The sequence below is a fragment of the Chaetodon auriga genome, chromosome 2 (genome assembly GCF_051107435.1).
Source record: "Chaetodon auriga isolate fChaAug3 chromosome 2, fChaAug3.hap1, whole genome shotgun sequence".
Classification (NCBI taxonomy): Eukaryota; Metazoa; Chordata; class Actinopteri; order Chaetodontiformes; family Chaetodontidae; genus Chaetodon; species Chaetodon auriga.
The window spans coordinates 23,207,691-23,351,869 of record NC_135075.1 but is presented as its reverse complement, the minus strand read 5'-3'; the positions used below and the strand labels follow the sequence as shown (position 1 = coordinate 23,351,869).

The window sequence follows — 144,179 nt, the reverse complement described above, 5'->3', positions numbered from 1 at the left end:
TTTAAGACTAATAAACCACAGTTTATGTTAATCTACAACAGCCAAACGACAGAATGAGACCTCAGATCTGATTCTGCTGTTAAAGACGTGGCGTGAGCTGTAGGAAGAAGACGGATATGAAGCTTGGCCAGCGTCTTGACATTTGAGGGAAGAAAAGTACATACAGCCATTCCCTGAGGACCAATTTGAAAGAAGCGGGGTTGAAGTGTGACATGCTGACATGCTTAATGTCTGTGAGAAGTGACAAACAATATTCACACAAGTGCTCCGAGGGGCCGACGGTCTATCTGCCTGACATTTATCTGTCCCATCTAATTGATAAGCATATCAGCGGGGCATACACCCTCAATTCTGCTTCCAGACAACGGCTGACAAGTCTGTGGGCTGTGAACACGGAACAACCCTTTAAACCTATGAGGCTGCTCCCACATGACGTGGATGATTCATCAGACTAATTCGAACATGGTGGTCACAGTAATAAGGCAGACAGGAGTGAATGCACGATCCTCTCTGGGGGAAAACCGCAACATTCACAACTGTATCCAGCGGGCTGTACAGTCGGAGGGAAGCCTTTAAAAAGTGAACTGTATTTTAATCTCTTTTGAAAATCTTCCCTCTGGCACAGAAATCCTCTCTATGCTCTTTCCCATCGTCTCTGCTTCACTGGGGCATATGATGGGAGAGGTTTCAGCAGTGTCCCAAGGTAGACGATCTTTGAGAGATGACAGGCCACAAGTTCCATTTTTATTATGATTTATTCCAGCCAGCCAGTTTTCTGTAATGGAAATTCATTTGAATCAACGCCCATTCGCAGAGCCAGTCGGGAGCCATACTGGCCATCTGTGAGCCAGGAGACGCGGAGACGGGCCCCATTTGGCAAAATGAAAGAAACCACTTTTAATGCAAACACTTCACCAAGCAGATCCCAAAACAGGTCTCAAGCCCCGTTTCCAGGTTTGTGGGCTCTGTCTTTCCCAGCTTTTACTTTAATATGTGATTCTTCTTTTTGCTTCTGGCCATCTATATACGGCCATTTAAACAGAAATCTCTTTATAACTCTTTTTTTTTTTTTAATTATATATTCATTACAGTGCTTCTGTTGTTGTTGTGACGTACAACAACGTCAAAGTTGGTTTTCTTTTCGCCGCATGCACAGAGCTTCTGTCAGGGCATTAGCGAGCTGACAGAATGACATATTAGCGACATCACCTCTGGAGAGAAAACGCTATTTAGAGAGACTTGTACAGTCAAATCTTAGATCTCTTAGCTTTGTTTAAGATTAGCAATGAGATAACCCTGTCCAACATGGAAAATATATCACAGGCGAAGCGCTGAGTGACTGAAACAGTTCTCACTCTGAATGCAGATCTTAGAAACAGTTGAAATTTTCCAACATTACATTCAGGGACTAAGAACAGTAAAAGGTGAGAACTGTGAATGCTACAGCACACATAGCAGTGACCATCAATATTTCATCATGGCGAGCAGATGAACAATCAATTCAAAAGACATGCATAATTCAGTTTTTGACATGTTTTTAAGTTATGATCCTAATAGTTTTAATTAAATACAAATCTGATTTGGAAACTATGATTTATGGCCAGAATTTTCTAAGCAATGCAAACAGCCATTAAATGTATTTTCATTCAGTAGCTTCATATCGTCGATGTCGGCGAGTCCGTCATTGCCACAAAGGATTAAAAATTCCTTTGCACGCACAAGAGATTAACAGGAAATGATGCAGCGTGCAGTAAACCACTGTAACTGTACCTCACTGAGATCACCCTCAGTCTTATAAGAGCTGTATGATGTTACTGCTGATGCAAACCGAACACTTCCTGATTGCAGCTGCTTCACATCAAAAGCGTTCAACTGGTGAAACACGAGGTGTTTCTTATTATGAAGCAGTCACAGGAAACGCAGTGTTTTTGGTGACACGGATTGTCGGATGGATGATTGTCAGAAATGTATCTATCTCTTGTTATCAAGGACTTCTTGCTGTCCCCTGAATTCCGGACCTGTAGTTACCATCAGTTACCACAGGTGTCGCCAAATCAACCACGACTGAAACCTCAACGAAGAACTTTAAATTCATGGCTCAACATAAGATTAATGTTCATGTGATTTTGCATACAAGTTTGCACATTTCTGAATCTCTCACTGAGCGATCAAACACTATTTTCTGAAGGAAAAATTTAGGGAGCAGTTTATTGATTTTTTTTTTTTAGCCTAAGCAAACACGTTATTTATGAGAAACTAAACTCGAGCCGATGATGCTGCAGACAGGATCTGCAGGCTCCCTCCAGTTGTGCCTTGCACAAGAACATGTGCAGTAAGTTAAATTTATCTGCCAGAAAAACCCACACAGTGACTTATACGAGATGCTGGTCTGAGCTAAAAAGGATGGATGTTTGAAAATGTGATTACTTTAAATTTAAGCACTCCGTCTTGGCGACAGCTGCTCCGTCCTTCGTCTGCCTCCACTTCTCCTGCTCGCCTTCTGTGGTGTTTGTATCCGCCTGTGTTTTGTGTGTTTTCTCATCTTTTCCTGTCCTTTCCTTCCCTCTCTCACCTGTCCATGAGTCACCCACCTCTGCCAGTCAGCTGATCATACTACCTCCTCCTCTTCAGCTAACCTACCCGTTACAGTACACACAGTATAGTATTTTTGGTACTGTTACTTTGTCTTGCATTGTTGAGTCTGTGTTTTTTGCACATGAACTCATATAAAAACTCCATTAAAAATCCAGTTAACGTTACAAAGAAATCAAGCTTTTGAGCAGAAATGTACTTTTGTTAACCAGGTGTCTGTTATCCCCTTTTCTCATTTGCAGAACCCTGGTGCTTGTTAACACGACATTCAAAAAAAGAAATCAGGTTTCCCTAATAAGCCAACAGTAACCTGGTTAATTATGTGCATGCTAATGACTGCCTGTTACCTTACATAGTCTCAGCTCTTGTTTTGTTTTTTAGACTGATTTGAATAATTGTCATGCAAGTAAAATGTTTTTACGTGTTCGCTTGCTGTATCTGTGTTGGCTATGTATTTCCCTGTTGTCTGACTGTTACACACATCCAAAAATGCCCTCCTTAATGGGGTGCTTCAGCGATTTGGTGCTGCAATTTCACAAATTTGGGGGATTCACAAGATACAGCTTTAAAAGAAACGGTCAAGAAACACTGAATCCTACTTTCCCTTTAATGTAACTCACTGGTGTCTTTTGTTAGACCCACCCTGCCTCCGAAATTCCCACTTCTGTCAAATCCCACAGCCCCTCTTCATAAAGAAGGCTTCTGTTTAAAAGCTTCAAGTCTCAAACCCAATCGGAGGACTAGAATCAGTGGAGGGCCTCATTAAATACAATTGATCCCAAGTGGATAGATGCTGAGGCCACTTAGGTGTGATTACCTGTGTTATGTTGCGCCACCCATCATTTGTTGTTCTAGAAACCAGAGTAAGGAGTAAGCGTCTCCGTCTTTAAAGCGCTGGATTTCTCCTGTGCGAAAGCGTCGCTCAGTCGGACCTCAAAGCTGAGCCCAAATATGGAACTTGTGTTCTGCACCATTTGAGGCCCTCAGGTGCTGTCTGTGTCGGTGTCCACGGCGTCTGGATTCAGTGTCAGCAGCAGTGAGACATCAGCGCTCAGGGCCGTCATGAGCCTCTCCGTAAATGTCAAGTGACAAAATGTGAACTCTGGGCGGCATAAAGAGGGACAACCCTTTAAAGAATGACTTTGTATAGATGTGACAAATGTATCATCACAGTGTCACAGGGTTCATCCATAATTCAGTGCTTGTGTGCATGTGTGTGTGTGCACGCGTGTGCGTAAAAAGGAGAGGGTATGATGTGCCAAGGACGGGAGACATATGGAGGGAGACAAAGTGAGGCGGTGAGTAGAGTACAACCTGGACATGTTTCAGCAGTTATGGAGGACATTTTTTCTGCTTGGACTTTGAACACTTCACCCTCTCTCTCTCTATTCCAGTGTGTGTGTACGTGCGTGCGCGCGTGCATGCTGTTTTTGCACTTGTGTGTACGGCCGAAGAGAGACGAATATTAAAGATGATTTCTGTCGCTCACAAACTGATGCTTTCCTAAGCGAGAGAGGAGGCGTCGTCTGCCGTCATGTTCTCGACCGGGATGCCAATCACCCTCGGCGTATAAATCCACTGTGCTCTCTGACTTTCAGAGGAGCTCTTAGGAGATGCTCTTCATTTTTGGGTTCACTTGCAGCCAAAATACACTATAGCAGAACAGACAGCAGCGTTAGATTATAACCCTATACGCTGTTATTAATTAAAACTATTTTCATTTCTGATTCTTCAGGCAAAAGACAAGTGGCTCCCGGAAAGAACACTGAGCAAAGTAATTTTTTCAGTAACTTCTATTCAAAGAATATCAATTAGGATTGCTCTATTTGATTGAGAGTCTGTGTATTCAGGGATATAAGCTTTCGCCCACATAAGCTGCAAAGTGAATTATATGTTCAATACACCAATAATACATATCACTCTTTTTGACAGTTTATGCGGTTTAAGTGGCAGAGGATATGAAAAGCAAATGATAGAGAAATATATGAATAAAACATTGGCATTTGAGAAACATATAGATAGGGTGGATATGTCTTATGTAAATATGCAAAACAAATATCATTCCAGGGTATATACATAAATGGAATCTTCTCTAAGACTAGAGAGCGAGAGGATATGCTTTGAGAATGGAAATCTCATTAGTTTGATATCAAATAAAAGCAGTCATCTGGAGGGAATGGCACCGACACTGCAGTGAGGGAGCACAAGACACAGAGGGAGAGTGAAATTTGTCTTTGAAGTCAATGGTATTTACAGAGGAAATTTGGGGGCTATTTCGAGCTGTTTTCATCCTGAAAAGGCAGAATGTGTATGTTTGCAAAAGTCTGCCTCCAAGGTGCAGAATAGAGGTGCTTTTTCAGGTTGTAACCTCCACGTTTTGTTGTTGTTTCCTTCCCCAGAATAAGCCTCTCCGAAAGAATCACCGCTCACGACAACACATTTCATTCGTCACACACTTTTCATATCAGGTGCTGCGTAAAATACACAACTGGGGAGGTGATTTAGAACAGCAGCACAGTTCATCCCTCATGGAGCATAATTGTTAAAGCATTATTCCAAATGAGCGTTCGACTAACGACGAGGCATGCGTCAGCCGTCAGATCTTTGTTTACCGCCGAGGTATCACTCATCCCGTCACCGGAGCCGTCCAGACCGCGACAAACGTGATCAAATAACAGGTTTTTTTTTTTTTTCTGACACGCAATCATAATTACGAAATGCGTTTGCATGATGTGGGTTTCTCTTTAATTGTCTCGCAGCCTCATGTCCCGCTGATGACAAAGCCATCTGACGAGTGGAGCTTAATGAGGTAGACCGTGGCAGTTAATCTGTACAAACACATTTACACAAGACGAGTTCATGCAGATGAGCAGATTACAATCGATAATCACGTCACATAAAACGAGTGATTATCAAAGAAATATCATTGATGCTGGTGGAGAAGGGACTTCATTATTTGCACTTGTTTGACTTAATGCCTCCCTGCAGTCCTCTGTATAAACGATCACATCAGTTAGAGACTTTTAAAGAATAAATCAGTGTGAAATCAATGTCTGGAAGTTGCTGTGAGTGTTTTTGTGCCGTTCTGTGTCAGGTTTTTATCTCATGTGCTGTGTTTGTGGTTTTATGTCTAAATCCATTTCATGTCTGGAAAATGTAATATGAGGAGTCATATGGTTCCCAGCAGGACACAGGAAGGACATGAGGTTTCCTATTCAATGGTCTATTTAAGGATTATTCCTCACTTCTGAAAATGACAATAGCAAAAAAAAAAAAGAAAAGAAAAGAAAAGGTCCAGCTCTCTGCGCTCGTTGCTTCAGGACATCTCCTGGTCTTGTTATGTTTAATACATAATGTTTAATACATTATTCACTCCGCTACAACCCTGACAAGGATCTAAATGATGACTGCATCTTTTTATTTATTAATCAAAAATACTGCATACATCGAACTTCAATAAAAGCTTCTCTCTATCCATTTGCGAGACCACCACTACATCATAATCATCATCATCACCAGCAGCAGCAGCAGCAGCAGCAGCAGCAGCAGCAGCAGCGACCAGCAGCAGCCACATCATCCACTATGATATAAAAAGCCCAAAATGGGGCGTGTTGTCACAGCCCATGATGGATTCAGGGGGCAACGCTGAATGTTGATCAAGGTGAGGCATGGAGGAGGCCCTGCTTGTCAGGGACCCGCCAGCATCCCCAGGCAATCTCCGCAGTCAGGAGATGGAAAGAGCACAAGAGCTGAAATCCATCATGTGCCACCTACGAACAGAGCATTGATAGAGAGGAGCTCCTGTCCCCCAAGTAACAACATGTGAATGATTTGGGATTTCAGAGCTTGTGGCACAATTTCATGAGGAATAATGAATTAATGGTGCGTGTTTGCAGATGCGGAATAACTTAACCATTTTTTTTCTAGCCAAACAGAAAAGAACACCACACGTCAATGTGAACCTTTGTGTGACTTTCCAAAACACACTTCAGCTTTGATCGATACTGTCGCATCTCTGACGCACAGCGTACTGTACGTTACAATTCTGGTTTTAATAATTCATGAAGCAATAGACATTTCTGCCTTGTCAAGGCTTCTGACGCAAACCTGTCTCCTAGAAATTATGTTTAAGTACAACTTTGCAACAGTAAATATGTTTTGCAGGAAACATAATGATGGCCAGATTATTTTTCCTCATAAGTCATGACACAAAATTGGTCGATACTAGAAATATCAGTAAAGACAGCATTATTCAAAGCTGGTTTAATACTGAAAAAGACAGCAGTGACTTCAGACACAATGAGATTATTAACATTTATCCAGAACTTTCACTTTAACTGACCTTAAACAAAGTGCTCTTACAGACCAGAGTCTGGATGTGAACCCCAGATTCCAGAGTCTTTGTGCATCATCCACACAAGACAACCTCCACACAACAGCAGAGCAGCTTTATCAATGTATTTAATCCCCCCAAAATATTAATAACAATAAAAATCTCTTCCTATGAAGATAATCCACAGACATATATCTGAAGACGTTCACAGAACCAACAATCACAGCAGAGCTTGAGGAGACCTTTCTCTTGCAAAGGTACAGCACAGCACGCAATGTGAAATTTCCTCTGTAGCACACCTGCTACAGAGACAAAGATCAGCAGAAAAGGAGTGAACAACCCACTGTTTGACATCAGAAAATACTGCGTAAGATCCAACTACATCAACAAGTTGTATCTTGTAGCTAATTGTAAAATTTGGATTATAGTTTAAAAAATACACTTAATCTAATGCAACCCAGCCTGACAACAACTCCAGTGTTTGCAGTGCTTATAACTAGACCTGAAATAATGAATCAATAAGCTGATGGATGAATAATCAATCAGCAACTATATTTTGATCACAGATTAATAGTTTATGTTGCCAGTTATCCTGCTGCTCCAGCGTCTCAGTGGTGAAGAATGGTTCTTTTCTTTTGTCTTATGTTACAGTGAACTGAGTATCTTTGATTTGCTGCTGGTGGAACAAAACATGAAATTTGAAGACATAACCTCGGGCTTGAGGACATGTTAACAGGCCTTTTTCAGATGATGAAAACTGATATATTGTAATTGTCAGTGACAGCCTGGCTCCCTGCGCTGAGCTTCGGTTGGCATGTGTCAGAGAAGCATTGTTTCGGCTGTAAGCTCTGTGGTTGTGCTCGACTGGTTCACACTGGAAACGGTTTGATAATGTTTTCCCCCAAACACTTTCCTGTGCATACAAACACCACTAACTACAACCCCAAAAATTACCCCATATCTAAATCTAGGCTTCACAATTTATGGAAACCGTGCTGTAACAGATGATCGCACCTGATCGTCACGTTCTGTCAGTTCTTATATTAAGAATCCCCTCATACCGAAACATTAAATCGAAATAAATTGAAATTACACAGAGGAACATCTTCATAATTTTCAACATAATTGCTCTCATTAGATACCACTTAGTCTGATTTATTTGCTGTTTTTACTGATACTGAGACACTTGCATATTACTACTGAACGCTGCCATGCGTTTAAATGACGGCAGCGAGTTAGTTCAGAAGCCTTGACTTCCTTTCAAAGCAAAATTATGAAAGAGAATGAATGTATTATGTGCTAGAGGCTTGCTGAAGATGTAATATATACACACACACACACACACACACACACACACACACACGTCAGTAAACAACATAAACATTACATACTGAATGCTGAAAGTATTGGAAGTGTCATGTTTCTGTCATGTGCGCAATAAAAGCACACATGAAGTTTAAGGAACTGATTTTGCAGCAGGGAACTTAATTTTAATCCAAAGAGAAGATTTCTCCCCGCTTCCAGCTCTGCTACCTAAGACTTGTTCAGCAAATGTGGTGCACTTTACATCGTTCAGCATCTCCAGGCGCACTTTAAAGTCACAACACTTCCTCGGCCTTAAACACTCAGGGCAGGTCAGCGGTGCTTGGGCTCGCTGGAGATGACAGGCCCTGTGAATATTCAGCACAATTACAGTGCGTGATATCATACAGATGGAACAAACCCAGATCAAAGCATGTAATTAACTATCAGAGGACAGTTTCCAGTGAGGGAGGAGAGCCAGAGATTAAGGGAGTTAGTGAGGATTGCGTCGATCATGGCTGTGTGAAAGGCAAGGCACTCTGCTCTATAGCAGCTGCTCCAGCACTCGCTCTGCCTGTGTGTGTGTGTGTGTGCATTTGTGTATAACGTGCATGTGTGTATCTGTGCGCATACATTTTTCTTGAGGTGTAAACTTGCTTGTTTTTAAATAGCTATGTGAATAATTTTGTTCCAAAGCTCAACAGAAAATCAAGATATTCCAAGAGCTGAAATATTTTTCATTTCAGTCAAATTATCAAACGCAGCGCTGCTAAATTTCCCAGGTGAGCTGAGCAATGAGTGACTCATTTCCTGCATAAAAAAATAACACAAATTCAACCTCTAGACTCAGTTTGAAAGCATAAACCGAGAGAGGGTGTAGGGAAAAAAAAAAGCATGTCAGGCTTGGAACTGGTGCTCAAGGTTGAGGTTGTCAATAGAGTCACAGCATTGTTAGGCAGAGGAGGGAGAGGAGCCAGCCAGAAATAGCACGGAGTCCAAACCATTGTCATGAAAGTCGTCTCCATTTCCCATGGGTCGCAGAGGGAGATAGAGATCTGAGAGGCAGCGCCTTGATAAAGATCACAGATTGACTGGGAAGCCTCCCCCAGGATTTAATTGAAGTCAAACCAAGTCACAGCATCTTAGATCTAAAAGATGACCCAAGCAACGCTCAATTTTTCATTCTCTATTTTTATCAGCATGCCTCCCCATCTCATACTTTTGTTTATTTATTGAAATACACAACGTCCATGAAATTAGTCTGAAAGTCAACCAGAACTCCACGTTGGCTGCAGCCCCCCGATTGATCTGCCTCAGTGGTGATGACGAGGAAGCCAAGCAGTTTAATGATGAATGTCTACTGTTGAGCTCTGCTGTTCTACTTCTTCCACTTCTGGATCCTGCAGTTCGACAGCATCTTTTCTAAAGCTGCAGTAACGTTGAATCAGTTATTTTAATTATGAGTTTCTGACTTGAATTCACACAGAGATTTTCCTGATGTATCTGACTTGGAGCTGAAGAATACAAAACTGCCTGAGAGGCCAAACTGATGAATCACATCAGCCAAAGTGTGTCATTCAAGTTGTCTTAACCCAAATTTAGGGCGACACTTTGCAGCTTTCACTAACAGCCACTGTGGCCGAACAATGACGAATGGTAAAACATAGTGTAGCAGCAGCACAAACACAGCTGAGTCATATTCTGCAAACAGACTCTGTCATATCACTTGCACAGAAATATTTCTTAAGCAGTGGCTCAGACTTTTTCAAACTCGACACCCCTTAATATTGATTTATCTTTCAACTCTTCATACCTGCAACTGTCAGCCGTCGTCAGCAGTCTCGACTGCGACATCACTGCATATTTAACAGGGTTTTTAACAGACTCGTTCAGATGTTTAACCCTCAGTTTTGATATGTTTGAAAAAAGGGTTTCACAGCACCCTGTTTCCCTGTTTACTGCTGGTCTACAGTCACTGTGCAGTTCTTTTACCTCTTATACAACGAACTCAGAAATCATACACCCATCCTCAGTTGTCCAGTGACATTAACATCTGTGGGTTATAAACATCCATTTCGACCTTTCATTCCTTATAATTTAACGTTACACTAGACCCTCCCTGTCATAATGCATGTCCTTCATGTCTCTAACTTGTAATGTAGCCTTTCTATAAAAAAAATTAATGTGAAGCCCCGATGACATCGTCAGGGGTTTGTTTTCTCCTTCCGAAGCCACAGAAGACATTCTGTAAGTGTTTTCAAAGACTGGGTGGATCTTCATATTTAAAATCAGTAAAGTGGCCCTTTGAAAAGTTCAAGGCATCTCAATGTTTACTGTGAGGTGCGTAAACATGATTTCTTTAAAGGTATACTATGCAGGAAATGTTAGTAACTGTTTGTGAGCAGAACATTCAAACTTGGCCACCTGTCCCTGACTGCAGACCAGCGTACCACCTGCAGCATCACATTCACACATGAGGCAGCGACTCAAGAGTGGTGTACCCGACGACCTGCAGAAAAACGACTGATGAGGTATCTTATATGCAATACTTCATCAAATAATGTCTTTATCATGTGTTTCTGTATATGAACGAACGGCTGCTCTGTCCTCAGGCTTGCTCGCTAATATGCATGGCAGCAGACAATAGTCACGTGTTATGACAATAGTGTAATTACAATGACAAGCACTCTGTCAAGATACAGACAGCAGTCAACAAGTCAAAAGCAACCAGTGCACACCCACTGGACAAAGGCAAAGCAAGAGGAAAATCCAAAAATACAGGCAAGAGGGCAGCGTCTCAAACAGCGCCACACACTTCTCGCACGTTACAAAGAGGCGTGGGTTGTAAAGCATTACAAGTTATGTACGTGATTAAAAAAATAGATATTTTAAGGAATGAGCACTTTTCATGTTTCTTTTTGTTAAACTATACTTCTATCCTTTACTCAAGTATATTTCTGAGCCAGTAATCTGCTTTATATGTCACTGCATTTGCCGTTTATGCCTTCTTTACACCTACTCTGCTCTAAATGGAAGTTATATGATGAAGTGCTTGCTGAAATTTCCACCTTTAAAACCCCTCTTCTCCCCTCTAAGAGCACACTGAATGAGTTGCACATACTGTAGGTGAAAATGTGGTTAGCTAGCTAACGTTAGCTTCGCTCATTTGCATGTGTAACGTTAATCTTTGATGTTATGATAATGACGTTAACTTATCTTGTACTTAGTGGTCCACTGGGCTTCTAAATTGGCTTCCTAAAGGAACGCCAGCATTCATGTTACTTTCACTGCTTTCATAGGTTTTATCCACAGTGGCTGTTTCTTTGTTATTTCGCACTGGCCTGCACACCCCAAAAACAGATTAAAATGGAAAGTAACTTTATTATCTAGGCAGTTTATTTACTTTTACTTGACTGGTTTCTCAAATGGGAGTTTTCACTATTTTCATACTATTTAATTTTTTATGGGAGTAAATATACTTTTACTTAAGTATAGCTCTTTAGTACTCTGCCCATAAATAGCGATGATGGAGAGGGATTCCTATTGTATGACTTGCATAGTATATATTTCATGTACACTGTGCTTGAATGATGCTGATGTTGCTGAGCATCTCTTCACTGTAGTGTTCATTTGGCAGCCGTTACCTTGTGACTGACTCATCTGTTTCCCTCTCTCGTTGGGGGGTCCTTACACCTGTGTACGCTCAGGCTTTTCTTCGACAGTTATGTCTACTTCATCCGTCAACAGTGTCAAAGTAAGGCCTGACAGACATTCAGACATGTGTATTACTGCTGTCATGTATTCAGTTCCTAATCTTAATTACCTACTGTATACAGCACAAGCCTGCTTGGACCCATGCAGCTCAGGTTTAAGTGCGTCCTTATGGTGGAACACGGCTCCTGTTGTCTCCGAGCTGAGCTGTCAGGGTGGGACAAGGAGTCGGTGATTGATGCATTTCCTAGAGTGGTGGATTGTTCCGCTGAGTTGCCTCATGCACCAATAATGACACATGATGGAAACCCCTGTCAGTAGGCCATGATAGGAAATGAAGATGGATAGTGTCTTGGATGGGAAGTGATTTTGTCGAGCAGGAAGTTAAGAACGTTTTTGTAGTGATAATCTTGCCTGCAGTGCAGCATTCTGAAGTACTAAAGGACATAAATTCTCTGTAACATTTTCAAGTTAAGTAAGTTTTCAGTTTGACTTGAATATTGTGAATATTTCTATTTTTTTTGCTGATGATGTGCTTGCATAACAAACGCTAGCATGTATGTTTAGACTGCAGCTCCCATTGAGAGGATTCACTGTTTATGTGTAGCTTTTTTAATTTGTATTATTACAAACACATGTGTAAAATAAAGCAGAAAAACTAGGTCTATATGAGCAGAAAATAACGAATAGTGGTCTGAGGATTAATAAGCCTGCTTTAGGTTTAATATGCCTGCCACAAACATGTTTTTATATTCACAGGATTAACAATGTTCATTAATGGATTACTCTTGAATCTGTTCTACATGCTTGTCACCGTCACACACATTTCTACCCATTATGAAAGCCCAGGAGCCTGAGGTGCTAATCATCATGTGGGGAACTCCTGAACAAACCACAGCACGGAGAAAAAAGGAAGAGATTCATTAAAACAATTTAATATTTTTATCACCACGGTGTTATCTTAACGTCCTTAAGGATGACACATTTGAGTGGGCATTTGTCTTAGGTTTACACGGGAGATTACAGTGAAATGAATCACCATGTAGCCACAGCGCACTATGTAAAGCTGTGAGCACAGTCGGCAAGTGCACAGTGTGTACTTGTGCTGGCCTTGTTGTTGGAAAATGGAGCGAGCGGCCTCCTCCTTCCTCTGGTTTACAGCTTTAGTCTCTTCACTTGAGCTGGGTGATTTTAATTTGTCAAAACTGTTTACCAGCATGCCTCCAAGGCTATTACTGGTGTGTCATGAGGGAGCAGATAGGTAATGAAAAGCATACAAATGGCAGATGAAAAAAGCATTGCTGAGAAGGGAAGAGGGGTTGGGTGGATAATGTAGGTGGATCTTTAATGCAAAAGGAGGCCGGATATGATTTATTATTCCATCTTTTCTTGAGAATCAATTATGCTAAAATGCTAATCGGAGACATTATGAATTTCTCAATTTGTTATGAATAATTCAAATATTTATTGGGCGTGGGTAGACATCTCAAACAACTTTGTCCTTAGCACAATGCATAACCTACGCAACCTAATGAGGTGATGTCTGATCGTCCTCTTTTCACACACAGACGCGCACACACCTTTCTCGTCAGGGCGATGATTCACCTTTACCTAGTTCAATAACAATAGAAAAGGCTGACCCGTCTATCGTCAGATGCTTAGAACTAAATCCACACGGCTCCGCAAACAAAGCCCCATCCGGTGGCAAGGAGCAATGCAGCCATGAAGAGGGTGCAGCGTGCCAGAGAAGAGGAAGAGGAGTGCAGCAGAGGAGGACGAGGAAGATGAGGAGGAGGAGAAGTGTCAGTGGCCAAAGAAGTAATGAGGCCACGCAGACACAAAGATGACAAGGACACGTCTGGCTGGCTGTCGTCATTTAAGTCCCACAGAGCGGACCACCACACAGTCAACCCGCATTAATGTCACACTGGCCCATCATGGGGAATTAATTACACACCTGTTAATGACAGGCCACTGGAACGCTTCCCTCTAATATCCATCTGGGTGCTATACCTGAGCATGATGTTATGGAGGTTGCTGATTCCCCATAATCAAAACACATGCCGATGTGCCTGTGATCACGCTAACTACCACAACATATGCCGTTTCTGCGGAGGCTTTCATCTGAAGCGCCACAGTAACATGACAGCATACAGGAATCAAACCCCTCATTTGAACAGCAAAAGCACGACCTTCTAGCAACTGAGCCACACAACAGGGATGAAACTAATGATTATTCACGCTGTCAGTTAGTCTGTCTATTATTTTACCAATGAACTGATTAAATATTTAGTCTTTAAAAAGAAAGAAAATTGCCCACCACAATGGTCCATGAGGCTATCTTGTTTTCAGAACGCTACAAAAAAAAGAAAGAAAAATCACTCAAACAACAAAATTATTATAACTGAATAATTATTTAAGCCTATTTTTAAGCAAAAATGGCAAAAGTTCAATGATTCCAGCTATGAATATTTGGGTGTTTTCTTAGTCCTCTATGATTGTAATTTGAATTTTTCAACCAAACAATGAATCAATAACTGACTAATCCACAATGAAAATCATCATTAGCTGGAGTCCTACTTGTTTTGCTTGACAAGTCAAAAATCCAAAGAAAATTCAAGTTACAATGATGTAAACCACAGAAAAGCACATTGAGAAGGTGAAGATTATGTACAATATTTGTAAATGATTCATCAGAAAATAGAGAACAATGCCACCGCTGTTTGCCATCAGTTGCTCATTTTAAGTTGCAATGATTTACTAAGAGTTCAAAACCAAAGTTACTCAGTTTACAATGATATAAAAGGAAAGGAAGCAATTTTTGCTTATTAAATTAATTAAGCTAATCAATTATTATTATTGCTGCTGATTACTCATCTGTCTAATTGAGTAATCGAGGAATTATGTCAGCTCTACAATCAAGTAATTATCAACATTTCTGGTTATTAATTCAATGATTGAGTTACAGACTAACTGCAGCATCATTTCAGCTCTATTACGCAGCAGCACATGATACAAATATACAGGAAGTCTTCCATCCACTGCGCAATGAATATGCTCTACCAATCCTGTGAGCACTGACCTATCAGAACCCTCAGGATGGAGCGAGAATAGCTGCCAAACTACGTCTTCAAGAGGGTTCAGTGAGGGAGCGCAGAGATGACACGCTAGCGTTAATTAGACGGCAGCAATGGAGGGATCGCTTGATCCAGTGCTCTCGCAGCCAACCGCAGCCTGGTAATCAGGTCACGCAGATTGATATGATAATCCCAGGGGCACAGCATGAAAGGAAAGGCCAACTCTGCATTGGCGCGGTGCAAGCCACGTATGTGAGGGCGAGATATCCTTCTGAAGTCAGAATCATTCTCAGGCCTTGGAAGGCAAGTTGAGCACTGGATAGGAGAGGAGGGGAGAGGAGAGGGGAGAGAGAAATCATTCCTCCTATATAGATTATAATCTTGGCTACTATGGAATTTCACTCAGCAGAAGGAAAAGAAACCGAGGCTTGAGGTGCACAAAAAAAGAAGGCATCTGGAACCCAATACATGTGACAGAGGATTGGGCGGCATTACAGCATCCTATCTTGTTCAAGGCGGTGGGGGCTTAGGAACCAACAGGAAAAATAAGGTGGTGCAGAAATCTTCGTAGCAGTTTTTACGGAATATTTTTCACTCAAAAGATTTCATTTAATTGAGTTTTATAAAAGACTTCAGCTGTGGAAACTGCTTCATGTAAATGGCCCACTGTCTGATTTGCAACCGTCAACAATCACACAAGAACTAGAACAAAATCTAAAATGTATTAAATCAGATTTTTCATGAGCATTTTATTATGATTTTCTATAGATGAACACAATTTGCTGCCATAGTTGGAGCAATTTTGGTGTTTTCATATACATATCCTTCACACTGGTTAAAAGCATGAGGGGCTTAATTAAAAGAGGTGGTGTCACCTGCGATGCCATGCACCAATCAGGATTAAGCACTACTTCAGTCCAAATGTGAGACGTTTTGATGGTGTTGATCCTTGAGGGGACTGAGTGAGAACCAGAGAGTCAAAAATGGGGGAAGCTATAGTTGTTTATTAGCTGTGTTACAACCCTCACTTTTATTTAACCTCCTCCATTGGAGAATAAACTGTCCCATAAAGGATGATTAGTTTACAAACCATTAGGAGACAGGAGTTGATAGTATAAATACATCTCACAAACTATAACAACTTATTGTTCTGTTAGCAATCAAGGTAAGGAGTTTCCTAACCCACCATTAGACCGAGCTTTATTTTCTCCTCTTCAATAACGGAACAATAATTGAATGAGATGGTGGACAATGGTGAACAGAACGCCTGGGGGCAGTAAAGAGGACAGTAAAGAGGAAATAGAGTGAAATCAGTGTTTAACAATCCACAAACTAGCCCTGTAAGTACAGTCGCCATGTCACCGAGCCTCCAGGACAAAATAATTCGTAAAAACTTTTCAAGGGCTTAAGTAAAAAAAGCTAAAGCTGTAAGATCGTATGGATATGTCTGAACATCACAGCCTTCAGGGATCTGATAATCACAGGAGATGTGCGTCTTCATTTCATCTCATGATGAGACCTTTTCTGCATGCATAAACTATCCTTCAATCTATCATGACAATCTGTCCCATTTGAGGGAATCAAACAGAAACAGCGCATATGAAACAGCAACCCATGTGCTCAGCTGTGATCCTCACGTGTGGCGTGTTCACATAGAGGAATCAGTATTTTTCCCATATCAAAGACATTCTGTGTGGCTGCAGCCACGTACGCTGCCAGACAACAGTCACTCATCAGCAATGCACTTTTCCTGACATTTGCAACCATGAGCCATTACCAAAAAGGCCTTGACTTTCCCGAAGTGACATTTAGGCCCTGAGTGAGACATACTGTATCAACATTACATGGTGCCATTGGGGACCGATATCTATTCTTCCTTTACAGAAATGTTAAGAAAACACAGAGTGGGCGTCAGCTCAGTGGAAATGCAAAAAAAGAGCACCAGTATTCCATACATTGAGTAGACAGAGTTGTTTGAGATAAATCAAGCGTAGAGACAAATATTACTGACAATTAAAGCTGCATTCACTGAATTTTTGCCATTCACAGGCAGAAAATTTCACCTGATCAAGTTGCAGCTATGTAGAGCAATAATTTTCGATGTGTATCTGGTCACCTGACAAATGTTTAGTCTATCGTTCATTCTATGTTTTGCTCTATTTTGGTCCTCTAATTTTGGTCCTGAGAGAAACTTCTGGGTCTTAAGCTTCTAAGAGTTTGAATTTCTTCACCAGAGAGTTGCTAACTTTGCCTTTTGGCGGTGGGCAGTGACCTTATCTGAGTGTTTTTACTGAAAATGGCAGCTTCCTGCTGCTGCAACAGTATTAATAATAAGAGTGAGCCTGAGACATACATTCACCAAACCAAACCAAAGACTAAAAGCATGAACTTAAACCAAAATAATGAGTTGGGGGAGGAAAAGGAATGCACATGTCCAACTTTTGCCTCTCCAGGTATCGACTTCAATAGCTAATCTCAGAGTGTCTGGTAATACTGAGTATTGATCAGATACTAGTTATCCTTTCGTGCCATATTTGAAATGCATGACCCACCGTGAATCCATGTATCTGATAGGGCTGTGAGGTTTATCAGTGTTTTACAGTTAATTGATATATTTTCATATATTCATTCATATACTAGCTTTCTGGACAATGACCAGCTCTATTTACACACATGCTCAATCAGATATTAAACAGACTGTACCAGGGGGGCAGGCATGGTAAGGTCTGTTTAATGTCTAGATACAGTAAGTTCAGGTCTGCAGTGCATGCGTGAAAAAGAGTGCAGTTTGTAAAAAGAAAAGCAATGGTTCACTTATTTCAGGATGGTTCGGATTGAACGATCAGATAAGCAGCTGAAGCAGCAAAGGAAAACCTCCATTTCAATCACTCTGTTACTGTTGTTCTAAACAACTGAAGGAGCAATCTCAGAGATAGCCCTATTTCTATTTAATATAGGCTATTTATTTGAGAGAATTTTTCTTTCCCATGCTGATATAATGTGCAGCTGTATATTTTCAAAAACAGAGGGAAACCCTGTCTTTGCATTGTATTTTTTTTTGTTGTAATAAAAAAGCTTGTCAGAGCTCACATGAGGCTTTGACTTTCACTTAGATTTAGCCCACTCCATACAAGAGAATACCAAGATATAGCCTATATCATGTATCACCATTCAATCTTAAAAATACTGAGATATGACTTCTGGTTCATATCACCCAGCTCTAGTATCTGATAGTGGAAACGTGGAATTGCATAACACTGACAAAGAAAAATTGTCAATTGGATTGTAACAGCTGGCAGACACCCAGTCTGCTTAATAAAGTCCATTTTGGCTCCAATTCGGTGATTCGGTTCAGTGTACCCCCCTAAAAAAGCTGTTCACAGCCACAAAGTTTGGTGTCAGTCTGTGTTGTTTCATGCCTGCGAGCAGCTCCTTTCACATTACTTACTGTCATTCGACTCTGCAGTATAAAACACACCGAGTGGAGCTTTCTTTTACTCAACATGAAACATACTGCATAAACATTCAGAGAAAGGAACAAATTTAAATTCCAACATAAACAGCTACTGATACTTGACAGTGTCGAAGCTGAGGAGGGTCTGCGTCGACCCTGCCAGAAGAAGAAGTAAATTCAAAGTAAATCGATCTAAAATACTAACTCTACAGCCCCGTGTACACAGAGGTGAGGAGTCCGTGTCAATAAAAATGCCGAACCCTCAGATGACAAAGTGAATTCTATTTCCTGTGTATCATTTCAGAGGCTAATGAGTCGTCAGCAGAGGAGAGAGGTACACAAGCTGCACCTAGAACACAATGTTCAACACATGGGCAGAAAGGAAATGAAGGAGCGAGATAGACACAGACAGAAAGAGGCGTTATCAGATGCATTTGAGACAGCATGTAACCCAACGAAACGGCTTTGCTTTAGAGAGGCTGCCTTGACCTTTTCAGTATTCATCACCAGATTGCATCTCCAGCCCCTAAACCAATCAGCACTGTGGAATTTCCAGGTCAGCGTAACCACCTCAAAGTAAAGGTCAGTATGGAGCATCAAGGGTCCGCGATAACTTGGAGACGGTGCATGACGAAGAGGTTTATCTACCTGGTAAATGACATATTACTCACTGTGGCTAAAGAACACTTTAGTTGGCTGCAAGACTGCTTTCGGCTCGGAGTAGAAAAAGGCTTTTCAGCTCAACAACAGCACATGTTCAGAGGATGTTAACCTCAATGCAGACTGGCGATCCACATTAACAGAAAAAAAAATAAAAAACAAAGCATTATTAGATCTTGGTACAAGTAGGCTGCAGAGATTTACTCCATTGGTATCTAAGGTTGGCACAGACTGACAAGGTTTTTTTTTGATATTCAACAGTATTGAAGCAATTTGGCTAGTGTCATAAACGTATCTGCACCCAGCCTTAGTACAATGTGGAAAAGTGGTCCTGGTTCAATGTTAACATTCAGAGTCCTCATTCAGAAGACAGATTTCTTTCCAAGTGACCTCAAATTCATTCACCTTGGTGTCATTACTGTCATATTTTCCCAACCAGGTCAATTGAAAACGTGTTCTCCAAGGCCAAATGTAAAAAAGCTAAATAGTATGCAGTGGTTATCCACTAAATACCTGAAGCGTACTTAAGCATCCTCTCCATACGAAACAGCTCCACAAGGCTACAAAAGTGTTTCTGAAGTGAGGCTTGTGCAAGGGTTAAAAACCGGAGGAGGCAACTCTTTGGCTCAACCCCTCCAGCATGACTCCATCGATTTCCAACAATAGTTGTCTATGTGGAGTCTCTTACTCCACCTCACAGATATAGAGATCAAAGCTCTGATATCAGAGGTCAGCTGAGAGAAAACACAGGCCAGAGAGTGTTGCTCAATTTTATCCGCCACCGCTTTAGCTTACTCCAGATTTAGAGCAGACCTCTATGCTGTGTGCTTATATGCGAGAAAACAATAAATGCAAATATCCAAAATGCTTTTTCTTAATGTCTAAGAAAAAATTTGGTCTCATCATTTTGTCAGATTAAGTCACAGCAAATAAAGTCTACTGTCCTCTTTAATGTAAACACATGCCACTTATCACCCACATCAATCACTGGACCGTCACAACCACAATTTTTCCAACTACTTTACGGTTTCTTAAGAGTGGATTTTGGCACTTAAGTTACTGTCATCATGCAACAGTAATTCACCATCGTGACAAGTTCAAGCTAAGCTGAAAACAAAACCTTGTCACCATTTATACGCCTGCCCTTTGTGAGCATGCTGGCATGTAATGTGATGTTTAAACATTTTTTCTGTAGCAGTCAAGCAGGCAAAATATTAAAGCTTTTAGTAAGACCACCCAAGGGTCTGGACTAGAAAATCTCGTTCCAACTCAATCCTTTACATTGTTCAATCACAGCATGAGTGATGAAATAAAAAGGCTGAGTCTTGAGAACAGCAAGACTAAATGGTAATGTAAGTTCATTTTAAACTGACATTTAACGATTAGTGTGTAATAATATGGTAATACTGAATGGTTTATAAATTAGGTGGATTGTCCAAATAATAAAGTAAGCATTATAAGAAATGAACGATATGAGGTGATGGTATCTGAAGAGGATTTAATGGTTTTATATCTCCTGTTTCTGTCTTACGTGGGACACTGCGAGGAACAGTGACCACACCGAAAGGTCCCAGAACCAGCATGTCGATAAATGGAAGACACTGAAATGAACATGCAGATTCTAGATAATGTACAGTGAATGTGAGAGTGACTATTTTAGCTCTGTAATGGACTGGCTGCCCGTGCCTGCTGCTAAATGCACGCTGGGATGCACTGCAAGCCACTGTGTCCATGAACAAGTGGGACATTTAATTAAGAAATCCATTCATTGTAAAAACGGTGGAATTCTATTAAGGTTTTTGTCACAGTCGCAGGTTGTCATTTGTTATTTCTGATTGGTTGTCAATCTCAAGAGGTCAGGTCTTATATAATATGAGCCTGACACGGGGCAGATGACAGGGAAACAAGAGCAGAGGAAGACGGGAGGAGAGTGGAGCGCTGTGCTTTTTTTGCTGTGCTTCTCTGCAGTCTTTTAGGTAACGTAAGTTAACCGAACCCAACACTGAGCTCAGTGCATGGTCATTAAAACAAAAACTGCTCTGGACGGGCCCAACCACGCAGTCAAGCGGACAACATTGCCAGACGCAAGTGGAGCGATGGCGGAAAGTCAGTCGAGTTCAGTGTGGTTCAACTTTCTTGGTTATCGACAAACGAAGGCATTTTTTTAAGACACTCAGTGGAGATGGACAGGAAACATGGGGAGTGCAAGAAAAGGTGCCCCCGCCAGCAGTTGAACTGTGGTTATGTGGTACGCCTCATGACCATCAGGCTACGTAAAAATATATTCGATTAATTATGAAACAGGCAGGAAAAATAAGACTGTGGCCAAAATCCCATACTAGTGTGCTATTCAGTTCTAAACAGCATGTCTGAAATCTTAGTAACCTTAAAATTTAGAAACCAATAGTATGTGAAGTGCATATTACAGTATGCTGGGCACTACAGGGATAAATATCTCAGGAAATGACATTCTACGTGCTGAGCAGCGTGTCCAAAAAGAACGACACTACTGCTCATTTACACAAAAATATGTCACACATATGTATGTACTTTTGGACGCAGTGTCTGAAATTCATGGGAAACGAGTTGTGAAGGATATTTAAATTGTTTGGGTGAAGTTTTGGATGGTATGAAGTCAGCTGGACCGACTGGTTACAAAGGAGTGAACTACGACTATTACTGTTGATTTCTGACTGAACCAATCACGGTTAAAACTGAACATCTTTGGGTTCAGGACTGACCGGTCACACAAAACAGACATCTGAAAACGTCACCTTGAGAATCTGCACTTAACAGGGGTCACACACGAGCAGGCCCAAAACTTACAATCACAGTCATCCATCTAGAATAGGACTTGAATTTAGAGGCATGTATGTAGATTTGCTGTTGACATATTGAAAACTAAACCAGCTGCATGTCTTGCTGGCTGCACATAAGTGTATCTGCTGCGTGTGCTGAGGGTTATCAGTTTCTATCACAGACCGCCTCGATGTAAGGACTATGCTTTTATTATCTTGACTCTTCGATTTTGCTTCTACAGAGCTGGAGTGAATTCCATCATGATAGCACGGAGGATTTGATAACTTGGAGTAGATGTTCTGCCTCTGCCACAGTTTCTTAATGCATCTCTGCTGCCGTGTGGCACTAATGGTCAAGAGTGGCTACTAATACTCTACTGCTGGATATTTAATCACCCTATCAATCTTACCTGTGACAAAAGCTCCTTAGCCGCACTTGGCAAGAACATCTCTGCCTGCAATCTCCACCACATTTCCCCCGTCAATGGAACGGGAGAATAGGTGGAGAGGAGAAAAAGAGGGGAGGTGAGGGGCAGAGGAGAGGAGATGGGAAGAGAGAGGAGGAGGAGGAGGGGGTGTTTAATCTACTGATTCAATTCCTGCCAATGCCCGTCACTCTCCCTCTCTGTAAGGGAGGGCAAATGGAGCATGGAGCCCAAAACACCCAGACCAAATCACATTTTCTCTCAACTTCTCAGTCTCTCTCTCGCTGTCTCTCTTGCATCTCCATGTCTATCTCTCGCTCCATCTCTCACTCTCGCTGTCTTTCTGCCTCTCTACTGCGTTTTTCTCACTTTTCGCCACCCGCTCGCTGACTGACTCCCACTCCCAACATCTTTCAGGCCTGTGAAAATGAAAAACCTTTGAATCCAGCACTTATCTGAAAGAATTTGTAACCCGACTTTGTGTTTGTTGGTTTAGATCACTTTTTAGAGACCCAGAGCACCAAAACAAACCTGAGAAATGAGACATCCAGACCCCTGAAGTAAACCTGCATTCATTTATAACATTAATAATAAATGTTATGGGTGATGGGGTTCACACAGTCAGACCCATTCTTCTAAGAAAAGTCAAGTGGGGAAATGCATTCTTAATCATCACTTTCACACAATGGCATCATGAACTAGAAGCACAATTTACAAAATAGATAGCTAATATCAAATCATAGCTATCTAAAAAAGAAAGAAAGAAAAAGAATGAGTTGTGCAGAATTCTTTTAAAGCCATAGTGACATTTGGGGAAATGTGCCATGAGAAGATTGATACCAGCTTTGTTTGTTTTTTCGTACAAGAGTCTTGAAGCCACAGCTTGTCATTTTACACACACACTGGTTTTTGTCCTGATTAAACAAATGAGACACAATATGTTACCTAGCAAGCTTGTGAGATGCTGGTAGGTAGTTTTTTGTGTCCTTGATGTGACCTTCAAACAGAATCCAGTTAGCTGTTTCCCCCATGTTTCCAGCCTTTATGCTATGCTATGCTATGCTAAGCTAGCCTCATATTTAGTGAACAAACAAGAAATTGGTGTCGATCTTGTCATCGTAATTTCAACAAGAAAGCAAATAAGTGTGTTTTCCTAAAATGTCAAGCGTGATTATGGCTATTATATGAACACTCATCATGACTGTTGCATCACTCTCTGTGAATGCTTGGAATAATATTCATGAGCAAACATGAAAACACTGATTATGTGGAATACATCGGTGAAGTAATGCTCATCGTCCTTGCTACATAATTATGTTGTGATTCTACTGATGAAATTAATAAAAACACTCCTCCCCGAGTGTTTCTGATGATAGGATGCAATGGGACTTTTATGATACATTGCCACTGATGTGACGTATAAATAGGCCTTCAAGGGTAAATATGTGTTGTGAAATTATACCCTTTTATTATGCTTATGTATAATTTTCCTCTTGCCTTTCTCTGTCTAATCGTTCTCTGATGCCACATTGCTTTTACTGTGGTTCTGCACCTTGCTCAGTGAGAAAGGTGGATATGCACTATGGTTAGATCGCTCCCAAAAGACACATACAGTAGGATGAATTAAACTGTAATATTTTTTCCAGTTCTTCAATGTAATTGTATTATTCATAAACTGCAAATTCCCATGCTGCCGGTACATCTTTGAGCTGAGTGTCAGGCTTTTCTTTTTGCATCCAGGGTTGGAATGCATTATAGTTTGACAATTATGTATAATCATAGATTGATAGATACAACAGAGTGGGTCTCAAAGTAAGATTCAATGTCAAAGTAAGAGACAACACATAAATCTAAAAACATGCATACAGTTTGTAATTAGTAAATTGTCCGTGTCTCACTGTATCAGCTTTCTGTTGCAGTGCGAGAGATGAAGCAGCTTTATTCATCCTCTTGCCAGCTTACTGAGTTGACACATTAGCATACATGCCTTATGTTCAGTCTTTTTTCTGTCCTCTTTTCATCTGTGCAGAGCCTAAGGCTGAGAGTGCCACTGTGCCGCTATAAGCTTTGTCACCCTCACATGGGGCCCCTGGCTAGCCACGCCAGCTCTCTCTTCAGTCCTCTCATTTACACCCGGCATAATTAAGAGCTTCGACCCTAAAAAGCTGGTGACTCTTGTAGAAACAACTCCCAGAGGATTTCACACTAACGCTGCCAAAGCAGCTGAGGGAGTGAAGTCAGAAATAACGGTGCAAACTTTAAGTGAGTGAGACCTTCCTGTTTGGTGGAATTACAGTGTGCAGGAGTTCCAATAAGCATGAGAAGTGAGCCGAAGACAATGAGGCAATATAAGACCGCCATTCCTTTCGCAGCTGCTTGTCAGCATACCTATACTCAGCATTCAGGGAACTGTTTGCTCTAAAGATGTTGAGAAATATTATTGGAGGTAAAATAGCAGTGTTGAGTGTTGAGCATTGTCGGTTTTCCTTCCACTTTCCCTAACACCCCTCTTTATATCAATGTACAATGCAGTAAACTTAATGTATGATTGGCCATTTATTATTATTTTCTTCAGGGAGCATATTTGACTGTCAATTAGTGGGTAAGCGGCAACTGAGGTGATGTGCTCAACAGCAACAGCACTGTGCAACCTACCTTGAAAACCTCAGATATAATGACTAAGGCTGTACTGAAACGTCAGCATTAGACAAGTCCCACTAATTTCCAAATCATGGTTATTCTCCTGCATGAAAGTCAGACTCAACCACCACATGCTCCACACCTTTACTATCCACCTTGCTACATACAGAGCACGCTGTAGGATACTGGGCTGGAAAATTTAGAGAGTTTTTTGGTTGTTTTAATCTACTTCAAAGAGCGTTTTGCAAGTTAAAAGTCTCGTGTGGATTTTGCCCCCCATCTCTGAAGCCCCTGGCTAACCACACCAGCTCCATTAAAAAACTCCTCAATAGAGTCTCTCTGATCAGATCAGACTGATCCTCACTTCATCCATCCATCCCGACCTGCTCCCTCTGACTTCTTGCAGCAGTGTAAAAACGTCAGACGACCTCCTATTTGCGACTGAACGTAAACATAGGCCATTTTACGCTGTTTTAGCAAATAACAAATGCTGTTGTTTTTCTGCCGAGGACAGTCTCTACAAAACACCAGGTGTAATAAAATAAATGAGCCACAACCGGCAAAACCGTTTTCTTTAAAGTGTCAACTTCATGGGTATTAATCCCATCCAAGTAAATGTCTCAGTTACTTGGAAACATAAATTCTAAACAATTAGATGTCAGCACCAAGTTTCCTTATGCACGTCTGAAGTCAGCCTCCTATAATATATCGAATAATCCACAGGATAATCAACCAGGCCTGTATTGTACACCAACAGCTTGTGACCTCCCTTATTCCATCAACAAGAGAACGGGTACTAACAGCAAGATTACCGACAATACATGTGTAATGTATACACTGAGTGGCTGGCACGTGGGCTACACAATGTGCCAAATAACACACTTGCATCCCGTACACAGGCTGGAGAGATCCCCTGCGTCGGAGATTAAAGAGGTGACCCTTATTTCCCATAGGAGCACTTACACCCCCCCCACCCCGCCCTCCGCCAAATCCCTACTGAATACATGATCATTGCTGAGACGGCGGCCTGGAGGATTGGATGTAAACATCCCCGAGAGTGAGGAAGAGAAGCTGGCTCCTCAGAGCTCCTCTATCAACTTGATGGGAGGTGTTATTTCTTAAGCAGGCAGCCAATATCCATGCGATCTGTCAAGGACGGACAGAGCATGGCGGATTTAAGGCAGGAGACAGACAATGTCTTTCATGGCTGCATATATGCATGAATACACACACAAACACTAATACACACACATATTGTACACACACCAATCTTGAAGTTCTTGCAAAATTCAAGAATAAGAAGGATTAAAGACCTCTATCCTGGAAAGCCGTGTCTTTACATGAGGGGGAATTTACTCTGGATTGTGAACGAATGATCAAATCACAGCATATGAGCAACCAATTACTGACACTGTCGACATTACAATCCACCTTATTCTGAGCAGGCATCCTTCGGAGAGGAAATAAGAAATATGAGTCATTGCACTCCCCCACACAGCTGTCTTCTGGGGTTGTCTTGAGCAGCAGACACATCTTCTCGTCACATTTCATTGAACACTTTGTGCCGCTGTCATAATCACATGAACGGCTAATTGTAACCACACCAACATCTAAATACAAGTTGGATTTCTGGTCTTGATTACAAAAGTTTAAAAGTAAAAAGCAGATTATGTCCACTGCAAACATGAGTTGATAGGGATGTCTCCATGAAGATACCAGTATCAGGTCCGATACTGTGTGCAAGTACTTGCACTTGTATTCATAGAACTACTCCAATACTACAGCACCAGAGAGCACTTTACAGCAATGCGCCATTAACTTCTCATCAGTTGCCTACCTGCATGCAACCAAATCCCACTCAAACATGATTGCTCAATACTACTTGGACTACAAACTGACTACAAATGGAAAGCAGAATGCTGATGATACCAAAATCTTGTCCCTTCCCTTTAGGTTCTGTTTTCATATGCACGCATCTGTGGGCAGGTTTTGAAGTGAAGAAGGTGTAGACAGAAGAATAGTACTTTATCTTCACAATGACGATTGTATTTGAAAAATGTCCAGGAAAGTCTCCTTTAAATGCATCCGTGAACATGTTTTAAGGTAACATAAAGCCATTCAGAAGATCATTTATTCATAAATGTGTACATTAATGCAGTCAGATTTTCCAAAATCTTATCAGATCATCTGCTGGATTGGGAGGGAGGTGCTGTAAGTATGATGTTTGTTTCATGTTGTTCTGGATTGTTGTTTCCAGAATAATGTGTATAATGTTCCTGCAAACCATCTGCTTGTACTGCAGTGGACATTAAAAAAGATACTGAAAGTGGCAAGTGATGCCATGTAGCCAGAGGGTTTTATCTTGGCATCACTGGGGATGATTCAGTCTTTTCAAGAATTTAATCTGGTTGCTTTTTGTAACCAGACTTGTAAGACAGAGAGCACTGTTGGGTCATTATTCTTTAAAAGTTGGCCCAGGTGCCCCTTGCTCCTGGAGTAGCTGGTTTATTATCAGGGCCAGAGGGGGATGTCAGGGGCCAGTAAAACTGTTGAGCTGGAAGTCCCAGCTTCACGGCTTGTTGCTCCCACCTCTGCGACCCACAGCACAGGGTGCATGGCTTCGAGCAAGGACACCAGAGAGAGCTGTGTGTGTGTAGGTGTGCTTTTGGTTTGTGTTTGTGCGTAATTAACAAAGGGCCCTTTTGCACAGGCAAGGCAGCGTGCACATGCAGTGCATGTGTCATTTCTAATTAATCGCTGTGTAGCATAATTAACAAAATAGCCCAAAGGTGGATTGCATTAGTAACTAAATGTAAAAATGTGCCACGTTCCTCGAAAACGACCACTACAGTATATCTCTTTGTGTCATTTACCTTTTTACAAGTCTTGAATTCATCAACCCAACAAGTCACAGTTTGTGACTGCAAACACAAGCGAGCAGAAGACAATCTGAAATGCATTCATCTGAAGTATTGTGGCATTTCTCCAGATGTATAATTCATGGCACACACCTGTTTTCTCGACGGTTGCCCCCCTCCACACTCCCTCTTTGTTTTGTATTCTGCCATGTTCCTTCCCCGTGCTATAATTATTCATTACAAGGGCCTTCAATCCACTGTGACAGAGTTCCATTATGATGAAGTGGGCTTTGTTTGAGCTCGCACAGCTGGACAATCTGAATGCGGACTAAATCCAGCCCTGTAGGTGTAATGCTGCTGCACTTTAGCACCTTTTCTTATAAACACGGAATGCTCATGTCATTTTTCAGCCTGATACATTCATGACGATGTCCAGATCAAAAGTCAGTCTCAACCTCATGTCACATTCATAATGGGAAACAAAACTGATAGTGTTAATATTGTATATTCTTCAAACTGACTGTCTTTGAAGTCTGTGTTCTGTATTTTTTTAGGACTTGAAATCAAGTGAGGCCAAAATGAATTTAACATCACTGGCTCATGACACTTGTCAGTGAGCAGCAAACACAAACAGGTTCTGTAGCGACACTTTGGCAAAACTATGACTGTGTGGAACATACTGAATATAACGTCAAACGGCAGAGAAGGGGATTATCCTGCAGGGATTGATTTGTTTGAGAGTTTTTTTTCTGCAGAGGCAACGTGTTACCTTTGGAGTAAATTGAAACTGACAAGAATTCAAACTGACCACAGCCGCTGTTCTCTAAAGGAGAAACCTGCCAGCGTTTAAATGCCACCTTTGAAGGTGCAATACGTCTGAACCGGCCACCTGTTGAATTCATACTCCAAACAAATAGGGGGCATTGGAGTAACAGCTAACTGCTGCTAACTGTAGCTGCCAATAGCTAGTTAGCTGCGCATAGCAGTCCTAAGAACTGGAGCTTGGGGCACAGGGGGAGTGTTGGCGTTTCACCACTAGCACAGCAGCTTTGGACCGCTGGGTACCCCCTGCTCCAGGTTCAGGACCTGGGGCAGGGGGTACCCAGCATGCTGGTAAGGAGCAGTGCTGGAATAGGCACAAAGACCAGAGCTGGGCTCAGCAGCCTCCCGAGGAATAGTTGGACAAGGACTGAACACAGCCTCAAAGAACGACGGAGGCCATGTTGAGGACAGAGAATGCAGTACAGCAGTGACTGACCAGGACTGGGACTTCCGGGATGACAAAGACAAGTTCAGGCAGGACAAAGAGAGGCATGAAGTGGGAGAGGAGTAAGAGGGAGGTTGACATCAGTCAGCGTCCATCGGTACAGGGTACCACGAACCAAACCAAGCAAGAACCATTTCAGTGTTCACTACAGCCTCTTGAGGTACAAAGTGGTACTAGAAGACAGGACAGGCCAGACCTAATTGGCGCTAACATGTTAGCATGCTAACTTCAGTAGATATCTCTGTAACACAATAAGATGTTGACTAAAGCACAGAACACTGGTCCTGAGAGCAAATAAATTGCTTTCCTTGTTGTTTGTTATTCATTAATAGTTAACTTTGGACTCTACTGGATTCCAGTAGGGTGCTGTTCAGACATTTTTTTAATGATGCACTGTATCTCCTACATTATGAAAATAAACTATCCATTTGATTGACTATGGATTGACCTGTAGGCAATTACTGCAGCTGACACACTAGAGAGCTGTTCATTAATACTTACATTAAAAGTCTACAACAGAAAAATCCTCCAGCATCAGGCAGCTGAATAAGCTGATCGCACAAAATAACACAGACACACCGCTGCAAAAAAATAACGCTATAAAAGTGCTTTATTTTCTTCAAGGCGCATCAGCAACCTTATACATTCTCCTTAGGAGTTACCAAATGTGTCCACTGGGAGGTTTATTCTCTCTTCACCACCACCCCCTGGTAAGTGAATGTGAGAGGTAATGAGTGGAGAGGGCAGGGTTCAGGACATGAAGGAGGTTGATCTGTGTTCTCCACAGGGAGCCAGGCCCAGGGACCCCTCTCTGGGGGTCACACAGATCAGAGGCAGCCTGCTGCTGTGGGTGCTGCATCGCAAAGCAGGGCTCTTACACCTCCATCAGACGAATAGCAGCAAGGTAGGGGAGTGCTAATGTCTGAAGGCTTAACATAAAGGGTTATTAACAGCCTCTCTGTTCATCAGTAGCTTGAATTTCTCATCAGGGTAGTTTGCTTGAGAGGAAATAGCAGGACAGGGTAGAGGCTGAAATCATACCAGCTGGGTAAGCATAATGTTACACTAAATGGGTCAAATGAGACAGCGCTCATTACTGGAAGGAACTGAATCGGGTGTGGGTGGTTTGCCCCTAAACCCGCTGCAGAGCAACCTGAGAGTGTATTTATGTAAGGCGGTGCCTCCGTCCCAGTCACGAGAAGTCTAAATACTTTACCTAAAAGGGCCATAGGGGATTTCTCTTGGCACAGCACACACAAGATACATACTTAGGTGGGTACATTTGATACTTTAGATCTGCATCACATGCTGATCTGAAGTATCTAACAGTAACTAACAGCATATCAACAGTACATGATATGCTGCTATGCAGTTACGATATGCCACTCTGTACAGATTTATGGATTTTTTTTTAAAGCTCTTCTTGGTGTCATTTACTATGTGTCAATCTACAGACCTGCTGTCTGTGTATGCTCCATCCTCACAGTAACCTATCATCAAAACAGCAAGGTTAGATGTTGTTCTGTGTTGCCCTGTGACTACCAACTAGCTGATTTTATCCTGAGCTTGTCCTCTTACTCACCGTTTCCTCGCTGTTTGTATTTTCATTTTCCATCCCCTGCAGCATGCCCAGCTCGGTACCTCTATCTCTGTCTCTCTCTCTCTTTCTCCGTCAGGGATGACGGTTTCTTTTGACTTTGACCTCATGAGCCAATAAACTGCACCGAGCATCGCATTCAGTTCCTCTAAGAAAACATAATCTTCTTTGGGTGAGAGACTACTTAATCCATGCGAATGTGTTCTGTGGGTCTTTTTTCAATAAATCATTGATGCTTCACACACGTATCCTTGATTAAAAAAAATTAAATAGAATGTATCTGCATTCAAACTGCTGTGAGATAAAAGAAAATTGATTAAAAAGGGATAGCTGAAATTACACAGAAAGGGAGGGACCCTCAGGGACATGGTTAGCATATAAATGGTATAGGGAGAGAGGGGAAACTTCAGTAAAAGTTATTGGTCCAATTATTTAACTCCAATCCTTGGGGTTTAGTGCTCTCTTTTTATTGAAGCAATCACACCTTTTATCACTGACACCAACAAGTCTGTCACATCTTAAACAAGACTACTCCAGTCATTAAAAGCTTGGTTACATATTACTTTTATGTTCGTCAATGAAATAATGATCTGCCTGGTTGAGGACAGGGAAAAACACTGTGGAGTGACTGAAGATTTGAATTAGACCCCATGGCATGCCTTGCTTCAATTCCAAAAGCTAATACTAGACGTTATGACACTCTTAAAGGTCCACTGCCAACTTATGTTAACTGTGATTTAGCCTCCAGTGTAAGATGTACAACAGAATTTATGCTGCTTTTGTGAGTTTTCATCTTTATTTTTTTTGCCTCCATTGGTCCTCAAATAAACAGGATGAAACAGTGGCTGTTCAAACCACCCAGAATTCCTATTGTAAATTTAAAACTCTTTCACCTTCTGTTTTATTCAGAACTTTTATTTTAATACAGTGAAACACTTTCATCTGTACTGTCATCTTTCTCATCTCATGGCTCAAAGCAGCCCTCAGAGCTCACTCTTGATATAGTACATCATAGCACTTCCCAGTTTTTCTCACCTTACCCAGAGCACACTGTGAAAGCCTGCATATCACACCGGGGTGTGATGATGGCCCACTCAGTCACACAAGGGCATCTCAGACACCAGTGGTTTAGCATGCATAAAGTAGATACACTCTATATCACTGCACAAAAAAATATTCTGCTTAGAAAAGACTGCCAACACCGTCTGTAAACAGATAAACCAACATTCATCTCTTTGTACTACTCATATGGCAAATAAAAATTAATTTACTTTGGTGTGCAATACTACTTAAGTTGCTCTTTCTTATTTTCTCTTTATTGTTTTTGCTCAGAAATGAATACACAACTGGCAGCAGTGATAACAGTGTTCTGTGGTTAATTACTGCAAACCCCACTCCAGCCCACTCCTACACCGATTCTTTGTAAACTCGACTGCCAGCCACATGAGTTCTTGGATCCTTGGATGTCGGTCCCTCAACCCCAACGGTCTACCTAGGAGTCTCATTCGCACACAGGCTGAGTTGCTCTTTTGATGAAATTTGGTGTAATTCAGTCTCCAGAAGGATCTGACGTACATATCTTTTTGTATCTGTGCTGCTTAACCAGCAACCACCATGAAAACCTGTCCATTACCTACATTCGTTTGGAGACGTGTCCGAATCACTGAACATTTTCACCCACACTGGAAGCATTTCAAGGTTCAGTGTCTTGCTCAAGGGCACTCGGAAATGCAGCTAGGACCACCAACCTGACAATGAATGGATAACTCATTCTACTACTTCAACCACAGCCGCTCCTTTTCCCAAAGCAGCTGGCTAATCAGCCCCTATAGCTTATTTAAAAGCAGCACACACTTTCTGAAGGCATACAGTATGTGCCAACAACGACACGAAGCAGTAACAGATAAAAGCAGACAAATCATATTTCAGCATAGTGGTGAATATCTTTTCAGCTGCAGATTGCCGTTGCTTACCATTCGTGGACATCATGCAGAGAGTCTCAAGGTTGTTTATCAAAATGAGAATGACAAGGTTTGGGACAGGAAGTTACACATACAGTAACGCAACAGCAGTGAAAGAATGAGTCATCTCTACCACTACTGCTTACTACGGCTATTACCATTCCTACTGCTCAGGGCTGCAGATACTGTAGACCTGTACACTTTGTGGGTTTGATTACACCCACAGCTTTGACTCTACTCCTCCGAGCAGCCTCTGTGATAGAGCCTCTCAATGCACAGCACAGACAACTCATCCAGTATAATTCCCAAACTGCTGGAACAGTCCAACTTATTGGGAAATACACTTGTTTACCATCTCGTCTACAGTCAGACTGGGAGATCAATATCAGCATCATCTATGTTTAGCCTTGCTTAGCACAAAGACGCAGGGGAAAGCTGCTAACCCTCTCAGTCAAAAAGTGGAAAAATATGGTCTTCTTTTTACAGTAACATACATGTTCTTTAAAAACCAGTGCAACGAAATGTAAACAGGAAAACACTGGATTGAATAGCTTTTCAAGCACGAAAAATAGTACAATGATGCCTGATCCCACAGCGAAATAAAAAAACAAAAAACAAAAACGTGACTACATTCAAAACAAACAGTACCAAAGCAAATGGGCATGGTTTACAAAATCCTCTACCTCCGTGCACAATTGTTCATGATGGCTAGGACCAGATAACCAAAACAACATTCAAGGTAAAACCTGAGTAAAGCGGGGGAGGCGAGTGTCGATTCTCGGTGGCTTTAGCACCAGTGACTATTTCCCATGCCACAGTCATTTGGATAATTGTTAATATGAATACTACTGCAGTTTGAAATAGCCATCAAAATAAAACCTCCCCACCAACACATAATTGTGAGACTTGAAAAGCAACATGCTAGACATACAGCTGTTGTATGTCGACACAAACACGGAGCAGCCTCTTCATCATGTTGATGGACATCAGGACTGAGAATAAAGGCCACACTGATGTCTTTCATTAATTCCTCTCAAAAGTAAAGTTCCAGACTCACTTCTGAGACTGAAGGTTTTGTGCATTTCGAATGCTCCCTTTCATCCCCCCAACAAAGGCTGATATCTTGAGTTCACAGCCTTTTTAGTCATCCAGGATCGTGTGTGGTGCAGCCTTGGCTGCAGCTGTTTCTTCTTGCCATTTGATGATGTACAGTGGACTGATGCTTTTTTGTGGCCGAATGGTCCTTGGGATCATTAAGATGTTGCAGGCTCTTTGTGCTGCAATGTGTGCAACAGGCAGTGGAATGCTCTCCCTAAAGGTTGCAACACGAGGCTTTTAATCAGACTTGATCTTCAATTCTATCTCTGCATTTCTTGTGTTTGCCACTTCTGTTGTTCGACTACTATGTGTGTATCATCCAGGTTTCATGGAATGTGACAAACATCCCTGCAACTGACAAGAGCAATGAAACATCTTGCCAGTAATTCTAAATGGCCCTAACCCGAATTTGCAGTCTAAGAAACATATTCCAGCTAATCTGATGCCTTGAACTCTGTAACCTGTGTTCCGTTTTTTGGTTTTTTCCTGAATTCATCTTTTTATAATGCTGCCTACTCAAGGTAATTTTGTGTGTCCAAAAATGAATAGAACCAAATTTCTAATGCAATTCCATTTAGAGAACGTATTAAATGAGGCAGGACACAATTACTATTGGAGAAAATGTATTTCCGTCAACGTCAAAAAATAAAATGCGTTGTCGTTACTTTTCAATTTATTAAGGAAATAACATTTGTTTTTTTGGTCAGTGCTTTTGTGTACAATCTTTACATTATCCCATAAGCAGCCATATACATCAATTGCCTTCTTACTGATACTATGCATCATGTCTTATTTGCACCTTGAAGTCATGCTGGAGGGGAGCCGCTGCCCCACCCTTCACCAATCACTTTAAAGCGCCAATATGTTATTGGGGACACACAAAGGACAAACATCAAAGCCACCGTCCCAACTTGTCAGCAGTGGCTGCACTGCACCGGGTACTGTATCATTAAAAGCAAGGGGCACGGAGACAGGGACAGGAACATTAGGGCATACAGGTTACTGCAGAAACATATACAGTAAAGCTCACTTCCTTTTATTGAAGGTGAGTGTTTCTCCTTGAGCGATCAAAGATCTGCCTGAAAACAATGCAAAGCTAAATGGAGAAAATATTGAGCCATTTTCACACAATAGGACACAACTCGTGATTATCTTCATTAGAGATTAATCTCCTAATTACTTGGGACTCGAAGTTGTTATGTTCTTGACAGGTTTTTCACTTCAGTTAATCTTTTTAAAAGCTTGCCATGTGATGAGCTATTCTATGTCTTTCTATGAAAATATGTCCATCATAATTTCCCTGATGAAGCCTTCAAACGACTTGTTTTTGATTTTACAAGCACCTTTGGTATCGCACTTCAGATGCAGATATCATACAACAATGAAAACATTAATACTGCTTGAATGTCTGTTTGTACATACGAAAGACATGGCCCAAATAAATCCACCCTTTGATATGTATCCATGCTTAGGCATAATTCATCTGCCCCATTTTCAGTGAATGGGCACAGGGCAGCATCAAGCCAAACAACAACACCAACATCAACAACAACAACCACTGGCTGATGAATGACTGCTGAGATGGAGACTGGGATCGAAGGGATTGATCCGCGGCCTGCTATCTCATCCCTGTTTTTACCCTCTGTCAAACAGGTGCCGAGGGGAGATGGATTCTGCCTGCCGAAGGAGTGGATTAATGGCAGTAGGAGAGGGGGGTCTGGCTGCACCCTGGACCCAGCCGAGTGGTGCTCTCCTCTGGGCAGAATGGAGGTGGCAGAGGTGTTATTGACAAGGCTCCAGGAGAAGAGGAGTTGCCAATGCCTCGGGTAGACTGGAGAGAGGATTGAGTGAGGAGAAACTCTCTGCACCCTTCCTCACGTCAACAACTGCATGCACGCACGCACACACTCTGAAACATGTGTGCGCACGTACAAACACACCACTGCAACCAGCCTCCCAGAGTACCTCTAGCAGGCATAATGATGGATGGTTAGAGGGTTCAGCCTCTCATTCACCTTTGTTCAGACTTCATGCTCTGTGAATTGAGTGGCCATGGTAATGAATATGCATGCATGCGTAGATGATGTTCACAAGCTCAACACACAGCATATAAATTGCCAATTGCACTGAGTTAATGACACAAACATAACCCTTTGTTCAATTTCCATTGACTTATTGTGCGCTAAATTAATTGTCTGGCTTCCAATTACAATGGATATTTTTAGTGCATGGAGATGTATTCTGTAAACATAGATTACATTCCTCTAATTGAGGGAAAAGAAAATATGTCTAAATTGCTCCTGATATCACATCAGCGCTAATGGCAAAACAAATGGAGCAAGCTGTTCATCTTTGCCAACAATAACTAAATTAACTGTAAAACGACACATTTAACGTTTAGTGGTCATACTTGATTGGTATTCGGAGCAAACTTTGAAGGTCACAGTCCAGGAGCTCTACTTGTGTGGAAAAGTGTTATGGATTCACTTGCTGGCTGGGAGGCCCTGAGTGTTGCAAGGAGGGAGAGCGGAGAAGCTCAGTATGCTACAGGCGTCCATCTCTCCCTCTCTCGCTCTCGGCACATCTCTCCCGTGAAACATCACTGACAATTTCTCAATGCAGCAGAAGTGCTAATGCTGGTTTTTATAAAAAACGCTTTGCAAGACAACAGGGTGTGCCCTGTCTCAGATTAATGAGTACTCAAATGCAAGCAGACAGCAGTGGAATTAACAACCTCATCTCCCTCCATCTCTTCCTCCTTTCCTCTCCCTGCTTTGTTTTCTCAAGACTCTGGCGACTAATTAAAGAAACTGCATCATGAAATGTGTGCTTCCTTCTTATCACTCCTTAGTTCTTCATCACTAAGAGAACAAGAGAGTGATTGCCAGTCCCCCTCTCACTGCTCCACTTATGACAAGACATACTCACTAGGGTTTCAGACCTTTGCAGGGTTTGACTCACATATGAAAATTAAAACTGTGTGGAAAAACTATGAATGATCACCTGCTGCCACTCACAGGTGAAAACGATGATGGAGGTAGAAACATTCACCAAAGAATATTTTTTGTTATGTTTAATGTAAAAGGTGAGATATCACCTCTGCTTTAGCCTTAAGCTGTGATCCACCAAAGGCAAATGAAGTCATGTTTGCTATTGAAACTGGTGTAATGAAGAAGCAGTACACACTGTTAAGAGGAAGGGTGATGTGATATGTGTCAAGTTACACGACAGTTTCTGATTCACAGATACAGAATCTGGCCGGAAGCAAGGACTTCACAAGCACAAGAGGTGCAGGGAGCTCAGTGTCTGTGACTTTAACCTCAGGCTATAACTTCAGTGTCTACACTATGTAAATACAAAACTGCATGGCTAGTCAAAAAACACTCGGGCTGTCATTATTCGTTATTACAGTCAACAAATCCAATGAAAAGATCACTGTAATTCGTCAAAAGGCTCATAAATAGGAGTTTTCTAAGAAAAATTGTGTATATGATGCTTCACAGGGAATACTAGCCAAGTAAAGTCGGTTCAATTCATAGTTGATTTTGGTCTTTTCATGGGATTTGTTGACAAAACGATAGTTACAAAACAACATCAGCGTTATCCTTTAAACTCATAAGTACTGTGCCATTACATTTACAAGCATTGCTCTAAAAGCGTGCTGTATTATATGGAATCAGTGAATGTAAATTATCTGTATTTGTCAGTCATGAAAGAGGTCAGGCTCACAAGTCAAATAATCTGTGCCCAAACCGCAATAACATCGACTCAAAACACGCATGATTTCGCTTTCTGCTTAGCAACACAATCTTGAAAATCACAATAGTATTTATGAGACACGTTTGTGTCAGCAGCCACAGGGTGAAACTAACCAGCAGGGATATGACAGTTTAGAGAAGTTACTGATAATCAGAGTAGTATAGAACCTAATATGACGCACGCTGTAGCTGTGTTTGTAACAGTGCTTTAATTAGTCTTTTCTGATTAAGTGTTCGGGTCAGTTGTCTATTTAACCTACAATGTGATGCACTTGCTTGATATCACTTACAGTACATTTATTTATGTCAGATGACAGAGTCATCTGGCAGGATGTCCGTGATAAGTGTTGCTGCCAAGCTACTGGTACCAGTTAGCCTCAGCTTATCTTCAAGATCCTCCTATAGAAGGATTACCGGTTTGTGAGCCCGAGATGTACCATTCAGTCAATGGAGAAAGCAGCAATAACGTCAGGATGGATGTGTGGGTGGACTTGGGATTGGGATTTAAGCGATTTGCAGACAAGGCAGACGCGCAGGCAGAGGGGTCGGCAGGAGCCTGATGGATCGTTTTCTGTGAACAGGCGGGAGGACTTGGAGTACTTTTTCTACTGTCCCCATTGTCCCATTTGTCTGTGTCACGACGAAATACAGATGTGTGAGTGTAAGAGAGGAGTTCATTGTGAGGAGCATTTTGGTAGAACGCACAACCATGTGATGATCACTTCGATCTGTTCCCCACAAGCAGATATTCACTTACAAGACCACGAGGAAAGCTCTATTTATATGCTAAACATTTTATCTTTGATTAAGGCGCTACGTGTGGCGTTTTGCCATCGATAAATCATTACTACATTAATTTTGACACACCAGTATAATGACTAGAGAGTCCCATGGAAAGACAATTTCAAACATGTTCCTCCCTCTGTAGTGAAGAATAGAGTGATACCAGGAAAAGGGATGGGAGACTCGAACTCCTTCTATGTGACAGCAGTCTTATATCTGAAGGCACACTAATGACTATGTAAGACAGGGGACTCCAGGTGTCTCAATCGCTTTCAAAGCCTTATAACCAAAAACAGTAAGCTATGTACTGTACAGCACGAGTGCCCAACATTTTTACACTTCAGATCTATTTTCACATTTTTCAACATCAAACGATCTACCAGCCTGACATCCCAGTCTGTGTCCCATGAGGAGTTGCATAAAGCTACTGTTGTACTGCAGACACATGTTTTCCATTTCAGAGAAGGGAGTGATGACCTTAATGGGATCTTTGGCATTGGGTGGAGGATGCTAGTTTCTCATAATCAGGGGTGTAGCAGCTGGTGGCGAGGCTCTCAGGCAGGCGGATAGGTGGTCATCTGTCATGGTGTGTCTGAACTTGGCCTTTATCGTTTTCATGTGGGAGAAGACAGATTCGCATTGGTAGGTTGATCCAAAAAGGGCTGACCGGCAAAAGGCACATCTTCTTATGTTAGGCCACTTCTCCTCTCAGGTGCCGAAAATTCATCATTCTAGAGGGTGAGAATTTCCCTCTACACCACAGTGGTGTCCAGGAGGAACAATCCTCATGAAAGTTTGGAAAGTTTTCCCTCCTCATGTCCTTTTAGTGGCAAAAATATCCAGTATCTCTGCTTTGGCACTCACGTCATTGAACACCATTTTGATATAAATGCACGGCTGTGCCGACCTGTGATGACTGTGGACTCATCAAACTGAGGGGAGAAACACTTGCAACAGTCATGTCTTTTTTTCATTCATCCTCCATGTTTCCTGCCATGTCCACACATTGTCATGTTTCTGTGTGTCTAGATAACTGAATATCCTTGACAACTGCCATGATCAGTTTTATTTTTAAAATCTCCAAAGAGCGAGTCTGCAGCCTGCAAAAAGGCATCCTTCACCATCTCGCCGTCTGTGAATGGCTTTTTGTGTTTCACAAGAACGTGACTCGCTTGATATAATGCTATGGTAGCTGCTTTTTCTCTGATGTTGTTTGTTATGAAAATTTATTCTGGTTGAGATTCAGTTCTAGAATCTTTTCTGAACTCAGTTTTGGCAGGGAAATCCCTCTCGGTTTTGTGCATGGTTTCAAATGTTGTTCTAGGTCGCCCTTCATTGCCAGCACAAAGTACACTCTGCATATCACGTACACACATTCTGATTGTGATCCACATGAAAATGGTAAGTCTTCTGTTTTATGTTATCTGTTCCAGTAGCAATTATTTGTTTTGCTTAAAACAGGGACGCTAACGTTTCAGCTTAGTCCACTTAGTCGGCACGGCTTGGCTCACAGCGCAGCATCGTTAAAGTTCAGCTAATTCAGTACTTGAATTAGGCTGACGTTACATTTTAAATAGCCAAACAGCAGATGGCAGTCTCCAAAATAAACATGCACAGCCAGAATGTGAGACATCTACACTGCAAAGTTCAGGGACTGTTAGTGATACATACACTAATTATCCAAAAAGGAATTTGTAATCAACCTGTAGGCAGCCCCTAGTAGATCACATTCAACTGATTAGGCAACACTGCTGTACAGTATATCCACAAGACTATCCAGTTGTATACACTATTCAGCCAGTCAAAACATGTGAGACACTTTGATCATTTGAATACAGATTTTCTCCAGGGTTGATATGTGTTGACAGGCTCTCATAGATTGGTGAGTTACAATCTACCTCCAGAGGACCCCAGAGGGGCACTATGAACTGACACAACCAGGATACTACACCAAACCCCAGTACACTTTCTGACTTCACGCCAGATGTCCCTCATCTATGTCAGTAATTTGACTGACTAGAAAAGCAATTAATGAATTAAAAAACAAAAGGATAAATCTAAATGTGATATTCCACATGACACAAAGACACAACAGTGATGCAGCAAATAATCAGTAACATGAGCATACGGATTCATGGCTTGAGGCAACCTCTTCTTTGTTTGAAATAAAATATTTCTCTAATGTTTAGTGTGAAGTGTGTGGAGAAAATGTGAATGTGACTATCCCTCCTAATGTGTGACAAATACCATGCTGAGTTTCCCTATTAAACAGTGAAATAATTATGTATATTGGCTCTGAGCAAGAGGACTCTTCTGTTTACATGCCCAATGCTAGGCTCTACTAGATAAGCAAGTTTTCAGTAAACCAGCAGGAAATCCCCAAAACAAAGGCAACAATAAGAGGAACTCTGCTGCAAAACTAATTCAGCACTTAATTCAACCATACCACATGCCAACAAAGGCATCATATTTAAAAAAAAACTGAACTCAAATGTGGGCTGAAATCATTTTCTAGTGATTCTTTCACATAAAATTCACCACTATACCAATGCATGAAACTATCACAGTGCATGTGCCAAACAACAACCAAAAGGTGAACAAGATAAGCCATGAAAACATTACTTGACATTACCAATGCACGGCAAAATGCTGGGAACAGGCAGGTAGATAGCAACTTAACAGCAGAAATCTGCAGGCAGCGAACAGATGCCAAGACATTAATCACAAACAGCACATGGGAAAACAATATGGAACGGGAATCACACAGCATTCTGGGACGGTGCCGCCATTTTTGCACTATTTATCTGTCACTGTGACCAGTCATTTATCATCTGTCAATCATTCATCACTATAAATGTATAAAGTACTCATGAAAGACAAACACACACAAAAAGGAGTTCATGAGAGAGTAATATATTACAAAACTTAAGTTAGTTAATGATTCATCGTTCTATGTAGCCTCTCAATGTCTGACACATGACATTTTATGGTCTGCATAACTAGTATGTCCAATTTCAGATATGATCTATCTCTGCATCTGTCTAACAGTGAGTAAATGTGAAAGATGTAGTCACATATTTACTGCCCTTAACAAATAGGTCCTTCATTCCTACAGCTGTCAGACTGTTTAACCACAGCATCATAGCACTGTCTTGATGCTGTCTTTCCCAATTATACATCACAAACCAACTATTTTTTTTTTTTTTTTTTTTTTTTCGCACTGTTGTTATCAATGGTAATACATGCTCACATTTTTCCATTACATCCTGTGCAATTTTTAAGTGGTTGTATATTTTTTCTAAACTGTGCAATAACACTATTTATTATCCATACTGGCAGCAGTATTTTTATAAATTGTACATATTGTGCATATACATAGACTCATGAAATTCATTGTCCTTTCTATACAACAGCATTTCTCAAGTGCAATACAACATATGACATTGGTAGTTTTCTCATAAGAATATTGGCAATAGTATTTTTATGGGCAGTGGTATTCTTGTGGCATTTGGCATTTCAACAATGTGTACATAATGTAAAAATACATAGTTGATTTTCTTTTTATCTTGACCCTTCTGTGCCACTGTTTTTTTGGTTTTTGTAATACTTGCTGGCTGTAACCACTTAATTTCCCTGGTGTGGGATCAGTAAAGTCTTATCTTATCTTATCTTATCTTATGTCCGTCACTCACAACACTTCAGCAGGATGTAATTTGTTGCTCGTGGCTGTTAAAGCCCACTACACAGCAGTGTTGGGTATCCTCCATAACCACGTTTTACCGTTGATGACGTCACATACCCGTTCCCTGTACTGATTTGCACACTAGCGCCTAGCATTAGCTTACGGTTAACAAGCACCAACTGAACAGAAATACATGTTAGGACAAACAACAAATACTTAGCTTGACAAAGAGCAGTCTTCCCCAGTGTCTCAGCGGAGTTCGGTAAATCCATTGAGGTCCCAGGCTGCCAGCAGCAGGACAGAAAAACTCCTCTTCCGGTCTGAAGTGGCGCTTTGAGGCCTTTAATTGATGTGACAAACACCTGGCTGCAATCACTAGCAGTCCGCAGTTATAACGCAGCGAAAACAAACAAAAAACATGGTTATTCCTCTACAAAACAAAAAGAATCAGACAGCTAGTAGCTGAAATTAACCATCACTGGTGCTAAGTATGGACAGAGCAAACAAGTGATTGTCAATTAAGCCACCCATTTGCCACCTAAGCTGCGTTTAAAGCACTTCTTCTTCTTCTTGTATATATTTGGCGGTTGGCAAACAACGTTCGGTGCATTACCGCCACCTTCTGAAATGGAGTGTGGGTCTGCACACTCCTACATCACAGCCTCTTGCTTAACTCAGTCCTCCCAAAAAATAAAAATAGAAATTTAAAACATAATTCACAAGAATTCTTCTGCAGTATGTCTCTAGTCCTCAAAGGAACTCCCGTTTTAAAAAAAAAAACTTTATTTAACAAAGATGGTTTCCATTCGTTGTCTTGTGCAAAGCAACATATCCATGCCTGCTAATTCTGTACTATATTCAACTTAAAAGAATTTGTTACATACAGTGCTGATGATAAATAAAGTAATATGACAAATAAATGAAAAAATAAAGCTGAAATGAAATATTAATACCTACTACTTTTTTAGTGTGTAAGAGGAAGAGAATGAAGAAATGGGTTAAATTCAACACAATTGCAGAGAAAGAAAGTTGGGAACCAAAAAAATTCTGTTTCTGAGGAAAAATCTTGCCCAGTTACAAATGAGAATTAACAACATAGCTTATTCTGGAGATGTTTTACTCATATTATCATGCAAATAATATCTTGAGGGCAGAAATGATGATGATCAGTAGCACTGAAAACATGTAAATGTAAATCAATATATTATTTCACTGTGTAAAAAAAAAAAAAAAAAAAAAAAAAAAAAAGACTTTTTATCAGCATTTCCTAAACAAGACCAGGGTTATCTGCTGAGATGTTAGAATTCACTGGATGAATTTCACATAAGCCATTTTTGACCTTAGTACATATTCAAGAAAGGCAAAAGCCAAAATCTTTTTCAGGTAATTGCCTCCAAATGTGATTTCCAGTCAGTGTTCACACTAGTCAAAGCAATAAATATGGTGTACTTGGTATGTCACTCCTCCAAAACAGGTGACTATTGGTGAGTTGGAATAGGTGGAATTTAAAGTACTGTATTGTTCAAAAGGGAAAGAAGTGCAAAGAGAAAAATATGTCATCTGTGAGTGCAGTTGTCTGTCTGAGCTGATGTAGGTTTAGTACAGCTACTAAAGCTAAATGCCTAAAAAATAATCAGTGTATTTACTGTAAACCCTGCAGAACATCATCAGCGTGGTTGAACACATTTGAAAGAAAAACATTTGGGGGCGCATCCTAAAAGAGGCTGATGTACAAAGGAATGACCTTCCTCTCAATGTCTTTCCAGCTGAAAACTCTCCTCTCCCTGATCTCTGGCACACATCAGCTAAGTTGTCCCTTGCAAGCCTCCTGTCACACAAAATAAATTGCCTTCACTGTGAATGGGTCAAAACAACACAGAGATGTCATTATTTCACTGCAATTGATCATACCTTGGGAAACACAAGTCAATAGTTTCTATAATTGCAATGTCTCCAGCCCCTCAGAGGATCTTCCATGAGGGCTCCTTTGCTTCTTTTCATCTTTCCACTGATTACTATTTTCATGTCTCATATTTTTGCCATCCTTGGGAAGACTGCAAATTACAAAAATATGTATTTTAAAGCTTTATTGAGGGTGTTTGTATGATGCATTTAAACATAATACTTCACTTTAGTTCAGCTTTTCAATATTTCACTACAACTTGCTGAACAATCAACCTTTGACATTTGGAATACTTTCACGAAAACATCCAAGCTTTCACTCTTGAAGTCTTTTGACTGGAGCACTCAGCAAAGTTATTTGGCCTTGGGTGCCTTTTTAACATTTCTCAGAGGTAGGCTGTAATTTTCAGACTATCAAAAGCAAAAAGAAGTATACCATAAAGCCAGTGAATATTAGCTGTGGTGTTAGACCAGGTTAATAGTTTGCACATATTGAGCCTTTTGATAAATAATCAGCCAGCGTGGGGTGAGGGTTATCCTGCTGATATGGTGGATATAATGCATTTTTTATTTGCAAATATATCTTGTAATCGACATATTGATTGTTGACATATTAATTAGCTGTCTATGGGACACCCTTGACCTGAACTGCTTTGGCATTTTGTTTTTTTTGATAATAACTAATATTAATATCATATCATTAAGAGGCCTAAATACTTTTAGTCCACTGATCTAGTATGTATTCATTCTTTCTAATAAAATTCCTATTCAAAGACTTGAATATCAACCTATATGTTGTGCTAGTATGTTGCGTCATTGGCAGGTTGATTAAAAAAAATCAATATCTTCCCTCATGGCCTCGTGTCAGTCAGATTTGAGTCTGATTAAAGAGTCCACTGCAGAGACACTGGGTTTCATTAGATGTGTTGACAACAAGAAAAATGGACAACTAATCAATTACTCAATTGACAGAATTATAATTGCAAACAATTCTGATTAACTGTTTAAAACATTTATAAATCAAAAATACCTTTGATGGCTCAAACTTCTCAAATGTGAGGATTTGCTGCTTTTCTCTGTTCAGTTTATCAGTGTCCACTGAGTATCTTTGAGTTTTAGACCGTTTGTCGTACAACTCACTGCAGTTGGAGGATAACGTCTATAACCCTGGATTTTTTTTCTATTCTGGAAAATTTGACATATTAATTGCTAAAGATAATCCTTAATTAGCTCCCTAAATCTAGGTGACATTACTAGTTTATATTCATATAGATCACGTGAGGTAAATTGATGAGATTTGTTTAATTTGTCCACCACTGTGTGACTGTATCACATAATTAACCACAGAGCCAACATACCTTACAGTACCTTTGTAAAACGGAGTCATGTGGTGGTACTCTGACTGTATACAGCAAAGTGAAAAATGTTGGTACTGTGCAGAGAACAAGCTGAGCAAAGGAAAGCATGCTGAGACTCACATGGAGTTTAATGAAAGTGAAATCCTGCAGTGTGGGGTCAACCAAGCCTTCTGCTAGGCCTCACTTGTTCTGACACTATAGGCAAAAATGTGCCGTCTACATGAGCAAGCATTCCCCTTGTTTGTGGTCCAAAGCCAGATTTGATGCATCTCTCAGTGTTTTATTTTTGCTTTCATTCTCTACAGTGGTACACATTCATTCTTAACCTGGAGAGACAGTAGTGGATCGTCAACGGCGTATATTCACACACATCAGCCTGAATATGCAGGACTATACAGGGCACATATGCAGATACAGCAAAGGTATGAAGTATGGGATCTATGCACATCATAACTATCCTAATATAATACACACACTGAAAGAGTGTATGTAATTTATTCATACCTACACTGAAACACACAGACACATTCACACGTTACATTGTGTCAGTATCATCAGTCCCTAATGCAACCATCTGCTCCACTCTGTATTTCTTTTATGCATAAAATGCTAACCAACTCTTGGCAAGAGGCCCTCACTCACCATCTCATATGCATCACTGCAAATTAATGAGTTACCTGAGAGAGAACATGAACAGAGTTTTTGTGGGTCTAATGGGAAATTAAAAATGGCTAACAACCCTGAATCAGCCAAACTAATAGAGAATGCTGCATAGGTCTTTCTGGACCAACTGCAAACTGCCAATGCATGGAGAAATAAGCAGGAAGACCTGCATGACGGTTCCATAACTGACAGGTCTAATGAGTGATAAAGGGGAAAAAATAATAACAAGCCTTTGTGAACCGATGAATTTGAAAAGTGAAGATTTATGCTGAGCTGTTTCGAAATCTGATTTTCAAATCTGTTTGTTGCCGGAGAGAAATGCATCAGAAGGTGAAATATTACTGGAAGAATATGATTTGCTCAAAGTTTTTTATTGTCGACGAATTCTATGAAAGAGCCAAACTAACAATGAATTCTACTCACAAGCCTTCCGTGTCGATTCAAAGGGTGATATTGTGTATGTGTCTGTGCCATAGAGCGTTGTTAAACTATTAAAAACACATCAGCGACCAACTTTGTGCACTGGGTGACATGCCCTCTCATTAGCAAATGCACTATTTACTCCTGTTTTAGCTATGTTTGCTAAAAACAGTGCCAAGCTTTTTAAGGAAATCACAAATCAAACTCTGTATTTGTGACCCATTTTCAAACATTTACTGTACATCTTCAGTACGAACAATCGGTTTTGGGGCTGAGTCCCAAAAACAGGGTAATGCTGAGAGATGGACGAAGACAGTGGTTTGTTCCTTTCTTTAGATGTGTTGACAACGAGAAAAATGAAAGATCAACTCCTCAAAGACTGATATGTGATGTGTACACACGTCAGGAACTGGAATATATGTTATGGTACAGGACATGTATACCATGGGAATCACTGAGTGTATTGTGAGTGTAAATCAGAGCGTGCATAATATGTAAATGGTATCGTACAGTTTTGTTGAAGAAATGCTGTGAATCATCATTAAGTCATGAGGATAACATGTCCCCTGACATTTAACACCATGAGAGACTGGCAGGAAATTTAACAATCTTTCATCACGCATTATCCCAAATTCTTATGTGACCTGATTTGGAGGAGGGGACTGCAGATTAAAAGGTGGCAGCATCAACACCCTTCAAGTCCCCCTTTTACACCTCCTTTGAGTTCACCTCTTCTATCAGCCAACATGGTTTAATCTGAAACACAAGCCTCAGGTTGCAAAAGTCACTCTACATCTTGTCAGGACAATATTTTCACTGCCTCCTTTTCCCAGCGGCGATGACCTTCCTCTCTGATCTGTGCCAGCCCACAGCCACAGCCCACATTGACAGGACTGCGAAAGGCAGCCAAGCATATCTTAATCCATTCTAGCTCTGCTTTGCTCTGGCCTGGGTTTTCTAAGGTGCCGCCGGAGTACTCCCTGTGTGCAAGAAGGGCTTTCTCAACCAGCTAGTCCATTAGTTCGAATGGAAGATGCTAGTAAAGGCTGGGCAGTTTGAGGCAGCGGACAGAAACAGACGTATTCTGTCGTTTCATGTTATGTAGCTAAACCTGGCATTTTTCTCTGACCTTACCTTGCTGAAATATTCAGGCTGTGTTTGTGAAAGTGTGCACACTGTTTCAATTTGCTCTCCGTGAAAACGCTCTGTTGTTAAATTATTCATCGGGAATAAATGTGCCAACATGCTCATCGTACATTAGAGAACGGTCTTAAGAGCAGGAAACTCATTTTTGTCTCAGATGCTGAACTCCCTTTTAAAAGGGATTCACACAGCCTTTACGCTGAACACTGCACTTAAAATACCCTTGAATGAAGACACATCTGCTCGCGTGGCATGTCAGTTTTCTGCTTTTTCACACTCATTGAATTTATTGTACTTGTTGATATGGATGCATAAATTGGATCTCAATGAATAGCTTGTTTGAATTGGCTTTTAATAAGTCACTCGCAAAGATGTTCAAAGGTCTGTTTCCATAAATAACCACATGGCTTCATCAAAGCCCAGTGCACCACAACACAGCTGTTTTTTGCAAAGCACACTTAAACATAACAGCTGTAGACTGTTGCACTTTATATAACTCCTCTCCCATTGAGCTTAAACAGCAGGGTAGAGGGGGTGTTTGCACTTGAAAATGACAGCTAAAGGTGTGTGTACAGCATTGTATGTTGCTGGTGGGCTAGTCTGTGTGTCTTTCCAGCTCCCCTCACAGATGGAGAGGAGTGCCCCAGGTAAGTGGATACCAAGCCAAGGATATGAAGCAGGGATGACCAGGCTCCCACCGGAAGACAGCAGAGGAACTGAGGGATTGTGGGATCTGCGCTACAATAGATAATTAGTCAGGAACATCTGCTGGAGGAAGTTCCCCTGAACCGCATGGGCCACAGATCTTAAATCACTCTTTGGCTCAGAGTGGCGAGTGAGCAGCTCGAGCTATTTACTTTGATAAATCATTTGTATTAATCACCAAGGTCCACCTGCACGCTTCCATATGGCTGTGACGGGGTGATTCGTGAACTTCAGTCGGTCCCAATGTGGTGAAAAACCAACCTAAACATCAAAACTGACTGAAACATTTTAAACAAGTCTGAACTTTCTCAGACCTCATCTTTTTCACTTTAATGTTTAATCTCTCATCTCAAGCCTTAAAAAACAGCCTCGAGTGTCTGTGTGTGTGTGTGTGGGTAATCTAATTTCTCATGTTTTTTTATTTGAAATGCAGATGTAAGATATCAAATGGGATCAAACACGAGGAAGGGTAGATCTCCACTTTCAGCCACAGCTTGAATTGTGCTAAAGGATGTAGGTATGATGTCTACCTGAGTGATTGTGAGATGTTGTGGGTGCTTTGTCATGTGTTTATCACGGTGAAGATAACATGGAAATTCACTGCCACTGCTACCAAACTGATTTATAGCAGGAACAATATTCACCACATTCCCCAAACATGTTGTCACGCAAACATTTGCTAAGTAGGACAAAGGTATTTGCTAATAAACCAAGTACTGGACCTGATGATGGTGGTGTTGATGAAAAGGGGAGCAAAGTTATTATCCTTCATCCTCAGGGAGATATGGATGTGGTTACAAGATTTCATGTTTTTATAAAAAAAAGAAAAAAGAAAAATGCCAGCCTCATAGTGGAAAGGGAAAAGTCACAGTGCCCAAAGTCGGGTTTCATCCTCTGGAGACCGTGAATGTCTATACCAAACTTCATGGCAATCCTTCCAACAGTTGTCAGAGTGTCCATACAAAACGTCAAGAAAATCCATCCATTTGTTGTCCACAAAGAAACAAGTAATCCAGCTGCATCTCAAAGCAGTGAGGCACATTTGCACACCACAAACATACTAGAGGATCCCTTTTCGCACAACGGCAGTCCATTGACCCCACCTACGTCTAAAAGAGAATATTAAAGATACTTTAATTCCACTTCCTTCATCTACTGCCCCCTCGATCATCAAATGTCGCAATGGGGCCGGCCCTGCTCCTGGTGTAGTGTATCCTGACCATTAGCAAAGAAATGGATGCTATTTACGGCGTCAAGAAATGAGGTAAATAAATAAATAAATGCCCGGTTACGTGCCACAAAATGGGGCCAAGGAGAAAAAAGGCAGTTAGAAATCCATCAGAATGTCATTTTGTGTGTCTCTGCCTCTCCCTCTCTGCCCATCCAGATAGATATCAGCTCATTGCAAACCTCTCTGCCATTAACCCATTCACAGGTTGCCAGGAGAGGAAGTAGTATTTTTCACCTTTCTATTAACTCCCCACACCTGTAGACACCCACTCACCCTCGACCTCCTCTTCCTCCCTTACTTCTGGTCTGTTTGAGTAAATTTCACGAAACATAATTTCCTTTTCAAATTGCAGCAGGCCTTTTTCACTGACCCAGTGACATTGTGATAATGCAGCGAGGAACTGTCTCTGATGAGGTGCGAGAGCGAACGCGTTGGCCTGCACTAACGTCTTGTCAGCACCGTGCTTGGATACGGGCACCTAAAGGACACTGCACACCTCAGACTTGTAGCGCTGGGCAGCTCAGTAAGATTTCTCTGCAGCATTTTGACCCACAGAAAAACCTGGTGCGACTAGCTGACACCCGCTTCACGCAGAACTTGTCAGTGCATGTGAAGGTACAGTATGTGCTTTGGTAAATAGCCAGAAAAAAAGGAAAAAAAGAAAAACAACTTTGGATAAGAAACCTCAACAGGATGTGTGAATGACTTGCCGAAGCAGCTTGCAGGCTGTGTCGTGATTCATGAGCTAATCGCCTCCCAGTCCAGTCAGGCATGAGAAACACAGAGAGGAGGAGGTGTCAGGTACAGCGAGGAATACTTTGATATTAGAATTCAAGGCATCTACGTCTTGCCTTGAGCAGGATAATCCCATTATGCCTCAGGTCACAGCAGTGCACACAGAGAGGCACAACTCACTTCAAAATAAACTGCTTACGGATGACGAGAATAACACAAACAGCCGTCAGAAATAACATCAAACTCCGACCCAAACTGAATTAGAACATCCAATTTAGGGACGAAAAATACCCCAGATATTGAAAAGAGGGAGTAACACAATTGGATTAAAAAAATGCAGCGAAGTTTTTTCCAGCTGGATTTATACAGTTCATCTTGGGTGTTTTCAAGATCGAGCGTTTTTTCATTACAGTCCGTCAGCTTTCATTATGAAATGAGAAAATCTAATTTTGCTTGGTCTATCTGACAGTTTTTCAAACTAATTCATCCTGTCAAGATAAAGCCCCGGCAAACCCACCAGATGGTGTTTGTGTAACTGAGCTTTGTTTTCAGTTTGCACATTTCATAAAGTGCAAGACCCTCCTTGATTTAGATCAAAATGTGCATTATGTTTCGTTTCTTTTTTTCTCCAGGAGAAGGAAAGCTGTCTCTACCGATTTCTGATTACTATCTTGCTTGATTTAGATAAGCCCATAAACCAAATTGGCTGTTAGTGCTCTTTAATTTGTATTCAGTTATTCCTTCATCTTAATTAATTTTACATACACATTGAAAAGGAGAACATTACAAATAGAAAGCTGCAACTCTGAGATACTGAAATGTTGCTCTCATATTGGCCTTCCATTAAAAATAGGATTGGTGAGTCGTCTCATCCTTTTCCAAAAAGATGAGCGCACCTCCCTGGCCAGAGCAACAAAATGCCATTTTACTAATAATTTCTTTTTCAGATGCCTGACCAGGGAATTTAATCCATAGATGAGGTGTTGGAGAACTTTAATCTACAGCTTCAGAGGCAGCAAGTCTGTAAAACATGCAATTAAACCTGCAACTGTATAAGATAATAACCTACATAATAATACCCACCTCAGATCATTTCATTAGGAGATATACCTGAAGTTGAATGTGCAGAGTGAGACATTTTTCACACTGATGAATAATTTGATATTATTGTCATTTTTGGAAAAGAAAATCGTTTGAATTTTTTGGAAATACATTGATTTTCATACAAGGTGAGAAGATTGATACAACTCGAAGCTGCCTTATAGACCGTATGAAACAACGGACGTAGTTTCTGTGACTTCACCCGTTGTGGAGTGTGGGTGGAGCTGAGGTGGCAGGATGAAGCCTGGTTGCTGAGACCAAGCGGCTCTCTGTCACTCAAAGCAATCACGCCCACAATGATGTATAACTTTAAGTCTCAAAATAATTTAATTGAGGGAATTCTTTAAGAATTCAGTCCCCACACAGCATAGAGACCAAAGCTGTTTTTATACCAGGCTGTAAATATGTTTACTTCAACTTCAAGTTGGACATTTTAATATGAGGGTCTGTGGGGATTGACTTGCCTCAAGTGGCCATTCAAGGAACTGCAGTTTTTGGCTTTTCCACATTGGCTTCATTTTTCAGCTACCACCAGCAGCTGGTTAGTTTAGCTTAGCTTAGCACAAAGACTTACACTAGATGGCCAAAAGTCAGTAGACACACCTGACCATCCCACCAATGTGAGCTTGTTGAACATCCCATTCTGAAATCATGGGCATTAATATGGAGTTGGACCCCCCAACACAGCACTAATGTTGGACAGTCATGAGCAAAAGGCCTTCATCAAACTGTGGCCACAAAGTTGGAAGTGCCCAATTGGCTAAACTGGCTTTGCATCCTGTAGCATTGATGTTTGGGGTAGGACCTTTCATTCTACCAAAGGGTCCTACCCCAAACCGTGAAAAGCAGCCTCTTACCTTTACTTAACCTCCACCAAACCTTACAATAAACACTATGTGCTCCCGTATGCAGTGCTCTCCTGGCAACCACCAAAACCAGAGCTAGTCTGCCACACGAACCTCTATAAAACACTATAAACCCAGATTCATCCATCAGACTGCCAGACAGTGAAGCGTGATTCATCACTCCGAAGAGCATGTTTCCACTACTCCAGAGTCCAGTTGAGGCATGCTTTACACCACTCCAGTCCTGCAAATGGTGATGTAAGGCTTGCGTGCAGCTGCTCGGCCATGGAAACCCATTTCAAGAAGCTCACGACGCACAGTTCGTGTGCTGATCTTGCTTCCAGAGGCTGTGGTGAGTGATGCAACAGACAGACAAATTTTAACGTGTTGCACTTCAGCACTCATCAGCTCCCGCTCTGTGAGTTTGCATGGTCTTCCACCTCGTAGCTGAGCTGTTGTTGCTTCTAGGTGCTTCCGCTGACAAATAAGCGGGGGCAGATATAAGAGGGCAGAAATCTTCATGAACTGACTTATGGCAAAGGTGGCATCCTAGACAGAGTTATAGAGTCACTGAGTTCTTTGCAACACATTCTAATTGCTAAATGTTTCTCCATGGGTGTTTCATGGCTCTGTGCTGGATGCACCTGTTCATGCACCTGTTAGCAATGAGTGTGGCTGAAACACCTGAACTCAATAATTAGTAGGGGTGTCTCATTGACTTTTCACCATATAGTGTATGTACCAGACTATTTCTTGGCAGGTAGCAGAGAGCTGGAGTCAAGGAACGAGCAGAGATTCCAAGACGTCACTGCGCCCAGCCAAGAAACAGTCTGGCACACAAACCATGTCATTTTCACACCTCAATTTTTGTTTGGATTAAACTAACGAGATATAACGTACTAATTAGTGGTCGGCAGATTTGTTCTTGTACTGCGCTAAGCTAACCAAGCTAATCAATTTACTCATGTAATTCAGCAAGACAGTAAGTAAATGTATTTTCCAAAATGTTAAACATGGTATCAGTCACACGTCAGCTTATAGTTACCGCTGTGAAGACCGCCGTGGTTACAGGTGGGCTCTGCCTGCACAACAAGTGAATTATCTACAGTATGTGATCCGTGACCACTGCCAAACTCATCCCATGTGCATCCTGCCCGACTCATTGTACGGCAGAGAATGAAACACCGAAGTCAATGGCAGCACACAGAAGTGCCGAGCCGCCAGCCCTCAGATCCACACTGTGGTTTCCAAACACGCACAATACATTTCCATTCAACTTTTGTGAAGGTCTTTTATGGCAAAGCAACAAAACCCAGAGGACCCGTGGTATGAAAAGATCTTTCATTATTAATAGAATATTAGCCCACATAAAGGTGAATGACTGAAGGATTGTGTTTCAACACTGCAGGGGCTGTAAAGTGCACAGAGGTTAATTCTCTGATCCAAGGGTAGATTTGTATCATTGTTTGTAGATAGAAAGGGTTTTCCAGGGGATTGGATTCATGTCTCCTTTCTCTGTTCCTCGGAGCACTGTGGTGGATTGCCTGGTCTGATTAATCTTAATGAATTATGCAAATAGCCTTTATCTCAAATGATTTAGCAATGTTTCTGTATTGTTTTATTAATGCACTTTTGAATTACTCTGTATAATCACGTAGCCTTTCCTCAGCCGTTCGCTGTTTGTAATTCATCGCCAGCTCTTTATTAAATCCATGGTGGTCTCCGGCGAATTGCATGCAGGAATGAGAAATTAGTCATTACTGTAATTTAATGATTTCTAACCAAACAAGAGGCAACCTGGATTGCTAACCGTAGCAGCCCTCCGCACTCCTCCCCTCAGCGCTGGTCCCTTGGGTCTGATCTTTGGGAGCGAGCCATCTACATTTTTGCTTAATTAATTATGTTTAGTATAAGGAGCATTCTGCGGTGAATGCGCTGTTTCAATTACAGACAGAAATTGACTTACAAAACATGAAATTCCCCACAAAGTGGCGGTTTGTTTGTAGTCTTAACACGCTTACAATTTATTGACTAAAGCTTTCTCTGCTTCAACGTGCGGCTTTATGCGAGTTCAGTCTGTGTTGCAGCAGCAGTTCTGGAATATCTTTGATTTTCATTCATACACAGATGGGATGTTGACGTTTGTCTTGGAGTCATAAGCATGACAGCTATAGAGAAAAATGACATTTCTGAGATGTCTCTCATTATCATATCAGAGGAGGGGCCCCTGTATTATATAAAACATGGTTTCCTGTCTCAGCGGTGTAAATGCCACATGCAGGCGAAATATAAATACATCTCCGACCATTTTCTGCCTCCTGCCTCTAACCTGTTTGGCTTCCACAGAGCGGGGGATGGAGCTGCATGTTGATATTAGTAATGATAGTAGCCACAGTACATATGAGTCAAAATGGATGGACATCTTATGGACTGCACAGGTAGCCTGCAAAGCCACTAGAGCTAAATAATCCCTTTCTGCAGCTCATTGGTTTCTGTCTTTGTCCATTTTTTTAATCAGCCTTCTGCTCCACGATACCCTCCCCGTATCCCTCAAAAGGTTTATTTTCTGTAACCTTTTAATGACATGCACTAACAATCCTTTTGGGATTTCTAACAGGCAACGCCTTACTGGAATTCACTCGCACCAATGGGTAGCATTAACTTAACACAACGAAGGCAGGCTTGGATGGTGACAACATCTAGTTGGGGGAATGAATCAAACAGGATTAGGGTTGTGTTAGGGTGAGAGCTAATTATCAGTCTCTCCCTGGACCAGATTTCAGATGGCTTTTTGTGAAGTAAGTTGGTTTAAAGACACAGTGTGGTGAGATTTTTTTCCTTTGTGTTTTTGGCCTAATTTTGCATCTGCTGAATTTTACATTCAGTTCCATCACGAAGGCAGCATTGATTAACTGTGCGCTCTCTCCTCCTCTTGTTTTTTATCAAATTATTTGCTTGACCTGCTTATTTGATGTATTGTATACAAAAAGCATCACCACAGACTGTAAAAACCCAGATTTTTCTGAACAGTGATATCCATTGAGTTAGATTTATTGAGATAATATCGACATTTGTAATCAATGGTAGTCACCAGGCTTTGAAAACAACAGATACCATTAAACATTTTGGCAGAACTCAGCTGTGTTGACCATTGGTGACTTGTTGTCAAACATCATTACATTTTTTTTCTGGGTTTTGTTGTTGTGGCATCATCTTTTGTCTTTAAAAAGAAGACTTGACATCCTAACCAACTTAAGAAAGCCAAACACTCGATAGTTTCAAATCAACAAATAAGAAACAGAGGAGATATCTGCTGCATAAGGCTAAAAGGAATGGAAATGCTTATGATCTCACTAGATCTTCAACACAGATATGCATCAAGAGTCCTGTGGCAAGAAAATAACACAAAAGTTTCACATCACATGGTTTTGTTTTAGGAGGTGATTTTTTTTTTTTTTTTTTTTTTTTTCTCGGTGTAATCCACAGTCTTTAAGTCAATAAATATCTTCATGGTTGAGTCTTCTAGTCCATAGGAATAAAACTATAATACAAAGAGAGATTTGGTGGGCAGTAGAGTTCAGAGACAGCTACTGTTGATGCTGGATCTAAAGTCAGGAATTTCTTGGGATATGTAGTCTTATATGATGTTCCCTGGTCCTTTTCTTCCATTCGTTCAGTGGAATGTCCGTGATTATTGTCCTTGTTGGTCCCTGGTTTCCACCAATCCTCAAAACACATGATATCCAAATGTCCTATGGTGTTGGGCACAGAAACAAGATCTGGTCCCAAACAAGGTTATCCCGGAAAACAGACGACTATCGTGTGACCTAGAAAGGAATGAAAAAAAAGTCAGGAATCAGAAGGAAATTGTGTCAGTGACATGAATGGGTGCTGGGGATAAAAAGGGATTTGAGTCATTAACGATGACAAATAGGAGTAGTAACACTCTCAAAAGCAGTGCTATCTGACAAGCAGTGTGACAGAAACCACTGTGACAGGAGAGGAATAATTAAACCTACTGTATCTATTACAGTTGAGCGATCACAAGTGAGCCACAAAGAAAAATCCAGTGTAAAAAGAGAAAACGTCCAAATGAGTTTAGAAATACAAACAAATATTAAGTGTTTGTTAACATGGACAAAAGCCTATTTAATACTGCATATTGTTTCTCTGTACTGTCAATTTTTTTCTAAGAATACGCTGTCGGGGTCATTTTGTTCAAATTAAGCCTGCAGCTAAAAAATATTTTTATTATTGAATAATCTCAAGATTATTTTCTCAATTAACTGATGTATGATCTATAAAATGTCATTAAAACAGTGAAAAAAAACCCTTAGTTGATCCATTCAAACTGCTTATTTTCATAAACCCAACAGTTAAAATCCAAAGTTATTCCATTTACTAACATAGAAGACCAAGAAAATCTGAAAATATTCACGTTTTACAAGCTGAACTTAATGGATTTTTGGCAATTTTGTGCAAATAAATTCTTAGTTAATTGACTGTTGATTCAATAATTAATCAATTGTTAAAATTGTGGCTGATGATTTTAGCCATGGCTCTAGGTATGTCGACGTCAGCTGGTCCATCTCCCGTCACTTTGGTCCAGACTGAAATATTTCAATAACTATTGCATAGATTACTGTTGTTGTAATGCCCTGAATTTTAGTGCTAATTATCAGATGTTGGCATGTTGCTGACGTTAGCATGTAGCTCAAACAACCCCTTCCCCTGTAGTCTCATTCATGTTTTTCTCTACTGACTAACTGATTGATTGACTAATCATTTCAGCTCAATTTCAACTTCAAACTGTGGCTATCTCATTAAAACAATAAGCAATAGCCTGCCTGTCAAAAATGTGTCAGGTGCAAGGTGTGCATATTCCCAGCTGGCATGTTTATAATTCAAACATCTGTGGTGTTATACAGAGAAAGTGAGGAGACAGTGAGCCGCGAGAAGTCAGATGTAATGCAATGTACATCATGCTCAATGATTTCCATGCAAACAGGGGAATATTATTATTCATGATGGCATACTGCTGGCATAAGTATTCTCAGATGTTTTCATGAATATTAATCTAAAAGATTGAAAGATGCAGTTTGTACTACTCTCACTTTAAGCATAGCTCTAAAAATACTCTGGGAGGTGAATGTTGTTCCTTGTTGGTTTGCCCTTTAAAAGTAGAACACAAGTAACTTTTTGACTTGCACTCTGATGCAGCAGGCACTGTGACACACACACGCACACACGCACACACACAAACACCCCCGCCCCCCCAACACACACAGTTTAGAGGAATAAACACAGGTGGTCCTGATTGAATATTTGCACATTACGGTCATTCAATTAGCAGTTTGCAGGGTCTCACCAGTGGTTTACCGCACACACAATCAGTCTTCCAAGCAATACAATTCTAATATTTTGTGGAAGTGTGATTTTTATGCAGCTTAAAGCTGCAGCTGAAGACACAGTGCTTGCTGTGTGGGGAGCCACAATTTAATTTTCACCTCCATGTGACAATCCTCAGGAATCATGGATGTGAGAGAGCACACGGAAATGATTTGGTGTTGCTATTGTTGCAGCACAGGCTGTAGATATACAATTTTACATTAGGCTGAGGCAAACGTTTTTAGCGACGGACTCCAGCATATTTCTACTGGCAGAAGAATACTGCCTTGGCACAATAATCAACCCCTAAATGCATTTACAAGCACAGTTATGCTTAATATTGATTTTTAGTATTGATAAATGTTGACAATTTCTATTTTACACATATTCTAAGCTCAGCATAATGAGATACACAAAGAGGGGCACATTTTAAATTGTAGGAGCATCTCTGAAAGGGAATTTCACCTCGTGAGTGGAAGAGATAAACAAGTTTAGACAGACAAAATTAACAGCGTGAAACAAAACTAAAGAATGTATATGGCAGCAGAAACAAAAATGTGAAGCAAAGCGAAACCTTATCAAAGCAATTAGCACGCTGTGGTGTTGTGGGTGTCACTGTGGGGGTTATCGGTGAGTTAACACACAAAGAGGAATCAGGAGAACAGAAGGCAGCTCCACAGGGTTTGATGCTTAAGCTGCTTCGGGATGAAAGACCACACTTGACTGGTCAGCTGTAGGTTCAAACAGCCATTGATAAACAAACTAAGACCCTACCTTTGATGGAAAGCACACATGTGCGTGTCCCACACTCATTATTATCAAGATACAGAATAAAAAACACGTGAGCTCTGTTTTGAACGGCATGCTCTGCTCTGATTCTTTCGGACTTTCACTGAAGCATATTACTGCAGATTTCAGTGTTGTTCTAAATTTGCAGATTGCACGGTCAGTGTCAGCCTCAGGCGATGTCTTAATGGGCCATAAAAGACAAATCAATCATCAATAGAATGATTTAGCTCCTCTTTTCAGGCTGCTCATCGACTACATGTCTCAAACCGTCTTTCAGGCTTTTAACTCTGAAAATCTTGTTATTCACACAGTTCTTCATAAGTAAATGAAGCTTAATACCTTAAGATGTGTTTCCATATATCAATTAGATGATCGAAGCTGGTTTTGAGTGCTAGTCGATTGAGATTGTTGTAATTATCTGAGTAATTTTTGTTTTGTGGATTCAAGATCACTGTGTTATCATTTATTTTCTAAATGGAGTGCTCTCATAGAAATCCCACCGCCCTGTTTGGCTTCAAAAAGGACCCAAGTTCAAGGTAAATTGGCCCATAAGGAAGAGGCAAAAACACACAATGGTACAGTCCAGTTACTACATTTCAAGCTCAAGTCATTATACAGAATATGAAGGCTAGAATGCACGCCTTGTGGTTCAGTCAATTTAAGGCATATTTTCACTGTGTCCTGAAAAGAAATCTGCCCCAGACAGCTATCCATCACCAACCCTCCACCCGTTCTGAACAAGCCTCATAACACCTGTCAAGTGGAAAGGCTCTGTGGTACTTTCGCCTTCTGTCCTCTGATTGATAGGAAGTGAAAAGCAGGAGCTGGCAGGGTTATAATTCCTGACATTATCAGCAGGACTATAAAACTAGCCGCTGCAGGACATGCGGAGAAAGAGGGAACCACTGGAGATGTCCAAGAGGAGGCCTGAAGGGTGTCCAGACGTCTGATTTATTGACGTGACTTCATCGTGAGGTGAAACGACACCATCATTTTCTTATCAACAACGGCATCATCACCGGACATCAAGAGAGGAAGAATCTATAGAGTATACGAGGCATTTAATGCAACTGAGGGTCCATTTTTAGAGGGTATTTACTAAAAATTGTAACTTGACTTGGACTCAGGTTGGATTTAAAGCATTATTAAGTGTGATTAAAATGATCAAATCAATAGACTTTATAATAAAGTCGGATCAGGATATCTCTCTGCTAAAAGTATGTTTTAAGAGGAGATTTAAGCAGGAAAGGTTGCCAGATCTTGTCCAACTTTCTGGTTGAGCCAAGCTTTGGCTGTTCATTTGAGGTGTGCTGTTTCCAATAACTCCTGGTAAAAAAAAAAAAAACAAAAAAAAACAAAACCTCTTTTTAAAAGATTTTTAGCTGCTAAATGCTCAGTGTCCTTACTGTTTAGTGCTGAGCAGGTAGAGAAAACTGGGGTTTCCAGCTTTGAGACTGACACAGAGAGCTACGTCACAGCTGAGAGAAAGTCATGTGACTTTTTTCACAATAAGCTTTTTCATAAACATGTAGCCATTTGTCCCATTTTTATTCTAAAAATATTGATTAGTGCAGATTTAAGTGACAAGAATTAGCACTTGAGGGCAGACTGCTGTTTGACTAAACTTACTTCCCATAAACCTTCATGTTTGGAGTTTTCACCGGGACACAAGCAGCCTTTGAATAGCAGCACACCTTGAGTTTTTAGGTCTAAACAGTGAAAGGACTTGGTCTCAGTTATCGTACGTAAAATCTTCAGATACCAGGTCATTTAAATAGTCAGCAAGTGTCATGCCTAAACGACTGAATCGGTCGATCGCCAGGTCTGAGATGGTTGCAGTTTGCCAAGGTTTAGGCACCAAAATTTCTCCGGTTAGGTTTTGGAAAATATAACGGATTAAAATAAGTATGTTATCGTTACGTATGTGACTCAACGTTGGGCAGTATAGAGACCTCAGACAGTCTCACACAATATTGGTAGAGAGGACATAGAATATAAATAGGAAGGCACTCCCTGGCTCAGTTACCATAGTAACCAAGGTCTTATAGACAAACTGTACACACATAGGGAGGACCATTCAAGGAGGATTGCTCAAGTATTCACATTTTTAATAAGGAAGTAGGTCAAAGTGTTGTTGTTTGGTGGAGTGAAAGTCACGACATTCGTCGGTACGGTTGGAGCTAATGTTTAGATTTGAGTATCCAAAGAGGAACCACACATGTAGAAGACAGGTATAGAATATCCATAATAGGGAATGATTTGAGGAGTAAAGAGCAGAAACATGTCACATTAGGAGTATCAATAACCCTCGTTAGAATGGACGTTCAGGATTTACTGTGGTGCTGCCACGCACTGCTCAGCTTCTCCACGATGCATCAGGCCCGTCTGCTTAAGACGTCTGAAGCCTCCTTCCTTCAGCTCACAAGAATTCCCACCACCTGAGTTTTATTTGGGATACTATCCAGCATAGGTTTAGATTTTGAAGTAATTTTGAAAGAACCAGTGTCACTTTACCAGTAAAATACCTGTGAACCTGAGCTCCATCCTCAGCAGCGCCCTCTACTTATTCCTCAAAATGATGCTAACTGACCAGGAAGCCTGGGCACAGAGCCCTCCAGCACACACAGGCCGTCCCTTGCCGGCTCTCTGTGGGAGGCAGTGGGGCCATGAGCATGGGGCGACCCCCGCTGACTCCCAAATCAAAAAAGAGTCAAGGTTCTGAAGGGTTCTACTAGCCACCTGGACCCCTGCTTGTCTGTGCCTCTGTTTCTGCTTTCCCGTGGCTGTGTGAGAGGGCATGAATTATTAACCCGGCTAAAATAAAAAGCTCTGCTTTGTCCAGGCCTCCTGTAGCCATGAATAATGGAAGAGGCAGCTCAACTACAGGCGTTTGGTGAGTCAAACACTGGGCTGTGATGGATGGCTAAGGACCCGCTGCACCCCCCCCTCCTTACCTACCATCCACTTCAGGTCTACCACACCCTGAAACCCAAAACACATGTCCAGATAACCTCTATTAATCTCTGAAAGCGCTACAGCTTGAGCCCTCCTGCCCTGCCTCAGCACATCCCACTCGACGATTTGGCCTCCTGGAGGGACTTTTGTTTGTTGTTTGTTTGTCTTTCTCCTGCCTTTGCTTGCCTTTGTTTTGCTTCTCGCGCGCACTTTTGAAGTCATATGCAAGCCTGCTCTGACTTTTCAAAGGCAGGACCCGACTCAAGGCCTGCTCTCTCTTCCCCTCACTGCTGCAACCACGAGGATGGGATGCACACATGTGAGCTGGCTTTCTGCTCACTTCCCCCAGAGGTTGTGTTTTCTAAGTTGTACTAATGAACTCCCTGATGGAAAATCACACTGTTTATTTCAAAAGTGATAATTGCTTTTCCATTTGTGCTGTGTGAGTCTATACCTCATTTCTTACATGAACCACCGACCGAGAATCTCTCATGATAATACGTATATATATTTCTACATTTCTTTCATCTATTCATAAACATATTTTCGTTCTCATCTGACAGTCTATTTCTGATCTTCGTCTGATGTTAATGATATATATCATTAACTTATTATCAGTATTCAAGTGAATCAATCTGACACATTCTTTCAACACTATAATTCAGATTTTTATGAAATTATACAGTAGGTCCATGCAGAAACAAGACAAATGTCTTGTGTTGCATTTATCAATGTGACACATCATGTATATTCATGAATAATTTTGACACTAAATAGTCTGTTTTGCAGATAAGCTCTGTCTAATCACAAGTTCAGATCTGAGCTTGTGATGAAAACCCTGGAAATATCTAATTATCATTAATGAAGGAGCGCTGCCATCACAGAACAGGCATCAACTACAGCATATTTAGCGCAAATCAATTTCCCATCAAATATGTGAAATTACAATTTAATTGCCTTAGTTTGTCCAAATCACAAGTTTGATAAAATAATCCCCATGAATGCCATAAATTAAAATACTGACAGGAACTTTTGAATGTGAACACTAACAGCAGCTAAATGTACAATAAATTACTGAGACGTGAATAGATTTGTCTCAGGTCATACAAAAAAACTTGTTGAGTCCACACTCAACATTGATGGTGTTTGAGGGATTCCTAATTAAAGATCTAATCTCTATTAATTGAAGTCTGCATTCACTCTCCGAGGAAGCAATAATGGACCATATTCAGACATTAACAGCATGTTGGTTTCTAGTTTTGGTTCAGTTACTCTGGACAAAAGACAACAATTATACATTTATGGCTCTTGGTTAGTTCACACTGTCAGCTGTAACTGACAGGTAATTCACTGACTGGACAGTTATGGCGACCGCCATCCTGCATCATCGGCGCTACGTGTACCCATGAGGGTTTTCAAATTCTGGAGCAATGCAATACGTTACTGCACCTTATTTGTTAATTTATTTTCAATGATTTACTTCCATTCGATCATGATCAGCCTTTTTCACCAAACTCAAGGAGTAGCTACCTTTGAAAATGACGCATGTTTGTTACGTTTCATCCAGTTGGTTCAGCCGTAAGGAACGTACAGCTCAGTCTCACATATATTGACTTTTCTGTATTGACATGATCGTTGATCTTTTTAGCTTTATAGACTGCTTTTTGAACAGCCCATCAGCTGATAGATTTAGTTAAGCTTTTCACATCACGCTGATGGTTTGTCTGTTGTTTGTCTTTCACACCGAGCTGCACCAGAGTCCGTTGTTTAGTCCGTACCAGAGTTGGTTTGGAGGCTCTCGCATCAGACGAAATGAACTGAACCAAATGGCCAAATACACAAATTTTTTAAACCGAACCAAATCGGTTAGGTGTGAAAGCAACGTAAAAAATACCTTAAAAATATACAGATACTGCTGTGTCTTGGTGTTCACCAGAGCATCCTGCTCTATCCCGCAGCGTTGCCCACTCTCTCCACAGCTGTGCACAATTAGCTGGTGGGCTCTTGGATTGACTGCCTGATCTACCTGGCTCTACCAAATTACCAACTTAAGCAAAAATACAATAAACTGACTTTAGTTAGACTTGCACAACACAATGCGAGGTGTAGCTAAATAGATAGCTGAACTTAACTCACCTCTTTCTACTGCTGTAAGCTGATCGCTTCAAGAAACACTTCACTGACTCTCCCCTGTGAGTCACATCTTCCTCTCCTGCTGCCTCCTACTCTGCCTGCTCTGCTATGCTCTCATCTGAAGTTGATAAAAGAAATCTTCTCCAGTGCTCTCTTTAGCTCGTCTTTCTTTCTTTTTTCAAACACTTACTCAGCCCTCCTCTGTTATTCTGAGGTCACACTTTGTTGCAACTATTATCCAAGGCTGTGATTTTACAGTCCTTTTCATTGGCTCTAATATTTATCTATTATGTGTGACAATTTGAAAGTATCTATTATCTGCCAACAAACGTTTTGTGAATTAAACGCACCTTGGTTGTCTTAACTTTGTTTCCTGTACTGCAGCTCCATCCTTTGAGATCTGGCAGCACTTTACACTCTTCCCCATCCATGCAGGGATGCATCTGGCACCACCACTTCTGTGCAACTATGGATGCTGCGAGGAAAAAGGAGGAAAGAAAACAGTAAACAAAATGCTACTGGAGGCAATTGACAACATGCTATTTGAAGGTGTAGCATGGATCGGCCCCGGCTGAAGCAACAAGTGCCTTTGTATTCTTATGCTCATCACAGTGATTGAAGAGAGCGTCTTTTGATCTCTGGCTGACAGAGGAGACTCGTCAGTCCTGCCCCGGTGTGTTTTCAGATCTGAATTACAGGGCGTGGGTCAATGTCAAGCCGGTGAGTGTTGTGAGCAGGTGCGTGCACTGTGAGGAGGGTGGGTGTTTGTATGTGGGAGGGGTAATAAAGCGTGCGGCAGAGGTTGGCGCATCAAGGTCTTGAGTTGCTCTGAGGAGGCCCACAGGGGAGAAACAGCTTCCCCCGATGTTTCCAAAGTGAGAGGAGAACTGTCAAAGTCGAGGAAGCCCATGTCAGAGCTATTACAGTGAAAAGAGGTGATAAGGATCGATTCACCTGTAACTGAGGCCACTTTTGACATGATATTAAATGACCTAGCCTTCTGTACAGAACATGTCGCTCAGCACATGGTCTGATGTAACCTCAACTACAGAGAAAGAATAAACTGGCCTGCTATTTGATTTTGAAGACTATAAAGCTTTCGGGACACAGCAGGATCATGAAAATCTCGACTCTATTTTTTGCAGTCTTTCATACAATAAACCTCTCATACCCAAATAATCAGTGAAATAAGCACCAGAGGCACAGTGACAGGTGTGACAGTTTTGCACCGTAGCGCAGTTCTTCCCTAATCAGAAGTCAGTCTCAAATCATTACCAAAACTGTAATGAGAAGCCTGGCGTACCGTCTACACAAGATGGAGCCGCTCTTGTTGTTCCCGCCACCTGTCCAGGGAAGCAGGAGCATTTGACAGTCTGGGATCTCTCTTCGATCTTGTTCTTGTTGCAGCATCGGTGTGCAGCAATTACCTCACAGGTTCCCGCTTTCACATGAACTGAAAGCACAAACATACACAATGGTTAGACTGCATCTGACGGCTCTCTGCACGTTTTCGGATGTTTCTCACCAAAGCAGTGAAGCAACAAATAGCAGATCTTTAGAAGTATAAGTTGTTATCTTTTCTTCGATACACACAAGCGTTAATTTTAATTTCTTCTCTTTTGGATGAGGCTCCTTTTATTCTTTGTTTTTCCATTTCAAACAAATCCCATGAAAAGACCAAAACCAGCATCAGCATCAGCCTGGACTCTCTCTCACTTCACTGTGTCTCTCAGCTGAAAGCTTTGCTTCTACTGAAGGCATAGATTTTTTAAAAAAAAAAAAGAAAAGAAAAAAAAATCTCATCTGCGGATTAATACACATTATTGGATATTTACAGCACCAGTGTCGTGTATATGGATTGATTCAAACCAAGTGCCAATATATGTTCAACACAGTGAAGGAACATGTGAGCTAATGCAACCGTGAGGCTTATTGATGTTTCCTCAATCATTTTTGGACAACAATAGAGGGTTATTGCACAGTGCTGATCAGGCTTTGGATACATAAACAGGATCAATACAGTATTGGTTGTGGTCTTTTAGAGGTTTTTGTTGACAAGCCGCTGTAGCACTTGATACAAACTTAATACGTAAGTCTTGAGCAAATATTGGACGAAATCTTGACCTTAAAGGATTAGAAAAACACACTTTCCTGCACTCTCATGTCTGTACAGTAAATATAAAGCTAAGCCTGCTAGCTTAGCTTAGCACAAACACTGGACACAAGGAGAGACAGCAAGTCTGGCTGAGAGCATTTGAGTTATCTCTTAGCACGGTCTTGTTTCAAACATCCAAACACAACGGTTACTTGGAATCCAGGTCATCTCCCAGGTGGAGGAGCCAGGCTTTGAACCCCAGTGGCCACCCCACATGTCCACATATCCTTGAGCAACATACTTAATCCACTGACCCTCTACCCCTGCCAGAGGACGAAAAGAGAATTTCACCGCTGGGAGCTATTGATGTAGTTACATGACATCAAAAACACATACTTCAAGAAAATGACTTGATTAACATCACTAACTGCTTATTTACTTGAAAGAACATTACAGCATCCATTACAAGGACACTGTCTTCACTGCCATTAGGTTGGATCAAACAACAATATTGCTCTCTGTTTTAAATTCATTACTCTTTGCATAGACTCATCACCATTCTGACCATGTTTGTGTATTTACACCTGACAATCAGGATTAGATGGGTGGAAAAAAAAAAAAAAAGCATTTGAAAAGTTTTGACATTCCTTTCAGATAAGCCTTAATTACGCCTGTAAAGATTTTCAATTTGGAACTTGACTTGAAAATAGATTGCAGAGTGCCTCCATCTTCCCATTAGCCAGCAATCCAAAAATCTCATCTACAACATTAAAAACATTTTGGTTCCAATCAATAAGGTGCTATTCACATTCCCACAAAAGGCAAGACAACAATTGCCGATTGAGTGCTTTTCACCGAGCAGAAACTTACTGATGCAAAAACGGGTCAGGCTCCATGCCCTTGATGTAATTATCTTTAAGCCACCAGTACGCCCCCGTGGTCAAAGTTAATTTCAAAAGTTGGAATAGCTTGGATAGAATATTCAAACTTTGTTTAAGAGATAGACGCGCATGGACAATAGCCAATAACATGAGGTGCAATGAGCAAAGACAATCATTGTAAATTACCTGATTATAAGGGGGAATGAATAACTTGAGTGTCTCGAAAGTGCTCTCTAATTTTAACTGGGCAGCCTTACAAGTCACACAGACTGCACTACAATACGATAATATTTCTCTATTACTCCGACAATATAATTAAATTAGCTGTCAAAAAAAAAGAAGTGTCAAGGGACAGGTGTCACGCTTTAAAATGTTCTCAACCTTGTCTGCTAGTCTTGCACAATGCTGCTCATTGGATGCAGCTGAATGTACGCCCACTCTGCTGTGGAAGAAAGAAAGCTGCAGCGCCTGGTCTGGGACTCTCGACTCATTAAGGTGCAGGAGGTGGCTGGTTGGGGCTGCCCGGTTGGAGAGAACTGCTGATTAAAACTGCAGCTGCTGGTAAAGGTCGTCGACTCTGAGGCTGGACCCAAAACCACCATGCAGTGTGGACAGGATGAGAGGTCAGAGAGCAGGGCGCCGTGGTCAGACCCAGCTGGTAACGATCCATATGAGAAGAAGCAACCATGAACTGTCTGACTACTGTTATTGCTATATACTGAATATGAGGTCTGTGAGGCAATGGAGCAGATAAAGTGCATTAAATAACAAGGGAAAGAACTGAACTAATGAAATTAAGAAATATTACATTACTTCACAGCACTGAAGCAGAAAAAAGCAGACAAAGACGACATCCTTGACTTGTTTAGGTGGGAAAAGATAATTAAGAAATGAACTCACTTAATTCTGAACAGTCACGAATAGTTTGGCATTTAGGGAAATACACTTATTAGCTTTTTATGTCCAGAGTTAGATGAAGAATACTGATACCACTCTCATATGTGCAGCAGCCAGGAGACAGTTAGCTTAGCATAAATGCCAATTTACATGAATTAAATAAAAGACATTAAGCGTGTTAATTAGTGAAATTTAGAGATGCTGCTGAGTGGATAGAGCCAGGCTCAGTACATCGTAAGCATATTTCCCAAAATGTCAAACTACTTCTTTAAGGACACATCTGGAAAAAATGCGGAAAGGGTGATTCTTTTTTGCTCTGATTTTGAATTTGTTAGGTTCAACTCGCATGTTATAACTTCATGATTTTGCTTACTAAAGGGTTCTGGATGGTCATTTGGTTGGAAAAAGGCCAAATTAAAACTAACAGTCCCTGACCTTCTGGCAGTGAGAGCGATTACACTAACACTGTCAACAGGCTTATGACACCGTAGGCTCCGCCATGCTCCTTGTTGCTACTCCCTCACTACTGCTGCTGCTCCTCCCTTCAGCTCTGGTCATTGCTCTGGTGTACTGCGAAATACAGAGATTTTCCAGACGCTGACTGGCCTCATCAGCACTGTGTGAACACGTTTGAAAAAGGGCTTGAATATAATGGATGCTTATTTATATGTAAAAGGCATGTGCTCAAGCTTTAAAATGGAACTGGCATGAACAATTTTTCTAAATTATTTTAAATTGTTTTATTATTACAGGGAACCCTCTGGGGATGTTTCACACAGCCAGGGGTGTATAATATTGTCACTTTTTTTCTCACATCCTTTCAGTCAGACATACATGAATGCATACATTTGAGAGCTGCAGCTCAGGGCAGGTAAGAGGTCAACGTTTCGCTCAAGGACACAATGACAAAAGGAGGGAGGATCATTGAACCTCTGATTCTCTGGCTGTAAAATGGTCTGTCTAACCACCAGGGTCACCCTGTCACCCTGTTCACAGTACAAACCACGCTCTTTATAGGGCATCAAAGGGAGCGACTGAGTCTGAGAGACATGGAGTGTAACACATACACGTGAGAGAGAGGACGCCTGTTTTCTCCATGTGCTCCGTTATGCAGGCAGCTGTGTAAATGTCTCACAACACCTGTGATCAATACATTTCTAATAAAGCACTTAGGACTGTCATCAGTTAGAATCACCAAGCACCCATGTCAGCAAGAGGGAGAGATGAGAGACAAAGAAAGGTGAAAGGACAGGGACGGCTAATGAGAACTGGCATGATGCCCAACCCATCAGCCAATCAATACCACTCTGAAGCAAAGCACTCTGCTCTACAATCGTATGCATTGATCCCTGATTGATAAATGCCAATATGCAAGCCGAATCTGCTCGGAGCTGGAAGGGACATGAGAGCGACAATCACCTTGTTCTACCCTTCTCTTAGCACATCTGCTGTGCACCCAAGCATGAGATATTTATATCAGTTTCAATTTAATAGCAGGGCAGATGTAAAACATTTGCTTTAGAGGTTGTCATGTTGTCTCCTGGGATTAATGATTGCCACTATGACCAAGTGATAAAACATGAAACCTCGATCTGTATATTGTCACATTTACATTGCTAAAAATACAAAGGCTATATAATTTGTTTACATTTTGGGGGCACAAATATCAAGTTCTCCATTTGTGTTATGGCCATTAGCATCAGTATAATCTATTACATTCCTCACATTTTATGACAAATGCACAAAACTTCTGCTAGTTTATTTTTGGTGTAAAATTCCCTCATCTTGTCAGAACAAAGACCAGCAAATTTGGCTGATAGAAACACCTGTAACAGCATGAATTTGCATGATCAGCTTTGTAAGCTCATCCCTGATTCATATTTCAACATCACATCCATCCATCCAGCCCGACACCTGTAGGAATTATCTTTATCTTGGATAATTTGCGGCACATGATTTATGCTTAGCGCCAATGCTCAGCACTAATGCCATGTTCACGTCAAATTGTTGAGACTCAGAAAAGATATTGGGCAATTCTGATAGTGATAAAGATCTTCAAACACGTCAAGAAACTGTTGGCAAAAACTGCCACATTGCTGGCAGTTAAATCGAAATGATATTCAATATTATCGCTAAAACAATTCACAATGAGCTATGCGTAGTTTGTTTGTATCTGGTTCCCTTGTTGGTGTCGCCAGTTTAAATGTGGTGTCTACCAGCTAATGTTCATGAGCGCTGCCTAATGCAAGAAGCGCCATGCCTTTTATGCAGAGAGGCAGGGAGTGTGGGTGAGGTTTTTATGTGGGAGACCAAACTTTATTCTCATTATATGCCTGCAAATAATGTTTGTCTTTTTATTCTCAGCCACGGTCATACAGCAACCTTAATCAAGTGCTTCATCTCTTTAACTTTAGATTCACCTTAACAACAGTTTATCTGCCACGTACTTTATATACCATAGCTGTCACACAGAAAGAAAGAATTTCGGAAACTTGACACTGAATGTTAAAAATAGTCATGAAACATAATGTAGAGTTTTGCAGAATCGTCCAATGTCAACATTCTTCTCTGACAATAGGGCTGATGCTTCCATACAGTGCACTTATTTTTCCTTCTCCACCCTCTGCAGAGGTTGAACAAGTGACAGGTTTGTTGTGACAGCTGCTGTGAAACACGATAAAGGATTCAAGCGGTTGCCAGAGTTACCTTAATAACGTATTACATGTTTAGGGTTTCTGAATAAAAGTGAAACTTGAAGGAATCAACTGGGCAAACGTGACAACAGCATAGCACATGAACACATGCAAATGTAATCCAGCGAATGAAACAAATGAGCCACAATGACTGTGTTTAAAGTCTTTTGTGGTCAAAAAAAACTGTCTTCTTTTTTAAGGTCAGAATTAGGGAAGATCTGTTTGATCCTACTGTTTGAAACACATATGTGGCTCTCATATTAAAACCAAATTTAACATAAACTCTCACTGATGGTTAAATGAAAGAGGCAGACAAAAATGACCTGTTCCTGACCAGCTGTTAGTTAACGTCTTACAGCAGAAAATAGAAACCTGTCGTTACTTTAATGAGGGTACGGGGCACTTATAAATAAGACTTTGCAATGTGTGAATCCTCCGGCACAAAAACAGAAGAGTTGACAGATGCACTCTGCTTTCGGCTTTCTTATTTTACCCATCACATTGCCTGCTGCTCTCTCTTTGACTTGTTACAAAGATAACATGCAGGGGTTAGCTAACACGATGACACAGGCAGGCAGGAGAGAGAGAACCATTACCCTCCACTTTATTCAGAAAATGTGTTTATGGCTAAAATTTGCATTCTTACATAAGGTAGACATTTTGGTTTCGTACATGTTTTATGTTCTAAAACAGTTAGATAGCAGGAAAATCAAGCCACAAGACACATCTTGTGGGATCCGGTTAATTTAACAGTTGCCAGTAGGGGTGGGCGACATGGCCCTAAAATAATATCATGATATTTCAGGGTATTTCTGCTATAATGATATTCTGCAGAGTACAACTTGTGAAAGATTTGGCGATTTTGGCAGATATTGTTTGTCTGCTTGGTTAACCCCTAGATTCCACTGGGTACATGAAGTCAGTGTTCCATCCATCCAGGAGCTGATCTCTGCCGTTCTATTCAATGTGTGCAATTCCACCAGGCACTTTCCGTCTCTGTTTCAGCATCACAGAAGCGTATGTATGCTCTGTTCCATGTAGAATACGCACCAGGTCTATTTTTGACTGACGACGCATCAATCAGCACCAAGATTGAGCCACACATGATGTCAGACACACATCAACGGTGTAGAGAGTGCGGTACATTTTCAAAATAAAACACCCTGTGCAGACTAACAATGGTATGTCAGCAATAAACAAAATTAAAACAAAAAAAAGAGATACCATTTAACGAAGAAGTCTACTTACCCATGGTAGACGCAAAATATCAAGGAGAAATGATCAAATCAGCAAAAATCTAAGAAGTTAATAAAATCAGGCGGGCAAAACGCTCTGCTTCTGAAATGTCCCCGGTGGGATTCGCAGCTGCATGGAGGATGGAACGAAAAGTCACCTGGTGGAGTCTTTGGAGTGTGAGACTCCCACAGTTAAAAAGTATACTACTGACTATCGATCCAAGGTCAAGCTGACACTATATTTCTAACCTATGCACAGTGCTTTGAAGTTGACCTCTACAAAAAAATCACTTATATAGGCCACATATACATTAAAAGTAGGATGTAATTTGTCTTATTACTCAAAATAAATCAGGTCTCAGCTCAGAAAGCCCATGGGAAATTCCACTGCAGACTGAACCTTATGGGGCAGCGCTGTACATTCATTTCTGCAGTAAAACTTGTTGCCAGTCACTGGGTAAAGTGCTCTCCTGTTGTCCTTATCAAAGAACTAATCACACAGGTTAGAACGAAGCCACAGGTTGCTTTCAGCTTCTGCAGCAATCAAACAATTGATCTAACATGCAGGTAGGGAGGCATCAAGAACAACACACTGTTCCAACTGTCAGCATGACTAGCTGTATCAGCCTCACCTGGCCAGCCAAGCACAAGACACAGTAATAGAAGCACAACAGGGGGATACATGAAAAAGAGAGGCACAGCATTCATTCTAATGCTGACAGGGAGGCTTCACTGATGGCAACAAGCCAGAATCAGAAATGCCTCATGTGCCAAATATAATGGGCAGGATGTTTCATCCGTCGACATGACACTGAGGAGGCATTCTGTAAAAAAAAAAAAAAAAAGAAATCCAATCATGACCAGATGTCTATTACAAGTCTATTATTAGGTCCTAAAAAGAGTCTTTGAAGTTACAGTATGTACTTTGTGATTTCCTGGAATAGCATAATTATGACAAGCATCATCCCAAAGCCGTTCATTTCTTCAACATTTCTGAAAAAAGGTAAAATACAGCTTAGACATATCATCTAATAACACAGCTAGAATTCTTTCTTGTTTTAAAGGGATATGTTTGAGAGCTCAGTATGAGACCAAATGTCCACATAACCACAGCAAACTGCAAGACTTCAAGACAGAACCACCTTAAAAAAGCAACTACTTATCAGAGAGCGCTCATTAAAGCTGACATCCATAACCTAACAACTGTATCGGAAATGGCGGAGCATTTAGTGCTACTTCTACAAAACTTTTCATGTCAAAGTTTCTGGCATACATTGAGAACTTAATGCAAATTCCAATCAATTAGTTAGAGAAGTGATAAAGTTAAGACGGCGTGAGGAATTGTCACCTTAACAGGTGCAACATGAGAAACCCAATCAACACTTCGGAAAGTTTTTCCCCAACCACAGTAAATGTGCTGTCTCACTTCACAGGTGACATTACAACCTGGATTCCACAAAAGTTGGAGCACTATGCAAAACATAAATAAAAAGTGATAATAATGTAAAAGTGCTAATTTGCAAATTCCTTTCTGACACCTACTCAATTTAAAACAATGCAAAGATAACAGGTAGCAGTTCAAGAGTTAAGAGGTAGAGTCTGGATCGATCCTGCCAGTCTGCATGTCAAATTTTTACAAAAATTGTGAAAAAAAAGTGTGAAAACCAGTCTGTGATTTTACCCGTTTCTTAGCTTTATTGCCATGCAACCAGCGGACATTACCAGTCCAGGACGCTACTGCACCCACCCAGGAAATAGTCCTGCACATAAACCAACATAAAACTTGTCATTTCTACATTAAGCAGTTTTTTGAACAGACTAAACAAGCAACATATTACTTTAAAGGTGCTCGACCGGAGCCAGGCTACATGTTCCAGCACCGTTTTCCAGTCCTTATGCTAAGCTAAGCTAACTAGCTGCTGGCTGTCATTTCATATTTAACATATGGTAGTGGTACTGACTTTCTCAACTAGCTCTGAGCAACAGAATGAATGTCTATTTTCTCACATTTATGACTGATCGTTTTTAGTCTTGTTTTAGTTTTACTCATCATCAGTAATCTGAGCACCTTAAAAGTCATTACAAATTATTACAGTACTATTAAAAATACATCTGCAGCATGAAAATTCAGAATCTGTACAACCAATTTAAACATGACTTAAACTTCTTTAAGGCTTTAGTGCATGCATTATGCAGGAGACACAAGGTCGTAAATACCAATGACCTGTTACATAACCTCAGACAGGGACAATATTCAGATAAGGTAATTTCATGGTTAGCTGCCACTTTGATGCTGATTCACTGACATAAGAGCAGCTAAAACACTGATAAGGGCAAAATATGAAGTGTAGTATGATTTCTTTTTTAATGACTGTGTTCCGAAACACAGAAGAATCAATATGTAGTGAATCGCAGCCAGGATTTATACTGTTATCAGCTGTGTACACTCCAGCGCATCTTCACACCTTCTCAGCGAGCCCAGATTGCATGGAAGAAAAAACATAATGACTGAAGCACATTACAGCTTAAACATGTTAATAATTACACCAATTACACAGCAATTTACAGCAAATCACTTATAAAACACACACTAATCAAGAACCAGGTTGATGAAAGTGCAGAGACCAAACAGACACACTTGACAGACCTCTGTAACCAATCACAGGAGGCACATCAATGTCCAGTTGAATTAGCATCAAATCAAGTGCTACTTCTTGACCGCTTTGTTGACATGACCAGATGTATCGGCCTGACAGGAAACAAACTTCTTTATCCACCGAGGCATGAGGCAACAAGTCCGCCTTCAGTAGGCTTTCACCACAGAAAGACAGAGAGCAAAACATACAGGGTGTATTTTCTGTTTCAACCCGGACTCATGCAGCGATCTGCCAGCCGGCCTTTTTCAGTCGGAAAATGTAGAAGCAGATCAAAACACAGAAAACAGAGTCACGTCCTGGCCACAGGCCCAGACCGCAGGAACAGCAGCAGCCGTAAAAACAGAGGTTGTAGGCCATACAATGGAGACACCCTATGAATTAGTAATGATTCAAATCATACTGTTTGCTCCAGATACCGATAACCCATTTTGGTCGACTCAAAAGCTTCCACATGCTGAACACAACTAACTGCAGCATATTTTCCAGGTAAAATGGGTCCTATGATGCTAAAAGACCACAGCTGCCAGTTTCACACAGCCAAAACACCCATTAAAAGGAAATGTGAGTGGGTATTAAAAATAGTTCCACGTAAAACAATTCAAATGGCCGTATTAAAAAGTCTGTTACTGGTGCAGCAAGCCAGAGACGTACTGAGGTGCTGGTTTATGAAACATTCATTCCTCTCGCCGAGTGCGACACACGGAGAGAAATCTCACAAAACCAACGTTTAATGGGATTACCATATTCAAAAAAGACTGACTCATTTCCACCCAGCTGTAAACCTGCTGAGCTGACAATCAGGCCGAGCGAAACCCAAGAGATAAGCCCACATCTGAGAGACTGAAGCAGGAGTTTAGTTTCAGGGGAAATTCCTCTTATTCAGTCTGTGCGTTATTCTCATTTTTTTTGTCCATTACGAATATTGGTCAAGATGACATTTCACTCTCCTAAATTGTAGAACAGGGGTGAGGAACCTCCAACCGTTTGATCCAACCCTCAATTCATAAATACAAAAAAGCAATTACTTTTTTCTTTTTTCAGAGATACAGAAAATAATATAAAATGACAGATCGACACGTTCTTCCTGAACGCAGTGGCTGATATCCCTTCAAGGCAAACCAGTGTGTCTACATTAGTTTGTGGGGACACAGTGATGGAAAAGGCTCATCTCTAGAGGCATTACAGCTACAAACATGCTGAACTGGATTAGCCGTGAGGACGAATGTGGTTGGATAAAGTTCACGTTCTTCAGAGGAATCTGGGGGCCCAACAAGCAGCTTTCAGGAGACCACGTTCTGAGTCTTGTTGCTGCTGTGGAGCTGCAAGCAACGGGCAAAGCATGACTGTTCAAACGTTTTAGTTTGCCTGGAGTAGTTCCTAGAGATGAAGGAAAACCTGACATGGAAAGTACAAAACTCCTTCAGGCATGTGGAGAGAGGCTCAAGGACATGAAAAGTAAACAAAAGCATAATCATCATCTGACATCGGCGGCCTCACCAAAGAAAAGCAACCACACCAGGTTAGTGTGACGTGGTCAATAATTTAATATGGCTAGGGGTGCAGCCAAAGGGGGTCAGGGGAGCCAAGGCCAAGGCCACCCTGACACAATTGCCATCTAGGTAAGCCCAACAAAGTGTAGTAATCAGCTGCAGGCATTTCCCCGGGACTACATCCTGTTTTTACTTTTGTTGAATTCAACAGCAATTATTTGAGATGATGTGACGCTAACGTCACCTGAGAAAAGGCATCATTGGTTATTTATTCCAACACTTGAAACTGTCGCAAACAACAAGGAAGCAAGGGGTTGGACCCAAATGCAGGCTACAGTGTCAGAGCGGGTGCAGTTTAAATAATTTATTTACAAAAAAGGCAACAAACAAAAGTGTTACGGGACGGTGAGGCAGGCAAAGGTCAGATCCAGAGAAATCAGTCAAAACAGGCACACAAATCCAAAAAGGGAGCAGAAACCAAAAATCCAAAAATAAGCAAGTGCCAATGGATAACAAAACATTTGTCCTAAAACACTGAGAAACACTGGAAAAGACCATGGAGGGAAGGGAAAATAATGAGGGACAGGCAAAACAAATCAACAAGTACAAAGGTGGGAATGCACAGGAAGTAAAGCAAAAGAAGGAAAACTTTCAACATAAAACAGGAAATAACTAAACCAACGCCCAAAACCACAACAGAAACTGCCTGTTTTTACGTTTACCTGACTCTTGTGGCTGAGTAAATGATTGATTGGTTGATTGGGTTGTCTGACTGTGCTGCTGGAAATCCCATTTGCTAACATTGGTTTAACCACATCAATTTTTCCCTAACCTGAACCATGTAGTTCTAGCTGTGCAATCCAAACCAAACCTTAACTGTAGAGGTGGCAGATGAAAAAATGATCAAGTGAAAAATTTTTGTAATGAAGATTTGTAACAGCATTTGAACACGCTTTTGTCCAATCACATCAGAAAACCCTTATACAGGTCATTTTGTCAGGCAATGCTGAACGATCGTCCTTTTCTTTGGAGGACTTGTTGGATGATTGGTTTGAAGTAGCTGGAAAGGAGTAAGAGAGGGTGTATATTATATTCAGTGGTTTATTATTCTTGTGAGACCAAGAAAAGAAAACCAAGAATCAAAACCCAAGCGCAACATGAAGCATTTGAGCTCAAACCTCTTTCAGATCCTACATAAAATAAAGTATTGCTTACTCATCGGTCTTTACTCTCATTGGTCAGTTTCCTGGGAGCCGGACTTCTGTTATTTTTTAATCTTTCTCTCACCGAGGATGATCTTTAGAGAGACAGAATATAGAAACAGATGAGTTGGCTCTCACATTCCCCGAGTGCATGCTTTAGTGGTTTAGATGAAGTCCATGTCAGTACCATTCATCTAGCTGCCAAGATGTTAGAGCCCACCACTGACTGATCAACTGGAGTCCCTCAAGGAATCCAACAGCCTTATAAGTGAAAGGCTACTGAAGTTATTAAATGCAGGGACAGCGGCGGCAGCAGCAGCAGAGAGGCAGAAAAAGAAAAAGATACACAAACTCAAAGCCTTCTGCTAAGAAAGCTTTGTCTTGACACGGTTACTCATTCTCTAGACAGCCACTGAAAATGTAATATGGGATGTTCAGACACACCATTGGAGAACCATTACAGTCTTTTTCTCATTTCATCACGTGATTTTCTGGCACTTTCAGCGTACTCTGTGACTGTGTATGTGCCTTTTTCATCATCTCATCTTAACATCGTATGAAGACGGTACAATATGGGGTATTTTTCTACAGTTTTCTCCTGATCTGCTGCAAGCACCTGAATGAAAAGATTGTGGCACATGTGTCTCATGATTGTGTATCTCTACATGTGCTTTGATGTACCCTCACATCTGGAAACATTCTCCGTTAGAGGAAGGCGAAGAGCAAGGCTGTGACTTAAGATCTAGCTTCACCACCTCGACTGTGGATGCCTGGCCATCTTCAATGAAACCCTCCAATCAGAGGTCTCCCTCTCATGAAGCCGTTCCAGCCTCCAGTTTCCTTCACACTGGAAGCACGTAATGCATAGGATCACTTCCCATGGTGATCTACTTCCTGCTCGGGTCTGCTCGATTTCTTCCGTTCATAAGACATTTAATCTTCAAAGTTTCTCATTCCCCTTTGTTCTCTCCTGATTGAATAACATTTAATTTTATGGGTTACTCCCATATGAAGTGTCTAACTCTGGTTTATATGTTCTTGTGGTAATTTAACTACAGAAAATGTTAACTATTGGTCAAAAGTTTGATTTTGGACAGTGGTAGAATGTAGCAAGTATATTTACTCAAGCACTGTACTTGGTAAATACTGTAGGTACTTGTACTTTGCTTGGGTATTTCTAGTTTTTGCTAATTTGTACTTCATTTCAGAGGGAAATACTGTACTTTCTTGACAGCTTCAGTTACTTTACAGACTAATTTTACATACGAAACACGTGATGAAGGTATAAAATCTGATAACAGTGCATCATGCTTTAGAAGTTCATCACGTTTTCTATTTAAAATATATTAGACTTCCCAACAGTATATAACATAGTTCAAATCAGCATCATCTCGACCATCTACAACAGGAAAATTACACATGAATGCATCAGTAATAATAATAGAAGATATAATAGAAAAACACTCACAGGAGGTTTTGCTAACAGAAACTGCAAAAAGTCTCCATCCTGTCTTATCTCGACTCTTTGAACTGTTTTCTTTTCTTTGTGCAATAATATGAAAAGGAAAAAAATAAATTCTTTCAAAATAGTCTGATATTGTCATTCTGTAACAACCTAGCAAAGAGGAGCTTTTTGTTGATGTTTTCTGTGTGAGTTTAAATGAAGCCAACAGGTCTAAAGATGCAGCAAAATGGATTTAAAATTCTGACAAATTACTGCGTGAATGCAAAAACATAAAATTTCCTCAGTGTTTTGGTTTCCAGTCCCAGGGCATTTCTTTTCTTCCCCCATCACGGACAAATGAGACCAACTGCATTTAGACTCTTTCCTTTTGCAATATCATTTAATGGCTGAATACTAATCTTACATGGCCACAACCTGAAATACATGTCATGCAGACAACTATTTTTCCAAACTGTCCCTCTCTTTTCACAACAAACACATGGCTGAAGGTCATGGATGACTGAGGGGAAATCTTTGTGACACAAACCAGTGGTGCTCATGGTCAAACTTTTCATCTACAATTTTTATTCATATTAAAATTTTCTAAATATGTTTTTGGTGGAAGTTTTTTTTTTTTTTTTTTTTCAATCCAGGAAGTGAGACAGGCTAAATGGGAGGAGTGTCTCTCTGGAGTACTGGGCACATAAAGCAAAGGACCACGACCCAGGAGACTGGTTTGAGTCTTGCATCCCTTTGCAGCTAAAACACCATATAATTTAATGTTGAATAAGTTCTTTGAGTTACCAAAATATAACCGTAGAAATGCTTTGGTGGACATGAACAGGTATCATAAGGAACAGTGTGGACAGATATGCCAGATATACGCTCTCAACTCCACTGTTATCCCATCCGAGGCAATATTATACACCGAGAGAAACTGCTCCAGCATCCATCATGTTCTCGAAACCTTCCAGTCAGATCGCCTTTCTAACATGAGGTTAATGCTCTGAAATGATCGTGGTTTGGTTAGGTCTGTTTACCAAAACTACTTTCACCCTCTACTCTCGTGGATGATAGTCCTCCATTAGTAGACTGTCTTGCTCTTTACACTACATCACCTTGCTCTGAGCATCTGATATGGCCACAGATGGATTCCTCATACAGGCACTGAAGGGTACCTTGTTCGTCTGTATGAGACACAGAGGGGTGGAACAATGCTGCGGTATCTGACGGTCTGGAAATGAGACCAGGCTCTAATAACCTATACAAAATAATATTATAGCATGCCTGAGAGTGAATTTTCCGTAAGCCTAATCACCAGCGCTCCACGCCCAGCGTCATCATAGATGTCTGGTCTCCACAGAGGCAGACAAAAGAGAAGCCAGAGATCCTCTACTCCTGTCTCTGGTCTCTCATCTGACATGCACACATGCTGGTTATCTGTCAAGCAGATGTCATGTCTGCTCTAAACGGCTGTCATCTCTGCTCTCCTACTGGATTCCCATGTTTTTCATCTTGAACAGATTCCACTGATGCCTTTCAGAGCTGAGTGGCAGGCACAGTGTCACGAAACATGGAGGATTGTTCAACTAAAAGGGAATGAGGGTCCCCGGTTAAACTGTACATTTCTGTAACGATGACAGAGCCGCAGCGATCTGAACCTCAGACGGATCCGTCTTCATTAGGCGGAGGAGACGGCAGCCTGCGTTAAAAGTAGAGCAACAAGCAGTCTGAAAAGAAGAGGAACGGGTGGCTTCAAATTACTCATAGCTGAGCATCGGAAAGGTTTCTCCTCTACATCAGACTGTCCTGTAATTACATTAACAATGCTACTAACTGAGAGGTATATTTAACCAGTTGCTCTAAATCAAACCTCGCCCTGGAAAACAATGTTATCTCGTTAGTGGTGAGGCAGCCACCGGCACTGATCCCTTGTTGAATTGCAGGCCGCCTGAGGACACTATTAAAGGAGCATCTGACCTGTCCACCCCCTGACAGCTCAATATAAATGTTCCTCTTTTTAATAGACCATCTTGCTGAAAAATATGTCGACAAACCTTTTAAAAAAGCCATTTCAGGAGAACTCCAATGGTTCCACCCATTACATTTTATGCTCCTGTCCATTCACATAAACTTGATGCTCAGCCTCGGTTGCTGTTTTTATGGTCCGATGTGGACACTCGGCGGTGCACTTCATTCCTGGGGAGATGTGAGCCAGAAGGCGAAAAGTCATGGAGCGAAGCCGGGAGATGGAGGAAAGCAATTGATAGACTGCATTTTAGAAGCTTATATTTCACTTTATTCAGTCAGTATCCAGCCTTTAGTGAATAACTACCAGGCCATAGCGTAGCATTACTTTAAAATAAAAAAGGAAACTACCCAAGGCTGAACGGCTGACGAGTTTCTCTTCGACTTCTTTCTCAGCATCGCCTGACTACAGATGAGCACTCATAAATGTCTGTTAGGATTTATATCCCCAAACTGCATGGAAAAGAGGTTTCAGGGGACAGTTGTTAAGGCAAATGTGTTATATTTACGATTGGGGGCTGCAAATCAGTAATAGTAAGTACAGAGAATTAGCGTTTAGAGGGGACATTAAACTTTCCCGACATGTCCTCAGACATCTTGAAATAATACTACTTGCCAATTTGGAGACAGATGTCGAGCTGTTGGAAAGCCTTCACCGGTCTTAATGACGGCGGAGCTGCAACAGCCAGCCGTCAGAGGGAAAAAGAAAAGCCGTAAGATGATTTTCAATTGATCATGACGAACATGTTACATGTCTCAAAGCAAGCTGTTAGAATTTATTTACCTAAACCTTTTCTAGCCTGCATTTACTTACATTTCAGCATGCTGGCATAATTAAAACTATGCCGAATTAGCTATTGCCAGCTCCTGTTTGCAACGAACCCCCGGAAGTACAGGCAATTATCACTGGATCACTTTGATACTGAATAAAACTGAAAAATGTGCTGATTCTCAGGCAAGTTCTGGAGTTGGAGGAGATTTCTTTTTTCTCTCTATGAAAGTCGACTTGCAATCGCGATGGACCTCAGAGATAACAAGGGTGAAAGTCACACGATGGACCTCAGAGATAACAAGGGTGAAAGTCACACCGAATATCTATTTGTGTTCAGATTTGACGGAGTTATCAAAGTTATGAAAAAGAAATTGCAGCAATCAGGCGCTGATAGTTTTTAAGCGTGTGTGTAACAGCCACTACAGCAACTGTTGACCGTGTTGGTAAGTGGGACACACTGTAAAATCTAACTTCCTGTCATTTTCAAAACAAAGGCACACACCTGTCCCTTTCACCTCACACCACATCTTACCTTTAACTTCTCCACAAAGCATTTGTTAACATTTTTTGGTTTTTTAAATGCGCCCTGTAAATTAATTGACACAACTACCAATCAGGCACTTTGAATTTTTCACACTTAGGGCCTTTCATGCTGCTAGGATTGATTCATAATCAATCAACCACCAGTTCACCTTTTGTAACTTGGAACTCGAAGCATTTCAAAAAGACATTTCTGGCGTCTTTCTGCCTTATATTTATGATTCTTTGGCCTGGTCTCACTATAAGCTCAGCAGGTGGTCGTTGCTCTTTGAAGTCTGTAATCCCCATGCACCACATGAACCGACCAAACATCAGGTTGTAAATATCAAATATGTATGATAAGATATGGCCAGCTCAGATCTGTCTGTGAGTCAATCACTGTGGGTAAGACTGAGTTTGTAAAGCCCTCGAACTTCCAGATAATCTGCTCAGACCATCAGCGCAGATCCATTTCCTCTGTGTCACCTGCTTTACATGAAAGTGCTGTACCTTGAACTTTGATGCACCAGTTTAAGCTGCCCTATTGTAGTGAACCTGACGGAGTCGATGAAAATAGGTGCAGGTTGCACTGCTGCATGTATTTGTGGCCCTTTCTTGATCCTTGCCTACCTTTATGTCTTTATTTATTTATTTCTGCCCTCCATCTGACTGATTCTGCACTAACACGTCTCAGGCTTCTCTAAGTATGGCTGCACCTGTCTGCTTCTGTTACCATCATGACTCAGACATCCCTGCTGCTTCTCTGAAGCTATTACAGCTGCTATGATACGCTTTATAGACATAAACCGTGTGCACGCCACTCCAGAACCCACTGTTTGTGGAGTCATTTAGCGCAACACAACTCAACTTAAGCATTAACATGTATGAATCTGACAGCCTAAGGCGGCTCGTTCAGCATGTGAAGCAAACGTGTAATGTGCGAGTCATGTGCTCGTAAGACATGCTGCTAGCACTTCACTGGCCAAAACTGGGAGGGTGAAGAGAATTTTTTAGGCTTCACTTGGTGGTTTGGTGCTGGGAAAAGTCCAAACCACCAATCAACCACCCAAGTCATCACCTTCGTCTGTCAATATATGAGCTGTTTCCCGTACACGTTACTTTTGTTATTTGTCTTTTGGCAAATGTAACGTTTGAATCACCTGTTTTGTTTTGTCTTATCACATCACACATTATGCTGTAGGCCTTTGAGGATCATATAACTACCATATGGAACCACTGAAAGCGCAAACATATCTTTTCTTTCGAAGTACAAACAACAAGTAAAGTAAAATGCCCAGAAGAAGACATTGCTGCCCTTGCTGGTTCTTCCCCCTTGCATTACTTCTTTGCTGTCTTTTAATGTGGCCCATATCGCTCAAACCATCGGATTATGACGCAGGTGTCGGCTGCTTTCACTAAACTTGGAAAATCCAGCTTTTCTCATTGTGCACCTGCAACCTGGAATAACATGAAGAACAATCTGAAGCTCAGCTCATTTCTATCCTGAGGACAATTTGAATTTTTAATCTCATCTAATTTCACTTCCAGCTGTTCTTGTTTTAGTTGATTCATCTGCTTTAAATTGTAATTTTATTATCTGCTCTGAAGCTTTTAATATTTAACTGGTTTGGCTTTTTATTATTTTTGGTTTTTAATCACCATTTTTAACTGCTTCTTGGTGTCCAGGATCTGCTGCTATGTTTTTTACTTGTTTATACTGTAAATAAGGTTTTTAATTCTATGTATCATGTTTTTTTTTATCAAAGCCAAATGTATCTGAGTGGCAGATACACTTATGGTCAAGTAAAGAAAGTGCAAAGACTATGAACATATTTGTGTGCATAAACTGAAAAAATGGTAAAGAATGACCTTTCTCTGGACTCTATTGATTTCTATATTCATGTCGATTTGACTGTCTGTCTGTGCAGGATGTCAAACGATTTGAGCTCTCTCTCCTACAGAAGGCGACATGTGCTGATTATTCATAGTATTAAAAATAGAAAGTCATATTAGCAACCCCACCAGAGCATAGAAACAATATGTTTGAAAGCAGAACAACGGCATTATTCTTCTTTATGACACATCAACTGTAATAAGTCACTAATTCCAAAGTTAATGTTACGTAGCAACGTGCATCAAACAGCCTCTCATATAACACAGTCTGCAGGGCAGTGAACCACCATCGCCAACAAATTAATCACCTCAAAAAATTCTTCAACACATTAAAATTTCAGCAGAGCACAGAAACACTGTGACAAGGAGCCGTGGCCAATTTGAAAGGGGACTGTACCTCCTCGTGCTAAGCTTCAACCAAGCGTAGACCATTAACAGCAGTACAATTGACTAACTTTAAAGGAGGTTGCTCTAATTGCTGGGTAAGGGCAGGCTTTTAGTTTGTAAGACCCAATTACCTCCATGCTGTTAGCACTTCTCCGCTAATTGCGTTCATCAGCTTAAATCGTTATCACCAGGCTTCCCTTCGATTTCTATCGAAATCCAAAAATCCTCATTTCTTTGAGTTTCAGAATAGCTAGAGGTAACTCATAATGTGGCGAGGGATAATGGGTTTACATTTGAGCTGTAATTAGAGCGGGAATGGAGATAGAAGACTGTTGGCGTCTCTGACTCTGACACAGCGGGTCCTATCTGCAACGATGAGACACAGAGACAGACTTTGCTTTGAGCTATTGTCCTGGTCAGTGTTTGCTTGAAAGCACAGATCAGTCGTGGTCTGACCTTAATGTAGGCAGAGCACAGACACCGAGGTTAAGTCAGATTTTGGTTCATTAAAAGTTGCATCCTGGCCATCACATGATGTAACACTGAGGTCAATCAGACAGGTTATAAGCAGTTTATCCACCGATTCTCAGCGTGGTTTATATTTACAGGTCTATTTCTGTTCAGGAGGAAAATAAACAGACTATTACCCTCCAGCTACGAGACCGAACGCTGTCACTCAGACAGTCAGCACTTTAACATGAAGCCTTGCGACTGAGAGTTCAGGAAAACTAGTTAACAGACAGGCAGAGAAGTCAAAATACGTCACTAAAAATAATGGATAATTTTTAATCTGGCTTTTCAGTTCAGTTTTCCTCTTTAATTTATTCATTTGTTTTAGCCTGTTTGACTTGGTCTATCTTCTTCATAAACTCTTTTTTTTAATGTCTGGTCTAATTCATCACATCTCCTCTTAGTTGTTTTATCTTCTCATTATTTTTAGCTTTGTTTTCCTTTTGGTACCCCACCTTAAATTGCAGCTTTTACTCACATAATTTTAGCAACTTTATTTTATTATTCATTGATTATATTATATGAATCTTTTAATATCCTTTAGTGTATTTTATTTGGTTATTACAAATTTTGACATTTTTTTTGTATATGGATCTGGGTGGTGTGCAGGGAACTGATGTGTTTGGAGGGAATGTTTTTTGATTTTTTTGATTTTTCTTTTTTTGCATGTGTTTTCATCATGTAAAGCACTTTTTGTCACACTCCTCGGAGTAGATTGATTGATTGATTGATTGATTGATTGATTGATGTTATTATTAGTGATAATAATGACAATCAAAACTAAAAGCAGGACTCAGGGTGTGTGAATGTCCCTTTAAATTCGCTGTAGCAGGTATAAAATACATAGATATATGGACATAAAAACACTTTTATGATTTTTATGACCATAGCATTACACAGATGATAAGAAGAACAAGCTTAGGAGTGAACTCTGATTTCCTCTAAGCACTCGAATAAAACTACTGACATTCAGCGAATACACCATCACCCTGCTCCCCTCCACTGGCTGCACAACCACACACACACAGAGGATACGACCAAGGCCACACGCAGCCACTCATGGCTCATCTATACAGCTGCCATTCAGAAGCGTATAGCAGACGACGTTTGATGGTTTTCTAATCTCGGAAGCTGCCACCGGGAGATGGGGCAAGCTGACCCCTGTCATCCCCGCAGTGCATCTCAAACAGCCCCACATCTCCATCTCAATCTCCCTCTATCTCCGTCCACCATTGTGTCGTCCACCTGCTCTCCAAATGTCAGGACGAATGCTCTGCAGCTGCATCCCCGCACATCCCCAGGGTGGGGGTGACCTGCTCTGCCGCCGCTTGGTATAATGTCATGCTACCCCTGGGCAAGGGTTCCACGCTGACCTGCTGAGTGGAGCGTGCAGCCGGCTGATGTAAGGCCACACAGCAACAGAAATTGAGATACAGTATATATATATATACTGCATTACAGGGCTCCTTACAGGCCAGTACACAGGAAGAACCCACTTAAGAAGCAATGAGGTAGGAAAAGCAATGAATGTGGGCCCAATTGGCTGAGATCAAAACCGTCTCCCAAACTGTTTCCTCATTTGAATTCTTTGTCTTCATTTCTGTCACTGAACTGACAAATGAGGCAATAACTGACCTGTGGGACAGACGCCCAAACCAGCAATCAGGCGCAATTTACCCAGTGCTTCCTCTGTTGCTCACTTTGGGTCCGTTTAGCAGTGACTGTGTTGAACTTGTATGTCCATGTCGGCATATACAGTAATATATCAGTGAATAGTATGGTTAGTTAGGTTGGGGTAAGGATTTGGGTTAGGCAAGTAATGGTTATGGTTATGGTCTCCAGGAAATGAATGTAAGTCTTTGTAATGTTCATTATTTTCCTTGTTGGTCTGGAATCTGACACAGGCCTTTCAGCTGGGAGCCTGGGGGTCCTATCCTGAGTTCAACTTATTGTTATATTGTTGACTTATTAGTTTTAGACTGAGTTCACTTCTTATTTTCTTTTTTTTGATTTACATTTTTTTCCCCTGAAGCCTGATCTTTTACTAACCCTAATCAAGTAGTTTTGTTGCCTTTATATAAATAGCAGCATTCAGTGTGGACAGATAGATGCAGTCAGTTATATTTCTGTCTGGTAAACTTTTATAACATTTTGTCAGTTTTGAGCCTCCACAGACAAATGGGAATAAAGAGAAACACAATTGGTTAAATACAAAATGAAATGACTACAATGCAGTATAAAAACAAACTTCCCTTTTTCAATCATCCAGCAATTTCCTTATTAATATTTCTTTACTGGTGAATAAAAAAAAATGATTTTCATTGCTCCAAACACAATGACTATCTACCCCAGAGCTATTTGAAGTTGGACTGTCACAAATTACATTATTGTGAACTTCTAAAATAATCTAAGCCTTTAAACACTAAAAAAGTACTCGGCTGCTGCCCGGTTCTCATCAAAACCCATCAAGCATGAAAAGCTCTATTCACAGCCTTTTCCCCTCCAGGCTGGCACAGGCAAACAATTCAAATTTATCTAGTAAGCATAATTTAATTTACAAATTTTCTTATTTGTGACAAATCCTAATATATCTTTACTATAAAATAATCTGGCTGGGACGATGGGGAGAGGAAAAAAAAAGTGAACATCAGACAAGAACTTAAAAAAGTACATGTTGGATTGTGCCATTGATTCGGGCTCCAGAGACTCAGTTTGTTCCTCGTGTGAAACAATGAAAATGAAGAGGGGGCAAAAAAAAAAAAAAGTTAAAGCCAATTTGCATAGAATACAAAAAAATCCCCTGAAGCATGAAAATCAGCTCGAGAATGAGCCATTAGAGTGCGTCACACAGTTTTTAGAAAGTCTCTACCATAAGCAAATATGGAAATATTCCTCTGAATTCAAATGAGTGCCAGTGCACAGTTTCATCTTATTAATAAGGCAGTTTGGCCCCTCGTGTGAATATAGAACGGGACCTTGATTTAAACCCGGCGTAAAGCTGAGCTCCGAAGCCATTCTGATTCCAATTTGTGTGGCCGTCCATGAGCCATGTGGCTTAATGCCTTATATTTAAAAATGTAACAGAGTTTACGACCTGTAAACGGCGCTGCTTAGAGCGCTTTCTATCTGAAGGAGAGGGAGCTGCTGCCACGTTGCATCACACAGCCTCAGTGGGAAATGTGTTTTTCACGCCTGTTTTCCTCTCTACCACATTTCAGCGTTTGCCCTGGCAGACACTGACCGACAAACCACAGAGAGCTTGATTACTGTTTTTTTCATGAGACAGAGTGAGTTACTGCTAAAAAAAAAAAAAAAAAGGGGGGTATCCAAGTACCTAAACAGCTGAGTAATGAGGCCGCCATTTGACCCGGTCGCATCATCAGTCTAAATCCTATCGACAGCACCAAAACAAATTGTACAGCTGCAAGGTACTTGTTATCACGCTCGCTCTCTCTCTCCAGGACGCTCTCCTCTTGCACCCTCTCTCTCGCTCTTCCTCTTCCTCTCCACTCTTTCATGGCTGGCTAATGAATGCAGATGGTGCTCTGGGGGATGCAGTGGTCTTATTACAGGGGTTATGTGTGCGTGCTGTGGGTTCAGCTCGCTCTAGTCAGGCTGTGGTGAAAGGTTCAATTGCTTTGGCGAAGCCCCCACCTCAATAAACAGAGGGGCTAAAGAGGTTTGTTTACTGGGCCTACCTTGACTTGACCTCCGTAGCTCAGGGACAGGCTGCGTGATTACCTAAGTGTCAGAGCAGCCCGGGGAGAACGGAGCCAGGCTACTTTGGCCCCCTCTGTCTCTCTCCTAATAAATCACAGGAATAAGTGCACAAACCACAAGAGCGGGACAAATGCAAAACCAGAGAGACGGCGATGTAAGCCCGAAGATTAAATGGTTTATCCAACATGTTTGCAGTCAAACAAGAGGGATTTACGACTCCACTGTCAGTCTGCAACCATCAAATATATACAGAAAATATTGGCTGTATTGATTAGATTATCACACGGGAAGGTGAAGAGCAAACATGTGATCCTGCATCAATGATGTGCAGCTGCCAAAAGAAAGAAGTATAAAACATGGCCAAAAGTATGTGGACGCCTAATCACCACACCTGTGGTTTGATTGTTGAACACCTGAAACCGAAACCATTCACGCTTTACCTCCTCTAAGAAGGGTTTCCACAAGATGTTGGAGCCTGGCTGCAGGGATTTTCTTGCCTTCAGCCACAGCAGCATCAGTGTGGCCAGGCCGCTGATGCTGAGCGATAAGGCCTCGCAGTCAGCGGTCCAGTTCATCTCAAAGGTGTCGGATGGGGTTGAGGCCAGAGCTCTTTTCAGGGCAGTCAAGTTCCTCCACACTAACCTCAGAAAACCACTTCTTTTTTCCTTCACAGATATTTTTTGGCCTTTGTCTTTATCGACAGAGCAGATAGAGAGGGAACGACCTGTAGCAAAGGGCCACAGGTCGGAATCGAATCTGGGCCGCTGGGACAAGGACACAGCTTCAGCACATGGGACGCACACACTGTCACGCTGAAACACGCTACGCTTACAGCTCATGCCACATGGCTGCATGGTCCACTGACACTGTATAAAGATGGACAACATGACAACTCCTCAGAGCGAAGCCAAAACATCTCCATCGCCCCCCAGTTTCATTCTCTACAGTGGGAGGAACCAGAGACGCATCTTTATATACAGTCTATGGTTGCAACCGTTAGCGGTTTGATTCCATCCGGCGACCTTTGTTGCATGTCCTACTCCACCCCCTCGTTTCCTGTCTACCTCTGAATCTGCCACCAGTAAATTAAGGCAAAAGTGATACTTACTTTATATTACATTTTACCTCATGATTCTTGGTTGTATTCATGAGGAAAAGGGTAACAGAAGGTCTTTTTCACTGCTTTCACATTAAATATGCTGAGCATATTAAACAGGCTGCATCCCACATCTTTACTGAACACTCATCAGGCTTCTGACTGTTGTGTGTTCACACTGGACAGACGACAAAATCATTATTTAAAGTACACTCAGAGATGTCCGTATGCACACTAATTTCACTGTGTTTTTGAGCTGCTGTTGATGAACGTTCACAGTTCTTGACTCTATACAAATCATATTTAGTATGTAATGTATACAATTTGACTCTTAGTGGCTTTACAGTTGGAAAATTAATCTAACTTTACTATTTTGTACAAACCAAGATATAATGTAGAATGTGTGCCAGGGAGAACCAGTCATGCCACTGCAAATTAAACTTCACAAAGAAATGATCAAAGCTTTAATATTCATATTCTTGTTTACTGAGATCTTCCTAAAGATGTTTCATGCGTATTTGTTTAAAATGTTCTGTAGCTGTCTTGCATTCATTTCCTTTGTGCATTGCATTGTGCAACAATGGTCACAACAGTACACTGAAAACAGTGGTAGCATGCGCGCTGACCTTTTTTTCTTTAAGCACACTTGCCACTTTTCTTCCCTTGTGGGAATCGGCCGTGTCTCAGGCTGGAGCGGTCGCAGACACCCGCTGTCTTCGCCCCTCTGAGTGCAGAGCAAACATTTGCTTTTCCTGCCATGACATGCCACAATGTCTGCCATGAAATTGTTCTTTTTGTCTCACAATGAGAAATGGAAATGATGCATACAGACGTTGGCAGTGGTGAAACAAAAAACATTAAGTGGTAAATCTTCGGACAAACATTTAACTTATCAGCGGCTGCTTTCCAAAGTCGCTGTTTAATTGGTGTCTCTAAGCAGTCCTGTCATATTTCTTGTTAGTACACACCAGTAAAGTGTCTGAGCATGAGCGTACAGTGCACACTTTACAGTAGTTGTGTATTGTGTGGTTTTGGGACACAGTCAGAGAAAATGAAACGTGGTGCTGCCCTCCTCAGGCCAATCAATTTCAAAAAACAAAAAGACTCTTAAACAGTTGTCTTCTATGTCCCATAGTCTCTCCCCAGCTGAATCTGGTGAATCTGAAGCTATTAAATAGTGAAATTATTCAGCAGCTGGTGAAGTTTAAAATTGGGCTGACAGAGAGGTAATTCTGCTGTCACAGCTTTTTCCTCTCCCGCCTTCAACTTGGTCTTAAACACACCTCGACAAAGGCACACGCTCTGATGCACTTTGTTTCATTTAATGTGCATCCTCTCCCCGCGCAGTCCGTCCCGTCGTGGCCCTGGATTTTCGATGCCCTATCAAAGTATTTTGCTGGTCGTGCTTTTGTTTTCAGCGAACGTTGCGCCGTTTCCCTCCAGCCATTGTGTGCTGTTTGTCCTCCAGTGGAATAAGGCTCATTATATCAATGTGTAGTCACAGTTTCTACCGATACGCCCAGGGATCAGGCCATCTCTCCATTAAGGGAAATCTCTTTGAAAGGTCTTGTCCCCTGCCGCACACACACACACACACACACACACACACACACACACACACACACACACACACACACACACACACACACACACACACACACAGAGTTGTGTTGCCCTCCCTTTTGGGGACATTAAATACACTTATTTCATTTCCTGGAGCATTACCCTGACCATAACCCCCCTTACCTTAACCCATGTCTTTACTCTCAATGTAATGATTTATGATATGGGGAAGACAGGAAGACGAGTCTCGACAATGTGACACACACACACACACACACACACACACACACACACACACACACACACACACACACACACACACACGCACGCACACACACGCACACACACACACGTACTTACTGTACTCATATTACTTTTTCCATCTCATGCTTCACTTGCAAGACTGCTAAACTGTTGAATTCCCATGTGCACAAAACGCATCTTTTCCTTGCCAGTGAGCAGAGAGACTGAGAGAGCTTGTCTAATTATATCAGTTTCTGTTTAAAAAGTCAGTGAGGTGAACTGTGGTCAACACATGCGACTGAAGAACTGGTTGTGACACACTGCGACTGCTGTGCTAGTTTATTCAGAGCGCAATCAGCGAGAGAACTCAACTGTAATCCACCTAAATCAACCCACACGTGATGTGTTATAACTTACTGATGCAGTAGAAATTGTATCATGACTTTTATTGTGAGGATTGTTTTGCTGAGTGTAAAAATGGCTGTAAAAACACGTATAATTCTTTTTTATGAACTTAACACGCTGTCTCTTTCTCAGTTTGTTTTAATAAAACCTCCTCTAAAAGTGGTAAACAGGAACAGAAAGCGTGTGTTTAATGACTCCAGGTGCATGGCTGGTGACTGAGAGGCTGTTGCTTTAATACCTGGGAAAATTAAGTCATATATAAATATCAGGGACAATCAATGCGTAATGCTCTATTTTTTCTCAAAAAAAGCCTCTGGAGTCTATTCAGGAGGACATTTTAAGTACCATGCCAGTGTGCTCTATTTGTAATTCTAAATACATTTCTTTTTTCTTCCAAATGTCATCATAAATACTGATTAAATATCTATATTGCTGTATAATATCAGTAATATCTATATTTTCCAGTCTGATGGCACAGCTGTCTGCTGCTGTCAAAACCTCACATTATTTTCCAAAATGCGTTAGAAACAATTTTCTCTAAAAGTCTTTTTCAGACTATTCGTGGGCAATGACTGTCAAAGGAAAATATGAATGAATAAAATTACACAAGTACTCCAATGCTTGGCTTCTCCAGTGGAGCTGCTGATTAGCCAGTAGGAGCAGACTTTGCTTGTTCTGGGCAAGACGCCCTAGAAAAACAACAATGAGGAGCACATGCTGTGTCGTACCTATGTGGCTCCTGTGTGACGACGCGCTGGTCAGTTGTCCCCAGAGAGACACCATACAGACGGTCAGCAGCAGCGCCCTTCTGCACATGCTCTGTAGGTCCCTCTCCCGCATTCTGGAAAAAAAGAAGACAAAACATTGCCAGCGGTCAGCCATATTTACATCACACGAACACTCAGATGTGCAGGCTGGCTCGCTTGGGCTCGTGCCAACAAGCTCCCAAAGCTTTGGCTTGGCAGGCAAAGGTGGTCAATTAGAGTAACTCCTGAAATCACAAAGCTGGGATCTATAGAGCTTTAACTGGACACCTCTGCTGTGGTAAGGATAAGCCTGCTGAGGGCCACACGCACAACAGGGTTCTGCAATGTGGCCACATGCTGCCAGCAAATCTGAATAAGTAACCATCGAACATCAGCGGCACGATCACGCGCACTCAGTGGATTCGCTCGCAGCTTCGGGGAAGGAAATCTGTGCTAATTGTTTTGCGTCGAGTTCAAATTTGGTACACTTTGACATGCAAATTTGTACAGTTGATGAAGAGCAGGTGCTGACCTTTGAGACCAGAGACCAGAGTCCAAATTGGAAGAAGCTAGTGTAGCTTATTAGCTGCCTTCATTGCAATAAAATGGAGGTGAAAATCCAGCACAGCTCACACCTTTTGACAGTTTTCATGGGGATTATTTCTTCAGTTGAACATATTCTCGTTCATTCTGTGGACTATCTATTCACTTCCATTTTATTGGACACTGATTCTGGAAAGATAAGATGAATTTTGAACGCTTTATTTAAATGAGAGGTCACGTCCTGTATATGGGACAGCATTCATGCACGCAATAATGCCATTACGACCGAATTTAAGTAGCAAAACCTAAAGCAAACCCTTAACAATAAACCTGGCAGGATAGACAAAATATCTGTGGCATTTCAGAGTGTATTTATAGTAAAATAAAAATGTGCCAACCGCTGTCAGATGGAGCTAAAGACTCAACATGAGGACAGCCGGTGTGCTGCGTTATAAAAGATTTGACTGCAGCCTGTAAACTGGGAACCTGTGTGTGACAGCTTGCCTGTCTGAAGTGCAGAAAAGTACAAAAGGGCAATTAGATCTGTTAGATCCTGACTGATCCTAACCGATCCTCTTGCTGCCTCAGGGATAATTAATAGTTAGCAATAATTACTGAAGCTACCACTGCAGTGTCTCATGCATAAATGTCCCATAATGTCCTGCTGCTGTGTGCCATGTCCTGATCCTGTACCATCGTGGCAGCCTGGATAAAAGCCTGATTTTCAGACTTAATCTGAAGGGAAGGCCTATTTAATCTATACTTTTCTTCATGAGGGAGTGGCTTAGTGGCTTCTTCGCATGAGATTTATTTGAGCAGCGTGAGACGGAGCTTAAAAGCGGGCATCTCACGCCAAAAGTGTGAGAGTTGGCAACGCTGTATAAACACACCGCAATTTATAATACCAATTTAGATCTGGAGACAGCTAGAACAAATGAAGTCTGTTTACGCTCTCAGTCTCCTCGCCTCCCGCATGCTGTCATCCTGCTACCTGGGAGGTGAGTAATGCTGTTTGTGTGGTCTGTCTTAATGTGCTCAGCTCAGTAATCTTCATGTACTTTCAGAGGGCTGTTGTCCAGTAATACTCTCCATCTCCATCTGAGAGGCCTGCAGAGAGCGGAACAAACAATGCAATCAGTGGCTCATCTTACTGCCAACGGCGCTGGCCCCCTCTCCCGTGAGAAAGCAGTTGCAAATCACAGCTCTGCTTTGAACTCTGTTCCAGTGCAGCCACTCAAATTAGTAAAATGCTTGGTTTCATGCAATGAGATCAACTCTTGCTTATCTGGCAGAGGCTCGCGTATGAGGGAGATGTTTTTGCTGTGACTGCCTTTGTACTGGCAGCCAGAGCCGGGTGAGATCTTAAACGGGAAGTTCTAATTCTGTACAGTATCAGACAGCTGATGCAATCAGGATGTTACGCACACAGACTGTAGACAAACATAGACACAGTGTCTGTGGCATCACCAATTGACTTCAAAGGGGACTGTTTGAAGCCTGGGGTTTAGGTTTACATTCGTTTCCATCTGGTCAGGTGCCGAAGCCAAATGATACAGCACTGAGCAAAAGGGTTTGGAGCCTGCATGTACCTGAGGTGAGGCAAACAAGAGGAGCAGACTGTGGCTGAGACACCTGTCAATCCATACGTCTAAGCCTCAACATCCTCTGAAATACTGAGTTTCAAGACAACAGCAAAGGCACATTGTGCAAACCTGATGTCAGACGTGTTGATTTTGCGTTTCTTGAGAGAGGTTGGGGACTTCTCACTGATTCGGCACAAAGACCGTCCAATGTTTAATGCATGTAAATTCCTCTTTTTGTGTGAAATAATGTTGCAATGTGCCAACAAAAGCAAGGAAGATGACGTGCTTGCGAGCAAACATGAAATGCAACAAATACAAGCCTCAAGGATACATTTTGGTGAGAATGTAAAATAACTGCATGTCATCAAATAAAAAAAACAAACCCACCACAAGGAACCTTTAACTTCTACAGGCCATTTGGTGAACTTTGTCTTAAGCAGCTTCACAGCAGCTTCAGCACTTTGTGGTTGCCTGCAGGCTCTCTGTGAATTCCTATGGTGTGTACTTGAATCCACGCTGCAGCATCCAGGGTGAGTGGGGTGCTTCACTTGATTTTTGTGTCTCTTCACTGGGGGACTAACGCAGTGAAATTAACTCCCACAGAGTTAGAAAACTAATTTTCACCTGGGCTCCCAGTAGTTTCATACAACACCAACACATGCCGCCTCCACCAGCAGACCAGATGATGACCAGATGTTTCAAATACACAATTACAGTACTTGTAATGAGCTCGACTGTTCCACCTCACGCTCAGTTTATTACCTTCAATTTCTCCCCCCTTCTGTTTATCTTAAAAAAAAAAAAAAATGAGACACACATTCAATATTTCAGCTTCTGTTCACAATCTTATTTTCACTTATTTGTAGTTATCAATAACAAGAAAGGGAGAAAACTAATAAATCTGCTCTGACGGCTGAACTCCAGGAATAATTGGAATTTGAGTGCATGCTGCCATGCTGGTTGGAAATGAAATGTCTCACGGTTAGTCTGTGACTGTGTGTGGATTTCGTGGTTGGGCAGCAGAATGCCAGGTTTTATTCCAAACAAGATTTAAATCTACTCTAGCGTCTAATATTACAATTTCCAGCTTGTGTCAGGCAGTGTTCAGGTGGCCTGTTGGAGTTGGTTAACAGGAAAATTATTCCACCTGATGGATGTGGCACTGAGACCAGGTGGCTCATCATGAAATGGCCCGATCAGGGTGAATCTATTTCGTGATAGGTTAAGGCTGATCCTTACATGCTGGAGGCACACGATGCGGTTTGGATACGATGTTGTGTTTATTGGTCTGTCCACAGCAGGGCCACACATCATTTCCAACCTGTGCACACTTAGTATCCTCTCATTAATTAACTTTGTAGTTATTTTATGACGCAATTACACCCTGTGTTCGGTCTGGGAGTACATTTGATTTCTGGCTTTTACACAAGGAGGCATCATCTAACCACACAGAAGTAGGGACTCGTATTGTTTTCATGAGCAAATAAAGAAACCACCATTTTTCTCAGGTCCATTTTTAGCCATGCAGGTGTCATGGCTCTACAAACAAGGCAACGTCAGAGGCAGCCACTTTGATCCAGACTCAAATATCTCAACATCTGCTGATTTCGTACAGACATTCACGGTACACTGAGGATGAATCCCATTGACTTTCATCCAGCGTCACCATGAGACATTCTTGATTTTTTTAGTGAATAAAGCATTTTTCCTGAAACAATTATTGGATGGACTGCAATGATATCAGCTGAACACGTTTATGCCCCCCCTCAGGATGAACTGTAATCATTTTGGTGATCTTTAACTTTTAGCACCATCATCAGGCCAGAATTTTAGCTTGTTGTGCTTTAGCTAACATGCTTACATAAGATGATGAACATTGAAAATGGACTGCATTTATATAGTGCTATACAGTCACTTCACTCACTCACTCACTCTCTCCCTCTCTCTCTCTCTCACACACACACACACACACACACCCACACGCACACACCGATGACACAGCATCAAGAGCAATTTGGGGTTCAGCATCTTGCCCAAGGACCATTTGACAGGCAGACTGGTAGAGCCAGGGATTGAACCACTGACCTCCTCATGGGTGGATGACATGCTCTACTTCCCGAACCACAGCCACCCAATAAAACAAAAAACATCAAAAAAAATATCTGCCTGTTAGCATTGTCATAGTGAGCCTGTTAGCATGCCGACGTTAGCATTTAACCCAAAGTACGGCCTCACGGAGCCTCTGGCACGCCTGCAGACTCCTAGTCTCGTTTAACCTCATCCACTTTGTTACTTCAGGTAAATCAGCTAATATTAAACTATATCTTGCATGTTTTTGGTAAATTCTGTGTTGCACAGCAACATAACACTCCTGGCACCCTTTGATCTCCTGCTCTTTCTGTTATTCGTGAGGCTCACAGCGTCTCATTGTGAAAAAAGCCTCCTCTCTGATTACGGCCTAACGGATAGACATAATCGACGTGTAAATGTGCACACACACACATACACACAATCTTGCACACAACAGACTTCCCCCAGAGCACCTATTGCCTTGTAGCAGCAGTGAGTAAATGGACTACTAAGACAGAGGAGAGTGTTTGCAGCTGATACGTGACACAGAGTGGACGGGCTCGAGGTGGCTGCCGTGGTTGGAGGGCAAAACAAAACCGATGTTGCTGTTTATGCTAGGCGTTTTTGTTTACCTCTTCTCTAAATATGACACACGGTCGGTTGTGTACCAGCAGACATGCCCCGGGCCAAGCCTTCCCTCAGTTATATAAGCAGCTATTACTCTGACAGACAAAACATGGAGTCTGCTGAAACGTAATGCATCAGTACACTGAAGTAACATCATAAGTTTAATGCTCAGACCTCAAATTTTTTACATATATGACAATTATCAGGAATATAGTGCCTGACAGTATAATGGACTGTATATTCTGTATCACCTTATTCTAGATCTCTCGTATCGAGTGAAACATTCAAATATTAGACTCACATTTCCCTAAAATCCAGTCGGATGTTGTTGGTATTTCAGAAAATGTGGGCTAGAATCTGAAATAAAGTTCTGTGGGTTTGAATAATGTTTGGCTGCACAGCCTGAGTTGACTGACCCACAAGCAATGCTGCCGCTTGTTAAGAGGTTAATGAAGCAGGCTAGAGATCTAAAACCAAGTTATTCCTCCGATGATTCACTGAGAGGTGACAGAATATAAGAGGCTGCAACTATTCATGATTGATTTATCTGCCCTTGTTTATTCGATTAATGGTTTAGTCTATGAAATGTCTGCAAACAGTGAAAATAGTGACGACTTGAAATGTTTTTATAAGTTACTGTCCAAAAGATGTTTAATTTAACTATGGACTTAAACCATTGCTTATTGTTAAGCATCAGTTTGATTAAAAAAAAAAACAAAAATCAGCTCAATGCAAAACAGTGAAATCCATGTCTGTTTTTGCAGCCAATTCTATTTCTGTGCAGTTAAATGCAATGAAGAAATATCAGCGATAGTTCAAATGTAAAGTATTCACTGACCTTGTGGTTAACTCGTGGCCAATTATACAATCAGTTTCATGTTGGAGTCAAAGAAAGGCATTTAATATCAGGACATGTGTCAAAAATAAGACTAACTAGCCCGAGGCATGAACTACAGCATGTAGGACGTACACTGTAGTTAGAACATATGTTCCAAATCATTTCATATTGAGTGGTTCAGTGCACCGATGTGTCAAAACACACCCTTTCAACTCAGTGTACGGTGAGTTAAATCCAACACATACAATCAAATCCTCCCACAGTCATTTAAAGTCCATATAAACATGAATGCAAACATAAAACACATTTTTGAGTGTTAGGACAATTACCTGAAACTACCGCTGCTTTTGATGCCTGAATGAAACGGTAATTAGATGAAACATCAATTGAACATTACGTAGATCAGCCTGAGATGAACTGCTGTTCTCTGGCTACTGGGGCTGAGACTGATACCTCCTTTAAAATGAATGCAGCTTACAGCAGTCTCTACAGTCATCCCGTCCTCTCTTACATGTCTGACGTGCATTTCTTTTGATTGTTTTAGAGCGTTTTTCCTGATAATAATGATAAGGTGAAGCGCAGAAATGTCTTGTGGAAGCTGAGGCATTGCCAATCCCAAAATGCTGTTGGAACGACTGTTTTACAAAAGGATTGTAATGACAGGATGAGCGGGAAAGCGTGCTACTTAAATCCCCAGATGAATGGATTGAGGGAATGGCCATTTCCATAAAGTGATAGCATTTGCCCCAAGCTTGTTTTTGTACCCACAAATCCCTTGCAATCCCACAGATAACTTGAAAGAAGAAAAAGATTTGCGCACTGCACAACCGACTGCCAAGAGAAACTCACACAACAAGTGACAGACGAGCATCAGACAGCCTGTCAGCGACAGCTTTAACTCAGCAGGACTGATTACCTGACAAAATTATAACTTCTTAGGGAATAGTGCATGGCATGTAATCAAGTGCACAATTAACACTGCAGCATATGGCTCAGTTGGCAGCCAAGTACAAGATGTTGTAAGCATGTAAATACGACAGCATCATACAAGGAAGGGGGGAAAAAATAGGTAATACAAAACCAAGGAACTTTGCAGTAGCAGGTTCAGGTTTGTTACGTACAGGAAGGTCAGACAGTGATGTTACGTATTCATTCCTCCCTGCCAAGCTGATTATTAAGTGAGTGCCATGATTCACAGTCTTGAAGGACCGCAGAAGCAGTTTTTCATGCTTTAGCTCATTAACTACTAATCAAATTCACATTAGTTCCAACCATTATCCAAATTGTACCATATGTTTTTGGACCCCTAAATCCTACTTTTGGCCCATTTTTCTAGCTTTAGTTTGATTCACTGCCTAAAAACTCTTACTGCCTCTTAATGTCCAACTGCAATAGTCCACAGAGAAGATCTGGGCTGATTGACCGAGTTGCCTCAAATTATTAGAGTGCAGTCCGAGCAAGCTTTACAAGCAGTTGCAAGTCCTTTCGCCTCTCAGGCAACACACACGCGACCCTATCTTGATGGAAGTTGTTGGGGCTGTACGCAGCCTGAGAAGAAAAGTGCAGACAAGATGTATTATTGTCTTCAAATTTTCAATTTATGTACTTAGAGTAGCTACACAGGGTTAATATTGTCTTTAAATTAATTTAAGTAGTTAAGTGCCTCATTTCTCATAAAATATCAGGTCTTTATTGATTTTATGGGTTAGGGCATCAATAATGCATTGATTTATCATTTCTATTATTGTGTTATACTTTCTACATACTATACACATACTTAAACGGAGAAAACAGCGTGTGCACCCCACCTCTCAAACCAAACCTCCACCCCCCCTTGATAGCACACATACAAATGAAAGAGAAGAAAGCGCAGCATTTTGCAAGATGGTGAATCCAAAACGCATCCATTCAGTCAATTTTATGTGGCGAAACGAGCGTGGCGTACTCCCTCAGTTGCGTTTTTCAGCCAATCGATTAAAGCTCGCCCCACTGTGCTAACAACAACAGTGTTGGAAGACCTATTAGTCTGCACTATTTAACATGGCTCCAAGATATTTGCTGAACAAAGTGTCTTCCCTTCACACTATTTCTCTAACTGGGAATTTAAGAGTGTGTTATAAGGAAGCCAGACAGAGAGAATATTTCCAGTTCTGCCGAGTAAAAACTTGAGTTTCGTAGTTCTGCTTCAATACTTTGCCATATTCAAACTCTATGTGACTCGCAGAGTCCCACCGTGTCTAATGCTGACAGAGAAAATTGGAGTTATGAAAAACAGCAGTAAATGTTAGTGGGCAGCAGTGGAAGACTGCGGCCTTGTTCCAGCGTTTACTCCCCACCGGGCTTGGTATGGTGTTATTTTGGAAGCGACAGACCAGAGGAGGTCGAGCACTTAGTTCCAGAAGCCAACATTAGGCTCAGACCTGTTGGAAAATATCCCCTGGGTGCAGAAGCAGAGGTCATCTCAGTGTAGCTGGAGTCCTCTGACACACTTGGCTAGTCCCTCGATCTTGTTGTGTTCCTCTCTATCTCTCTATCTCCTACGCTATTGTGGTTCAGCGAGGTTTGCTTGCTTCTGACTCATCGTGTGTCCTCACAGCATGTTCTGTGCCACCGGACACACGGTACAACGCGGCAGGGATCAGATAGCTGTCCTACTGCATCAGCACAGCGCACAGGCAGGGGGAACAGAGGAAGAGTCGGCCACTGTGGCTTTGCTGTTAGCGTAAGAGCACAGTTTGTTTTTGCAGTCAGTCACATTTTATGCAAATGAAACGCTAAAACTGCATTCGGCACACTGTACATCTCCATCCGAGCATCACAATGAGGGCTGGATGAAAATTCAGAAGGAAAAAACTAATTCTTCACATACTGTACAGTCACATTCATATTTATAAGCCACCAATCAGTCTACAGATGAATGAATGTTTCCTCTTTCAACTCATTAAAGACTGCAGATGGAGAAGTCAATGGAAATCATAAATGGGTACTTTTACTCTATTTAGCATTTATAAACAGTCATCTAATGGTTTTCAACACTGTAATGTTTCTGCATTAGTTTAAAACATACGTCTGAATCATCTGCACACTCACACAGCTAATAAAGGTTTCATAGCACATTAAGTGTAATCATGTATCATTACATAAGATTACAGCTATGTTATTCTGTTTTATACCATTTGCCCTTGAAATCAAACATTTATGAACCATTTATATACTTCTTACAAATAGCAGGATTAGAGTGGAGTTTTGCCCAAACACGTTATGGTTGCAAACAAAGACTTTGTCAATAATATAAATATCTTAAAGCTCTCTGTGGAACACCTCGTAGCTGAACGGTTACATCACCGCCACACGGCTGCAGCCGTCACCGGTTTGATTCCAGCCAGACCTTTGTTGCATGTCGTACCCCTCTCTCCTGTTTCCTGCCTGCTTCTGTGCAAAAAAGGCAAAAACAAAATGACCAAAAAATAAGCTTGCTGTGTGAGTCCAGCAGAACGGCTCCAATTATTACGTATACCAGGCTACAGCTTTTTATTTCTGGAGGTTTGAGTCTCTAATTTGAAGCTTTGTATGAGCAGGGTCTTTTTCACAAATACTGACAGAGCTGCCAAAGAACACTAACATGCAAAACCTAAAGCCCAGTCAGAATTCAGAAAGCAAATGATTGTGATAAATGCCATCTTGGTTGCGTTAACATTTCCCAGCCACAATTCACCATCTTGTGGATACTTTCAAGTCATTTGCATTTTAAACACAGAGACAGGTTTGTTGAATTTTCTGGGTTATTTTTCTAAATTATTTTCCCCTCAGCAGTCATGTCTGATATTGATTCAGTTACAAAATGCTGTTCTGGACTGCATGTACTACCGACTTAAATGAATATTCAAAACCGTGAAAAGTATTTTGACATAAACTGAATGCGTGAGCCAGGCATAAGCTGTAATAAGATCAAAGTAATGCTAAGTGGATCTTCAAGCTTTATTTCCACATTTCATCCAACAATGTGTCTGCTGAAGCAGAAAATTATTCTGCTGCTTTAAAGCAATATAAGTCACTCCAGAATAAACAGTGTTCACTCGGGTCCTCATTCTCATACAATTAAGCTCCGACGACTGACTGAGCAGATAAGAACTATCAAGAAACGAAGCCCAAATAAAATGACAAACGACGGCAATAAACCAGCAGACCAACAATCTGTGTGTGTGTGTGGAGTTTACGTTGCTCCTCAACCATTTTCAGGAGCAATGCAGTCCTGACTGTGCCCTGCAGCCATCTTTAACCTCTCTGTCAAGATTGCTGTGCCTGTACAGCCCCTAATGCACAGTCTTGAGTACTGTTTTTGAAAATGCAATATTACACATTTTGTGGTTAGCGCACAATTTCAGTAATTGCTGACCAATGCAGGCTGGGGCCAGTTTTACTTAAAATAACAGCCTAAATTGGTTTACCGGTAAGAATTTTAGAAACATTTTCAGAGGAAACGGCTCCAGGTTCATCTGCATGTGCAAAGACCGGGTTCAATGATGTACAACATACTGTGTCCAGAAATCAGATGTAAGTCAGAGCTTTATAGCTCATGAGAACATGAGGCCTGCTTGAGCAGATAAGGTTGACTGAACAGGAAAACATTGTGTCTACAACACATAAATGGATCATGTGAGTTTAACAGATGGTACCTGAATATACTGAAACATAATTAAAGACCTTCATGTAATCTTCAGTAAACATGATTTTTATATGTACACATATTTTTTATATTTTCATTATGAATAAACCTTTTCCAGCTTTCAGGAAAACTAAAATAACCTCATCAACATTTCGGCTCATAATTACAAGACTGACACTGCCGCTGCCCCGTCCATCGACAAGCGCAGCATCATCTAATATCACCTCATCATTCATTCTTCTCTTAACGCCACCCTCACCTTTACTGGCCAGCAGACAAAGGGAGACGGGAAATGAGGGTAGAGAGAGATAGAGGGGCATGACATGCACAAAGACCTGCAGCTCGAATGGAAGAGAGGACTGAATGTGCTCCAACCATTTGCTTGTCATTTTCTATTCTATGTACCTTTTGCAAATCTAGCCAATGATCATGAAGAAAAAAAATATGTATTGAGAGGAAGCAATTTGGTTATTGTTACATATCGGCCCCATCGTGGCTCGACCCCTCTGACTTGCAGCGTTGTAGCATGTGGGACACCTCACAATGTCCAGATAAAAACACTTCAGCATCCGTGAAGCACAGAGCACTCATCAACTCATCACCTTAAACATGGGAAGTCAAAGAGGAACATTTCACTCTGTTTGAGCGAAGCTGCACTCACTCAGCCATCAGTCACATCTGTGGGTTCATTGTTGCATTCATAAAACCGTGATTACATACATTAGGATTAGCCGCGGGTGCTGTCTGGTTAATCACTGCAGGGATCGTAATGATCACTTATGTAGCCTACGGCAAGCAGGGTCCAACATGCAGTCTGAAAGGCCGCTCCACCATGTCACTGCAGCAATTCATGACTCAATGATCACCTGATCTGAAAAAACATAAAAATATTAAATAGTTTGATCCTTTAAAGCGTTTGGAATCAAACTGGAAATCACACAATCCTATGTTTTTTTGTCAAAGTTAAGATCAACTCATTGTAATGACTGCACAGTTTTAAGGCTTCTGGTGTAACATTGCTTTATTTTAAATATATGGAAGAATTTTTCACCCTTGGTGGCAGCAAACAGCAAGTTCCAGCCTTCCCCTTGCATCCCTGCCATCACTGAAACCAAACCTCTGCCGGTGCAGCTCCGTGGAACCAGACTTTTCTCATCCTACATTCTGCAGCAACATTAAAGTGACTGGTGTGTGTCTCTCAGAAGAGTGACAGCTTCATGATGTCACCCCTTTATTCACCGAGCCGCACGTCGCACCTCAGCACTTACTGTACTGAATCTGAAATGGGCCAATTACAACTCGAAAGATGAGCTGTAAAAAGAAATAAGATTGTAATAAAGTGGGATACTGGCAGAGTGAACGGGAGCGGGGCGGTCCTCTGCATTAATGCAGACCAGGGGCGATGGCTCCTGAATGCCTTACAATTCAGTCAGTTTTAGGTCATCAATAAGAGTCCTGATTGTTCTCTGTTGGGAGCAGAAAGTTTATTTTATTGTTCTCCGAGGCAAGATTCGCTTGTGTTGCTGTGTTTATGGCCAGATTGTGGCACAGCTGAGCTTTCTAGGAAAACAAGCCACCCTTACCAGTCATAGTACCACTTAAATAATGAGTCCCCATGCTGCTGCTGCTGCTGCTGGGCTCTCTGTTCTGCATCATAATAAGTGTAGGGTCAAAAAAAATAAGTTGGAACTACTGTACTGCACCTCATTAGCCCCCCTCAGGACAGCAGAGTATGTGCCAGAGACTCTAAAGGGCAACACTTTGGGACATGGGCCAGTATTCACGGGGCTCCAAGACGACGTTGTGCTCCACCATCTAAAAGTCCACCAATACCTCTGAAAGACTGCAAGTTCATGCCAAATGCATTATTTACACTGGAGCAAGGCAGGGTTCCCGTTCCATTTGCTTCAGCAGAAGTAGCTTTGCATGCATTCATAAATAATAAATGCGCAGCACAACGCGTGGGAACGGGGAAGAGCGAGCATAAAGAGGAGCCCAGTCACACAGCATGAAAGAGAACAAGGCTGCTTAATCTGGGCATGGTAAAACACTGTCCATGCAAGTGAGTCACCCATGAAGAATTAAACGCTAGATGGCAAAATGCAGACAGAAAAAACAAGAAGGGGCGAGCGGGCCTGAAAAGACAACAAAATTTGCATCTCTGGCAGCATCCGGGCACCTCAGCACAGTGCTGAGGAGATCTCATCACCATCGGGCAGGAAGGCGAAAGCAGAGATGGATATTTCATGCACCATAACGTACAATGAGAGGCTTTCACTGACATGACAACTAAGCAGAAATACACTGAGACATGGTCTGTTGCATGTTTTCATGCAACTGCCACATATCTAATTCTTCCTCTAAGCTGCTGGTGAGAGCTCCGCACAGACTGTCGCGACTGGTGCCAGAGAAATGAACGAACCTTACGAATGGGATTAGACGTCAACCCCGACCCCTCGCCAATCTAGCGAGGATTTGCAGAATGCTTGGATTCATTTTTCATAAGAGAGTAGTTAATAAAAGTTGTTACAGTCGATAGCCCTGGGAGAGCAGCAGCCGTAATTGGATGTCTAACTGAGTCCTCTGACATGTTTGGACAAGCTAATTCTCAGAGCAATTTAGAACTTTAGTTTTACTCCATACAAAGCTCCGACACTGTGTTCTCCTGCACAGTCACACACAAACATCAGTAACGTGCTGCTATGCACATTTCTGGTTTTATGTGTATACATACATACACATATATGCACATTATCGAGAGAAATCTTTGAACAAATACATGAAGATTTCTGATGATTTGGTGAATTCTAAAATATGTAGCCGCCACCTTTCACTCCAGTTGGGAGTGAAACTATTTATTTGCCCACGTACTGCAGGTACGACTCCTGAGTGTAACATCATAAAATGAAGCCGAGTCAGGTTTGAAGAGGTGGTTAGAAGTCCTCACATGCAATATACATGAATGTGTAAACAGCAGTTGGCAGCTGTTAAATTACTCATTTATACTTTGATACAAGGCTTTTGAATTAGCTCAGTTTTTGTTGAGGGCTTATCATTGATGCATGATGGTGTGCAGCATGTTTAATTTGTTATGTTTATATCATGTGTACGATGGGATGTGAGATATATGGATGCAGCACGTTGCGTTTGCTTGCTTCCGTTCAATTTCCTTTGCCTCTGTTTGTGGGCTGCACACCCTCATTCATTCATTCAGTACAGCCACCTGATGTGTGGTCTGTATTTCTGCTAAATTCAGCGTATGACCATGGGGGCTTTGTGCAGTGAGCATGCATCTGAATAACAAAAAATAAATAAATAATTAGCTACTATTGTTTGTATTTTTCAATAACTAGCACCAGAGCAGAATGAGCTCATTCCCTTCCTCAGAACGTTCTTCTCTGGTGACTGAGACATTGTTGATGGGGACTTTATCGCCACCTATTGGAGGTAGGTGTCATTGGACAAAATTCGGGGGGAATAAGGGCCTCAGTTTTAGCACCATAGCGGTCCCTGGCCTCATGTTTCATTACACAAACATAACCTTAATGAGTTCCACAGAGGAGACGGTTAGAAACAGATTGTTTACAGACTCATTAAAAATCCAGTGAACTTGACTCACCCGAACAAATGCTGTCAATTCAGTGGGAAATCAGGAAATATGGTTGAACTGGTATGACCAAAACAAACCATCCATCCATGCAAAAAAAAAAAAAAAAAAGATTTACACTAACAAGACATGAACTGTTTCACCAAAAGCTCAAATATTTAAATTCTGGACATTTTCTTCAGCAGACAATAAGTGGTATTAGCAGACTCTGTGTGAGGTTTTCCTCCATGGGAGAAAGATCTGCAGTGTGGACTGCAGTGTCTTGGCAGGGCCCCATGTATTCTGGGAGAAGGAATGGGGAGGCAGAAGAGAGGAGCTAAAAGAATCCCTTTTCAAGCCGGAGCCAGTTTAATTTTTTGACAGGCCTGCTTAATTCCCTTTTAGAGTCCCTTCAAAAGATTTTGTTCTGTGCTGCTCCTTTGTGCCTTTCCAGCGGGGAGTCTTGTGTTTGTGTTTTCCGGGCACTCTTCAGCCTATTTATGCAAGCTAATTTAAAGTATAAATGAGGCCGCATTTTTGGTGAGTGCACAGACAATTGCAAGTGGGAATAGAGTTTACTGTTTATTTGTTTCACCTATAGTCAGTTGAGCGAGGATGCCTTCTCTCCGGTGACTTCTTGAGAATACGCCGCTGCATATAATTACAGATTTCAATGACAATCGTAACTTGCATAACATAAAGTGGAATTTGCTGTAACTATATTGCAGTAAACAGACGTGTGCTTTTTATATTAGAAAACACAGCATTTTCTTAAGCAAAATACAGTTTTAGATGACATGAAGCAAAAATAAATCAATGCATTTGGCTGCTGATAACACTCATCATCTATCAAACGACACGTGCAGCAAATAAGAAAACCCTGGCATGAGACACAATATTCTACCTGATGTATATCTGAAATCAGGACTGACTGTCAACTCCTTACACTCAGTTCTCATCTTCAGTCTCGACATTGCATCCACACTACCTCTTCAGTGGGGGAGGAGGATTTGATTTTCCCTCACCAATCACAGCAGTCCAATGTATCCTGAGTCTGTTAGACCTGAGTCTAACGTCGTTTTAAGTCCACAGCGATGCGTGGCCGTGCCAGCAGACGTGGTTTTACCAGGTTTTCAAGAGCGGAGTGAAGTCGAAACAAACTGCAACGTCGGACGAAGAACAGCCTCGACAGCAGCGTCTATCTTGTCTATAGCTGTCGCCATTGTTGTTATTACTCCTCCTTGGTTCCGGTGCAACGCTTGACGACGCTTGACAAGAGCGTGACAGCTAATCGTTAGTCCCCCACGGGGCTTACTGGATCGTCTGCTTTTTCTGACGAGAAACTTCTGTTCCATGTCAGGAGGCCAGACGAGTCAGTCAACTCGGCCGAGTGGGTGGATTCAAAGGTCTGGACTCTGGCAAACATAACTTACTGAACAGGCTAATAAATAAGTCAATCAAAGAGTCAATATTCCATTAAAACTGACTGATGTGCAACCTACTAATTATAATTTGCTTTGCCAAAACATTTTGAAGGACATGTAATTATTGCCTTCCAGTCCAGGAAGCGTGTTGTGTGTCCAGACAAGGTTAGAGAAAGATACCGCTTCAAAGTTAGCTCATCCGACCTCGTGCTTCGAGTCAATGATCACCTTTTTAATATTAAACCAAGCCTCCATCATCTTTCCCTGAGTGTGTTGAGTTGCATTAACAGAACCATAAAAACATCCTTCATGCTTAAGTTGCTGTAAATGTATATAACAAAAAAAACGATGAAAACCATTTTGCAGGAACATTTAGCATCATCGTTCCTGCTGTTAATGTTAACAAAAACTGCAGCGTGACATAAGTTAAGCGAGGCATCATTATGTTTCTTCAAAGATGTATTTGGTGCTGAAAATTTGTTTGATATGAGCCAAATTTTCACAAGTGATAAATGCTATTAAAAAGCTATCCCAACCTGAAAAAACTAGTCAAAGTGTCACAACAATGGTGACACGCTGCCAAACTTCAGACGAACAGCAGAAGCTGAGAGCTGAGTTTGAGTCTGAGCAGCAAACTTTCCTTCACAGGTAACCTGCGGCTGCCACCCCTCACTGATGATGACTTCTTCCCTGAGCATGACAGCGGGTTATCACGCCAATGGTGCAGGCGAGCGGGAAGAGCCTACGGGGTCATCCATATGGTGCAGGATTTCCAGTGTGAGGTATGCATTTATGTGGGTCACAGTGGGACGTGGAGGGATGCAGTGCTTTGATTTATTCTGTTTATTCTGTTTTAATGTCTTGGCCTTCTTTCATAGGGATCTATGAAGCTTATTTCCACATTTTGCACCCTTCATACAGTCAAAAATGAATAAAATATGTTAATGTATGATAATAACGTGCAGCCACTCTTATTTTAAACAAATATTAAACCTATGAAATAAGGTGCAGTATATAAAGAACATACACCCATAACAACCTGCTCTGTGTGTGTGTGTTGCAAGTTTTCCTGCTTTTTTACTCCCCTCTTCTTTCTTTCTTACTTTGCCTCGCCCTTTTCACTCAGCTGCAGCATCTCTCGAATCACAGTCCCTGTCAATCTCCTCCCCGACGTATCTAAATACTGCGCATACCGCCTGCTCTCCGACGTGAGAGAAACTGCTCTCAGCTTATCTTACAAACCCACTCAGGGGAATTGATTAATTCATCACTGCGAGCTGTTTTTAATTACAGTGTCAAATGATCTGTTAATGGACAAAGTGAAATCTATTACATCATTCTATATATAAGTGAGCTTTCTGCCTTTAAGCCAACAATCCTTGGTCTCCAGTGGCCGAGGTCATACAGGATTACTGATATATGAAACTGCATTCGGAGGCATAAGCAACTCGGAGGCATAAGCAACACTTAATTAGCTCCTGCCTGCTCACTTATCACCGTCTCAGTCTAATCCTACAGCTCGGACAGGCTTTCACACCACTTTACAAAGGACATTTACTTTAATGCCTCGAGTGCCGATCAGACAGAGACATAAAATTATAATATCAAACATTAAAGCGATGAAAATGGCTGATATTAAATACTGTGTTGTTCAATTCTCGCAGCTTCATGGGCAGACATTAGCACGCGGAGGTGCTCAAAATGTGAAAAGTATGCAACCTTGACACTGTGGTGAAATAATTGGCGGTGTAGATGCCAGCCTGCAAGGCGAGCTCAAGGCCTCAAGGTTGAAAACTGCTTTCATTGCGTTTGGCCTGAAACGAAAGCACAGCACATATTCTAATGGCATTCTACCTAACGTCAGGTGAATGTTGATATGTGCTGCGTTATCACTTTCACTGAGACTCTTTGAAGGCTTTTCCTCAGCTTTGTACTTTATTCCGTAAATGAAAATTTAATCTCCAGATCAAGGACGGAGAGCCTCAATTATCTGTCTCTCCACAACATATGTCTAGACAATCTTCCTTTTATTTCTGCTTTGGTTTTTGTTTATTTCTCACTTTTTTCCCTTTTGAATGAGGAAGCAGGTGAGGTGGAGCAGAGATGACGTTTTTAATAAGAAAGATTTATGGATTCTATCTGACCCAGAAATGTTAGGAATCCTACAGCATCGTACTCCCCCTCACAGGACCAAGAAGTTGTGTTTCATAAAATATGTCTTTGTGATCAGCAGCATGTCGAGCAGCCTTACAAATATTCAGGAAACCTGCCTGAGCTGTTGACATGAATTATGCTCTTAAACTATCACAGGCACATGCATAGGTAATCCAGACATTGGTTTGCGGTCCCCAAATGCCTCTGAAATATTATTTTATGACAGTGTTGAGTCTTGTAGGTTCCATTACCATCGAGGATGAGCTGAAAATACGTTTCTCCGAAACCATTCGAGACACTAACTTGCACTGTAAACCGTTACGCTGCATTGACGTACAGTAATGACTGCAGCGATCCCCTGAGCCAGGCTGCAACATTCATGAAAACATATCAACAGCGAGTCAACAAAGGAGTTAGTGAAATGGAAACATGTCATCGAAGGAACGGTATGAGTGTTTTGTCAAACGGTGCGCTCTTTGAGCATTAAAAGCCGCTCTGAGTGACAGCTCACCGGCAACGTTTCCTTCTAACGCCAGTCCTTTGACCTTTGGCTCAGTGGGGGCTCCGGTGATGATATACTAACCGCTACTCATTAAAATATTACCTTACACCGCACCACCGCTGTGAACAACACTGCTGCCGAAGCCAATTTGCACTCTTTTCCTGTTTCCTATCCCCTCTATCCGTTTTAACCACACTTAACACTCTTTTCCACTTACTGTTGCCCACATTCAGCGGCCCCCCCGGGGACGAACCATGCACATATGTCGAGGGAGGAGGGGATGGGGGAGGAGGAGGGGAGGCAGAGCATGGGGCTATTAGACAAAAAATCATCGGCTCCGCTTTGCCTCGGATCTTTGCACAACTCTCACTAATTCCTCTAACCGCTGCTCTTGAAACGCTGTCAGCATTAGCGCTTGTCCGGCTGGTGGAGGCTGCTGTGCAGAAGCACCGCACTACGTGTGCTCTTGTTAATGTAAGATGCCGGATTATAAACAGCTCTGGGACAGCTATCGGGTCATGCATTAGGTAGGGCCTGACTGGCCCAACAGATGAGTTTCAGCGGAGAAGGAAGGTTTAATCAATCCAGTTTGTACACTGTTTACTGAGAAGATTTTTTAGTGGAGAGTAGGAAAGAGAGAGCAGAGGGGGAAGCTTGGGTGATATTAAATAAATGTTCACATCCTCTAATTGATTTATTTGTTGTTGTGTCTGGCTTTTTATTGACCGGGCCGCTCCAGGGCAAACACAGTTAGCCTTGTTTGAATTCATTCTGCAGTGAAAAACAATAGCTATTGTAAAGTTACTATAAATACATACAAATAGTAGCTTGTGTGAGTTCAAAATGGCATCTGGGCCGGCATTGCTCTGGTGGCCTGAAGCCAACACAGTGCAGAGGTCATGCAACAACAGCTGCGATCATTACGTTACAGGGAGCCCTCAGGTCAATGCACATGTGTTTACATGTTGGGGAAAAAAGTTACCACTGCAATGCATAATTCTTGTCAAACACTGGTCACAAAATATGATAAACAGACTATTTGCTAAACCAATTCCCCAAAAGGTGATCCATGTCCAGTCATAGCTTAGTAACTGGAACTGAACCTGGCAGGTGTGACAAAGCAAAAATGTAAGGAATGGATTAAACTGTGTGTTTGTGTGCTTTAAACTATGATGCATGTCCAGCTAACAACCAAACCAGCTACAGTAAGCTAACCTATGTTGTCAGGTAACAGGTTACGTTCAAAAACGGTCAATATTAATGGCTCTCTCTTGGGTCGTGTCTGAAATCACTGCCTTGTTCATTCACTGCCTCCTATGTTCCCATTCATTGCTTGTTCACCAGTTAGTAAGATTAACACATGCATATGTCCAACACTAGTTATTATTATCAAGTGTGAAGCTTGATGAGCTCGGTCAGGCCATTCATTTGGAAGATACTGTTAGCTGGCTACAGCATTGATCTAGGCTGCAAACATTTACATTTAGAATTTCCAATGACACTGGCTGGATATTAACATGTCCATTTTCACAATGAATGTACTCTGTGTACAGAGAGAGAGAGAGAGAGGCAGGCAATGATCGACGGGGGCCGAGGTCTGTGTTTTTAACAGTTGATATTTGAATCCAATAAATGCCGGATGATGAACTTTTGTGTGTGTAGCTTTAGCCTCATTCATTTAGCCATCAAGTGCACATTAAGACCTTTCTTACATGGCTGATGAGGAAGCTGAAAACATTAAAAAAAAATCAGCCGGCGACAGTTTTCAACCAACTCACCGAGCTAACATTAGCTTTATTAGGCTAAAGCTGATGCTTCCACTGAAAGTCATTTCAGCCAGTATAAGCAATAGTTGTCAGCTAGAAATGAAAACCTATTGTTTAACTCAAGGAGCCACTGTTTCGAAGGATTTCAAGTGGTGCATCTGTCACATTGTAAACTGAACACTGTGTGAGAACAGAGAGCTTGACAGGTGTAACAACAGTAAATAAGTGGAGTGAGATTTAGCACATCGTTAATTTACACCTAAATTCTGCTGATACACACAGTGCATCTGATCACCTAATAGCCTTTCATGCAGTGATTTACTGTAAACTACATTAGATATGCTGTGATTGAACTGACAGCAGTTAACATGATCAATAACGTGATAAACGACCCTTAATGATTCACAAATTAATCACTCCGAGGAAGCTCTGAGAAGAGAAGATCATGCGGCAGGAACGGAAGTTGAGAGTAAAACTGTGCGACGTCGGTTTTCACAGCAGAGCGATGACAGCTGATGTGAGCTGATGGGAAGTCAATGGACGGTTATTCCTACATGTGTTTTTAAATCGCCTTAATGATTGACGTTGGCTCTCAGACCGTGATTTGAGGGGAGATGAAGATGACAAGCGTCATAGTCCTTGTCAGTGTGTTGTAATGAGATGCTTCAAGGACTGAAAATAGATCCTTCTATTTATACTGAAGGACCTGCAAATTGTCTTGTTCTGTGTGACAATTCTCAAATTCCTCGGCATCTCGGATCAACACTGCGAGTAGGAATTCAAGCCAAAATGGTTGCCTTACCCACAAAATTCAAAACAAGCTGTTTTATATTTGTTCAGTCATTAATTAAAGGAAAACCTAAGTCCCGGCTTTGTTTTCGGTTTCTCTTTGATCAACCTTCCATTGTGCGACTAAAATAGTCGTCGCAGTTTCAACACTTTTTTATCCAGGATTTATTTGGCCTGTGACTGTGCATGTTAATACTTTATTACAGCCTGTATGCTAAGTGGATTGTATAAGCTTGCTTAGCATAATCTCAGAGGTGTAAGCATATGCACCACAGCATGTTAAAAAAAACCACACACACACACACTGCTAACAGATGCTAAACCTTCAGTTGATCCAGGAGCTTACTCACCAATTAGTTGGTGTGTTTCATTTTTTTTTTTTTTTACTGGATGCACCTTCAAACCTGTCTTTTCAAAGGAGTGTGTTACCTTTCAGTGTGTGTCCACAGAAATAACATGAAGGAGGTGTGTTGCTGTAGAGGGCTACTCCCTTGCCCTCCTGTGTGTGCAGAGTAATCTGGAGAGCAGTTTGACATGATGCTGACTGCTGACTCCAAAGCTTTTTTCCCTCCTCCCCTCATTTCTTTGCTTCTCCTCTCTTTCTTCTGGTTCTACCCTCTGCTCCCTCTCTCTCTCTCTCTCTCTCTCCTCTCCTCCTTCTTCTCCTCTCCTTCCTCTCTGGCAGCTGTCTGTTCAGCTACCCGTGAGTACAGTATCACCTTGCAGACAGCGACGTGGTCTGTACAGCTCTCAGAAATAAGCCTCTTTTCTGTTTTGCAGCAGAGGTGCAGATAAGGAAGAGAGAGGTCTTCTGTGAGAATGACCTTTTTTTTTTTTTCTTTTCATTTCAAGACAAGCAAAGGCATGCAACAGCATTAGCATGGCTCAAGTGAATAATCTGCCGACATAAATGTAAAACATGCACGCAAGATTTCTTCCCTCTGAGGTAAAAAAAAAAAACACAAAAAACTGCACAAACCCACTGCAGATTTGCTCTCTTTGAAGAACAAAATATTCCAGGAATACCTTAAAACTATTTTAAATGCTTATTCTAAGCTTATTCTAAACGTGCATGTTTTTGTTTGTGTTATTTCCGTTTTCTGTTCTTTCATCAGGTTTCACATTCACTTCGTCCTGAATCTGATCAAAGCATCTCCACCTCCAGTATTTCTCTCTTGTTGCTCCCTGCATTCAATTGTCATGTAAAACAACATACAATCACTTTGTCTCCGCTAAGGCAGTCAGATAACAATATGCACTTCTGCTACAACATCACCTGAATAATGAAGTCCCACTTCACATGACCAACAACACATTTGTATGTATAAGCAAACTGAATAGAGGCAGGTCACAGAATAATCTGAAATACAGCAGAGCAACAAAACAAGAAAAACATGACTGAAATGAAAAGACTGTTCATCTATTCAAAACATTTAGTCTCAACTTTCATTTCAATTAGAACTTATTAATCAATTTACTTTACTTTTTACCTTTGGACGGGCTCTTTGTTTCTCCCTGTTTGCAGTGTTTATGCTAAGCTAAGCTAACCATCTCCTGGCTTTGGATTCAAATTTGCCTTACAATCAAGAAAGCGGTGTTGATTTTCCACATTTCTGAAAGAGCACATTTCCCAAAATGTAGTACTGGGTGAGCGAGCAGCTAAAATCCACAGTTGTTGCAGCCAAATTTGTGGTTTTGGCTGCTACATTTCCATAAAAGATTTTCAGACTTACGGTGATTAACAGACTAGTAAAGATAAATACCTCTGATGAGACTACCTTTCTTTAAGTCAGTCAGATTCCTGGCACGCTAACCGGTCCTCTTTCAGAAGTGGAGCTAAGTAGCAATCTGCTATTGACATCATCCTGCAACCCGAGAGCTCGTCATACTGAGTCACGCTCAGCTCTGTTATGCCGTATTATGAAGAGAAATGTGTCACCAAAACTGACAAACAATAAAGACGACACAAACGGGACAGCTCAGGAGGAGAAAGTGAGACGACGAGAGCTAAATCAAATATTCAAACAGAGCGATATGCCCTATTAAATCATTCCTCACGTAGACTTCGTCAAGCGGAACTCGTGGTTATGACGGGGGAAGTAGTGTACACGATATGCTTGGCGTTCAAGTGGCTCAGGAGGTAGAGCGGTCGTCCACCAATCAGGAGGTCGGTGGTTCGATCCCTTCAGTCCACATGCCGAAGTATCCTTGGGTAAGATACTGAACCCCAAAACTCTGATGCTGTGCCATCGGTGTGTGAATTCATATGTACGTCGCTTTGGATAAAATGACTAATTGTAATTGTAATGTGGTACAGCAGGTCGGTGGCAGAAACACACACACACTTGATGTTCACTGAGACGGACGATGCAAGCGCAGCAAAACTGCAGCTCATTGATTTTCAAACCACCAGAGGAGAATGGAAGTCAATGGGCGTAAGAAAAATTAAAGCCACGAATCTTAAACTGTCCCACATGCATTTAAAAAGGCTCAGCAAAACTGTAAAGTGCGCATTGTTTGTTGATAAGGAACTTAAACACTGCAAACAAGAACGCTTTCGGACAATTCTACAAAATCCTGGATTACACTGATGACAACAATTTTTACATCCAGTGACAACATTTTTAAATTTTTCTCTTCTTGGCAGCTACACTGCTGTACTAAACGAAGGCCACGCTACTGCCAGCGCTGGCACTGAACATAAACCACGAGGAGCAGATTTGTCTAATATGGACTTGGAGTACTGGGCTGCACAGCGTTATCGTCCCTTAAATCATTCACTACATTTGCATTTCTAAGAATAAACGTGTACAAGCGTTCTTTAAATACTGCATGTGAATGTGTTAGCATGTGATCGTCACCTGCTAACACTCACACACAAACACACACAAACAAGGGATGATTCACACAGGATGGAAATCTTCAGCTTGCGACACACAGGCATCTGCTGTGTGATGACGGCATCTTTCCCACACATCTACATCTGCCTCCTTTATTCTTATCACACGAACAAAAAGAACACATGAACAGAAGAAATAAACACAGGTGTACATTCACCACGTATACCTGCACGCTGCACACACCAGCGCTGCGAGGATTATCCATTTCAATTTGGGAGCCCCAAAGCTGTATAGACAGAAACATCTGTAGAAGACTGAGTGAGCACTGGGATTGTTATCAGATAAAGTCAGCCATCTTTTGGCCAGGGAGTCTGCCTCCACATTCAAAATGGTGAATATTGATTCGTCCATTAGTGTCTGCATCTTTCTTTTCCAATCCATGTCACATTCAGCGATGACTAACCCTCCTCCCCTTGTCAATGCGGCCATGGCTTATGCTGCATTTAAGTGAGGTGGGATCAATCTGTCTAACAACATGACAGCTCAGAGCAGCGTGTTGGAAGCAGTGATGTATTCAAAGCCTTGCTGGTGGCCGTTTCCTGCAGACTTTTGTTTTTGTGTCTCACCATTGCATCTCAGGTAAAATTGGGGTTTAATGCATTTTGGATATTTTAGAGGGAGAGCAGAAAGAAAGAGATTAGTCATCTGTTTCTCTTCTGTCTTCACCTTCAATTGTTTTATTTTGTCTTTTTTTAGCCACATATCGTTTAAATTGCAGATATTTCTCCACATAAATAACAAACAAAAGCAAAAATTAAAAGTTCAAGCAGAATTACTGTGATTAAGGTCCAACACGTAAGAAAAAATCATCTCCTAAAACTTATGTTCATGTAAAACTGATTGCAGAATCATTATTCCATGAGTATATCCCAACATAATAAATGCTAAATATTAATATATAACATACCTACATAATGTTCACTGTCAACATATTTAATATGGCTTTCCTGCAGTATCCACTCCTGACAACTAAAGCATGATTAACGTATTTATGGTCCTGTTCAGGCAGCTCAAAGCACTGAAACGTTTGGGTTAGGGTTCTTGAAAGATCCTCGTCTTGATTTCAAAAGGTCGACACTGCCTTCAGGTACTGGACAGGACAGAGTGATTAGTGGTAGACCGATTAATTGGACCAATATCTGGCATTTTCAGATAAACCTTACACAGATGAAACATCAGAGATTTTTCATTTTCAAACAACACAATGACATCGCCATTATATACTGTCCATCAGCCACCCTTCTCATATTAGTGTTAGCTATTGAAAAGACCGTATCAGTCGACCGCTAACAGTGACTTTATCAATGTTCAACCAAAAGCATAATGTTGGGGCCACTTCACCTTGTAAAGTGAACTCCTTTGCATCAGCTTCTATAATCACACTGTGCAGACAGAACAACTTCAGCAATGACGTGAAGTTCTGTTCAAGTCCACCCAACAAATGAAAGTCCAACATTCACTCTCTTTTTAGCTCTGGTCTGGTTTCCACCAGCAAAAGTTAAGAAAACCAAAGAAATCAGCTGAAAGATGGTAAAATGCTCTATAATGCTGAGGGGAACTGCAGAGTTGGGTAATCTTAGGGGTCCTTATTGCAGCACCTTTCACATAGTCATGAATATCGCAGCTTTAACTTAACCTGACAAAACAAAGGGCGCAGGATGCAAACCCATCTCCACTCCAAGTCATGTGCTTTGTACACACAACCGTCCAACCTGACTTCTTCCCTGGCAGTGAACAAAACACCGCTAGAGGAGGTAATGCAGGCAGCAGCTATTGCATTGAACAAAGCCAATGAGTAAATACAGAACAGCCTCATTCTTCATAGTTCTGAATTAAACTCCGTCCTCCCAGTCTCTTTCAGTCTCCCGGAGTCAAACAGAAATGTCAGCACAAGAAACACAGACATTAAACAGGCAGAAGCACACAAACACCCCGTCATCACCCAAACATGCTCATGAGTGACAAGACAAGTGGGCGGTGTTTTGAGTGCTGCTGCAGACAGTGTGAAGCCTCCTTACTTGACTGGTTAATGAATTGGCAGAAGCCCCCTACGTCCTCTGCCAAACAGCAATACAACCCTGGCATCTGTTTCTCAACCAGGAGGGCCCATCCGTACTTCATCCTTTCCTGTTTTTTCTCTCCTCTATTTATTCATCATCACTTTTTCACGATCTTGTTTTTCTCCTGGAAGAGCAGCGTGTTTCTAATTACCTCAGGGCTATTCATTACAGATGACACCCTCCACGTTGCACTGCAGAGATATTCGGAGTGCAGAAGAAAATGGGGTTTGCCTTCACACTGTGTTCTTCTGTATTGATGAAAAGGGAGATAGAGGGGAGGAAAGCTTTAATCTTTTGACAAAATGCTACACCGGGGCATGAATATCTGCTTTTATTGTCAGACTATCTTCTGTGCAAGGAATCTGTTAAAGGGAGTTGGTCTTGCTTGAGAGAGCACAGAGAGAAAGTTTGATCTGCAGCGGTGAATCACCTAGAGGAGGCATCCACAATACAAGTGACGTGAGATAAATTAATTACGCCGCAAAAAGGTTCAAGCTCACAGGACGCGTAACATCTACAGCAAACAGTACAACTGCTCTGCATTTCTATCTCTGCTGGTGCCACAGTGGAGGACGCACCATTTTCCAAACCTCAAACATTCTCAACAAGTAATATTTGTGGTAATCAGACATCCGGCTGCCTGCCTTCGCTTCTGGCCAGAAATTAAATATACATATTCAATCAGCCCCCAATGGTGTGCAATATTTACCTCCCGCTACTTAAAGCGTAGCCAGTACAGCTGTCGACAAGGCTAATATTGCAATCACACAATCAATGGCATGACTTGATTGCTTTGTCCTGGCAGTTAAGAGAGTGCTTTAATGTTTGTTGGTTCTGTGGAAAGCAGAGCTGGACCAAGATGTATTTTCAAACAGCTCTTAGCGAGTCTCAATATGTTTGCAGCACAGTTCTGTGTGTTAAAATCCACAAAAAGAGAGACGACTTTAGCATGTTTTAAAGGTCAAAGGATGCAGGAGGAATATGAAAACAAGTGTCTACAGCAACGCTCTGTGACACACACAGCTGTGCTTTGAGCTAAATGCTAAGATCAGCATGCTAACGTGCTGAAAAATGACAACGCGAAGGTGGTGATGTTAAGCAGATATGATGTTCACGGTGTTCACTATCATGATCTATCATTGCAGCATGCTAGTATGCAAGTACAGAAAGGACTGTCAGCTTTTTAATTTACTCATAATTTGACCTGTTGGAGGCACTAGAGGAAAAAACAAGGGATCACAAAGTTATTAGGACTGATTGTGGTCACCATGAACGTCTGTAGAAAATTTGGTGCATTCAAGTGTAAACCCACCGTGTCATCACCCACTGGTTTGTTGACTACAGTTCTGAAATCTTGCGTTTGGCATTTTGGCTGTTGCCATCTTGGTTTTTTGTAGCCAGGAGTGATCATACTTGGACGAGAGGGTGGAGGTGGGGAGGATATGCATTGCTACACCTCTTTCCTGATTGGATCTGACTGAGAACACAAGGACACGACAATCACAAGGTAGCCACACCCTAAAGCATACCCTGATTTTTGCCTATTTTACTCTAAATGAGGCAATAATTTACAAAATGAACAGCATGCTATCTTGAAGAAGATTTGACACTAGTAAATGAGACCATGAACTCATTAGGAAACTGTTTACTCAAGTAATAAATCAAGTGAGAAGCAGGGTCATTTTCTCATTAGATTCCATACAATCTGACTTCTCTTTACAGCCAAGGAGTCGCACCCTAATGGCCATTAGACAGAATGCCTGTTTAAGACTCACTCGCATTAGCTCCATCCACTATTCATACAGTCTATGGGTGCAATCCACAAAGTAGATGTTGAGATATTTCACAGGATAAATGGAAACACTGACCTGCTGCCAATCTATGCAATGGTTGTAGATTTTTCAGTCTGGAGCACAGTGGTGGACGGACACTGACATCTCTAAAACCGTTCCACTGTGGCTTAAAACTACTGACTACCAACAGAAATATCTTCTTTAGTTCCACTTCTAATGGAATTACTGACAAATCGGCAACATCTGGTACTCGCAGCAGGTTAAGAATTATCATTGTTAAACACTATTTGCCCAGATGCAGTGAAAGCCAATCAAGCTTGGGCTCAACGACTGTCCCAGGCAGCTAATGATCTTTTTAATGCGCTGTCTTGTGTATTATTGTTTCCTCTGCCACTCATTTAAAGATATTTCTAACAGTGGAAGTACAGTTCTGAAGCAAAAAAAACAGAATGGATAATGATTTTTTTTTTTTCCACTGTTATTTATTAATTATTTGCAAAGTGGGAATGGACCAGATGGCGACATGGTGATGAGAATGAATTGAAAACCCTAGAAAGATATCTTGTTTTATCTATGCACTCCAGCTGGAAAATCTTCCTTGTGCTTTAAAAAAAGCTACTGGCAATGCACCACTTGCATATCATCTCTCAGCTCATTGTTTTGTAGTTTATTTTTCTTGCTTCCTGGCAAAATGTAAGTGACATGACATTTCATTTGCAGATACAAAGTTTGATGTGGAAAAGTAAAAATTATGTAACAATAACAGTAAATATCAGATTTACTGTAGGTGTTAGAGACGCCAGCTTCTCCGCTTTTAGAGCATAATGCAGTACAACCACAAAACATGTGGTGATTTGACTAAAGAGCCTGACTGTCACTTTTGTTTTTCTGGAATAGAAATGTACTTGTTCTCTTACCCTTAATATGCGATCACAGTTGCTTTTGCTCTCTCCGCCTACACACACAACCCTGATCTGAGACGAACAAGTTCAGTTAGGCAGTGGAGGTGTGATCTCTGTGCTCCTGTTCCTCAGCTGTTTGCTCTTTTCAAGACAGGTTGAGAAAAATGTTCTACACGGCTACAAAACTATCACCTGGGCATTCCTGCATTAGGAAAATCACCTTGAAGCTCACAATGTGGATAAAAACATGGCAAACTTTGCCAAAATCCATGACATCTGTGCAACTTATCTTATGCAATATTAGATATTTTTACTGTGTTATTATCTTATCTATTATCTTATGAGCTGCATTTGCAAGGACCCTAAAACCTTTAATCAAAGAAGGAACTTTTTTTTACTTGAAGACTCTTTCTGATAACTTTCTGATTTCAGAAAAGACTTGTCCATTAGTCTGCAAGACATATCTTAGTAGTGTATCCTTCTCAGTAAAACAGCCATCAAATGGGAGACATTTCCTATCCCAGGGGAAATAAACTAAAGGCTCACCTTAATTCAGTAACTCCAGCCCACAGCAGTGTAATCTGATTAGATTATGTATTGCTTTAAAACAAAAGCATGTATTTAATTAATACACAAACCAGAGTAGCCACTTATGTGCTGGGACTCTTGTGTTGATAGTGGGTGGGTGAAGGGTGGCGGTAGGTGTAAAATTAGCTGTTTCCTCTTGTTTCCAGTTTTAATGCTACGCTAAGCTAATCATCTCCTGGCTCCATGTTCCACACACAAACATGGGAATAATCAGCTTTACTTTAGAAATAAAATGTTTGCGTAAGATTTCATTAAATGCGATGTTTTGTCATAAATTAAACCACCCAACGGTGTATACCCGAGTACGGCTGAAATGAGTAATCGATTAACCAATTAGTCGAGTGACAGAAAATAAAGTGGCAAATATTTTGATTATGATTTAAGTCATGTTTCATGCAAAAGCATTTCATGGTTCCTGCTTTTCAGATGTGAGGATTTGTTGCTTTTCCCTTTTTATTTGCATAATTTTCATTTATTTTGAACAGTTTTGACGTTTTTGCTTCTGGATGGGCAAAACAAAGCATTTTGCAGATGTCACTTTGGGCTCTGAGTAATTGTGTTTCTCACCATTTTCAGAATTTTTACAAACCAATCGATTAATGGGGAAAAGAATCAGCAGATGAATCCATAATGAAAATAATCATTAGGTGCAGTTTCATGCTAAATAGTTCAAAATGAGCTCCATCTCAAACCAGCTACAACAGCAAAATCCTGCTTTCATATTAATGCATGCGTAATAAGAATCTAATGATAATATATGTAATAGTATAACAGTCACAGGGGACCTTTTACATTCATTTTTAATAATCTAAGTACATTTTCCTGATTATAGTTACATATTTTTAAAGCAGCACTTTTACTTGTAATAGAGAAGTTTTACAGTGGAATATTATTACTTTCACTTAAGTGAATGCTTCCTCCACCACTGGTGCCTCTCAGTGAAGACGTGTGGGAGAAGCTGGAGGAGTGATGCTCAAGAGGGCGCAGAGGGAGAGAGGGAGGCTGACAGAGCAAAGAGGGAGTGAAGAAGCATGAGAGGTGAGGCAGAAAATGAAGAATTAAACAGGGGCAGGAGGATGGAGTCGGGGAGGAAGGCAGAAATTTAGGGATGAAAGGGTGCAGGATTTAGGAGGGAAGAGGAAGAAAGTCTGGCTGACTTGATGTATTTTAGAAACAATAGGTGAGACGAATAGACCGGGAAAAGGAAGTGGAGGTAGAGAAAGCAGTGAAATGAGTGAAAGCGAAAAAAGTACGTATGGCACTGAGATCTATAGCGACAGAGAGAACGAACAGTAGGAGCTCAATTATCCACATGTCCCGCTGCTTCTCTCTCCGCCTGTGATTGGACAGCATGAATATATCACCTCTCGCAGCAAACTAATTAGTGTTTGTTTGGGGCGATCATTTCAAACAAAGTTTAAGTTTGCATCATTATTACCCACAAAATTCCAAGCTGTTAGTGCATTGTAAACATTTGATTAAAATTAATTGAGCAGTTGGGAGCGCTGTCAAAACACGAGGCGGCACAAGAAATCAGATGTTTGGGAAGGATTGTTCACAAACCCTGCTCACGATTCCTCGGAGAGATGATGTCATTACGGGCTAATAATAACAATAATTTAGCACACTTTCTCGGCTGCTTGCACCCGGCTCTCTGCTTGATTTTTCTTCAGTGTTTGCAGAGCTCGAGCAAACAAGACGCTCACGCACACACAAAAACACACAGAAGTCATATTGAAAATGGCAGTGGAGAGATCTAATGCATCTAAGGCTGACGGGGGCCAGATCAATAGAGCTTTTGGATATTTTAAGAAAATGACTGAGGAGGCACGCAGACAGCCCAGAGCTGTGCCGCGGCTTCAGCGCTGCGCGTATTTAGAGAGCTATTCCTGAGGGGAAGGCAAAGAGCAGCAAAGCTCAAACAGAGCCACAGAGTCATTATTTTTAGTCCTGTTTGCTGTGGGCTCGTTCGAAACGCCCTCTCTCCTCCCCGGGAATAAAGAGCAGCAGCATGAGAAGACAAATGGAACGGGCCCCGAGGAGAGCGCACACATCAATATAAAACCTGATACAACCATAATTATAATCACTCAGTTTCTTTTTCTTTTCTTTTTTTTTCACATTTGTGCAAAGTCATTATGGTGCATACTGGAAGAAGCTACAAAAGGCTGGGAGCCGAAAATCACGTGTGACTAAAACATTTTCCACATCAGACTACATTATACTTTGGCTCTTTGTGCTGGTGGACTTTTACAGGTCATTAGAGAGGAGGAAAGGTCTGACAGTGTGGCGCTGTGGGATTTCAGGGCTGAAAATGCTCCTTTATCATAGCCGGTCTGCTCTTCCCTGCAGGTGTGCGTGTGTCTGAAAAGTACACACATAAAGAATCTGAACGCTTGCAAGAGGATGCTTCGCGTGTGCGTCTGAATGTGTCCGTGTGTGTCTCGGTGTCCTTGCCCATGCACGCGTGTGCCGCTGAAGCACCATAGACAGGAACTCATTCTGGTAGTACTAATACAGAACAAAGCAGAGCCAGAGATGACATCTATGATCTATCACACTCAGCCACCTGCTTCCAAAAAAGAAGGCCATTTAAATGCCACATCTGCTCTGGTGCACCACCGTCCGCCAACCGTAAAACACAAAAGAACACCAGAACACAGCTCTCCCAGAATACATCAAGTACTACTTATATATATATATATAAATGCACAGTAGCACATACTGTATGTTCACACACACACAAGCAAAGAGCTCACACTGATTCCTGACGACCATTCAAAGAAAGAAAAAACATATATAACCTATTTTTTAGCTCACAATAACCCACATGGAGCCAAATGATGCATGTGCTGCTGTCATGTGTTATAGAAATGGCCGAGGATAACTTCAGAGGTCACCGAGGCTGCACACACGGAGATCCAAAAGCCCATTGGTCACAGAGCAAATGAGGTCCAACACAATCTGACCGACTGTCTGCGTTTGGTTGGCTCACTGTGTGAACTGGGCTGCACTGGTGTGGATGAGAAATTAATGTGCTGTGTCGCTGTGTCCTGACAGGAAACGATGCAAGGCGAACACCAGTTTGAATGTTGTGTTCAGCTCTGTTCGCAAGGGACTAGTGATCTCAATCTGCTGATTTGTATAGTAAAAATTCAGCCACGAATGACCTGCAATACAGAGGTCATCTGGTAATATCAGCCCTGTGTGAATCAGCATTGTGGTAATTTGATTTTTTTAACATTTGTTTTGAAATTTGATGGCAGCCCATAATATTTTCAACAGCATCAGATGCTGTGACTTCAGCTATATTGATGTTTTTCAATGAAATGTAATGGAAAGGTGGTGGAACGTGCAGATCCAGATAAAGATGCAGGAACATTTTAAATACCCAGTAAGCTGGACAGTTTTGTTCATGTTCAACCAGCAAAAAACTAAAACTGGCAAATACCCATGATTGTCCATCACCATGAATTTGGATCTTGATGCAGATACAAATTACATACATATGAAGCTGGAGCCTGTTAGCTTAACTACTAGCACCTCCAAAGCTACAGTAGGCTAGCTGTTTCTACATATTTCCAGTCTTGCAAAGCTAAGCTAACCAGCTTCTGGCTCCAGCCTTGTGTTCACTGTACAGACATGAAAGTGGTATCAATCTTCTCATCTAAGTTTTGTCAAGAAAGTAAATCAATTTATTTCCATACTTCACAAAATGATGAACTGCTGCTTAAAGTCAATGTACAAGACTGTGCAGCCTTTGTGAACATGTTTCCTGAGCTCTTCCCAGTTCATTAGCTTTTACTTTATAATCGGAGCTGCTGCACCACCGTCTGCCAATTCATTACATTACTGATGTGACACAAAAGCATCCATCAAAGATACATTTAATAACTGCTGGCACTTTAATAGCATATGGCATATCTATACTCACATGCTCTTTAAGGCTCTTCAAGACACAATTTTAACATTATTCTGTGTGATGCTTTCCAGGAGCTATTTCACTCTTCCTGCTCTCAGCCACTCTGCCTCATCTGTTTGTCCTTCAGTTAGCGAGATCTTTCTTTCTCATCAACAACAGCGGGATTCTCTGGGCTGTATAATGTAGTGGACAGGGATCGTGAGATGTAAGAAAAGCTTCCAGGCAACATAACAGGAGGTTACGGAGAGAGCCGTGCCATGCCGTGCTGTGCTGTGCCACAGTGAAAAGTTCAAATCACAGCAAAAGCCACCAAACAACATTGTTACGGTATACATTACACCCACAACAGCCGACAAAAGCTTTCACTGCATTATAACACTGGAGTGACATTCACTGAGGAAACATGCAGACTGTATATCTGCCTCTTTGCTGCCTGCTCGTCCGCTGTGTCTTTGTCAACATCCCATTCAAAGATTCGAAGAAGGACATTTTCTCAAGTTATCATTCAGATTTGAAGCGAAACCATGGTAGACTGCACATAGAGGGAATTTGATTTGATCTGTTTTGTCACTGTACCTGCGTCAAGTAGCAAAACAAACATACAGAAGAACACATATGCAGCGCTTATACCTAATACTGTATTTACAAGACATATAGGTATAGAAACACAGACAAACAGCCAAACACAAAGCATCCCTACAGTTTATATACACGGCTCAAAACAGCAGGTTTCTGCTCCACAAACACCTTCTGCAGTGAACGCTGCATCAATGACGTTCTCCATATGTCAAATTTACATACAGAGCAGGGCTGTGGCAGAAATATGCAATGGTGAAAGTGAAAAACATGGAGAGCGCTTCTACTGCTGTTTGCTCTCCAATTAAACAATAACAGAAAGGGAAGAAAACCAATTAATTCAGTGACTCTGGAACAAGCCATAGGCTGGTGAGTGGTTTACTTAGCAGCATTTTCAATAAGAACTGGAGGGCGTGGAGTATATTACTGGATGTGTGATGCACATACTGCGGTTTGAGAAGCTTTAAGAGTTATTATGAGCATCCTGCTTTTGTTTTGCTTCAATAATCTGAGTCTTTGATCAACTTTACTGTAGCACTAATGGCTACAAACATTTGGAGGCTCTATTTGTTTTTCATTTTTCATCTTTTAAAACATCTTTATTCATTCCAGACTACAGCAGCAGAGAGTACGTAATGGATGTAAATTTACAACTTTTGGCTGAGCAAAAAAAACTAAATCTCCACCACTAACTGCTGCTTTTTTCATTTTTCTGGTTTTTGATATTTGTTGGTGAGAAGTCAGTGCAGAACATTTTCTGTCTGCTGCCTCTGTATTGTTGAAGGTTGGTGCAAAGTGGACACTGCAGCTGCCGGATACTAAAACGTGATATTTAAAATTGATATTTCTTATAGTCTAGCTCGACCATAAATTGCAGAAACGTTGGTTTATTTCAGCCCTAATATGCTGATGGAACAGTGATTCTCCAAGACAGAGGCAGACTTGTACCTTGATTTTCCTGAAGGAAATACTCGAGTTTCAATGTCAAAAAGCTGAAAATTTAGTATTCAGTGTAAAGGAAGGAAGTTTCTGATCAAAGAAAGAGTATGTGACAGTGTTCGTGTCCAAATATCTGTGTGAACAAACATCAAGCAACAGCTTTTCTACTTTGAGGAGTTTTCTTCTTCAGCTTTTGTTAGTGCTGAACCGTATCAACGAGTGGTGAGCTAACTTTTTGACCCTGTTTGTTTAGCATGGGAGGCTGGCTCCGGTTCAGGAGCCACAGAGGAGGCTGCGTGGGCTATTTTAATGAACTCCCTGCTTCAGAGTGATGAATAGGTGTGTCTGAGCTCAGTGTCTGCTCCACCCCTTCAGAGGGCTCAACTACCAGGGCGCCCCAAAGCAGAGCCTTGTGCTTCCCACACACATACACAGACACCGCAAGCGCTCATGTATACTAATAATGACCACGCAGCAAAGACTTATGCATGCACACAAAAAGACACACACAATCAGTGCAACGGTATTCTTGGAAACAAAATTCGAACCTGGCAGATGAGGAATGCTGAGAGATGAAAGGGCATATACACATCACGCTGAACTACACACAGCATCAGAAGACAAGCTACAAAAGGAAAGCCGGCAGCTAAATTAGAACAAAAACAAACTATCTGCATGAAGGGCCTTAAAACACAACTTCTCATTCAGCGTCTTATCGGGCGATATGATGGGTTCTACACGCAGGAACATGCTTTTTGTTGTTGGTTATTTACCATGAGAGATTACTGTAACAAATACACGATGGCACTTATTTTTAATCAGAATTTAGCAGTTTATGAATCTTAAGTAGAATCTGATGACAGCTGTCGTGATTTAGTTCTGCTGCCATATGCCAGTGAAAAGCAGATTAAAATCTCATCAAGGGAAACAGCTGCACAGTTGTGATGAAACTGATTAACTAAATTTTTAAATGTGTTAACTTCTTAATAGATAATAATGTTTTTAGTTCTAACTTTAACTTTACTGTTGCTTATTTGGTCATGAAAGGCCGACGACTTAGAGAAATAAGCCGTCGTGTAGCCTGGTTCTAGATTGACAATAGATCTGGTGTCCAATGATGGCTGTGTCCACCAGTTTGAGAAGTAACCGACCAATTAGAGCCTTGTAGGCGGGATTAAGAGTGGTGATGTCACGTTCCTTCACAGCTACAAGACATTAACATATATATAATTAATATATAATGGCAAGAGACAGGTTGCTGTGAGTTGACTTGTAGAAATAACAAGTCTTAGACCTGCAGTGGATGTTTGTGCTGTACAGTGACGCATCGCAGGACGCTGAATGTATTAACCTTTACTTATCCACGGCTGACTCGATGAGCGGGTCATCTTTTGTTCAGAGATGCTGCGTTTCACATGCACCTAAACGCCTGAGAGGAAGACTGAGCAAGAGACATATAGAGCACCACCACCACCGCTGCAGCCTTTTAGTTTCTTCTGTCTTTTTTTTCTGAACAGATGGAAGAGACAGCTTCTATAACATATCACAGTTCATTAGCAGTGAGCCAGCACCGTTTCATTTTCTCCCTTTTCAGTGCAGATTTATTCTTCTCCTCAGAGCGGTCAGGATGATGTCCTGTCAGATTCTTACAGCGGTGTCATAGAACATGCTCTTTGGGAAGAACGTGCTCAATCTGTAGCCAAGTCTCCTCTTGCTTTGCTCGAGCACGATGAGGGGAAATGCCTTCACAACCCTCGGTGTAATGCAAATTTCCAAGTACATGTCCAGCTCTGTAGTCCCAGTGGTGCCCAAGGGGCCTTCGGGGCAAGATATGCCATATCTTAATACAGAATCTCTGTCTGTCAAGTCTCACACCATTAATTCTATGGAGGCTCCACAAACTGTTAACTGTCAAGCTATCAACTCCCTCTCATCCACCCTCTGTTTCTCCCTCACTTCTTACAGACCTCATTTGCAGATAATAGGCCATACCGGGGGGGGAAAGTGCCCTTTTTAATTATCCAGAGGATTATGAGGTTTGAGTTGTTCCCAAATGCTAATACATAGATCGCAGCTGCGCATCTTTGCATAAGGAGGGTTGTATTACCCTTCCATTTGGCCTCTGTTGCTGATGGCTTACAGCTGATCTTTGCACACCTCATTTGACGGGAAAATAAGAGGCTGAAAAGCACCGCAAGAGAGACCTGTGAGCGTAATGAGGTTCTGAGATCTGACTAGGGAGTAAATGGCAGAACACACACAGTTAATGACAGAAATGAAAGATGGTATCAATCAGGATTTCATTTTGATTAATAAAAGAGACTGATGAGGGTGATTTTATGCTGGTGAGCCCAACTCATAAATCAAATCAACTTAAGATATTGATCGCAAACAGTTCTTAGAGTCTGATTTAATTTGCAGTAGTTCAGCAGCAGATGAGCGAAGATGTTTGACTTTTCCAACTGGCTTTCCAATAGTTTTCCAATGATTGCTCAAATTTATTTGTACTTATTGTGCTGCTGTTTTCTGTGGAAAATTGGACCCATCAACAACTCCAGTATAAGGAGCTTATATGGACAGCAGAAAACACAGGCATCTCCAAAAAGAGGATAACAAAGAGAACTGAATCTACTGAGTATAATAGACACAAACACACTAAACACTGACACCGACTTCAAAAGTCTGGCCTGATCTTAAAGTCCAGATGAAATGAAAGATGCCTTTCTAACCCCTTAGATCACATCCCAGGTCATACTGTGCACCTATTTAACAATATATGTCTCAAAACAAGCACAAAAAAATCAATTTCTTTGTATCGTCAAAATCTAAATGTGTTTTCTTCCTGTCAAACAAAATACGGCCTAAGCTTAGCTAAGCATGAGCCAACCGATTTCAATCAATAACATCATAGCACCCACCCATCTCTCAAGCTTCAGCTTTTAGCACACAAAGCTATTATTCATAGTTAGTTAGTTAGCAACAGCAATGGTACGCCAGTGTGTCTTTATGGTTCGCCATCTCAGACCTTGTTCTGCAGAATGGATGCGGTGTACGTCTGCCTGCTCCCATAACAGGGCTGATGAAGGTGTTGAAAGAGGAGAATAGTCCTCTATGACTGAATGGAGGCCAGCATCCAACCTCTGAATCACTGTGAGTCTCTCTTTGTTATGGCACAGCTTCCCGATAGGGAGGCTAGATACTCTCAAAATGCTGTTTTATCTGGACTTTAAATTAAGAACTAAATGTTCCTGTAATGCCAAGTGACACACCCGAAGGGTTGCAGTGAGGTGCTGATCACTGGAAGTAGAAAAAGTGCTGCACACTCTGCCTCCATATGCATTTTTCTTATATGAGATGACATTTCGACCCTCAGGCCTTTGTCAGGATCGGCAATCATCAACAATCATGATTGTTGATCTTGACGACGGCCTGAGGGCCAAAACATTATCTACTTATAAGAGAAATGCATATGGAGGCAGAGTGTGAGACACGCTTGTCCTCCTGAGTCTATGTTCCTTCCAACATTTATCAGCATATATTTCAGCAAATCAATAACATTCACAGTCCTCATTAATTACAGCTGCTCTGCAGAGGTGTACATGTTTTCAAAACACACACGTGCTCTATATACAGTCTCCAAACAACACAGTGGAGACCTATTTATTTTCTTCTCTTTAATTCTGTATTTTCTTCTTGGCTCGCTTAGCTGCTACTTTGTCAGCAAATGTGGGAGACAAAATAATTGCCTCTATATTTCCTGAATTGATTTCTTGCACACTTCTAATACAGTGCTCAGGCTGGCACTCAGGCATCCATGACAGGCCCTTGTACTGCAGGCTTTGTGTTTCTGTGGAAAAAAGGCACTCAAGAGTCAAGACTCCTTTTTTTTTTTTTTCTACAGTTTCTTATCACAGCGAAGCATTGACAATTAAAACAGAAATCCCTTGAAGCAAATCCATCAACCAAATGCAGTTGAAGCACATGCTATCAGTAACAGTTAAAATGGTAGTAAATTCACCTAATAATGACACAAAAAGTTATTCAATATGAAAATACGACAGACAGCTGATTCCCAACCTGAGGGTCAACCCCAAGGACTCATAAATATATGCAACCTGTGACAAGAGGCTGCGAGTAGTGCAGGAAGTCCAGAGCTGTGTGAGTATCTAACAGGTACAGACATCCAAATGTGTCTGTCGTGCATCTCTGAAGCCACAGAGTGCAGGGCATGCTAACAGGATGTGCTGGTGGAAGTTAAGCAATTCATGCTTCTTTAATCTTTCAAAATGTTAAGCTGGGGGCTACACAAGGCTCATAACTTATGAAATCACATTTACTGTGTTGTATTGATTCTGCTTGTGTTTTCCAGTAAATAAACAAAAATCTACCCACACACTGGTGCGCATGCTGTGTCATGACAGAGGCTGAAATAAGACGCTGCTGCAAATCGACATGCAAAACAATTATTAATCTATTCTGCACTATGGGTAATCCAACTATCATGTTATCACGATGGCAACGTATACACCAGTGGAATCACATCACGCTGTCTCCAGGTGCAAACTGCACCACGAGCCTTGTGTCTAAACCCAGAAGAAACTCCTCTAACATAGACGGATATTTGCAGCCTGTGCATACAATTGATTATCAGTTGGAAATATACAACTGCCTCAGTACAGCCTCAACAGAATTAACCATAGAAGAGGACCAAACTAAAATGACAATAAGTAGATAGAGCCATGGACACCACAGCGGGTGGAGCAATAGTATGCTACATCCAGTAAATCAAATAAAGCACCATCAAGGCAGACAACACAGTGATATATCGACAATATAAACTACAGCAGCTACAGCCCACAAACACACGTCTCAAAGCAAACGGAGGGTCAAAAGCTCTGAGCTGAACGAGTGCTCTGCAGGCTCAACTCTGACAGAGCATTGAATCAGGAATAAATTAAAGTAGTGTAGTTTTTTCTTCTTCTTTTTTTTATTGCTCCAACACCTTGGAGCAATACTGCAAATCCATAATGACATCAGCCTTAATTTTATTGCGTTTTCTGAACTGTTCAGAAGCTGCTAAGTGCGGCCCAGGCGTGAACACGCCTCTCACATCCCCAGTGAACACACACATTCAATATCTATCTTTTCCGGAGTGTCAGCTGAGTGCAGAGTGTCACATCTCTGGAGCTCTGCCCTCCTGCAGCTGCAGAAACACCATCAGCGTCTTCTCTACAGCAGCTGCTGATGTGGTTCATTCCTTCTAATCCATCCTAACATCGTTTATCATGACAAAAGTCACATTTCATGTGACTTTTGTTTTTACTCTGCAATGGATGCAACTTAAAATGTAGTAAAGTGCATTACTTGAGATGAAAAATACAAGTATAATGATATTTTTAAAAATATCCCAAAAAGTGTAACCGTAACATTAATGTAACCCGTTACATCCTCCCGTGCTGACTGGTTTCAGCAGGAAGCAGCTACGGTAAGCTCCAAGGGTAAAACATTCAGTCACCGCCTGCACTGCTAAACACTGCAAGCTAAACTTTGTCCAACAGAGCTCGAGTGAGTTTGTAGCACTGTTTAATGTTGTAATGCTTCCATTTGAGTTGCTGGCAGTCAGTTTGGTAACATATAAGAGCTGAGTAGGCGGGAGAAGGCAGGAGCTTTTGTCAGCGTTGTACTTGTGCTTGGGTGAGGCTGTGGCTATTTCCTGGAAAGCAGAGCAGTAGAAAAGATTTGTTTGTCCATTTTTTTTGCAGCGAGTTGATATTGCTTTGCCTTACAGGGTCACCTGAAAGTAAGAAATGAGGTAGTTTCTTATAGGTGCATTTCTCCAACTAAACTTTGAAAAATTTTGAGGATGAGTTGATGAAGTAGAAAAATAACTCTTGTTTTATATATACATATATATATATATAAACTCCTCCTGTCATCTAATCTCTTTAATGAGTAGAAAAGACAGTCCTGAAAAAAGTCCTGCTTGTATGCTTTTGCAGTTTTTAATTACTTAACTTTTACTTAACTCCCTGTAGTGAATGTTCAGTATAATGGTCCCCTTGAACCTTCCCTTCTGGTACAGACAGCTCTTTAAATTAGACAACGGCAGAGAAGGTAACCACCACCCACATACTGAGCTGAATGATGGAGAATATGGGGCCCGGCTCCAGAGAAATGAAACAAGGACAGAAAAGAAAGAAGAACAGAAAAAAAAAAAAAAAAGAAAAAAGTATGTTGTCAATTTACACCAGTCTTGACCCCTGAGGTCTGGCCATGAACTGAGTTTTCCTTCAGTTTTAACCCCTTGTCTAACATAGCCTTTCCTCTTAGCAGGCCAGTGGGGTGAAGACACCCTTTGAACCTTTTTAGCGCTCCTTCATGACATCTCTGCAAAAACCCCTCACACCCTCCGTGTGAGCGAGGGAGGAGACGACATGCTGGATTGACAGGGAAAGCAAGCAGAGTGAGAGTGCATTAGACCTCTGGCATCAACTGAGGCATCAATTAATGAGCAGCCTGGGAATGTGTCCATCCAGACACACTCTGCACCGGGGTGCCACAGGAGGCCATGGCCACAGACGGCTGGGGGACATGAATAATTGAGGTCCCTGTTTTAAATGTTTAAATGAATTAGGGCCAGGGGAAGAGGTGTTAGGAGATGTAGAAGAGGGAGGAAGGGAATAGCTGCAAAAATACCCCCATTATGTCTCTAATCATGAGGCAGGAAGGTGTTCAGTGTCAGCAGTGAAACTTGCTAAGTCACGTCATTAGTGGGGTGCATGCTAAGTCCTCCATAAAATTAGCCTTGATATGTGTGTCTACAGAGCTCTGTCTCTGCACTAGCACCAAAATAATGACCTTATTTTGGCACTGGCACAAAATTTTAGTATTAAAAGTAGACAATGGCCAACATCAGTACCGCAGCAGGGCAGAGGAAGACGTCCCAACAAATAATAACAAGAGGAAGCCATCTTTTCTTTCCCTCCACTGTGCAGCATCATATCTTCAGTTCCATTCAATCAGTGTTCATTCAGAAAAAACAATGGCATGATATATAAGTTTATAAGTTGGAATTAATCATTATCAATAAATCATCTACTAATTATTCATAGATCACTTATAAATTATTACTTAGAACAAATTTGGGGTTAGCAGGTCATGAAAAATCTGGCTGGCTGGTATTTATTCTCTTCCAAACTGACAACAGTTTGACCTCTTCTAATGACTCACCAATGTTTGTCATGGCTGGAAAAATTAGACACCCATGAGCATTTATTGACTTGCTAACATTCATATCCGCAGACTGACTGGCTTATCAGACGCTGATAAAATAATGACCCTTTATTAATGACTTACTAACATTAGTAACCGCAGACTTGAGTGTCATGGGGGTAATGAGTTTCTCTCTTTCTCACTTTTTAATGAGCCGTCAAATCTGCGGTTATAAATGTTAGTCATTAATAAATGGATTTTGGTCCAGATGTTCTTCAGCTCTTTTCCAGAGGGCAAGCGGTCCACTGGCGAGCTACAACCTGTCAACAAAAGAAAGAGGTTCTCCCCTCATTTCCTGTCTGCCTCAATGAGACAGCCGAAAAGTAGCGTTTAAGAAAGCTCTTTGGTTTGCAGGTTGCAGCACATCAATGGGCTGACTGACCACTTACCTTGTGGAGCAAGAGGTACCGACTGGAATCAAACCAGGGACATTTAGAGGTATGAGGCATGTGCTTTAATCATGAGGCACCCTATTGCTGATCTATATAACATTAGCAAATGATTCATTTATGAAGTGGCCTCGCTACGTTCGTCTGTGAATGCATATAAATTTCTATATTTATTGAAGTTTCTATTGTAGTATCGCTGAGTTTTCTTTACAGGCAGGTTGAAACTAGTTTTTCTTGGCACTCATGTCACTTCGCTTGGTCGGCAAAGGAAGGTCAGGAACAAGTTTGTTTTTCCGTCTTTTCACATACACTATTCAGAAAACACAGATACAAAACTAAGACAAGATAATATTATGGCGGCTGAATACACCTTGAATACTTCTGAGATGCTTCACATGAACACTGAAACTGCGGCGCAACCTGAACACAACACAGCTGCATCCTCTGGACATCCAGGGTCAGGAAGTCGTACCTGACTGCCTCGTCATTATTCACTATTCTGAAGTCTGAGGACCTTCTATGGGGCACGGTTACCTGCACGCAGCTGGAAAACGTTCCTGCTGAATTGCTGCCAATATTTTCAACAATCTCAGGCACTCCATCAGACTCTGGAAAAGTCCACTTTGGCCTTTGAAATTGTAGCAGGTGATGCTTTTCTTTTCAATAACTTTAACTTCTTTGAACTACTTCACTTTATTGGAACAGATTTCTGTGAGACAAACTTTATTTCACTAAAGGTTTTGTAACAAACGTTGATTATTTTACCTGGACATGAATCCACCAAATGACTGTGTGGTCTAAAACACCCTTATAAAAGCCATATAACCTATTTCAGTTCAATGTTCTTTAAATTGTATGAATGCACAGTGTGTGACACCACAGCAGCTGATATTTGTACCAGCCACTTGCCAGCAGGACACAGAGGCTAAACAAAGCCCTACTGATTGGCAGTCGTTCCACTCCACAGAATCCAGCAAAGATGGCTCAAATTGGATGCAAAAACAGCACACTTAGATTTCAATTTCTCCTCACAGATGGGAGCACCACGCACATTGCTTGTGATGTGTCTCCAGTACCTGAAACTGGGGAGTAAACAATGATCAAATTGATACAGTCCCAAAGAGGCTACATGCATGCTGGGTGCTCTGGGCTCGCACTGGTTTCTGAGACAGACATGAGGCCAAAAAGATGAGATAAGAGGTGGTATCAGGCTCCTTCAAATTGGGTGGCTTCCTCTGCGCTGCCAGTGCACCACTGCTTCTCCTCTCTCTTTCATTTTCTCCATCTCAACCTCTCTCACGCCGACGTCCAAAGCCCAAGAGAAATTAGTCACCCCGCACGCTGCGGCGAGGGAGTTGTTGTGTGTGTGATTGTGTGTGTTTGAAGGAAAGAGAGAGCGAAAGCAAGAAGAAAAGGAACAGGGAGGGGGAGAGAACAAAATTGTTTTCCATCCCAAGGCTTATAATTCTGCTTTATATCTGAAAATTGATGCTGGTCTGTGGAAAGGACATCAATCTAAGCATCAGAAATGTGCTGCAGTAACTGGAAAAGCCTCGCTGTGCTGCACGGATTCAGCGGTGGCAACAAGAGGAAGGGCTGAGAATGATAAAGGCATCTGTAAGCTTAAGAAATGTTCACACAGACTCGCACAGAGTTCTAGCCAGAGCACTCATTGTGAAAATGACCCCTTTTAAAACACTAAATTGTCCCTTCACAGCCTCCCACAACAACCAATTGTCCCCCTTAAAATCAATAGCAGGATCGATGCTGTTAACAGGCTTCTCATTTTTGATTTTATAAGCTGTGTCAACATACACTTTATTTTGTGAGTTAAACTACAATTACGCGTCTGTGGAGATACAAATAAACATGTCTGTGAAACTGAGGTGATGCGCATACTTCCCAAACCAAGCTGATGGGTTGATCCAACAGTTTGGGCGTACATTTCATCTTAGTACTGCCACATCTTCTAACAGAGCACAGGCCAATAAATTCCTCTTCAATTCATGTATTTGCCCATTGTCCTGTCCATTTACATCATGACGATAAATCCAAAGTTTGCACTGTCACTGTGGTGAAATGAGTTTGTTTAACATGGTGCTTCTTTGTGAGAGACTCAAAATATCAAAGAAATCCAGATTTGAATGAGTCCAAACAATATATATGCATGTTAGCTTATGTGCAGAGAAGCATAATTCCAGCTTTAGCCAAAACATGCTGCAAACATGATGTCTGTATGCTCTACCAAAGATGTTTTTCACTGAGTGATGAGTCTCATCCATCCATCCATTTTCTTCAGTTTATCCATGGCAGCAGGCTAAGCAGGGCATTCCAGGCGTCCCTCTGCCCAGTATCGTTTTCCAGCTCCTCCGAGGGGATTCCAAAGCTTTCCAGGCCAGATGAGATATATAATCCCTCCAGTGAGTTCTGGGTCTACCCCGGGTCTCTTCCCAGTTGGACATGCCCGGAAAACCTCCAAAGGGAGACGCCCAGGAGGCGTCCTAATCAGATGCCCAAACCACCTCAACTGGCTCTGCTGCAGCCACGGCTCGACTCCGAGCTCCCTCCGGATGCTCCTCACCTTATCTCTAAGACTGAGCCCGGCCGCCCTACGGAGGAAACTCATTTTTGTATCTGTGGTTTCATTCTTTTGGTCACAATAGCTCATGACCACAGTTGAGGGTTGCAACATAGATCGAATCACAAATGGAAAGTTTTGCCTTGCGGCTCAGCTCCCTCTTCACCACAAAAGTCCAGTACAAGTAACGAGTCCATCAGTGAGCAAAGAGCTAACGTTAACTACCTGCACACTTCCTTTTCCTGCCCTGTACTTTGTAGCTAGATAGCAGTCGAGCACTGAACAACAGCTAATGCTAGCAGACAACAGTCAGACGTACCTCCTGCTACACTCTCAGTTAATCTAACTGATGAATCTGGATCTCTGGACATTTGGAGTTGACACATGATGTTAGCTAACATTAGCTAACGTGACATTAGCTCACCAACCAAAGAGGAGACTGTCAGCAGCACCAAAGTCTATAATATCTGATATTTCCATCCTTAAATGTCAGACTGAACATGTTTTGTCATTATTACAATAAGTGGAAAGCAGTCATCACTGAATATGATGCCATTTTTGATTATGATGATCAGAAAAATGAAAAGGTAGCGGAAGGTATCCTGGTTAGTTCACAGATCCTACAGGACTTCAGGACTCCATCAGGTCCAGGTTTCTGGATACAGATAAATTTTGAAGCAGATTGTGGCATAGTCACATCCTACTAAAAGGTGAGCACTTTCTCACCTTATTTTTAATCCATAATTTTTGCAATTTCTTAAAAGTTCTCATTGATTTGGTGTAATTAAATGCAACATTTGTTACATCTCAGATATGTCTAATATTAATTATGGTACTATTTCAATATTATTTTAAAGAATTCATCAGGTTTTAAAAATGGGCCAATTTAAACCCCTCCCAGACCCTCCTGGTACTCCTGTATTGAGCACTGTAGAAGCCTGTATACTCCTCACACACAATACTGTGCTTCATCACTTAGTCCCATTAAAATGTGACTGATAAATCAAAGTGCAAAAGAATAATTAAAAGTGAAATGTTCCGTATGTATTTATAGTGCAAGTACATTGTGCACATAACTGACTGAGAGAGGGGGCATGTTTGAACGGATGAAAGAAAATCTTAAACTGTGGATACCCTTGAGCTAATTCTATCATGGTGTGGAGATAACACAAGTACCCAGATTTTCTGTTTCTCATTCTCATCTTGTACATTAGATCAAGGCTCAGACGTCGGCTTCTGCACAATACATTTAATGACATGGGTACATTTCTTTTGAAGATAGGAGCCTGCTTTGAAGAGACCTCAGTTTTTCAATTGCTGGGATCTGACAATGAAAAAACCGGCCTCCACGTTCGGTGACAACATTCAACCCACCTCCTTTTGTTTGTGCAATGACGAGCAGGAGGGCAGATGAAGGGCCTGCTAAATTCACATCAAGCAAACCACAGGAGGAAATCGTCAATAAGAAAAAAGGCCTGAACATCGGCCCTCTTCTATGAAGCAAATTGAGAGACCTTTGACATTAATTGCCGATTTCACTGAATCCAATTCGTTTAATTACAATCACAACAGGGCTGCCTTTCTCCTGTTTTCTCAACAAAGAAATAACAAGCGTAGAAAATAACAGGCTCATTTTTAAACCCTGTAATTGAAATTTTCTACTCAAATTGCAATTTAATGATTACAGGCATGAGGTGGAGCTTGACAAAAACACCAGAAAAGAGTAGGAGAGGGGCAAAAAAAAAAACATATTTCATTAAGACCCTCAAGCATCGCAAGAGAGGGAGGGAGAAAATCTGCCAACCAAAAATGAGAGTTCCCTGAATCCAACAGGAACCAGGGTTTAGAAGTGGGTTTCTGAAAATCTGCAATTCCCCAACCTTTTCACCGGGCCAATGGTTTTAAGGGCTTGGAGAATTGAGTTCCTCGCTGCTGTGCTGGAGAAGGAGCTGATGGGAATTCAGTGCAATGGCACAAAATTGAGAATGAAAGCTGCCAAATACTGACTAACTCAAGGAAAGGGAACAGAGCGATGGGCTGAAGGACGAGAGAGACAGAAAGTACAGTTGGTAGAAAAGCCTGATGCCCAAAACCACCTCCATGGACGAGTGGATTCCTAAGCTCTGCTGAGGCTTCTCCACTCAAACCTGATTGTCCTCAGCGTCCAGAGCACTTGAGTCAGCTGGAGAAATTCCCAGGCAGAGACACATGGCTCCTCCACTGTACATAGAGTATGTTCAGGATAGACATTTCGACTTAGAAAATGTGAGTTTGCTTGCATATGGCACCCCGACAACAAAAAAGAGATCTGGGAATCCAGTTGGCTTCATTTCAAAAGACAGAAGAATCCTTTTGAAGCCAAAATACTGTGAATCTAAACCTGAATAGACCTGTAAGGATTTTGTACATCAGTGGTTCCCAACTGGGGAATCAGGGGTCACGAGTGGGATCAAAAGATTAATGGAAGATGATCATCAAGATTGGAAATTTTAAGAGACATATTTTCATCTCAGAAAACTATTCAGATTTTTCTATAATCTCTCTTTTTTATTAAGAAAAAGTTTAAAATCTTCTACAAAACACGGCGCCATAATCGATGAATTCATCCACAATTGGCAAAGAATCTGAAAATGCATCATGGGAGTTGTAAAAGGTGCAGTCAAAGAGTAAGTTATCGCCTGGAAACCTTGTTTTTGCTGACCTCCACTGGTTTAAGTTCTCGCCTTTCTGCAGTGATGTACAGGTGTACTCAGGACACTGTTGGCTGTGGTCAAAGGTCACACAGGCTTGATATGTTCAACCAGAGAGGGCAGCAAAACTGAATGCTGATAGCACACTGTAACAGCTACAGAATAATGACATTATTTGTGTTTTGATTGGTTCTTATAAGCCTTCTATCACTATGCATTTCTGTCTGCCATCGGGTGCGACCTCCCGGGAGATGAAGGCTGACTGGCGATCCAGTCCGGCTGGCACCACTTGTATATGCTTTCTTGTCTCCACTCTAGATTAAACGAATGAACAAACTCAAGTTTTCTCTCCTGCTCCCACCTCCCCTCCTCTGCAGCAACCTCCTGCTGTACTTACTTACTCAATATTCAAACTACGTCATTACTCCATTTAAAATTCTGACAACTTCACCTCACATCTTCAGTGAACATGCTCTTTCTTCTCTCTTATTTCCAAAGTGGTATTGTTCATTTCTTCATGGAAATATGAAAATAAATGCGGTGTGTCCTGTGTTTTCGGTAGCTGCTGGGCTCTGAGGAAAATGGAAAGCGATCCGCTTGGGTTTGCGACCGCGGCGCCAACAATAACACCAGCTGGAAACGCTAGGGAGCTGAAAAGTTTCTGTTTCCACTTTAAGTTACTCTCACCTTACATTTTTCAGTACAAAGCCTTGCACCTTTGACTTTTTCCTCAGAGAAACAGATATTTTTGAACACAGTTGTTCATCTTTTGTACCGATGATTCAGCCCAGAGACTTTCATGACCATCCGAACTGCAGAAGAGCTTCAGCTGTCAGTTACCTCACGCTGTCTATAGGAAAAACGAGTGGGACTTCATTCTGGAACCAGAGGAAAACCAAAATAGCTCTTCCCACTCCCAAATCTACAGAATATGATTCATCAGAGACATGCTCAAAACAAATTTCTCTTAAAAAAAAAAAAATGCAGGACTTTAAAAGTAAAAAGTTGATTCCACTATTGGAACGATGCCTTTATATTGATGACATGAGGGGGTTTTTCCAACAGAGTCAAATGAACTTTGCATGAGCGAGTCTGGACTCCAGTCACGTCCACTGAGCGAACAAAAGCCGGAACTGATATGACTCCATGACATCACAGCACACAAATAATGTCAACAGATAATTAAGAGCTACAGAAGCAGATACACGCATCCATATAAACACTCAAGAAATCACCCACTTTTACAAACACTTCAGCTGTCAACACACACTCTCTCTCTCCTTCTCACACACACTCATGTACACCCACAACCAAACATGCACACAGCAAATCAGCATGAATAAATAAGAGATGGAGTTGTGCTTCACAATCTCTGAAGAAAAAAAAAAACAGCCTGCCGCATCGGCAAGGATCAGCCGGGGCGAGGGAGAGGGACACTGCTGGCTTCCTGGAAACCAATTTGTTTGTTTATTGTCTTGGTGTTTTGTCGGCGGTTACAGTTCATTGCAGTCAGCCCATCTTGGGCATGCTCCTTTAAATGGCATCTATAAAACATGGGATGTGCTCTCCCCATATCCTCCTCCTCCTCTGTACATGACAGAGCTGCACACAAGCGTAACAATGCTGCATTTCGTTCGCTATGGTGAGGCTTTGAATTTCCCTTTAAACACGCGACGGATTCACCCCAGCAGCTCGAGTAGGCGCTTTGAGAGGCGGAACAAACTGTGCTTTCTAAACACATTAGCCTATGAACACCACTGAGCAGCGAATCTCGGGGTGCTGAAATCGGGTGTAATCATGTAGATAGATGGCTGACTTTTTATTGTTCCGTTAAGCCAAATCTGCAAGACTGGTGGTGAATACAGAGTTTCTGAAATGATGCAATAGCCAGGGTTTTATGGTTAACTCTGCAGAGCTATGTTCTCTGTGACAAGACGCCGGGCTGCCACATGTATGTGCATCCTGCATCAACAGACATGTTTGGCATGCCCGCCCTATAAGAAATGCAGAGATGTCAAATGCTACATGGAGACATTTGGAAAGGATGTAGCCTCAGCAGGCAGTCTTAAGAGTACAACTACCACAGCTGTGCATAAGTACATACACACAGCGCAAAAACTAAAATGTATTGTTTCGTCTCATGCCTGCAAACACAATCCAGACGCTCATATCATGCCCTATTGATCTGACAGAGTGAGCAGGAAGCTGGCGGAGAACACAAATACTGCCTGGGGTGGCTCCTTAAAACTAGAGACAAGCCTCTTATCCATGGTGTTCTCTTCCTCTGGAAATCACCTGGTGGCTCATGCATATCAAGTACTCTCTCCAAGCCTCAGTCTGCACTCTGCCTTCTTCAGGCTCTGCTGTTTGTTGCAATGTCTGTGTAATGGTGGCTTTAAAAGAAACACACACACACACACACACACACACACACACACACACACATACAACTGAAATTGCCAGCTAATCCGTCAAACCTCTGCATTCTGGTTATTTTGCAGAAATGCAGCACGTTTGTCGGCCCAGAACGGCACGAGCGACCTTTTTTTGTTACGCCGCCTGCTTGGGAATATGCATGTCACAGTGCAGTATTGCAAGGTTATGATAGCAGGGTGTTCACAGGTACAGACAAAACTTTATTCTAAGCCTTTAGCTCCATAACTAATTCCCACTTTTTACAACAACCACTGCAGAGCACACAAATCTTTTCCAAGTTTCCAGTGTTACTGTCAAATACAGTGGAACTGTCACAGGGATCCCATCTCCAGTAATCCCAGGGTGGCCTTTGCTCTGCCTGTCAGCAATACCAACCAATAACACTGCACAATAAAACCCTCCAGAACAACAGAGGGACGCAGGCAGCTTCAAGGGCTACTGACGGCGATCTATAAAACAATATAATGGGTTGCCTGTCAGTGAGTGTGAAAGGGAAGATCTACGCCTCCTCTGACTCTCTGAGGGGACTTCAATTAATCACAGCAGAATTGTATCACCCCGCAATACGAGTGTAAGGTTATTACCATCCCCATATTCCGCAGGATGAAATGCGATGATAGCACTAATTGAGGGAAAGGGGGGGGGGGGGACAGCTGACCGCACACCGCTTGTCAAGGAGATGGAGGGCAGATAAAAGAACAAGGAGATGGGGAAAAAAAAGAAGAGAGGAAGTGAGACGGGGAGAGCAAAGAGGTGAGAGGAAACAGAAATATTCACTGTGGTGTGTAAGCACAATCATAAATATCTACAGTCTGTGTGCAAAGCAGCTGACAGCAAATACAAGAGCCAGTTTTCATTAGGGACTCCACCCGTGTCTTCTCAACATAATCCAACAAGATAACAGCATTGTACTTCTCTTAAGTCACAAACAAGCCGCTTATAGCTGAAGCTGCTCTTTTTTTTTTTTTTTTTTTTGGCTTATTCTGAAGTTGAGGGGAATCACACAGATGGAGGACACGGATAACGCTGTGAATTCAGCTCCAGGTCCCAACGGGGAGCCATGTTGAGAGTTACCTTGACTAAGGTACCAGTGATGGAAACACTTCCGTCTAGAAATACTGTCCACTGAACACATCAAACATCAGATCAGATGTAATCTAGACTGACAGATAGATAAGGGCGGGATTATATGGCAGTTTTCACAAGATTATCAGTGAAAAATCTGTTAAATAATTTCAGATTCTTCTCCTCTGAAGCCATTATCAGATATTAACTTGTCTGCATGCTGATGAGACCACCCACACACACACACACACACACACACACACACACATCACTCAATTGCCTTTTATAAACATGTTTCTAAAGAAAAAGTTTCTTTTTGGGTTTGCACACAGCAGAGAGTTGCTTCAGCGCCTTTGTGCACCCAAAAGCAGCAGGCAGATCCCTCTGAGGGCAAACTTGATTTTTATCTAATGTAAGCAGTCAGTGATGATCTCATGCTGCCGCACAGATCTGATCTCTCTGGATGGAGACAGTATGAAAGCCGCACATTCCCCAGCCCGCAGCTACACCTGCACGCCACTTTAAGTCATTAGTTTGCAGTAGCTTGCTGGCGTCTCACAAGTTAATAACTATTTATCACAGTGGAAACGATCAATATCCCGATCGATAAGCTTAGTTTATTCATAGGTTTGGCTGCTCGGCTGTTTCGCAGTCACACGTGACCAGAAATTGTTTGATTGCAATCATTTCTACTCAATTCGAGGTTGCAAACGCCGCAATTTCATGTTCAAGATAAAAGACTTTTTTTCCACCACCTACCTGTCGTTGTGCTGTCAATTAATCCCCTGAAACGTCCCTTTCATTTATTCTCCATTGTCAACCACAAAAAACAGAAATGCCATTTCCTCGTCGCTTCAAGACACCCCCGGTAACACATAACCTGAACACTGGTCTAATGTCAGAGCTGTCCGGGCGCGCGATCCCTGAGTAAAACAAGTCTGAATGGGGCTGCTGCGACTTGCGACCGGCGGACTTGAAAGTCTATAAAAGTTGCTGGTCCTCCGGCTCTGACTCACAACTTCCCCTCCGCCAGAGCGCCACAGCAGCTGGACCCCACGCCGGACCCTCACTCATACTTTCTGCATTCAAGCATGATTTTTTTTTTTTTTTTTTCTTACAATCCTCCTGCCAGATACTGGTTGCAGTTGGGTTTTTGGCAACGTCTTCGCGCAGTTAGAGAAATGGATTTGAGGTGTCCGAGGGATGGGAGAGCAGCCGGAATCATCTCAGAGTGTGCGCGCGCGTGTGTGTGTGTGTGTGTGTGTGTGTGTGTGTGTGCCTGTGTGGCGGCTGCCGGTGCTGCGCTGGTGCTTCAGCGCCACCCAGTGGACGTCTGTGGCGGAGGTGCGAGGCGGTGACAGGAAGGAGTGCAGACTTTTTAATCTCAGCCAGCTCCTCATGGTGATGACTGCATGGCTGTGTCCTCGTGTGAAGACAGCAGCAGCCTATTTATAGCAGCAGAGAAAAACTTAGTCAATAAATGTTCCTTTGTTTGCAACTTGTGGTGTTTTAGGTCGATAGATTGATTTAAAATAACTTGTATCCAGTTTCATTTTCCTTTATTGCAGAAAAAACCAAACATGCCCCATTTTATGATGTGAAACTGATATTTTCAACAAGGTGCTTAAAGCTTGGGCCAGCGGGTATGTATATAAAATATTTAGACACTATGTGAAAGTTA

The 144,179-nt window shown here is 41.5% G+C and overlaps 1 protein-coding gene across 1 annotated transcript; it reads right to left on the bottom strand.

The window, feature by feature from the left end:
• Positions 1 to 55,134: 55,134 nt before the first annotated feature.
• On the bottom strand, positions 55,135 to 143,751 carry tafa3a (TAFA chemokine like family member 3a). The gene is made up of 5 exons (XM_076741713.1): positions 143,258 to 143,751; positions 91,823 to 91,935; positions 64,668 to 64,817; positions 63,715 to 63,839; positions 55,135 to 55,926 (listed from the first exon to the last, which is right to left on the bottom strand). Exons 2-5 carry the CDS (start codon positions 91,932 to 91,934, stop codon positions 55,915 to 55,917), a joined length of 399 nt encoding a protein of 132 aa, XP_076597828.1. The 5' UTR covers position 91,935; positions 143,258 to 143,751; the 3' UTR covers positions 55,135 to 55,914.
• Positions 143,752 to 144,179: the final 428 nt, after the last annotated feature.

What these genes read in the sequence shown, in the direction of transcription:
- tafa3a (XM_076741713.1), bottom strand. Translation starts at nt 91,934, where the DNA reads ATGCGGGAGAGGGACCTACAGAGCATGTGCAGAAGGGCGCTGCTGCTG. An exon ending in GTCACACAGGAGCCACATAG is followed by an intron (nt 64,818 to 91,822) that starts GTACGACACAGC and finishes TTGTGCTTTCAG; the next exon opens with TTCATGTGAAAGCGGGAACC. An exon ending in GGCTCCATCTTGTGTAGACG is followed by an intron (nt 63,840 to 64,667) that starts GTACGCCAGGCT and finishes TTTTCCTCGCAG; the next exon opens with CATCCATAGTTGCACAGAAG.